The sequence below is a fragment of the Callorhinchus milii genome, unplaced genomic scaffold, assembly GCF_018977255.1.
Source record: "Callorhinchus milii isolate IMCB2004 unplaced genomic scaffold, IMCB_Cmil_1.0 Scaffold3, whole genome shotgun sequence".
NCBI classification, from domain to species: domain Eukaryota; kingdom Metazoa; phylum Chordata; class Chondrichthyes; order Chimaeriformes; family Callorhinchidae; genus Callorhinchus; species Callorhinchus milii.
Genome location: NW_024704744.1, coordinates 64,932,160 through 65,076,338, shown reverse-complemented (window position 1 = coordinate 65,076,338; position 144,179 = coordinate 64,932,160). Strand labels below are relative to the sequence as shown.

General features: G+C 41.3%; 1 protein-coding gene across 4 annotated transcripts; it reads right to left on the bottom strand.

Annotated features, from left to right (window-relative positions):
* Window positions 1-33,563: 33,563 nt before the first annotated feature.
* Window positions 33,564-140,524, bottom strand: myo6a (myosin VIa). Of its 4 annotated transcripts, XM_007887882.2 has the most exons (36): window positions 140,463-140,524; window positions 121,971-122,042; window positions 91,098-91,243; window positions 80,893-80,962; window positions 79,367-79,440; window positions 77,480-77,609; window positions 76,996-77,101; window positions 76,425-76,480; window positions 75,692-75,789; window positions 75,441-75,605; window positions 72,180-72,260; window positions 66,267-66,447; window positions 65,490-65,634; window positions 62,438-62,595; window positions 61,806-61,897; window positions 61,142-61,214; window positions 59,953-60,080; window positions 59,433-59,528; window positions 58,072-58,242; window positions 53,847-53,885; window positions 52,663-52,756; window positions 51,322-51,452; window positions 50,410-50,487; window positions 49,642-49,771; window positions 48,656-48,746; window positions 47,637-47,787; window positions 46,863-47,071; window positions 45,762-45,840; window positions 43,906-44,066; window positions 43,762-43,797; window positions 43,377-43,406; window positions 40,969-41,007; window positions 38,348-38,451; window positions 37,914-38,045; window positions 36,564-36,779; window positions 33,564-35,524 (listed from the first exon to the last, which is right to left on the bottom strand). In XM_007887882.2, the coding sequence occupies exons 3-36, from the start codon at window positions 91,212-91,214 to the stop codon at window positions 35,325-35,327; spliced, it is 3,861 nt and encodes a 1,286-aa protein (XP_007886073.1). In that variant the 5' UTR covers window positions 91,215-91,243; window positions 121,971-122,042; window positions 140,463-140,524; the 3' UTR covers window positions 33,564-35,324. The 4 variants fall into 4 exon arrangements, with proteins under 4 accessions (XP_007886073.1, XP_042188858.1, XP_007886137.1 ...); XM_042332924.1 differs by lacking the exon at window positions 43,377-43,406; XM_007887946.2 differs by lacking the exon at window positions 121,971-122,042 and having other exon boundaries at window positions 140,463-140,514.
* Between the last annotated feature and the right edge of the window lie 3,655 nt (window positions 140,525-144,179).

Sequence of the window (144,179 nt, the reverse complement as noted above, 5' to 3'; positions counted from 1 at the left end):
CATGGTCAAAGAGGAAGGTTTTGAGGCAGGACTTGAAGGAGGCTAAGGAGGGGGTGAGGCGGAGTGATTGGGGGATGGAATTTCAGAGGTTGGGGGCAGAGTGGCTGAAGGCTCTCCCATCAATGGTGAGGCGGGTGGGTCGGGAGACGTGGAGCAGGCCGGAGCCGGCTGAGCGGAGGGAGCGGGCAGGTTGGTAGGGGGTTAGGAGGTCACAGAAGTAGGGTGGGGTGAGGCCATGGAGGGGTTTGTAGGTGAGGACCAGGATCTTGAACTGGATCCTCTGAAGGATAGGGAGCCAAATATCTGGCTACAGGTTAATTAGGCACCTGAACCTTTTTGCGGGCAGGCATCAGGAGCAGCAGAGGTCAGTCTGAATACAAGACTGTGGTTAGTTGGCTATGTTAGAAGATCAGTACAGTGACAACAGAGCAGACAGAACTGGTGGAAAAGGAAAGGGCCAGAGAATATTTGGAAGTTTGTGTCAAGAAGAGGGTAAGCGCTCCTGGACACTACCCTGCTTGAAGGGCATTATATGAATGCACGTTGTTGAAGAGGATGGAGGGCAATGACGGGGAAGGACAGAGTGATTTGCATAGGAAGCGTCTGACGTGATCAGGTAAATAATATAGGAAAGAAAAACAGCATTTAAGGTTTGGACGCATTAAGCAGCTGATCCAAGGAATGGCAAGCAGATAAATGCAGTGATATGTTCATAACTATCATGTATATCAGAAGAAGAAATAATAATTAAAGAGGTATTTGTTAGCAGAGTTGGAGAAGATAAAGGTACGTACATTGATTCACTGAAGGTTGGGTCATCACAAAGTTCCTTACCTTTAAAGCTAACTAAATACTTGGTTTGAATGTCAAGGGTATTTGACTATAGAGTAAAGGAAGTTATTCTAACGTTGAAGAGATAATCAGTAGTTTCACATTTGAAATCTGGTATACAGTTTTGGTTAACGTTCAGTAGAACAGGGAAGATTTGGAGAAGGTTCAGACAATATAAATGGCGTTGGGGCTTAGAGCACTAAAGTATGAGAAGAGGCTCAGAGATTAATTTGTCGCCATTAGAAAAAAAGTTGGGGGACCATGATCCAGATTCATGTGCTCGTAGAGACAGAGGAGTGTTACTTAGTTGGAATTGTATCGGTACTGCATAAGAGAGAATTATTGACTACACAGACCGAATATATATGTTGGGAAGATGACAGTGGAGGAATGATAAACAGTTATCAGCATTAGGTTAAGTAAGGAAAGGCAAGAAGAAAAGCAGCAAGTAACAGAAGGAACAACAGCATTATCTTCAGGCAATGTTTCACTCAGACAGCAATGCTTGAGAAGAAAGTAGAGAAACAGGAGAGGTCAGAGAGACGTTGGGAAGAAGGGAGAAAGCAGTCTTAAGAGCAAGAGAGGTTTTAGCAGTAGGGAATTTTATGTTAAGATTTGTGGATGCAGAGGTTACTTTTGTGGTAAGGATGAAGTTGATAGTATAGTGAGACTTGCAAGAAACAAAAGGTTGGTTGTTTGATACAGAAGAAATAATTGAAATATTTTATATTTAAACTCTATGATGTAGAAGAGGAGGGTGATGAAACTTGAATCTTAGATATTTAGACCTCAGGAAGGAGTCAAGAGGAATGCGAGAATTTAGAGCTGGAAGTAAATCCAACTAAAGTAAATATACGTAGAGAGACTAATCAGGTTAACAAAATCAAATTAAGATTGTAATTAAATGCCTGTTACTTAATGCTAGAAGCATCAGGAATAAGATAAATTACAGCAAGTGTAGAGGAAGATATAGAGATTACAGAAAGATGCACGCACCACTTTGGAAGGATGAGTAAATATGTAGGGATATAGGGAAGGATAAAAATACAGGAGATGTGAAAAAATAGCAATATATGTTTGGGATAATCTGGATATTAATGAAACAGATTTCACATTCCTGGGCAATAAAATAAAACGCCTGGTTAGTGCATATCTATAACAGAAATGTGTTAGCCTGGCTCAATTGGGAGAACTCTCGCCTCTGAGTCAGAAGTAGTGTATTTGACCCCCACCTTGGGACTTGGAACCCATATACTCTTAGCTGACTACTCCAATGTAGTGTTGGGGTTGGTTGCATTGTCAGAGTGGCATCCTTCAGATGAAATGATAAACCAAGATCCCATCTACCTGTTCAGGTGAAAGTTAAAGATCCCATGGTACTATTCAAAAAGAGAAGGAAGTTTATCCCAGTATCCTGACCAACAATCCCCCAAATAGAATTGGTCACTGACTCCATGGCTGTTTGAGGGATATTGCTGTGTTCAAATTGTATGTTTATCCACAAAATATACTTCGCCACATCACTTTACAATATATCCTGTGAAGCCCTTTGAGATGTTTTGGTGATAAGGCGTTATATTAAGAGCAACAATGATTATAATTATTACTAAATACTAATAGACTAAATATTGAACTACACAAGACATCAATGGGAGTGCTAATTGCTGGCAGCAGTGCCTTCAGTTTATGTGGAAAAAATTTAATTCTAATCTTAATTTAAGAAAGCGACATTCAAACTTCAGGCTTTTTTTCTATAGCTCTGTCTCTTTTTCTATTCCCCACCACTCCCCACAAACACACCATTATTCAATTTATGGATATATTCTAGATTTCTATCAATTCAAAACTGTTCATACGTTCTGCTCTAATCTCACGTTTCATGTCTGATGTACTTCAATATTTAGTCTAAACATTTCAGTTAGTTTTGCAGTAACAAATAGAATTTTCGTTACTCCACACGCCTCTGTTTACTTAGTAGGAACCCGGTTGTTAGTCGATTGGCAGAACCTCTTTTCTGGGGGCAATAATCCCTTCAAAAAATAAATAAATAATAATAATTTGGTCACTCAATCCATGACTGTTTATGGGACACTGCTGTGCACAATTGGCTGCCACAATTTGCCCACCAATATATAGTCAATTCACTTTACAATATATTCTGTGAAGCGTATTGAGATTTCTCGAACACGTGATATATACGTGTTCAAATATATCAAATGCAAGGATTATTACTATTATCTGAAATCAACTGATTAGTTAATAGAGCCTAGTATCCTCTTTGTCTTGTTTATTGCTAGCTCACAGAGTTTTGACATGGTGAGCAATGAGTCAACTAATACCCGTAGATCTCTTTCTCAAAGCAAACCAAAGAGAACTGAGGCTATTCCCTTAGTCTTCAGCGTATAGCAGGATCATTGTAAACATTCATTACACCATCACATTTTTTTCTAAGCACAGTAGGAAGCTAGTAAGAAGAATATGTGGCAATGTATGAATATAGTTTGACATGGACGTTAACTGTGAAAAATGAATCGCTCGCCCGGAGATGAGTTGCAGAGTTCGGAGCTCTGTGCAATTAACCCATGAAATAGAATACTAGTGGATGAATAAGAAATCAAAAGAATGATATTAAAAAATTGCCAGCAGCCAAATAAATTGATAAAAGCACAAGCAGACTTGCCAGCAAACAATTTCGGATCAATCACACAATTTGTTAAAATGATTCTCTATTCACATTATAAAGTATTCTTCCAAATATACATTCTCTACACTTGACAGAAATTGCCTTCAAACACTTTGCCCCGGTTAAACATTATAGGTGCTATATCAAATGCAAGTAATAATAATATATTGTCATATTATTATTCTCAAATCCAATCACAAATGAAATTTGGCTTAAGCATACAGCTAAAAACAATCATTCTTCAGGACAAGAGGAGCCTAGTGAACAACATTAAAATCTGAGCTTTTAACTGTAGTTACGCACAGTTCGGCAGGGAGATTACACTGTGCTTAACCGATTTACTATGACATAAAGAACAGCGACAGGTAGAATAGATAATCCACCGAGCATCTAATCTGAACATTGCTCACAGCAATAAATAGGATTGTGTTGGTTCTTGTGATATATGTAACCTCTCCGTAAATACTGTGGCCATATAATGGATGGGGTGGGGAGAAAGAGGGTGGACGACTAGCTGGAAACATCTGACAGCTAAACTATCACAGATGCATACGATTTATAAATTACAGGGAAAGACAGGTAATTGGCGCTGAATGGATTGCTTTTTCAAAGAGTTGTCCAAATGGTCTTCTGTGCTGTTACTTTCCGTAGATCTACAGAAATCCATCAGATCAGACCAGAAACTGTTTTACAGTCAAATTTAAACCCAGTGACAGCAGCTGCTTCACAACAAAAAGCTTTTGATTCATGATCAGAAATAGACAAATGTAAAAAGAAAAAAAATTGTGACTAACTAGGAGAAGTTAAACTAAAAAAATCCATAGGTTTCCATTCCCAGACAAAGCTTCTGATCACATGCAACAAGTACAGTTCTCATTCACATAACTGCTTCTATGCTTGCCCGCTCTTCTCCACGCGCCCCTCTACAGCTATGCTTAAGCAGTCAACTGTAGCTCTGACCTGCTTGTACTGAAGTGACTATTGATTCAACTGGTGAGTTAATGAAGCCCTTCTTTTTCACGTCACCCAATTCCATGAGATAAAAAGAAAAGCAATGTTTTATTTTTAATTGACCCGGCAGTTGAGTCCAATAGATAGCCTGAGGTTTTCAAGGGTGATTGGTTATATAAGAACAAGAATATATCTTGCTCTTTATTGGCTGATGAACAAGAGGCACACTGAGTGTTGTTTGTTCAATCATTGAGTGCATGAGCAGCATGCCAAGTATTTGCTCAACTTCTTCACAATTCAGAGAAAATGTGAATGTTTTCAGATTGACTGGCGGTGAAATAGCTGAGGACACTCTGAAAAGCTATTTATGGAACAAAGGGGAATTACACTTCATTGGAACAGGTTTTGGCTTACATGGACTTTGTGAAGCATTGTGAGATAGTCTCCTGACATGAAAGGTGTTATATAAATGTATAATTGTTGTTGTTTTGCATTTCCAGTCCTTAATGCTTTAATCCCATCTCCCGCACTTTCTCTGTGACCATTGATATTATTTTCCTTAAGTATTTATTGAAATCTCTTTCAAATGCTCTTAAAATTCATAGATTCAACAACCAATTCATATAAATCATTCCATTCGTCCAATAATGCCATCTAATCTTACTTTTTGGGGGCAGGCGGGCCTTCAACCACTTTCCCACCATCCTCTGGAATACTATCCCACAGTCCCTCCGCCTCACCCCCTCCCTTGTCTTCTTCAAGATCTGTCTCAAACCCTCCTCTTCTACCGTGCCTTCGGTCACTCTCCTTCCCCCCCCCGCCCTCCACTCTCCCTAATCCCAACCCCCAGCTCGGGTCCGAAACACTGCTTGGCCAACGCCCTGGAACGTTCTCCCGATGTGAAAAGCGGTATACATATGTAATTTTGTTGTTGTGATAATAATTCTCAATTTATATATTGTGATTGATTCACTGATCAATGAATATAGTCTTTCTCTGATTATCCTATCATGACCTTACACTTGAGATTCTAGTGACTAGTTAATAAATAGTTAATTTCTACTTCAGTGTTGAGTCGCCATGTTATCTTTGCAGCTCTTGGTATCACGGTGCCATCCTGTGTATTCAGAACTTCAAATGTCAAGTGAACCATACCTTGGAATAACCAAAGTTCCTGGAGTGTGCTTTACAGCACTGGAAACTTGGTGATTTGGCTAATAGTTTTGTGGTACATTTGCTCCAAGCCTTTCTATTCCCTCATCCAACACTGTGAAATTTGTGAAATGTTAGTTTTGATTAGCTGTCTTCACTGAACCCTACTGCCATTGCCAAAAGCATTTTTTTTATATAAACACACACTTGTGATCAGGAGGGACAGGAAGCATAACTCTCTAATATTTGATCACCTACAAAATACACAGTCATTACACTTTACAATAAAAACCTGTGAAGCGATTTGAGATGTCCTCTCGACATGAAAGACACTATATCAAATGCAATGCAATGATTATTATTATAGCAGCAGTAGTATTTACTATTCAGTAAATTTAGTAATTACTGTGTATTCAAGCGAGACACCTGGGTTCAATTCCAGGCAGGGCGAAACCTTGGGCAAGTTTCCTTACTCCACACGCCTAATAATAATCCCTCCAAAACAAAACAATAATAAATTGATCATTTTCAATCCATGACTGTTTGTGGGATACTGCTGTGCACAATTTGGCTGCTGCGTTTCGCCCACAAATATACAATCAATTCACTTTACAGTCTATTCTGTGAAGCGCTTTGAGACGTCGAGAAGACGTGAAAAGCGCTATATCAAATGCAAGTATTATTATTATACTATGCAATTTTTAAGGTTCACTGAGGTTTTGATGAAGCTATCTATGCTACTCATGAACAATATGAATAGACTTCAGATAATAACATCTAGATACCTTTCAGTTTACAGTTGAAGTTTTATGACATGTGGTCCATGTTGATTATTTCTGATGGTGGATTGTTCTTGTTCAGTATGTCAGGAAGCGGTCTGGGAAGCTTTTCGGATTTTCCTGAACAGAATTCCAGGGAATGTAGAGTACCAGCAATGGATCAGCAGCTGTCAGCAGGATATCCACTGCCTGTTTGACATTGGCCGGAATTTCAGCAGTTCCCAGGAGCATCTGGACATGGTTCAGAGGGTAAGAAGACTGATTTTGTTCTGAAAACAAAGACTCGGTTGATTTAACCTTGATCAATGCCCAGCTTTCAACAACTACTCCATGCTGAAGTTTAATCAGACAAAATAGATCTTTTCTACATTTACACAAATTCAATAAGAAATGAAAGTACAAGGTATATTGTCATAATTTTATATAACATGGCAAATGAGAAACTAGTAATCTCTTTCCATTCATTTTCAGAGACGAGCTTTACAAGATGGCAGTCTACATGAAAGGTAACCTGGTTCTCAATATTTTGCCACTTTATACGTGAAATTTAATGTGCTTTTTTGGTAACTCTTTTCAATATGGACATCACTGTGTGAAGAGTTCATGAAATTTCTCCTCACTGTATAATTCTAATACTCTGTGTCCTAGTTTAAATCAGCTAGACACCTAGACTATCTGCAGATGTGCCCTCTCCCTGACCCAGTCGCAATGGTTGGTCCACAGCCAACCTGTGACAAACGCTGAACTTGGATTGGAGTGTCAGTTAGCAGAACACTGTCTTATTGCAACCAAAACAGGGTTAAGATGTTAATCCACAATCTGTAGACTCAATTTGCAACGGCTATTACAAACTGACTTCAAATCCAACCACTGTGATGGGGGTTGGCGAGGGAAAAGGGGGAAAGAGGAATGAGGAGATGGTAGAGGAGGGTCCCAGCTGGAGCCAAGTTCTACCAACTAACTATGTTGACCCAATTTATCAATGGAGTGATAATAATAATATTTCATGTCATAATTTTCACCCCAACGAACTAAATAGAGCTGAGTTATTTGTTTTTAACCTGCCCCCATTTTATTTTTTGCTTACAGCAAAGACACAAGCATTGAAAATATTCCTGTGGACAGTCAATCCACTGAAAGCTCCACACCAACCACAGGTGGGTTTCACATGGGTTTTTAATATTTAGCAGCCAGCATGGAGGCAGAACATTGTAAGTGCTTTGGGGCGCTACCCTGAGTAAGCGGCACTATATAAATGCAGGTTGTTGTTGTAAACGGATGGGAAGAAGTGAGAAATGATGATATACCTATCCAGCTTGTCTGTTGCTCATATACATGTAAAGCTCCCACTCTGACCACTATCATCTCTCTTGCTTGCCTTGTTGCTATGCTTGTGTGCCTCCTCTCGGGTGCAGACACTGTTCCTTTTGCAGGAGTCTGCATCTAGTGAAGCAATTCAATTCTTCATTCAAAGTTATCATTCCTTATGTTATGCACTGGCTGTGCTTTCCTTATTTTCTACGTTCTAAGCAATTCTCTGAATATTGTTTATACTATTCAAAATCTATCAGAATCCAATGACTTGAAAAATCTGGGAGTTGTAAGCTAAAGGTACAACACAAACATAAAATGGTTTATTGACAGTTACGATTTCTGTATTACAGGAAAGACATTGTGGATGAGAGAACACAAACATTCTTGAATACATTAACTGATGAAGGCCTGAAAACCTTTTCGTTTTCATTCTTACTTGCTCTTACACAAAACATTGTGGAGTCCTGTAGCTCAGTGGTTAGAGCACTTGCTTTGCAAGCAAGACACCTGGGTTCAATTCCAGGCAGGGCGAAACCTTGGGCAAGTTTCCTTACTCCACACGCCTAATAATAATCCCTCCAAAAACCAAAACAATAATAAATTGGTCATTTTCAATCTACGACTGTTTGTGGGACATTGCTGTGCGCAATTGGCTGCCGCGTTCGCCCACAAATATACAGTCAATTCACTTTACAGTATATTCTGTGAAGCGCTTTGGGACGTCCTCCCGACGTGAAAAGCGCTATATCAAATGCAAGGATTATTATTATTATTATTATTATTCAAAAGCTTCAAAGACAACGCATAATAAAAATCAATTGCAAATAGAAATCCCATGTCCTTGGCTAATATTGTTTAATAATAATAACAATCCTTGCATTTGATATAGCGTATTTCACGTCTTTGAGACGTCTCTGTTTACTTATTGCTTGTGGATCCTATGTCAAAATGTAGCCCTGCCTTGGTGGGACAGTAAGTATAAACTTAAATTATTATTTTATCTAATTTCAAACCATTTGTTATTTTTCCAGATTTGCCCGAATTCTCGCTGCCAACAGTTGCATCAATCCCTAAACTCACCATCTCCAATGAAATTGTTAACGACACTAAAAGTCATATTATGGTGAGATTGATGAAATGCAAACTGATATAACTGGCAACATCTACCAAAACACTTTAGAACTGGTTATTAGAAATAATTGTGCTGTATATAGTAGTAGAAAGTGATTGAACTTGTTCAGTACTCAACCTTCCCCAAACATACACACACACCAAAAATACAACAGACATACTATAATATGCCAAATGGTACCCTCCATGATGGCATATTATAGAGGGATTTACATTCACAAAAAGATAGGCACATAGGAATTGGTTTAAATATATATGCTTATAGTCAAAATTGTCCCATTTGAGTCATTGCAACCTATGGATCTGGTTCACTTGTGTTGAATACTCATCACTATTCACTGCATATTGCCAGGAAGGAGATCATTTTCCTACAGTGCCAGTGTTTTGTTCTCCTTCCTCTCTTTATCCCTGCTTCTGACTGTCACTCTTTGTGTCTCATTTTGACTTTCTCTGTCTGTGTCTGGTGTCTATACGTGTGTATGCATCTTTCTTTCTCATTCTCCATCTCATTTTCTGACTTTCTAATCATACATTCTATCTGTATCACTTTACTAGCTTAAACACAAACTTAGACAAAAACTCCTGCACAACTCTAAACATTCTGGCACCAATTTACTTCTGGGATTTCAGTAGAGAAGTGACCATCCTGTGTGCACTTATCTATTGTAGACCACTCATGAAGTCCCTTGAGGCAAGTTGATGTGATAAGGCAGTAAAGTTCTTTATTGTAGTCACTGTGATGGAACTTTGAATGTAAAACTATCGTAAGCACTTTTGCCTTTGGAATCGCATATTCTGTGTGATAAAGCATAACTATTTTCATTGTTTCAGGATCTGAACGTAACCAACATAATCCCAGAGCAGCCAGCAGAACAGGTTGTCGAGTTCAGCTTGAAACTCATCAACCAGAATTACAGCAGTGAGCTGAGCAATCCTGAGTCGCTGGAGTACAAGGAGGTGACCAGTAGATTTGAGATTCAGGTATACACATGTCTTCAAGACCATAAGAAATTCAGACCTCCAAGCTCACTCCTGACATGGCACAATATAATCATAGAATTATACAAGACGGAAGGAGGCCATTCGGCCCATCGCGTCTGTGCCGGCTCTTTGAAAATAGCTATCCAAATCAATCTCACTCCCCCGCTCTCTCCCCATTACCCTGCAAACTTGACCTCCCCAAATAATTATCTAGTGAATAGTGATGCTTTCCTATCATAAAACCAACCTCAGTCATCCATCACTTCCAAAAATACTCCATGAAGTCCAAAGTCCAAAAATATGAGGCCCCTTTAAAGAATTTTAAGGTGCTGTTGTCTTTATGGCATCTGCCAGTGTTCATATATCAGAAACGGGGCCAATATAGGTTAAACAATACTACTTGGCAGACTTCATCATGTTTCCCCACACTAATTACTCAGTCAAAATGGAACTTTTTATGGTAACTATTTATGATTAATCCCTGTAAGGTTGACTATCGCTTTGTTGCAATTCACATTTGAGCAGTAAAGTATTCCACGTATTTGGGTTGTGAATGTGTCACTGGGTGAAGCATAGCTGTTGTACAGTGTTGTTTTCTGTGAACCCTTTGATTTTATTTTAAAACATTTACGTTTCTCTCCATCATTTTTTTCTTTTCTCTCTTGAGGAACTTGATTTCTTTCTCTTTCTGCTGGGGTAAGGTTCCACAGGCACCAGGTGGCCTCCAGAAACTCGTCCAAGTGGCCATTATTTATCTCTACCTGAGGCTTGTCAATAAATGTCACCAAGCCATTAGGCTGTGGAGGGTATCAATCTGAGCCCAATCCTGTCCTTAGCCACCTATACTCAACTTCCAGCAAGGATCTCTAGATAGAGATCAGGAGTGAAAACCTGGATAGTTAACCCTACCCCACAAGCTAATTGTAACATCTCAACTATCTCGCTGGCTCAAATCAACTAACTCATCACAGAGCAAACTTGCCAAGCTTCCAATGTATTTGAGCTGGTCTAGAATCAGGGAGCCTTGGGACATCCTCCCAACATGAAAGGCGCTATATAAATGCAATTTGTTGTTTGTAGTTTTTGCTGAGTCACATGACCGCTGTAAATATACTTCCTTCACATCTTTCAGAATTTCTGATGTTCAGTGGATTTGTGCAGCACACACTGTGAGCAGCACGCCATCAAGAGGCAAATTCCCTGAAATACCATTCCTCAGAACTCTAGCATTGCGAGACAAGGCTCCCAGGTTCCAAACAGCAGAATACATAAAAATCATTCAATGTAACCATTGTGTTACTTCTCCAATATTAGTTAACTCTGGAAATAGGATTTATTTGCATCACAATTTTTTTATTTTCTTTCCAGATGCAGAAACTTTTTGAAAACCTGCCAGGATTCAAAGCAATTCGGGTCTTAGGGTTTAGGTGGGTAAATAAAACAATGAATTATATTGTGCATTACTTTGACTAACTGACAGATCTTTTCAAGATTCCCCATGTGCAAAATGTTTCTAGATGTAACAGTCTTTGAAAATAAACACAGCTCTATGTATTTAAATAGGTATCCAATACAGCACGTGGCATATCATTGCTCATAAAACACAGATCAAGTAAGCTTCTGACCTCAGCATCTCTGGTGAAGGGTTTCACGTGAAATTAGTTCAGACGGTCTCAGTGAAAATGTCAAATACACAAAGATCTCAGATGTTTGCCCAGATGTAATGCAAACAGGCAGATCTCAATGATTCTAGCTTGATCTTTATAATAATAATAATAATAATAATAATCCTTGCGCATTTGATATAGCGCTTTTCACATCGGGAGGACGTCCCAAAGCAGTTCACAGAACACATTGTAAAGTGAATTGACTGTATATTTGTAGGCGAACGCGGCAGCCAATTGCACACAGCAATGTCCCACAAACAGTCGTGGATTGAAAATGACCAATTTATTATTGTTTTTGGTTTTGGAGGGATTATTATTAGGCGTATGGAGTAAGGAAACTTGCCCAAGGTTTCGCCCTGCCTGGAATTGAACTCAGGTCTCTCGCTTGCAAAGCGAGTGCTCTAACCACTGAGCTACAGGACTCCACTAGAAGTGGATTATAAGAGACAACCACGGATCGCAGGTCTTCAAGAAACCACTTTGCAAGGAGTCTGGGCTTTATATCTGAAACTGGGTTTGCACTGGAATCAGAAGTGCTTGAGCTTCTAAATTATTTTAGGATTACTGATTTGCAAGTTATAGTCATGTAAACTGTAGTGCAACTTTATTCTTTTTCTGAGCTCTGTGTTGCTGAATTTCCTTATAATCTTTAGTCACCTATAATTTTACATGAGGCCTTTACCAAATATAATTAATAAGAGATGAAATCCACATTGCTAAAAGGTCAACACAGCAGCTAATCTGTGCCAAGGATGCACCATAACCAGTAAAGAGTAGCCAAATTAATTTGAATTTAGGGGAATTTTAGGTTGAGTGGAATGTAAACCAGCATAGTTGAGCGATAAATACCACATTTCTTTGAAATAGAAAAGTCAGGTGTCTATAAAGAGATATCTGCACAATTACCAGTGTCAGTCAATGATGTGCTTCTTGCTTCAAAATCACTGATTTGGAGAGCAGCCAGGAAGCAGAAATTTCAGTCTATCATGCGTATTTATAACTTTTTGAGCAATTGGTCCATGATAGCGCCATTAATGGTCAGCACTATTTTGGCAGATAGGACATTTGCAAAGAGTAACAACATTTTCCTGCTTGAAATATTTTGTCGTATGCTGTCTTGAAACTTCACACATTAGAAAAACACGAGGACCTAAGTTGAAGCCCTCCTACTCCAAGGGTTAAAAATTGACGTAACTTTCTTTCTCTCTTCCCTCGGATAATCCTGGCCCTTCCCACGTTTCTCTTTGGTGAAATGAAGGCAGAAGAGGGAAATCGATGGGTAATCAGATCACTGATAACACAACTTGTTATCTGTGTTTTGTTTTAGAAAAGAGGAAACATTCCCCAGATTAGTTGATAGTGTGACATGGTACAAAGGTATTCAAGCCTTTATACCACTGTGAATGTTTCCCATAAAGCTGACCTAAAGAGCTAGAGTGGCACAGAGCAAACACTTCACTTACTCTATATTAGGTCCACTCAAGTAACACCTGGCTTCTCAATCATCCACTTTCATGAGCGGCTTCTTATTAAAGAGTCTCTGTCCTGAAGATGCGTTGCACAAGTGACACATCTTGACGCAATTTATGTATCATGTGATGTGTTCACAAATAAACTCAGAAAGGTTTGCTGCAAGCATTTTTCCCCCGTTATCTCTGACAGTGACGCTTCAGTTGGTGAGGTTAGAGGCGTGCAGCTCACCATTTAATTTGTGGGTTCTGAGTGCTGGGTATGTGCTGTAAACAACTTGCACCGAAATGAGGGGAGGCATGAAGTCAGAGAAAACATGGCTCCATTTATTACTGAATTAAAATGCCACTTTGTAAGCCCTCGGGTTGTCTTCCACACACCTTCCTGGGTGGATGGATGGAATATTGAGCTAAATGTTCAGGCCATTGTTTTTTACAGTCACCCTAGAGAGATAGTGCCCACAAACTGCAAACATAGCAGACCCAAACATGGCATCAGCCTCTTCTTTATGTTTTTTAAGGGCTGGCGGGGATGCTTTGAATCCTGTCTAAATGGTTATCATATAAAGTGACCTTTAACTTAGCTGATATCCTGTAAAGCGACACCTGAAACTCTGCTCTCACTTCAAAACCAGCAGCCTTGCTAAGTGCGTGGTGCCAATATGGCGTCTCGCAACATTTTCACCTCAGTCAGACGGTATTCGAAAGCACAATTTTCACCTTGCTCCTTAATTAAGGAATGGAATGCATTTAAAAATATCATAATCTCTAGTGTATTATTTAACACATCTTCCCAATTATCCTTGCTCCCCCACATCCAGTCCTTCACCAGCACCGCCTTCTTCCACCTCCGACGCATCGCCCGTCTCCGTCAATACCCCTCCCCAAAAGCCGCTGAAACTCTGGTCCATGCCTTTGTCACCTCTCAGCTGGACTATTCAAACGCCCTCCTCGCCATCCATAAAATCCAACTCATTCAGAATTCTGCCGCCCACATTCTCACCCGCACGAAACTCCGCTCCCCAATCACCCCAGTCCTTGCCAGATTGCACTGGCTGCCTATCCCAGAGAGGATCAACTTCAAGATCCTCACTCTTGTATTCAAGTCCCTGCACACTTCTGCACTCCCCTACCTCTCTGACCTCCTCTCTCCTCAGTACAGTATCCATTGCCTTTGTTCCTCCGGGTCTGGCCTCCTCCTTGTCCCCCGAGTCCTCCGCTCCACCCTCGGAGGCCGTGCCTTCAGCCACTATGCCCCGAGGCTCTGGAACTGCCTTCCTCACTCCCTTTGTCTCACTCCCTCCCTTCCCATTTTCAGGTCTCTGCTGAAGACCTTTCTTTTCGACCGCGCCTTTGGTCACCTTCCTACCCCTCCCCCTGGCTTGGTCCCGGGATCCGTTACTGTAAAGCGCTCTGAAACGCCGTCCGGCGTGGATGACACTATATAAATCCAAGTTGTTGTTGTTGACAGGAAGTCATTGGAGGTCAGTGCCACACTTGCATTTACTGTGTACTATCTATCTTGGGCCTCCAGGCTTAGATCCAGTCCTTACCGCCGCCAATAATTCCAGTGCCCACCCTCAATTTCCCCCAAAGCCCTAAATCCCATGTGTAACTGAATTTACTGGACTGTCAGCAAACCAATTGTGCTGTGCTGCTATCGAACAATAATAATTGTTATTCTCTACTAACCTTGTATTGCCCTCAACTGAGCCCAAGATGTAAATCAACGTCCAGAGAGATACGCCTTCTTATTCCTGTACCGAGATACATAATTTACTTACAGAACTCACCACCCTGGAAATGAAACATTGGTGAGATGCTTGCCCTGACCTTTCTATAGATACCAGCCTCATTCACAAATAAGATCCTTTGCTCAATAAAACAGAGGAGGAAGCGAAGAAAAAAATGTCTTACCTTTTATAAAGTAGAGGGTTCTTGCTTGGCAATTCTCCAATATTGAATTGCAACAGAGTCTGGAATTTGATCAGTTTGATAAAATAGACATACAGCATTCAGTGCTAGTAAATAAGCAAATTCCAATCCACATAGGACCATCTGTAAGGGTTTTAAAAGCATAGTTCCAGATTTGATTGCGATGGTTGGTTAAATCTTCAGTCTTTAGGGTTGGGGAACAATACATAAAATAAAAAGCCCTCACTTAAAATCCCCCACATACAAAAAAAGATCTGTTTAGATTCAAGCTCTGTTACTGTTTTAGAAACATTAAAACCATCTCCAGGTGTTACTTGCAGAAGCTGTGTTTGTGTCTGCTAGTTGATTGTGCAGCAACAATCAGTCCCCAGTCTTGTGGATGCTCTCTGCAAACATAAATGTTTTGTGCTTAATGCTGATCTTTATCAAGCTGTCACAAGAACCATTTATTTTTAAGCACAGCTCCAGCTAAGAACTAGTGCTATTTATGTTGGTGGTTATGGTAACGTTAAACATCTGTGAGCCAACCAGATTTCCTCCACTCAAGGAAATGCATCCTTATGCAGGAAAAGTCCATGGATTTTCCAATTTTCTCCACTTCTGAGGATGCTGACATTTGTTTCCACTGGCAATCCAATTCCCTTGTCCAAGTGGCTATTATTCATGCGTGAATCCTGTCAGATTGGTGAGGACATCACAGACCTTCCACATATAATTTCAAACAGGGGTTACTGGGTAGCAGGGAATTCTAGGTGAGTTTTACCCTTGTAAACAGGGCAATCTAACTCTCACTGTGGCATCCCATCTACTGCCCAGCTGGAATCAGCTAGCTCCGCACCACTGCAAACTGAAGCTACAACCAGCTTCTCTGTACAGCTGAGTGGCACTATGTAGCGTCTTTACCTACTGGACCATCAGTAGAGGTTGCAAAAGATTTTGAGTAATGATTAAATTGCTTAAAGTCTTAAATTAGGTTCAGGTCCACTCTTTTTTGCTCAGCCCTGGCTTTCCCATACTCCACCCATAATTGGTTCCACTGGGTGTAGACTTAGATTGCATTTTTTTTCCTCTCTTTCAACGTTGAACAAAATATTTGACACCCCGTTAATCGTTCCTCACTCCCTTAATTATTTTTCTTTCAGTGTGGGAAGTCTTGTGATCCGCTATGCTGTAATCTTTGATAAAGGACACCCAACATTCAATGACGTTAGAAATGATGTTCTAAACATTGGTTCCAATAAAGTTGAGAATGGAGGAATGCTATTTGAACCACAAGACAAAGTCCCAAAGAAACCAATAGTGACCTACACAGTAACCAGGTTTCAGGATATGGTTGCCAGGGCCCTGCGGAATGATACCTCTCTTGCGATGGACCCGAGTTCACTTCAATTTGCTCAAGGTATTTTGATATCTTATCCTTGGGTTTATCGTTCACTGCACCATTCATAACTTGTCTTGATCTCTCGTCAGCCATGGTCATTTATGACAAATGTATGAACAATTTTCTCTAACATTTTGCAATTTTAGCCAATTTATTAGATTTTACTGAAGTACATATGTAAATGGGTATTTTGCCTTAATTTAGCTTTGCTGCTCAACTTTGGGAATAAACCTGTTAAAGTAGCTGAGTTCATCATCAAAATAGAGATGGAAGTTCATGTTGATCTCTGGTCTAAAATCTGCACTACCACATGGGATTCCTAAAGAACCTCACTCCGACTTACAGGAACTTCTTCAAAAGTGGATAGAGTTGGAGGGGGTTTCTATGAGTCAGTGCAGTGTACCTCTGTATTTCTGAATTAAGGAATCCTGGTTGAAATTGCCATCTTTTAGATCTCTATATTTCTTTCCCCCAAGACTATCTGCCAATCCCCTTACAATGCCTTATGTGACTTTGAACCCTATAGCACTAACATGATGGAGCTACAAAAACAAACCACAGTGGTGCTGTTACTCAAAGGCACATTGCTGGAATCCAATAGAGAATGCCCTGTGTCTGGCACTGCTCACTTTTACCTTTTACATTTGTTGCAACAATAGCTGTACTTTTACCTCATCAAATAAATAATTAGCCATTTGATTTAGGTGGGAGGATGGCACTAAATTATGGCTGTGCTGAGTGAACTGGCACAATGATGTGGAAGAGAAATGTAGAAACGTAGAACAAACACAGAAACATAAATCTACAGCGAAGAGGAAGGCCATTCGGCCCATCGATTTCACACAGGCTCACAGAGCTAGGAAATCAATTTAATCCCACTGCCAGCTGTATCCTCAAGCCCCTCTCGATCATATGCCTATCTACTTCCCTCTTGAAAGATACAATGGGCTTTGCAGAGATTAAGGTGTGATCTCATTTCGGACTAGTAGAAGAAAACATTGCAATATATGACTCTTGCTTTATGCTTCCACTCAGCAATACCTGGTCTGCAAAGCCATTTACATTTACATTTCAGAAAGGAATGAATATACTGTATTTTTAAAAAAGACGAATACATAACCTGTGAACTCGATACCGACCGAATTATACCTTGTGTTTTTGTGACAAAATAACATTGTATTTTGCCTAAAACAGGTGTTTCTCCTGCATTTTCTGAGGATCCTGACCAATTGATGGCCAACACAGTCCCAACAATCATTGAACTGGTATGTTAGCTAAGCATCGGTACCTTCAAGCATTATGTACAAACATATTCTTGCTTTATCTGTTGCAAAAATTGTTCCATTGCGAAACACATTAAATATAGACTGACAGGTAGACGTCGAGAATTTTACCTAAAAATATATGGTGTCATTACATTCATGGTCGATCCTGTAAAGGATTATTTATTGTGTCCTATCACATCGAGATAAGGAAAATGCCTAAATTAGAGAAAAAGCAGTTTGCAGATCTTTAAAAAAATCTATTCCAGTCAAGGTAACAATACATTGGATTTATATATTGCCCTTCATGTAGGAAACACCTTGGAGTGCTGTACCATTGACAGGATTGGATGTAGAGCAAGGAAGAAGGGGGAGCAGAGGTGACCATATAGGCATGGACAAAGGTGTAGATATTCAGGTGGGATTTAAAGATAGATAAAAAGGCAGTAAGGAGTAGAACTGAAACAGGGAGTTGAGGCCCCTTTTTCCCTGGATTTTTGTATTGCATTTGTAAGTGGATAAATGAAGTTCTGCATATTAGAGAGTTAATAATGCATATAAGGAGTGAGTTTGCAACATCAAACAGATTCAATGTGATAATTAGACCAAATGTGCTACAGAATGATAGAATTTTAGTCAGCGGTTAGTTCGTGGCACATTGGTTTACTCTGTAGGAGCTTTTATTTGGGGCTGAGCAACAGGAAATGTTATCAGCTCAGAAGCAGCAACTGAATGGCTTGCGAATTACCAGATGACTTAAGCCAGCAAGCACTGGTTAGATGATCAAATCTGGCATTCTCTATGATCTGTGGAGAGGAGATCTTCTGGTCCAGCTGAGGTGCCAAAGCCAGAAGCTGAATATTTCTATTTTCTTGGTCATGAAGAACAACAGATTAGATCACCTAAAAATAGGAGCCTGGTTTAGCTGAGCTGTTATCCTACATAGCAGTGTTCAGATGCTACCTCTGAACTGATAAAATGTAATCGTTTTCTGGCCGTTGGTGATGAACATCCAAACGATTTTCAGAAGCTGTCATAAAATGGCACAGATTTACTCCCATAGTTAGGACTGGCTCCATACATCACAGCCATGTATTAAAAGCGGTACTAGTTTTATGCTGGAACAATTAATACCTAAATATCCTGGATAAAAATCTTCATCACTTTGTAGTTTACCCCTATACAACCAGTTTGTACTGTCTAGGATTCAAGCGCTCTGAGATGCTACCCCACATGAAGAATGCCGTTTAAATCCAATGTTGTTGTTGATTTTACATATGCTCTCTTCAAATTAATGTAATAATAATCCTCGCATTTGATATAGCACCTAATCACATTGTTGAGATGCCTTAAAGCGCTTCACAAACATATATTATGAAGTGGATTGATTGTGTAAATGTACTTTGTACAACTTTACCTCCAAATTAAATACAGCAGAATCTCATTATAAAATCTGCCATAACAAATACTTCATAATTTTTCATGGTCCCAATGAAGTCCCTTTACAGTCAGTTATTCAGCTCATCCCTCAGGAAGGGGATTGCTGTGATCAGCAGAATCCCCTGTGGGTTTCACGATTTTGGCTCCACTATAGAGCAGCAATCATTATAGGTACTGCTAGACTGAGGTTCTCACAGATGAACTACGAGGACCTTAGGGATGCTGGTAGATACCTTGAACTGCTATTCTTTTCAGTCCTAGTACATGAACAGAACGTTGGCTGAATTAGAAAGCTTCCCACTGCACCTTGTTCATTTCAATTGTAGGGACATGGAGTAGGAGGTTTTAAACCATGAATACTTACCCAGGGGAGCCTAGCTGTGGGGGAATTCATTTCATAGAATCATAGAATCCCACAGCACAGAAGGAGGCCATTCAGGCCATCATGCCTTGGCCTGCTCTTTGAAAGAGTTATCCAATTAGTTCCATTCCCCCATTCTTTGCCCATAGCCTTGAAAATTTAAAGCAGCATTCTGCTTATTGAATGTTTCAAGTGTTGAGTTTATTTGGTATGGTGATGATTGGCTGAGGTGCTTTTGGCTGAACACAGTAGGAGAATGGGCTGGAAGTATCAAATACAATGATAAGATGTGAGCACTCCCTTCTAGTTTTTTTAAAACAACATTTGAGAGTGAAGCTTCATTGTTGAGTATTCCTTCTGTGGCAGTCCCTCTAATTATTAAAGCAAAGAACAGTAAAAAACATTCAATATGAATGTCCCAATTATCAACACATCACAGGTCTCAGATCAGAAATTATTTTATTTCACACCGAGAAAACAGTATCTTCCAAACAATTTCTTCTGAAACAGGGTTGAAATCACAGAGCCAGTAAGACTAAAACACCCAAGACCACATTTTCAGGAGCTATTGAAATGCATAAGAAGGTGCATGGAGAATATGACGAAATAAGAGTCATTAGCACAATACTAAGGCATTCAATTTGATCTCTTTCCAACTTGACTTAAATACTTAGCTCATTACAATCTGTATAAATATGTGGTCCTTAACTGCTCTAAAAGCATTTAGGACTGATCAGGTGCTAAGTTGAAGTCTAAAATTTCAATGCTTAGATTTTGATTTTCTTCACACATTAAGGTAAATTACAGTGATATCAATTTATGTTTTAAACATGTTTACCTGAATGATAAAATCCACATTTTAAACCTGTTCATAAAATTATCATTTGCCATTACATTGTAAGAAAAATATTCTTTTTGTATCTCCAAAACAAAATCATGTATTTTCTGAAAATGTGCATATTTTATCTTTTTTTAGGATAATGGTTTAAGTGCTAAATATCCAACTTCTAACACAAGTCCATTCTCCATTGAAGGATTTGTGGAGGACATTCAAGGTGAGAAGACTGTTAGCACTCCACTTGAGGAAAAATTAGAAGCTCCAATTAGTGAAAGTCCAGCTGACATGACAGCGACCCAGATACTCCCAACCTGGTCTATTCCATTTTCAATGGAATCTACTATTGATCCTTTAAGTCACCTCAAAGCAACAGCAGATCTGTCTACTTCCCCAAACATTGAATCAGAGATATTAACAAGCTCAGAGCAAGAGACCTCTACCTCTCTGGTCATGAATCAAGAAGATGGTGTAAGCAGAGAGTCAGTCAGTAGCTTTGTGTCTACTAGTGGTCTCTCAATTACGGAGGAGGACAGCACTGTTGGATACTCAGCTACACTCACCAAACTGCAAACTATTGTCGAAGAGAAGAAAAATGATGCCAATGAAGATATGGGATCTCTTAGGACTTCAGCTTCTGAACCCGGAGAGGACAATGAAGTAATTATTACTGAAGATGAGAGTAGTGTTACTATAACAGCCTTTCCCATTGCACATTTGGAGCTTGAAGAGGAAACTGAAGTAATTAATACTGAAGATGAGAGTCCTGCTATTACCTCAGCCACAGTTTCTGAACAGCCGGAACCTGAAGGGGATAGTGAAGTAGCTATTACTGAAGATGAGGATATTGTTAGTACCTCAGCCACTGTTACTGAACACCCTGAACCTGAAGAGGAAAATGAAGTAATCATTACTGAAGATGAGAGTACTGTTAGTACAACAGCCTCTCCCCCAGCACAGCCCCAACTTGAAGAGGAAACTGAAGTAATTATTACTGAAGATGAGAGTATTATTAGTACCTCAGCTACAGTTACTGAACCGCCAGCACTTGAAGAGGAGGCTGAAGTAGTTATTATTGAAGATGAGAGTACTGTGATTACCTCAGCCACAGTTACTGAACAGCCGGAACCAGTACAGAAAACTGAAGTCATCATTAATCCTCAGGAAGATACAACTAGTACTGTGGCCTCAATTACTGCACATCCCCAACCAGATCAGGAAACTGTAGTAACTATTACTGTGGAAACTGAAATAACTGCTTCTGGAGATAAAGATGCCATCTCTTCTACTATCCAATCTGAACATACACCACAAGTAGAAGTAGATATTACTGAGCAAACAGAAGCTGATGTTAGCAGCACTGCTCCTCTGACTGCAAAGCCAATTACCCGACTGGATGAGTATTATACCAACATCCCTCAAAGTGAAGACCAGACCAGCAGTAGTGTGTCTGCGCACAACTCACAACCAGCCAGTACTGAGCACATAGAGGAATCTGGAATGGACATAATATGGAGTGGTGATGCTGACAGCGGGACCACTCTTTACACTGAACTGTCTATTTCCAGGTTAGAGGAGGCAGAGCCAGCTTTTACTGCAGAAACCTATGATAGCACAACAGGATCTACCTCTCCACCAGCGTCTAACACTGAGTCACAACCTGATGCACTTGAAATTCTGGACATTTTTAGCAGTGACATGTTGCCTTCATCTACAGAACCATTCAGTCATGAGCAGCACTTGGACAGATATTCCCCGGAAATAATAGGAGGGCCACAGGAGGCCAACACATTACCCCTTTACATTCAGCAGATCATTCCACATGTAGATGAGGCAAATATGGAGTCAGATCTTATTCGTAAAGTGGATCAGTCTGGTGGTTCTACACACCCTACTATGCACCCATTCATTGTGGAATATGAGGCTGGAGCTAATACAGTGCCAGGAGCTTCGGTGGAAGAGTTGCAGGGCAGTGGGGCAGTGGCCACACAGTTCGATGAAGGGCCTGGGGAAAACGTAATTGGACCAGTCATTGAGGAAGAAGACGGTGGAACCACCATGGGGACTATTTGGACATCACCACCCACAACTGGTGAAAGTGTGACTGAAGGTAAACAGAGTAAATGATCGCACTTTCGGTCATCTTTCGCCTTCCCATTCCACTCGGCTCCCATCCCCAACTTGGGTGCCCAGCTAGGATTGGGCCATCCTCCTGTCATAAAAGGTGCTGTATGAATGTAAATGTTATTGTATTATACAGTAGTGGCCTGGGAACCTTACAGTGTGACATAGGGTAAGTGCAAAGAGACACGGCCATTAGAGAAATTTCCCCACCTTATCCCATTCTAAACCAGTTATGCCTTTTGTAAGTGTTGAGACATCCTCCCGATGTGAAAAATATAAATGTAAATTGTATCATATTGTATGGAGGAAATGAGGAAAAGCTTCATACAAGCTTCACACCAAACAAACATTTTCAAACTAGTATAACCACAAGGATGTGCAGAGGTGACTGTAAGTCATTTAATTCATTTTTTGCTGCATCTAACACAGAGCACATTACCAGTTCAGGATGCTGTTCACGGCAAAAAAGAAGTTAACGTAAGCCTGTTTTGTATCAATCAATGACAAACCTCTTCCCTAATCCCATGATGAAGAGCATGCTGCTGTCAGGATACATAACAAGTCAAAGTGTCAGTGCAGGTCTATCGGCTCAGGGTGTCCTCTCGATATAAGATGGTCAAAAAATAACAGCTCCTTGATTAAAAGTTCATGCCAATCCCTGACCGGATGACACTTGGCTAAAATTATAAAGCAGGCAAACGCATAGTAAGTTCACTATGAAATTTACTCTGAAAGCCAGCCACAGATTGTTAATACTTATTTTGGGGGCTGCAAAAGACAATGTTCCATTACCTTCTCCCGATGGCTCAGCCAGGAAAAGACATGGCCAGAAGCCACACTGAGCCAGAAGATCATAAGTTCAATCACAGGTTTGTGCTGAGTTAGTGGTGACAGTATTGGCACTACTTCCCTGGGTTAGGGTGGTAAGGGAAGGAAATAGTTAGGGTCATCCTCTGTATTGCTATGCAGTAACCCATGCTGTTAGTGTTGGGGAGCTCACTGCCATGGGCCAAAATATGAATGAACGACACTCACTGTTCTAGATACGAGCAATGACCATGGGTATGCTGTATCAGGGGGTATCCTGTACACTGTCCAAGTATGGTTTGGATACTCTTAAGCATGGTGATGCATTTCCACATGTGTCAGACACTTGACTGACCAATAAAAAGCTCCTGTACACCCCAAAAACTTCCAATTCATCTGCTATCATCAACAATCAAGATGATTTAATGTGGCCATACTCCCAGCTATGATTGGGTTGCCCACTATCACTGGTGTCCTTTAACAATATCTCTGTATTGTAAATAACTGTTTGTTCATTATGCTGCATTTGTTTACAGGAGTCTCTGAATCCGTTGGGAGTGTAGACACCATGCTTTCATCATTGCCATCGGAAGATACCAATATTCCAGATACTTCAGAATTCTACTTTGTACCTTCGGCAGATCCTCTTCCTATCAGCTTAAGAATCCCATCTGACGCCTCTTTGACAACAGACACCTTGCAGCCCCTGGCCTCATCTACATCATCTTCATTAGAAACAGCATCCACTCCATTCATGTCTTCTTCACCATTCACAGAGTCTATTGAGTCTCTAGAGCTATCCACCGATTTTCCAAATAAACTGACTACAGCTGCACTTCCAGCCTTGCTGTCACCCTCTGAACCAATTCATTTGGGTGTTGAGAGTAGCTCAGGTCCTGTTGTTTATTCCACTGCGTCATCTTCTCTGAAGTATTTAACAACCAGTTCCTTGACAACGATTGCCCCAGCCAAAGGCAGAGAACTTGTAGTGTTCTTCAGCTTGCGGTTTACCAACATGATGTTTTCTGATGACCTTTTCAATAAGAGTTCCCCAGAGTACAAAACGCTGGAACAGGAATTCCGTCAGCTGGTGAGTCTTCAGCAATAACATTTTTGTTCCATATTTTGCTCTTCTACAAAACAGTCACTTTACTTTATAGTAAATCCTGTGAAGTAGTTTGAGATACCTTCCCAATGTAAAAGGCCCTATATCAAATGTAAAGATTAATATTATTATACATATTTCCAAGCAGTAGACAGTCAAGTGCAACTGATTAACATTCACCCAAAATCCTTTTCGTGTTCCACCTCTAATGGATAGCACGTCATTCAGTTTTATTAATAATAAAAATTAAATAATCATTGTATTTGATGTGGTATCCTTTACGTCAGGAGAACATCTCAAAGAGCTTCACAGGATTCACTGTGAAGTACAGTGAATGTGCACCTTTGTTGGTGAATGTGACAGCCAATGTGGGCACAGCAATGTCCTACAAACAGCCATGAAGTGAATGACCAGTTTTATCGGGGGGTTTTTGGCCAGGACACCAGGAGAAACTCCCTTCTCTTTTCAAATCTTTAACATTCACCTGAACAAGTAGATGGGATCTTGGGTTAATGTGTCATCCAAAAGACGGCACTTCCAACAAATCAATGCTCCCCAGCATTGCATTGGAGTGTCAGCCTAGACCATGTGAGTTCAAATTCCTGACATGGGCTTCTGTGAAGCCAGATTCAGAGCAAAAGAGGTTCTGGGTGCCCTGTGAATGATTGGCTTCTGAGAGCAGATACAGAAGGTCAGCCTCAAACATATCTAGTTATGTACAGGATGTGTGATTCACAAATTGATTTGCAAATATAACCAATTACCTTCTGCACGACTGAATTTTTTGACAACGAAAAATAAATGTTAATTAGCCATCAGTAATATTATCAGTCTTGATACCTGATAATAGTCTGTGAAATATGATTGAAGTGTTTAATAGTCACCATGTTGCCTCTTTTTCAGTTACTCCCTTATCTCCAAACCAATCTTACTGGGTTCAGACAGCTGGAGGTACTTAACTTTCGAAATGGCAGTGTTGTTGTCAATAGCAAAATGAAGTTTGCCAAGTCTGTGCCATACAATGTCACTCAAGCAGTCTACCATGTTTTGGAGGACTTCTGTAATGCTGTTTCCTGGAAGAATAACCTGGAAATAGACCGATATTCTCTGGATGTGGAACCAGGTAAGTGAATACACAGCTCCTGGCTTTACCACGCTCTCGACTTGCTGTGTGCCAGATCTGTATAAATATTTATGTAATACACTCTAAACCCTATTTAACAATATTTTTTTCAGCTGACCAGGCCAACCCCTGTAAATTCCAGGCATGCAATGAGTTCTCCAAGTGTCTGGTCAACCGATGGACGAGAGAAGCCCAGTGTGTTTGTAATCCTGGGTACATCAGTGTGGATGGGCTGCCCTGCCAGAGCATCTGCAGCCTCAGACCAAACTACTGCTTTAATAATGGCATATGTGAAATCGTTCCCAAGAAGGGAGCTGTCTGCAGGTTTGTAATGAGCATTAAAAGTAAGGCATACAATTCTTAAAGATGCTAAATTTATAGAAATTTTGCATTGTAAGTTCTTGGCCTAACACTGAGCAAATGATTTATCCCTGAGAATAAAACATTGATAACTAACCATTCAATAAAGTCCCTCTTAGTCTCGAATCGGATGCCATTGGGTCAGGTCTCCACTCGCCCATCTCTGAGAACCTAAAATTTAGATTTTCACATGAAACCAACTGAGACCACACTGACCTATCACTTCCTCATCATTCATCACTTTCTGATCATGCTTCTTTCGCTTTAAACTGAACCTTATAAGGGACCAAATCTGTGTTCTTTACATTCATGCTACAATGTAGGCAAAAAGGAACATTGGATAGAAGAACTCGGGGTCAGGAAGAGAAAGCCTGTTATAAAGCACATAAAACCTTTATGGCTGGTTTAAATCTCACTTTCCTGCCTCCTCACCATATCCCTCGATCCTACTCTACCTAGAAAGGCCCTCCTAAATCAGCATATGTTGTTAAGGAAGGTTTTGAAAGGAAAACGCAAGTTACAGATAGAACCTCACTCCACAGTATAGATTTGTACTTAGAGGAACCATTCTCAGATAGCGGAATCCAGGAGGTAACTTCAATTAATGCCTCAGGTTTAAAACATAGAACATGTAGTGATAATAAAAACACTTTAAGATCCATTTTCTCCCCCATTTGGAGCCACAGTTCTCGCTTGATATTTCTTCGCCTTGGGTGGTTAGAGCTAAAATCAGCACGGAGAATGTTAAGGCAATGAGAAACGTGCCTAGTGGAAAATAATTTTGATGCAGTCCTGATAGTTAAAACATATCCATTGGGGTTCATTCACTATGGAGAGAGGTAACATTTTTTTTAATTGAAAGCTTAAGTTCCACATTGTAAAGCTTGTAAATTACAAGTAAAAGTAAACTGTTCAACAGTTTTGAGGAAAGAATGAGTTAAAACAGAGATTGGTTCAGGTGGGTTGATCTGAATGCAATAATTGCAAAAAGGGAATGATTTTCACATGCTGCAAAATGACTTTTATTTAATTGGTTTTATTCTGATTTAGACAGACTGAATTGCTTGTAAATTTAAGAAATCTAATTTGTGCTACTTCTCAAATAAGATTCCTTAATGACGAATACTGCTTGGAATTCTTGTCAGTCTGCAGGAGTTCTGCTTGTGAAGTAGGTCACATTAGAGTGCAGTTCCTGCAGGTTGGCATATAGAAAGAGCAGAAATAGCCCCGATTTGCGTGATTGAGTTTCCGGTGCATTTGCTGAGACAGCACTCCGTTCTCGGAGGTGCTAATCTGATGTCTTGTCTGTCTGTTCAAATAGACTTAAACAAATGCACATTGACTTGCAGTGTGCTGGCTACAAATGGCAGCGTGGAACCTTGACTGTTGCTCAATGTGAGAATGCTGAATGGAACAGTAGTTTTGCCAAAGCTAATTTCTTATCTTCCAAATTTCAGATGCTATGTAGGTTCCAACTGGCTATATCGAGGAGAGCGCTGCACTGCATTTGCGTATGAGCCACTAATCGCTATGGTTACCAGCGTGTCCATTTTTGGTTTTCTGTTCCTTGTTTCCACTGCAATTATCGTCTCAGCAAAGATATTTTACAAATGTAGACTGGAGAAAAACAAGAGGGATCACTCTCTGTAAGCTTTGGGTAATTTTTTTTGTTAAAAAAGAAAACTTTTTCAAACATTCTTTTCAAAGGCTTGTCTTTTGTTTTGTCGCTTGCATTTTTACGTTTTTTTTCCCAGTTTTTTCCCCTCTGACAATGTTTCAGAAGAATTCGCAATCTGTTCTGTAACTTAGACACAGCAAAAGCCTCTGCGGCGTAGAAAATAGGGCAAGCATTAACCTGGTCTTTGAAAACGAGGAGCCAAATGCACATGAGGGGCAGCAACCAACCGAGGTTCCCAGCTTGTCTTGCACCCCACCTACTGCACCTCCATTTTCACAAATCTCTCCCCGAGGGTTAAGGAGAACGTCTGCAAATGTAGACCTCAGCTACGAGGTAACCACTTCATCACGATCTGTGTTTTTTTTCTTCGTGTCATTTTCTTTTTTCCGTCTCCTCTGCTCGTTTTGCCTCTCTTTTTCTCTCAAGCAAAGACTTGCTCAGCTTTCTGTTTTCTAGCAGGAAGAATTTTCTTTTTGCGCCTATTTGTTTTGCAAACTGAGGAGCTAACAGTGGACACAAGAGACGACCTCTGTTTTATGTGTACAGAGAAAACTCCTTTTAGCAAACTTCCTACAATATAAGAAAGTTAGTAATTTATCCAATAGATAGTTTTAGGAGGAACTTATTCACGTGGAGAGAATGTGTACTTGCTGCCACAAGCTGCGGTTGAAGCAAAAGGCAGCAATGTATTTATGAGGAAATATGATGCCTAGATGAAGGAGAAGGGAATAGACGGATAGGCTTGGGTGGAATATGAACATTGGCATGACTAGTTAGGCTAAATGGCCTATTTCTGTGTAGTATTACTGTTTGCAATTCTATATACAATATGTAAAACAATACAAAGTTGCACAGTTAGAATAAGGAACAATTCTAACTGCAGTCAGCAATTAAGATGGGACACAGAATCCTACAAGTCGAGTTGACTGTGGTGTATAGCACAAACCAGAATATTACAGTTTATCAGAGGAAGGCACAGTATCAATTTTCAAATTGAGATGAAGTTCTCATTGAAAGCACAGTTACTTCCCCTCAATACATTGTAATACTCTTCTTTTACCACTTATTTGAACCTTGCATTTGATATGTGGTTTTAGACAAATGATTGATTTGGTTTGAGTTGTACTATGCAAGCCTTCTGACAGCAGAAGACTAAAAACCATATCTTGGTTTTCTAATCAAAGGTGACGCACACTTTGCAGAACAATGGCTCATTACACCTTTTTAAAAAAAGAAAATGCATTACTTTGCTATCTACTTGTTTGCTCTGTTCTGTGTTACTTCTGTGTGACTGAAATCACTCCTGTCTTGATTCCTTGTGACTAAAATCACTCCTGTTTATTCTCTGTGACTGGAATCACTTTGTCTGATTCTCTGTGAACAGTGTAATGTGGAGATCATGACATGTGTGGGATATTTAGAACCTTAAGTCTCCTATGATCTGGTGGAGGAGATGGATTTACAGAGGGGCTGCAGTGAGTTTGCATGACAGGAGCCAAGTGGGTTTGCATAGACGTCTGTATGAAGTCACTTTTACTTCTATTCTTCAAAGTTATGCAAGGGATGTCAAAAGCGGACTGTTTGGTATCAGTCAGGAGGCTTTGTATTGAAGACATCTTAACATACAAATGTAGAGCGAAGAATTCAATAGATAAACCCGTATAGTCAATAAGCAGCTCCCATTCCTGAACCTGTTGAATTCACGCTGATGTTTGTATATGGTTTGGGTAAGTATGACAATTGTCGGACAGTAACGGCAAATACAGCATCAAAAACAAAGTGATAGTGTGCAGGGTTCCTTTACTCTGAAAGCATTTTGTGGAAGTCATAGTTGAGACATCAATGGGGATGTAACATTTCCTCATGTAATTTTTTTTATAAAAAAAACCTGGCTGGCATTGAGTAACTATATCCATAAACTGTTGACTAAATAGTTGCTTATATCTTCTGGAACATTTCTTTCTCGTTCTAACATTACTTTTTCAATTTAAAATCATATCTAATGTTAGCTATTGAACTCTAGTTTGTCCTGCACTGTTAAAAGGGTTGTAATACTGATGAGAAAGTGTCTCATTGTATGTTGTATTTGCACAGGTTACCAGAACTCCTTACAGATCCGGATCTAACAAGCTAGTGTCGAAAACTGTTCGATTCGGACACTGTCCACAGTACAGAGAGGTAAGGTCTAGTAACAGATCTTTACATTAACATTATCTTGCAAAGTTTCTTTGTTTCCATTATTTTCTGTATCTCTTACTGCCAACCAAAAGAATAATTGTTTTGTTTTATTTCCCACATAAAAAATGAGGTCCCGAAAACAGCAGTCGTGCTTTTGTGAAGCTGAGACATAGGGAACAGTAAAGCTTTGTTCGTTAATTCCCCCAAGATTTTGTATTACAAATTAAGACCAGGAAGATGGATTGTACAGTAGTATTCCTTCCCTGACCAGCACATTCCTAACAATAGAAGAGTAAAAACAATTTGGAATCAAAAACAAAAATATTAGAATTTGTCCACCTATCCTTCACTGGTTGACTGTCTCCAACAATACCTCACCCCCAATGTGTCTGAACCCTTCATCCACACCTTTGTCACCTACACACCCGATTGTCCTGCATGCTGGCTTCCCAGCTCCTCTCTCCACAAGCTCCAGATCATCCAGTACTCTTCAACCCACATCCTCTTCTGTACAAGGCTCCCTGACCCCATCACCCCCATCCTTGCCTGGCTTCCAATTCCCCAGTGGATTGCCTTTAAGATCTTTGTCCTTTCCTTAAATGCTTCTATGACTTTGCAACTCACTCTGCTCCATCAGCTCTGGCCTACTGGATCTGTTCATACTCTCCTTCCCACCGATAGGCACTCTTCCGCTACTCTCTGCCTCACCCTTCCTTTTTAACCTTCCAAACTCATCTTAAGGCCCATCACTTTGACCAGCTCCTTCCCCATTTCTGCCACCCCCCAGCTCGAGCTCTCACTGCATCATTGTAAAGCACTCAGATATTTTCCTATGTGTAAAATGCTGTATAATTGCATATCCTTGAAGGTACAATTAGGGATTCGTTGAAATGTTTCTACAGCTTCACTGCAGCAGTGAATGATTGTGACCCACAACTAACAACTAATGGACCCTCTTGGAATCATTTCCATGTGCATGTGCATTACTTTTATTTATCCACATAAACAATTATGTTATTCCTCTGCATCAAATGCTAGTTAGCATCTTTTGCCTACAATTATAGTCACAACACTTTAATATGCTGTAAATGTGTGTTGTGTGTGAGTATATCTGTGTATTTGTATGTGTGCGCGTACACATGTTACCTGCAAATGTGTGTGTATATAACAATAATATTAATAATAATCATAATGTGGTCAGTCAATCCACGACTGTTAGTGGGACACTGATGTGCACAATTGGCTGCTGTGTTTCGCTCACAAAACAGTCACTAGACTTTACAATATATCCTGTGAAATGCTTTGAGATGTCTTGACAATGTGATGATAATAATAATAATAATAATCCTTGCATTTGATATAGCGCTTTTCACGTCGGGAGGACGTCCCAAAGCGCTTCACAGAATATGCTGTAAAGTGAGTTGACTGTATATTTGTGGGCGAACGCGGCAGCCAATTGCGCACAGCAATGTCCCACAAACAGTCATAGATTGAAAATGACCAATTTATTATTGTTTTGTTTTTTGAAGGGATTATTATTAGGCGTGTGGAGTAAGGAAACTTGCCCAAGGTTTCGCCCTGCCTGGAATTGAACTCAGGTCTCTCGCTTGCAAAGCGAGTGCTCTAACCACTGAGCTACAGGACTCCACGGCGCTGCAACAAATGCAAAGACTATTATTATTATTGTTATTATCTGATTCTAAAAAAAGTGCTTACCAGCAGTTTCTCTCTTCCAATTCCGGGAGTCAACTCAAGTGATTAGAGAAATCTAGCAATTATTGTCCACGTGATCAAATGCTACTAATTTGTTCATTCACAGCTTTGGGAATTACCGAAATCACCGGAGTACAGAAAGTCTAATTTGAATCTTCCCCCAAGGTGGCAAAGTGAAGGTTCCGTTGAAATAACCATTTCTGAAGATCAGCTTTAACCCAAGAAGCTATCCAACGCTTTGCTTTAGTCAATTATATACTCCACCTATTCTCTATGTACGTTGCTGTATTTTGGTAATAACTGCACAAGCATGTGCTGCAATGCTATATCTGAGATATAAATATATATACATATGTAGAGGGTGACTAACAAGTTGTGATATCTACCCTAGTATCTAAAAAATCCTAATTTATTTAGGACATATTAGACATTGTAATGGTATCATGACTTTTTGGTCACCCTGTACATGCAATATAAATATATATGGAGAAAGGGCTGAAATACACATTTTTGAAAAAATCCATGATTAGAATTTTCTATTTATGACATTTTAAGAAACAATTTTAGAGCCAAACATGAGATGCTTCAATAACTTTTTATGACATAAGTGTAGATTAATGTTCATTCAACTTTTACCAACAATGTGATTTCTTTGGATTTCTGGAAAAACTAAGGACTTAGTTTTAAGCAAAAGTAAGCTATGCGCCACCAAATAAGCAGACAGAGCTATAGAGTGTTGAATCAGTGGTTTTTTTCATTGTTTAATATTTGATTTTATCTTAGTATCCAATGTTAATGTTTTGTTAAATAGTAGAGAATGATCTTACTTTGAGAATAATACTTGAAAATATATAAAAGACACTAAGTACATACAACAGTATGTGCAAGATGTCTTAATCTAGGCATATTGGTGAGACAACGTAAAAGGTTAGTCTTCCAATGGCTTCTGTGTCCTGTTAAGTTTTCCCTCTTTACAGAGTCGTAGAAAACAAAGGGCGTTTGAACCATGGCCTTTCCCCACAGCTTTGGAGTGGCTGCGTGCCCAGCCCCATTTTATGCATTGCATTGGTTGGTCTGAAGAACAGATTGAGCTTGAACCATAAATTGACTGCCAAGTACACCGAGCCAGTCCTTGATCTCATGCTGTGTCTCTGCGCCTTTCTCTGCTGAAATGTGAATTTTGTATAGTATTCACTGCATTTCTGTTACCTCCTCAATTGGATATTCCATAGATTGTATATGACAAAGACCTCTCCACCCATCCTGCATATGTAAAGGTTTATTCTCTTATCCAGTGTGAATCTACTTTTAACTGAAATTATAAAATAGATGGGAGTGTGCAGAGTGCACATTATGCTGCGATGTCTAAGAGGAAACACATACATTCCAGGTAGGACTTCTGATTAGAGTGTATTTCCAGAAATGCCCTTGGCTGCTCTCTTTTCTAATAGTCTCTATGGCTCTGATAATAAATTGCATACATTATTTAATTTCCAATACCATTCTGAAAAATAGTTATGTTGTAATTTAAAAAACAAATTCATGCTGTTATCTAATCTGTTAAAGCAAGTGAGTTGTCAACTACACTAGCGCATATCAACTCTTTTTGTATTTAAGAGAAAATAAAATACTGTCAAAATACCAATAGATCTGCATTCCTTGCACCATTTCTTTAATGTTATTATTTTTCCTATTCTTAACTTGTATATGGATTATTTTTTGAATATTGAAACCGTTGAAATTGTCAGCACAGAAGGCCATTCAGCCCAACATTCAGCCATCGTGTCTGTGCCGGGAATAATGGCTTTTGTGATTACAACTCAGCCTGTGAACATTATTCAACTGTGATTATTTCTTTAATTAAAAGGTATTATTTTGGAGGGGAGGATTAGCTACTTTAATATTAGTCACTGTTTCCAGTCATGACTTGCTGATGATCCAGACAGAGTCATGGACCAATCTGAATAAGCTGGTTTGAAGGAAACATCTATACCTCTATTCACTTTCAATGGGATACATAGGTGTACATTCTCTTTGAGGTGGGTGGTGGTGGGGAATTGATGCCTTGTATCTCAAGAGCACAATGTACCACTTATCTCTGAGCACATCTGTAACTCAGATCTCACTGGGCTGTGATGTAACATAAATGTTTGAAATGCTATATCTTCAAACCTTGCGACTTAAGAGGTGGATCTGTGGTTCTATGCAGTCGATTGAACAGAGAGAATACAAGGCTTGAAGTGAGTGGGGGGAACCCTTTCCAATGATGCTATCATCAGGATTCTTAAATAAGAGCTGGCAAATGCACGATAAGGTTTGCATTTTATTTTCTGTATAGTATCAGTACATCAGTTGAGAATCAGTGTTTTGGAGACAAATCAAAATCAAAAAAGATACAACTGTGCAGGTCCTGCAAGGGACGTGATCCAACTAGTCCAGGAAATACCAGAAATTATATCAACGGTTGTAAGAAAGGACTTGGGATCAGATTATTAGAGGATTCTGATCACTCGTACAGTTGGAAATCATAAATAAATAACCAGTCTGTGAACAGTTTCCACACCGCAGTCGGTTACTTGTAGGACATCTGTCAAACACAGGCTGGGATAATGTTCTACATAACACATGATGCGTGACAAACAAAACAGAAACTAATCAGATCCGACCACAGTTGGCACACAGTGCAGGGATAGACCATCTCTCCTACTTTGTCCGATACGATCCCTTTCTCTCAACACCTTCTTGTGCTGCACAGATCCTGCCACACTTTTGCTACCGAGAGGTTTTTTTCTTGCAGCCCTATATTGCCCACATTCCTTAAGGGCAATAAGGTACTACCAACAGCAATGGGAAAAACATACAGAACTTGTGCAAGTGTTTCATTGAGTTGCAGGGACAAGAGCATGAAAGAGAGCATAATAGAAAGCTTGAGAGCGAGAGCAGAGGATAAATGAGCGAAAGCATGAGAGAGGAAGAGAGAGAAGCTAAAAGAAAAAGAGACTGCAATAGAGAATGAGCGAGCATGAGCGAGCATGAGATGCTTATACTTGTTGGCAAGTATAAGAAAAAAAATACTAGTATCAGCTGATAAGCAGTGAACATCTACATGTAAAAACATCTTCCTTTTTGCTCTGAAACAATCCCTGAAGATCATTAAAGTTTCTTTTTACCAAGACATCATCTCCTGTATTGTCTAGAGGGAAAGCTAGCAAAGATATTGACTGACAAAATACTTGGCAGCTTTTCTACTACTATTAACGTGTGTTACCAACCGGGACCAGAAACCGCTTGGTCCAATGAGAATACTTGGTGCTAAGGCCTCACAGTTCCAGTTTTAAGACATTAAATTATTTTACTGCAGAGACTGTGCTTGTAATGTGGTCTGCATGTCCAGTTATCACAGAGCGCATTTTAAAAAAGACTTCACTACACAAGTTTAACATCACAAAATTAGAAATTAACAAAACAAATCCCTACAATTAATGAAATCCATACATGTCAAATAGCTCCAACATGATTATGTTTATTTGAATCCCCGGGGCTTGAAATAAAGCTGAATTGTAGTACTTTGCTGTAATACCTTGGATTGGTCCCCAGATGTTTACTGCATTGGAATAGTTATACTTATCAGTTTCTGAAAGGTGTAGTATCACGTATAAAGCTAATATATGTGGTTTATTGCACTGCAATGGAGCTTATACGATGCACATTTGGGTGAACAATAGTGCAATAGGTGTATGTCATTATAACTGTTAATGTGCCTTTTTACGGCAAAATCGTTCAATCCGAGTCAATAGTAGAATCAGCTGAATTTTTAATCTGCCACGGATATTAAAGCTATAAATTATTTATACATTTACCAACCAATCCATTATTTCTGAAAATAAAGTTTTGCTAATCTGGTTTCATTTGTTAGTGATGTGCCAATAGATTCTCAAGCCAATAAACTATTTATCTCAAGCTCCGGGGGGATATTTGATAGGGAATAAAATATTCTTCCCTTTGTTCCATTTACAAGGATTTTCTACACCACCAACTCTAGTTGCTTTGTAAACTATTGGGCTCTACATTGGGAAGGTCTGGAGCATGGCTGTGGCATACGTTGGCCGGGCCTGTTTGCTCTCGATGGCGTTCCGCAGGTACGTCACTCCACCACAACGCTCCCAGATCTCCTCAAACTGCCGGGCCAAAATCTCAGCTCCGCGCTTCCGAGTCAGACCGGTCTCTTCCAGGTTAAGCTCACACATCTCCATGTCATCCTTTCCTAAAATGCACCGTAAAGGATGAATTAGAAACATTCCTTTTGATTGCAGAAAGAGCACATTAGAGCAGAGAATTATACATAAAATTGTGTAATTAGGATCGTAGAGGGAACTGGAACCCAAAATTTCTTCTGGTCTTAAACCCACCGTCTTAAAATTTAAGACTGAGCAGAACTGTGCACATTTCTTCAATTCAGTCTTAATTTAGAAATCACCTTCCATAATTCTTAAAAAGAAAAGTTTTCCAAATAAAGGCAATGACTTCAAGGTTAAAACTTTGAAAAAATAATTCTGGTTCCCAGGTGCCCAAAAGATTCTTTTGTTCTGAAAAATTCAAAGCTGAAAAGTTCTAATCACATTAATGGCCTGGTCAAGGGAAACGTGATATTGTCAATTACATCAACCCCTGCCCGGTCCCATGCAACACCTTCTGCTGTATTTAGCTGACAATATTGCTGTTGATGGCATCTCCAACTCTGGCTGTAGCAGAAACCAGGAGACTCTGCTGTCTCTATACAGCTCATCCTGTCCATAGAGCCAAGCAATGCCATTTCTCCACACTGCCTTCTCCATTCACGGGGGGAAGAGTTTCATAAATGACGACTTCAAGACAACGCAGGCAGATGGTACTCTCTCTGTGCTGTCCTGGTTGCCTTGGAACCCAGCCTCAACATAGTCGGAGCTTCTTCAAGTAATTGTGTAGTAGAACGCAGGATTCAATACCCTTTCTCGCAGAATTGTGTCAATTTTTCCAGTATTTCTTAACTGGATTTCTCAACTAAGAAATGGAAGTGGGTCACGGAAAATACATCATGCACAACGCATGGACTCACGGGAGCCCGGCTGGGAAACAGATGGAGCCGACCTGCCATTTCCACATGTAGTCAATTCTCCATTAAGAAATCATTTAAAAATACTGCAAAATCGGTCCCTTAGTGTTTGACTTGGAACCATCCCCACTTAGTACAGAGCTTGGAACACTGTGCTTTTACAATGCACAAACGTGAACGGACTTGTCCGCTTGCTCCTCAGAACACCTACCAGCTACCAGCAGGATGGGTGGCTTGTCTGGGTGCAGTTCCATCTGCCGCGCGATCCACGACCCGTCAAAGTGGGCGTACCACCAGCCTTTCTTCTTGTTCTGGGGCTCCTTGTACTGGTCGGCAGGGCGGATGAATGGGATCCGGAAGTAGCGCTGAGCACGATTCTGACTGATCTCCTGCTGCCGGGGTTGTAACTGGGTTGGATTCTGCTGAGCTGTTAGTGAAACATGTAGGTCACAGGTGACCATCTGAATAGTGTACATAAAATGTGTGACTGTAATCAAACCGTGACCTGGAGATGGTGCGGCACTCAAATCCCATTAGGCTGATCATCAATATGAAATGTATGTACACAGCAAATAGGATACTGTCACTTTTTTTTGTTATGTACCAATTATGCTTTTCCTCTACTCTAGTAAACATTTCACTCTGTCCTTTCTGCTGTCTACAGAACTGGATTGTACCAATCCTGATCAGACCCCTGGCCATTCCAGAACACGTTCAACCATGTTTTCTTAGCTGCACCTTGATTAATTCCGGCTATCTTCCCTTGTGACTCCTGAAAAATGTGAGCACAGCCCGCAATTTCTCTCCCCATGATCAGCCTCATTCATCACAACAACAACAAAATTACATTTATAGAGCGCCTTTCACGTCAGGAGGACGTCCCAAAGCGCTGAACAGTCAGGTGTCGGGGCCCGAGCATGGGGGAGGGGGGGTGTAGGGGTGAGGGAAGGCAGAGAGGTGGGAGGGCGACCAAAGGCACGATCGACGAGAAGGGTCTTGAGACCGCCCTTGAAGGAGGCAAGGGAGGAAGCGAGGCGGAGGGACCGTGGGATGGAGTTCCAGAGTGTAGGGGCAGTGAGGCTGAAAGCCTGGCCACCGATCACCTCTCTTTCCTTGTGCTAATTCAAAGAAATTCTCATTCTTCATTCTTCCTTCTGACGTTCTTCCTACTAATATAATAATAATCCTTGCATTTGATAAAGGGCCTTATCACGTCTTTGAGATGCCTCAAAGCACTTCACAGAATATACTGTAAAGTGAATTGACTATATTTTGTATATAATTTATCATTGACTGGGTCACACCCAGTCGCACTGCCAATCTTGCTCTGTGGCACAGTAAGAACACAAACCCCAAAACAGAAGTGCTGACAGGGATGGGCAACACAGCGAAGTGGAAGGAATGGCACAGGGAGCAGAGTGTAAGTGGGTCTTATCACTGGAAATTTGCAAACTATTGATCAGAAATTGCTTCAGTTAATAAAGCATCTGATATAAATATAAATGAATACATCGCTTAAAACTCTCTCCATTTTTAATATTTCAGTCAATTGTGTGCTTACCATAATCTGTAACTGACTTGGGAGCCCGCTGATCTGCATCAGCATTGCGTTTTTTGTTCTTAGACTTCCAGGCATGGTAAACCTTCAACCGCCGGTGAAACTCCTCTCTGCAGGCTGCCAACAGTTCAATATCTGCAGTAACACAGCACAAATCAATACAGCCACAATCAATTAGTCCAGTGCTCGATAAAAATCTTGCTCTCGATGGAGTTTTCAATGCAACTTTAATGAAATTTGATCTGTAAGGCGAGTTTGTGCTTTACCCACTTGAGTGATTGTTAAGGAGAAACTTTTTGGCTAAGATATCCTTTATTATGTGGCTTCTTCCCCAGGAAGATTTATATCCAGCATTCTGTAACCCATATTAGAATAACCTGATGCCAGGAGTTAAAGCTTAAAGATATTGAAGTGTGTTACACTGTGTGGCTGCTTACCACAAGAGGTGTTGATGGCATCTCGGAGTTCAGCATATTTCCATTTGCTGAGATCAAACTTCTTAGTACCAGCTGCAGCCTTGGTAGCTTGAACCTGAGGACTCCTGTTGTACAAAGAGAATCAGTCAGGCAGTTTGAACTGTCGCTTTAGTTTATAAACTATCAGATTCCTATCATTTTCTTATTACTATAATGCTCAGAATCTGCCGATGACTCAACAGTTCCTCTCTCGAAGGATAGAGACTTTCAGGACCTGGGATCTTTGTTTCAAAACTAAATTAAATATTAGTGAACCATTTATAATAATAATCCTTGCATTTGGTATAGCGCCTTATCACTTCGGAATGACATTTCAAAACGCTTAACGGGATTTACTGCAAAATTAGTGACCGTATTTGTAGGCAAATGGGGCAGCACAATTGTGCACGGCAATGTCCCACAAACAACCATGAACCAAGTGACCAATTTTATTTAGAGGATTGTTGGCCAGGACATTGGGAGAAACTTCCTTCTCTTTTTGAATAGTGCCATGGGATCTTGCATCTTAGTAGTTAGAGCACTCGCCTCGCAAACACTCGCCTGGGTTCAATTCCCAACAGGGCGAAATGTTGGACAAGTTTCATTACTCCACACGCCTGTTTACCTAGCGTTAAGTAGGAACCCAGTTGTTAATTGATTGGTGGATTGCTTTTCTGGTGGTAATGATTCCTTCAAAAATAAATAAATAAAATAATATAATTTGGTCACTATATTTTTGACTGTTTGTGGGACATTGCTGTGCGTAATTGGCTGCTGCATTTTGCCCACAAAATATACAGTCAATTCACTTTACAGTATATTCTGTAAAATACTTTGAGACGTCGCGAAGACGCGATAAGACACTACATCAAATGCAACGATTATTATTATTAATATTATCCTTAACGTCCAACTGAACAAGCAGATGGGACCTCAGTTTTAATACCTATTCCAAAGGACGGCATGTCCGACAATCCAACCCCACCCCAGGTGCTAGAGTGTCATCTTAGATGATGTGAGTTCAAGTCCCGACGTGAGAGATGAACACATAGATTAAGGCTTTAAAAACGTCACATGGTTTAATTAGTAACACTGACAGTAAAGAGATTCTTTCCAACAAAGGTCATTCAAGGTTAATGCTACTTTAAAACCAAATCCTGGGGATTTACTTCAATTAGCTGCTCTTTCCATGACTGTCACAGATGTAAGACTCAAAGGATCAGACCTGGTCAGGACACTCTGCTTCACTCCAGTCACCTTCACATCCCACAACCTGCTGCTAATGTGGTACATTAGCGCTTGTTTGAACCTTGATTATTAACAATGTGTTTGGGGCCACATCCGCTGTGTGTTCAAATTTGTGGCTGAACCAACAAAAGCAAACTACTGTTGATTTGGAGTTATCCTTGCTGCTAGTTTTCTGACTAGTATTTTTCAACCACAACTCTCAATGAGAGGCACGGCTAATTCTGCCCATTCGCTATTGTGAAAGGCTGACAGCATTTCATACAATGCTTCTACAACAACAAAATTACATTTATAGAGCACCTTTCAAGTCGGGAGGACGTCCCAAAGCGCTGAACGGTCAGGTGTCAGTGCCCGAGCATGGGGGAGGGGTGGTGTAGGGGTGAGGGAAGGCAGAGAGACCAAAGGCACAGTCGAAGATAATAATAATAATCCTTCCATTTGATATAGCGCTTTTCATGTTGGGAGGACGTCCCAAAGGACGTAAAGTGAATTGACTGTATATTTGTGGGCGAACGCGGCAGCCAATTGTGCACAGCAATGTCCCACAAACAGTCGTAGATTGAAAATCACCAATTTGTTATTGTTTTTGGAGGGATTATTATTAGGCGTGTGGAGTAAGGAAACTTGCCCAAGGTTTCACTCTGCCTGGAATTGAACTCGGGTCTCTCGCTTGCAAAGCGAGTGCTCTAACCACTGAGCTACAGGACTCCTAATCCAGACCTATGTGACATTTCTCAGGATTGGTCAGTGCTAGCAACATTCCTGCATTTTTTCAAACATACTATACCATGGTGCTTTGCGATCTCTCACCTAGGGGAGAAATATAAAGCCCTGCCTTATAATGACCTTATATTGCAGCTCAATGCTGTGACACCTCAACACCTAAGGGATTTTAAAGTTAATGTCTCTTTTCATTTATTCTGAATTCTACCAGCACAGGTCCTGACTTCAAACCTTAGGTGTGGAAGATGCCGAGAGTGACTGCCACCCCCGCCCCCCTGCCCCAACAACCACGTCCACCACCGCCATAGCTACTAATGACCGGAGCACAAATCTGAAATTGTTGAGCGTGAAGAAGAAGGTACGGAATTGATTGTCTCATGGAGGCAGACCTCGATTTAGCTTAGTTTTGAACCAAATATCCTGTGTCCTAAAAATATTAGTCCTTCCAGTGGGGGGAACCATCCACAGATCCTGCATTGAGGAAAACCCTTAAATATAAAATCTCTAAACAGCAATACATGGGAATACAAAAGGAATAGTAATAAAGTGAATAGCAATTGGTTGTATTGATGCTTGTTACTGATCAACCCTTGTCTCTCACACACAATTCAAGCAGCCGTAGCATTACCCACCTCGCCAGGTAGTCCGACATTTCTTTGGCCATTTCATCCCTACAAGAGCACAAAGAGAACTGCGTGTTAATGAGGCAATACACAATCCCAATCAATATTATTCATATATTCATGAACACTAGCTGAAAAGTTGCATTAAGATGGATGATCCAAACGATTTGGAGCTCAGAAACCCTGAGCGATACTTTCAGATACAACAAGAGTTATAACCCAACAGAACAAGTTGAAAGCTGTGAAAGGCAGATTCATGACACACCAGAAAGTATTTAGTTACACTGAAGGTAATCATTGGCTAAAAAGGATTACCGAAGTATGGTAGAGGCTAGGACTAATTGAAGAAGCAGTTTGAAAAGTAGGAGAAAGAAGGACAGGATGTAATGAGTTGAAGGACCTGCTTCATCCAAATCCCTCTTGCCACATTTAGTGAATTCACTCACACAGGTTCAGGTCAGACTCCTGCATACATAATGGATGAAGTTGCAAACCTCACATAACAGAAAAGCCAATATTTGAGATCTATAATCTGATGAGCATGAGCTCATCATTCCTTAGGTAAAGGAGTGGTATAATAAATGGTATACATTGTCTCTGCCACATTGGTTTCCTCTGAAAGGTATGTACAATTATTGTCAGTGCTTGGACCATTGAAGGCTTCTAAGCCAGGCACACTGAAGATAACTGATCACACCTGCCTATTTATAAAAGTTTTGAAGATTCTCCTGTCATAGGAAGTTGTTACATTTTAAAAGAACAAAATAAGTGATATAATCACATACTTGATTTTTTAAAATGACAAATACAAACAGGATCATGTTTTGCCCTTTCTATCTCTATCCCAAATCCTTGGTGGCAATGACTTATATGTGTGATATAAAGGAGAATCTCTAACCTTTTTAAAAACATTTTTTGAAAGAAGTAATTAAAAGTAATTAAAAGACTCTTCTATCTCATTTTCATGTCAAGATATTGAAAATATGAAATTTCAATTAAAATGCTTCCTTTGAAGACTGCTCATTGGATTAGAAAAGGAACAAACAACCATATGTGTAGATCTGAAGGTTATCTTGGTTTTGTTCAGATGATGCAATTTCATTATATTTACAGCTTGTCTCCAATGATTTTACAGTATCAAGAATCTTTTTAACACAGGAAGTGGTCCGTGGGCTGCAAGTGACCACACAATAATTCGCACGAGTCCATGTTCAATCAGTAGTGTGTTTTCAGTTTTTTTTTCTTAATTGAATATGGCATAAATCAAGAAATATTCAATCAAGAAAATGTATTTTGTTGGCCAACCATAAAGGACAGGATTGTAATTCAATCTCATCTGCTTGTGATACTATTTGGATATGAACTCTCAATATGGGTTGATATTAAGAGTCCATATTTGATGTAACGTTAACATACATATTGATATTCAATAATCATAAAAAGAAGCAAAACTAGTACTTTAAACACACATATTGATATTCAATAATCATAAAAAGAAGCAAAACTAGTACTTTAAACACACATGTATTGAATGCTCTGGCAGTCAGTAATTCATGATTAATAAAACATTCTGCTACAAAATATAATCTCAATCAGTCTAGATAATAGGAGGTGACAAATTGTGAGCTAAAGAAATTAAACTATTCTATTCTTTGAAAAGAGCCGGCACAGACATGATGGGCCAAATGGCCTCCTTCTGTACTGTATAATTCTTTGACTCGTTCCCTGGTCCTCTCTGGTTTCCCTCAAAGTTTAATTATATTGCTTCTCACTCTCTACCTTCTTCCTATATCAATCAAAACTCAGGTGGTCTGCCTCCTACTCAAACTCCATTCTTTCGCAAGATACATAGCTCACAGTGAAATGCTCTCCTGCATGAAAATGCTATTGTAGCTCCTTACATCCCTCCGTGGTACCTCTCTCTTAAGGTCTAGGCCTCATTTCTTTGCTCCTCTTTTGCACCCTTGTGGCTTCCTGCATTGCAGATATGGGTTGCCCTTCACAAAGTTATTAATTTTTTTTAAACACAATTGATCCAATTAGGCTACAGAGATAGGACAAAGGGAGCCTTCTACATTTGGAGTATCATCTTTAATATAATGATATGAACTGATGTGATCCTAATTGGTCCTTGACCAAGTTTAATAAATATCCCTTTCTAGCTCGCCATTTCAAACCTAATCCCATTTGCACTGGCAGGGAGAGATGGCATAGACATGGAAATTTGTGCAGAACAAATACAATTTGATGAAAGGAAGTGTTGCAAACAGCCACCTCCAGATTGTTACTATCAAAGTGGGAGCTCCCTACGTACCACTTAGTTGATACACACGAGAAAGCCAAATAAATCACCATTATCAATGTGACCATCACCAATATTAGCAGCGTAAATGAAACAAAGAAAACAAAACTCATACATTGTCATTTTGGACTGGGATCCACCAGATCTGGAAACAGAACACACTGGTTAGATTTCGCTAGGTACACTCATTTCAGATACCCCACGAGCCGACAGCTCGCAGGCTAAGTGCACTTTTCTTTTAGGAATTCTTCTGATTTTGATTTCTAAATGATTGCTGCATTCATGCAAAAAATCAAGATGATTGAAAAGATTTGAGTTTTTTTGGGGCTTTACTTTTATCATAAAATCAGCATTGATTCAGAATCGGTTCATCAGATGCTCTGTTCGGTAGCCGGTGTGCAGGAACTCTGTGATTAAGGTCTTTTAGATCATGATATTGTAGCATGCAGCTAGTGTGATTTAATTATGAGGTGTGATGGAGTTGCAGGAAGCATTCTTACTTAGGAGTCACTGGGAGAACGCTTTTAACTTCAACGCTGTGGAAGAGAAGAGATTCATAAATTTTTTCAGTATAAACAGAAAAAATCTGCTGAGAAAGAAATGAATGGTAACTTTTCTCATCTTAAATTCGTTTTGTGCCTTACCTCCGAGTTGCTATTTCCATTGGAAGTTCCTCACTTATGAGTTCGGCCTCACTCTGTGCAATCCTCATGGCAAGCTCCCGATCTCGGCGTTCCTGCTCTAGGACAGTCTGCTTGTGAGCTTCATCCTCACGCTCCGCGATTAACTGAGTCTCCACTTCAGCCTGGAGACAGCAAGGGTGCCCATTGATCAATCAACGTGATTCAAATTGGTTAGTACTTAAAAAGCTCAAACTAAAGTGCAGAACACTATAGGTTTGTGTGCTGTACCAGCAACCCTTCAAATCTGATGAAGTTTCAAAAACTCAAAGTATTGCACACTTGTCTCTTTCACTAGAATGGATTGCCAAGACACAAACAATTAATGAGCAATGGATTTTTTAAATAAACTTATCAAACAGCAAAATGGACATCACATTCAACTACGACACTGCACAACATTTGGACGTCTGCAAAATTAAATGTTTTATATAGTTTTAATTTGCCTGCACCTTTCCTCTGATGCTAGGATATGGTTTCATGAATATATGCAACCCTTCTTCTCCCAATTAATCATTCTTTTCTCATGAGCTTTGGAAGAGTATCCACTGTATACAGAATCAAGAGCTGAACCTAATCAAAATAGCTTCCATTTTTCAAGTTGCAGTAAACACTTAACCAGAAATAATTTAGATGAATATGCTCCAAAACATCTGTCACGTTCAATGTTGAAAGTAAGTAAGTTCCGGTGACTCTGCACACTTCACAGAACAGCACTATGTAAATGAGAAAAGTTATCTGCCAGGGTCATGTGATATTTATCCCAAAAAAAGTTTGCCTATAGAAATGCAGCCACTACACTTTACAATTAATCCTGTGCAGCACTTTGAGATGTCTTCCAAATGTGAAAGGCGCTACCGCAAACCAAGGGATTATTCTTATAAAGTGTTTTATGTAAAAACGTGCCAACAAGTTTAACTGAACTTATGTAGGTTATAATAGTGTGCAATATAATACAGAGGAAGGAATGCTGTCCAAGATGCAATACTATTTGGATTATGAACATTGATTATGCTCAACAACACCAACAAGATTACATTTGTATAGTGCCTTTCATGTCGGGAGGACGTCCCAAGGTGCTGGACAATGTACAGCATTTCAGACCCGAGTCGGGGGGGGGGTGGTGAAGGGGGTTGATCAATAGCATGGTCGAAGAGGAGGGTCTTGAGGTGAGACTTGAAGGAGGCTAAGGAGGGGGTGAGGCGGAGTGATTGGGGGATGGAGTTCCAGAGGTTGGGGCAGAGTGGCTGAAGGCTCTCCCGTCAATGGTGGGGCGGGTGGGTCAGGGGACGTGAAGCAGATCAGAGCCGGCTGAGTGGAGAGAACGGGCGGATTGGTAGGGGGTTAGAAGGTCACAGAGGTAGGGTGGGGCGAGGCCATGGAGCGCTTTGTAGGTGAGGACCAGAATTTTGAACTGGATCTTCTGAAGGATAGGGAGCCAATGGAGTCGGGCGAGAGTGGGGGAGATGGGGTCATGGAATTTGGTGCGGGAGAGGACATGGGCTGCAGAGTGCTGGATTATCTGCAGCCTGTGGAGGGAGGAGTTGGGAAGACCGACAAGCATAGTCGAGCCTGGAGGTGATGAAGGCATGAACCTCAAATCAACTTGGGTCAATAGAGTAAGGTGAGACTGCTTCATAATGTATTGTGCAGTTACAAACCACATGCTGCTAACTTGCTGACGATAAAGAATGGATTGAAAGAATTAACCCAGCACATGAGGAGGTCCAGACCCCTTTAGACTTTCTACTCTGAAACTTGACATTGGAGAATATAAGAAGAGACTTCAAAACCAAAAGAATCTAAATCTCAAGCTCAACCTGGATACGTCGGTCCTCTTCCTCTCGCTTCTTCCTCGCTTCTTCCTCTTGTTTTCTCTTTGCCTCCATCTCAGCTTTCCTGTAAGAGCACAGGATGACTGTAAATGACATTCAGAAATCTCAGCACAGCACATCATGAAGTTACTGATGGGAAGTTACCAAGAGGTTGACACGAACATGCAAATAGGGACAATGTGTATCATTGAACTCAATGCATCGTGCAGTTTGTGATCAACACAACAACTTGCATTTATATAGCATCCTTCACGCAGTGTAGGGTCTCGATCAGCTGCTGTTCTGCCTTGAAAGTGATCAGCAAATTTAAAAAAATGTACCTTTATGGTGAGAAACAGTTTGAAAACTCATAAATAAACCTGGTCACCTAACTAGATTTTGCAGTGGCCCAAATAAAACCAATTTTAAATTGCCTTCCATTTCATGGAGAGTCTTACATCATGGAATGGTTTTATTTCATCTAATTATGGACACTAGCATTTGCCATGGTCTAATGATGTGTATGTAGTGGATTTAACCTGTTATAACAGACTGAGCAGGGCCTTTGAAATTCTACTCCTACTACAAGGGAATGGACACTCCACATGTAGGATCGTCACTATAAGGAACTCACAGTGCAAGCTGATACTCCAGTGCAGTATTGTGGGAGCTCTGTCTATATTTTCAGAGGTGCTTTCCTTTGACTTAGACATTAAGCTTACAATGGTTCTTCGGTAGAGACGTTAAATTGAGTTCCTATCTGCCTGTTTAGTGGCCATTAAAAATCTCATGACACTATTCAAAAAGAGAAGGGAGTTTCTCCCAGGGCCAACAATCCATCCACCAGATAAATAGGTTATTACTTGTCCTGATAAGGGTCCTATGACGATTTCAGGCAGGAGCAGCATCTGAGTCCCCATAATATTCCTGCAATACATCTCTCTCTCAATCAAACACCAGAGATGTACAAATCATGTGACCTCCCCATTACTGGTGGAACATTCAAGTCGTAGTTTAATTGCTCTTTTATAGAACAGTAAATTGCTGAGTCCCGACACGTAATGTAACAACAGAAAGAAAAGGCTGTGATCACTGGTAGACACTTACTGCCGGCGTTCCTCCTCCTCTTGCCTGCGCTTCCGTTCTTCATCCTCACGGTGCTTCTGGTCCCGTTCCATCTCTTCTTGGATGCGTCGCAGCCTCGCACGTTCCTCCTCCTCTTGTTTCTTCTTCTGCAGTGAGCCGAGAAGCTGCTCTGAACGTTTCACCAAAGCAAAATACTCCTTATCAATCTGTTCTCTGGTCATTGTGGTCTTCTGGAGAAAGCAAACAGGAAGAGAAGACACCACAGGTTAATCACTTCCACAACTTGACTCAGTTTTCCTCCAGGTTGTGTCAGATGCGGCAGCCTGTCTCCATTGGTACACTCTCACCTCTAGTTCAGAAAGCTATAGAAACCTCACCTGGGGATTTTGAGGTCACAGCCCAGGGAGATGTTGGGGAGCACTGAATTATTGCGTTGCTGTTCTTCTGCTGAAATGTTAATAGATCCCATCTTCCTGTTCAGAATGTTAAAGAACCCATAAGACTATTCAAAAAAAGAAGGGAGTTTCTCCTGGTGCCTCGTGGTAAATTGCTCATTCACTTCCTGGCTATTTGTTGCACATTGCTGTGCACAAATTGGATGCTGTGTTCAACTACAAATACAATCATTATACTTACCAGTAACTATGGAAAAGCATTCTGTGAGGTTATGAAGTTTATATCAAATGAAGGTTTAATTTCTGATCATTTAGTTATTAATCTTTAGTAGCAGATGTTTTGCATGACACTAATTTTTAATCAAAGAAGAACTTAATACCTATTTATTCTATTACCCACCTTGATTTTGGCCATGAGACCATCAATTGAAGCCTCAAGGTCTTTGACCTGTTTACTCATCTCAGGCTTTCCTTCTTTCAAGGCATTCACTACGTCAACCAATCGATTCACTCGCGTCTTCAGGGTCTTCACCTTCACCAGACCATCAATGCTAGACAAAAATAAACACTTAGTGACCCTCCACTCAGGAACCGACAAAAAAACACTACACCGCTGGAGAAAGTGAGGACAAAAAAGGAAAATTGGTGGAATTAAAGAAGGCATCAGATGAGATGGCATAATACTACACAACTGCACAGAATTTAACACAAGTAAGGGAGTAACCTCAAGTAACCCTTGACAGCTCTCATCAGTTTAGTTTTACCTTTGGTGAACACTCTGTAAGGTACCCAGTGTCATTACACGGAATTACTGAGACTGGAAGTATTCAGCCTAACTTCTCCTATACCCCTCTATTCCCTTCTCCTTCATGTGTGGATGAGCTCATCTCACTCTGACCTCCTATTTGCTACTTTGTTTGAGTTTCCACTATGTCTCTGGAAAGCACTTCAGGATGTGCATTTTTAATGTGTAAGGCACTATATAGAGTGAATCAGAAGTTCTTACTAATAGAGTTTTTTTTATTTCTTAAGGAGTGTGCAGCCAATACAGGAGATGAAAGTTGTCACCGCATTGATATGTGTAAATGTCAACATGGCATACAGTATGAACATCTCATATAGACCTTGTGGAGAGGGAAAACTAAACTACAGAAACACCAGGAATTTCCTGCAAGTTGTATGGTAAAAGCATTAAGGGTATACATCACACCAGTTTTATTTCTGTGGCCGGTTATAATCACATTATCTGATTCACCCTATATAAGTGTAAGTAGTTGTTGGCAAGTGATGGCCTTTAAGACAATCTATCAGTTCAAGAATGTATTCCAAACAATCTATATTACTTAGCTTTTCAGATACTAGTCCAGCTGCACATTACATTACACGCTGAGCCATGAAGGGATTGTTAGCACCACTCACCGTGGCTTATGTTTTTTCTTACACAACCACATGCGGACAGTTTTCTGGATCGCAATACAGGCAGTAGCGCGGTACTTGATCTTGTTTTTCACTGCAGAAAACACATTTTGTTAACAACTTTTAAATTGCTTCTGGATCAAACTTTAATGTTTTTTCCTCTCTTAACAAAGGACCAACGGCTGAAATAAGAGACCAAATATAATCCGCAGAACATTGAATTTCATGCAAATAGAATTGGTCTGCAACTTACAAATTCACATTTCTGTATGATAAATTATTATTATAAAAAGAACAGAAGTTAAAGATAAGCTTATGACCCTGGGGTCTAATTTGCAGTGAGTTATAATTGAATGGGTAACAGCGGCTTAGGGTGGCAAACAGCTAATCCTGTCAGTGTGGGAGTTCATCCCTCTGAACCATGGGATCTGCTCCAGGGCAGCTCAGAGCTGAGCTCTTGTGTGTCAGGGTGACTTGGACACAGTATTGGAGAGTGGCTGGTGCCTCTGGAGCAATAACCTGGCATCAGCCAGCGGAGAGGAATTGGGAAGAGGGAAAACTAAACTACAGAAACACTGAGAATTTCCTGCAGGTTATCTGGTAAAAGCATTAAGGGTGTCCATCACATCTGTTTTAATTTCTGTGACCGGTTATAATTACATTACGTGAGGAATTCCCAAAGTGCTTTAAAGGAATCCTTTAGTATTTTTCCAAATCACAAGTCCCAACAATGGAGTAATACCCATCAAGCGGTATAGGGGATGCTGAATGAGTACAGTTGCCATGACGGAGCATTTAGTAATAGGTATCTTCGACCTTGCATAGATGGACGTGCACGTAAATCCCACATTCACATTGTCATTGGGGCTATTGTACATCACCATAGTATAAAATCAATATAGTTTACTGCAAAGTTACTGGGAACAGTGCAAGAAAATCACCTGTTCCAAAAACACTGGTTACTTGTTCCACTGAAATAAAATACTTACATTTAATAACCGACAAAGCGCACCATTGAACCTTCTTCCATCGGCTGCAAATAAGCCAATGATTGACACGTTTCACCAGCAACGCCAGATGTTCAGGGTCAGACTTCATGATCTGATCAAATTCTGCAAACTGAGCAGGGCCAACATTTAGCAATAGCCATGCTTGCACTTGGAAAAAGTAGATTTTAAAGTGGGATTTAAAGACAGACGTAGAGGGCCTGAGTCGGTGGGGTAGAGGAAGTGAGTTCCAGAGGATAGGGATGTTGTGGCTGCATAGCTATCATTAAATAGATCACTATAATAATAATAATCCTTGCATTTGATATAGCGCTTTTCACGTCGGGAGGACGTCCCTAAGCACTTCACAGAACACACTGTAAAGTGAATTGACTGTATATTTGTGGGCGAACGCGGCAGCCAATTGCGCACAGCAATGTCCCACAAACAGTCGTAGATTGAAAATGACCAATTTATTATTGTTTTTGGTTTCGGAGGGATTATTATTAGGCTCTGTGTGGAGTAAGGAAACTTGCCCAAGGTTTCGCCCTCTGCCTGGAATTGAACTCAGGTCTCTCGCTTGCAAAGCGAGTGCTCTAACCACTGAGCTACAGGACTCCACACTAATAATGAAATGCAAAGAGACTCATTTCAAAACAAATACTGTAAAACAGCACTCAGAAGATTGGAATGTACTCTTCACAAATATTCTTTCCACTCCACACACAAAGGAGAAAATTTAGAAATTTAGAGTTCAGAAATGTTCATTACCTTGCCAGGTCTGAAGAAGACCTTGGTTAGACCAAACTTGTAATCGTTTTCATTGAGACCCAAAGCTTTGAACAGAGCCTGGAAAACAAAAATGAACGTGAATGCTACCAAACAACATTGGTGACTTCAGGGGGTCCACTGCACTCCATTAGGGAACTCCAGGAAAATAAATAATCCCAAACAACACCGTACACCATTGGTGACCTTCATCTTCCAACAAGAAGGCTGAGGGATCAAATGTCCTGCTGCATGGTCAACAGTTGTGATGGTGGACAGAGAAGATGCTTGTGGCTATTGAAAGCAACATGGAGGCTCACCCTGTTCTGAATAAATTCACAAGTATCCCTAAACTAAAATGTGCCTGGTTTTTAAGGTGCTGTTATCTTGCAACCACAACAGTTTACAAGAATACTACAAGCTCCACAGCAAGGCCAATAACTTTTATTTTACTTTCTCTCCCCTGATTTTTTCATCCTGAAGGTTCTCAACTCCTCTTTCCTTTTACTGGGGTAATCTTCCTTGGGTGCCTTCCGTTACCTTGCTTAATGGCCATTATTCATGCGTGAGCTCAGCATTTAGAATTGGCAGTCTGTGGAGGGTTTCCCAACCAAGCCTGATCCAGTCAAACATCCACAATCCTCAGCAAGTACCTTGAGATGGGGAACAAAGTGAATGGAAACCCTGGCTGGTTTTCCCCCTCTCAAGCCTACGATCACTGACATCAGTTGTGTCAACTCTACCAAGTGTGATCAGCTAACTTAGAATAGACCAGAAACTGAACTCACTATCTTGTTCGGCTGGAAAAATTAATGTTGTATCACGGATTTACCCTCATTCATCTGGAGCACTTTGGAATAAACATCTCAACTGAATTATGAAGCTATAAAGCAGCCCATTAGTAGTAATCAGTACCTTGCAGAAGAGCCTGGGGTCCAGTCTGCAGAGCTTTTTAGGCATGTACTGCTTGTACATGTTATAAAGTTCATGGAATGGAGCTCGTGATGGAAACCCTCCTTGCATGAGATCCAGCACAGACACCATACCTGCACAATAACAGGGAGAATACTGAAACCAGCTCACCACAATTATTTCACATCACAAGCTTTCTACATCTATTCAAAAATAAGAATTTCAGGGGAATTTAACAGTGAATAGTTGTTCTGAATTACACATTTTAAATAAAAAACAGGCTTCATTAGAAATAACACTTGCTGTTTTAGAAGAAAGAAAGTCATGCATTTCACCTGAGGCTCTTAACAAATAATAAGGACCTCATGTGGGACAAATTTGGTTATAAAGCATAGTGAATAGGTGCAAGCAATAATGGCCAAATTTACTTTAAATTTAATACATTGGTTTTTTAAAAAGCAAATTTTCCTTACAAAATCAATTTTCATTTTTGAAAATAATCATAATGAGCTGCATGATAGTTGCATCAGTTGCATGTGAGCCTAGAAATCATGAAATAAAACACATGTTCCTAAATCCCTCTGGGACATCATGTCCTTAGTGCCCATTACCCACTGTAGATCAAGTTTAAAAAACATATCTTTTCCCAATCATCTTATGACGAAAAACACTGCCCAGTGCAGCACAAGGCAACACTGATCAGAACATCACAATTTCAAAGCCCAATTTGTGCTGAGTTAGCTGATTTTAATTTCGGCAGTAGCTGGGGGAAGGAGGTAATACAATTGGCATGAGAACCATTGGGAGGGAAAATCAGCAGGTGATCTCTACAGAAAAGTATAAGAATGGAGAAAGGTACAAGCGTGAGGGCAGGAGAAAAGATGAGTGGAGAATTGAAGGAGGAGAAATATTAGCATGATCCAAATGATGATTCCCTATTGGCAGAACCTCTACTCCCCCAGTATACACTGTCACAACACATAATAATAATGATCGTTGAATTTTATATAGTGCCTGATCACGTTTTCGAGACGTCTCAAAGCCCTTCACAGAATATACTGTAAAGTGAATTGACTGTATATTTTGTGGGATAAACGCGGCAGCCAATTGCCAACAGCAGTGTTCCCACAAACAGTCGTGGATTCAAGTGACCAATTTATTATTATTTTTCTGAAGGAGTCTTGAAATACTCTAGATATAGCATTTGTAAAGCATTCAGATGATACCTAAACAATGACTGGAATCAGTGAAGACAAGGACTATCACAGTAAAATAAAGTCAAATAAATTTAAGTGGAGCACCAAGAGGATGTGGAAATTCAAATTAGGAGAGGAGATACTCCACCTGAACATTGAAGCTGCGAGAGGATCTGTGCTCCTTCAAACTGGTGGCTTGTCATTTTTAGATTGGGTTTGATGCAACGAATAAAGCTGGATCCCTGTGGAAACACACATACATTTATATCTATTCATATCTATATACTGCAGAGAAGTAATTATTCATTGACGCTAATATTTCTCTTGTTAACCAATTCAGTGACATATCAATGTGATATGTTACACATATTCCTTTGAGTTTGGAAGGTTGAGGGGTGATCTGATTTGAGGTTTTTAAAATAACAAAAAAATTTGCTAGGGTAGATACAGAGACACTATTTTCTCTGGTAGGGGAATCCAGAACAAGGGGGCATAATCTTAAAATTAGAGCTAGGCCATTTAGGGATGAAATTAGGAGGCAGTTTTTCACCCAAAGAGTAGTGGAAATCTCGAACTCTCTCTCCCCAAAAAGCCTGTGGATGCTGAGCCAGTCACATCTTCAAGACTGAGGTGGATAGATATTTGTTAGATCAGGGTATTAAGGGATACGGGGCAAAGGCGGGCAATTGGACTTGAGGTAGAAATCAGCCATGATCTTATAGAATGGCAGAACAGGCTGGAGGGCCTGAGTAGCCTACTCCTGTTTCTATTTTTCTATTAACATTATCATTTGAGGGCAACGTTGTACACCATTTCTCACTCGGGTGAACAGTTAGCCTTTCTCTGCCTGGCTGATGGCTCAACACACTGAACACACCAACACTGCACCCTCCATTCCCTATATAGTGGGTTTTGAGGTTGTACAAGAGGAATCCAGCAAGAGCCAGACACTTCCCAACATCCAGAGGGGAAGTCAAAGAAGGGGCACTTGAGAACTTCCTAGTAGCCAGTTCCAGAGCAGCAGGAGGCCTGACCATCCTCAGCAGAGGATTGCTGTGCAGGAATAACCAAAACAAAAAGAGAAAATAACACTCTTTCTCTTAAAAATAAAGCACAATGACACATTTTTACTATTACTGATCAATTCCCGAAGATTGTACAAATCTTTAATTGAATACTGTATTTTAATGTGGTGATTTTTAAACAAGTCTCGTTTTCTTACTCTCCAAAATGTACAGTGAAACATTGCTCAAGAAGACAACATGTTGGCCAGATCTCATGGAACGATGATTTATTCATGGAAAAGCCTCTAATAGAACAATGTATACTCACAGTGCTGCGCAGTTTTTCAAGCAACAAATTCAACTGAGTCTGTAAAAAAATATACAAAAAGAATGAGAAATGTAGCCATCTCAAGTCTTTGGCCCAATGCAAATATAGATCAGGAGAATTTAAGTTTCAAATGACTAGTTTGCTTTATAAGTTACAGGCAGGCATGCAAAGCGTTCGTCTATTGCATTCTGTTAACTTTCATTTCCTTATGCAGCTTAGAGGTGTGAGTTGTAATGAAAATGAACACATTTATGATCTCCTAAAGTGCCAGTACATCTTACGAATCAATACATTCAGGTGCACAACTTTCCTAATAGTGTGTACAGCTTAAGTCACAAAAGACCAAAGTGGAGCATATGGCCAACAAACAGCTGGAACTGGGTTACCAGGCAGAGCGGCTGAGACTTGGATACATGTAAGAAACAGCTTGATACTGTAAAGGGAAGATGGTAAGGTGGCTATTCTGTAAGGATGAGATCAAATGGCTGAAGAGCCTTCTTCATCTAAGCTTATTGTTCGATTCCCCTGTATTATTGACTAAAGGACCAACAGTGAGAAATAAAAAGACTAAACACAGTGTAACTGATAACTCGTCCCTGTGATAAGCAGTCAACCCCATATAACTAGTTAGTCACTCAATATCCCAGCTTTCGAGTACTTTGAATAAAAATAAAAATTAAACAATATCAGATTTTTTTTAACAGTGAAACTCTGATAACTTATCACCCCAAGGGAAATAGCTCAAATGACTACTTACCAGAATTAACTAGTTAACCAAAGTATAGCATCTCAAAAGTACAAATATTCAAATAGCCAGGATATTGAGTGAGGGACTAGCTGATGACTTATCTCAGGGGCGAGTTATCAAGAGTTTCACTGTAGAAATCATACATTTCACTATAGAAATCATACATTTCACAGAAAAAGCCTGAACCCTTTCCAACCTCACCCACATTGTTCCAAGTCCAAGGGTTGACGAGGTGTCTTTTTGATATATTGGACAAAAATGTCAGTCTCAAAATTAACTGTGAAGAGAGAGAGAGGAAGAGAGAGAGAGGAAGAAAGAGGAAGAGAGAGAATGGGGGAAGAGAGGGAACTTCTACAATAGCTTTGTAAGTAAATACACTGCATGATGTGGTTACAGAACTGGACAGATCTGGAAAGCTCCAAATTTGATTTTGGTCTGGACTATGGTCTTGTTTTCACACAATGGCCTTTCTCACACACACACTTCACTTGTTAATGCTTTTTTTAAAAAGTATATACTTTGAAGTATGTTGCAATGCTCAAGATGTGAAATAGAATGGAAATAAAGTATTGTATAACAATAAACCTGCATATAACAGGACTGTACCAAGACTAATGACATAAAGAGCAAGCCTTGGGATTGGTGAACAGAACTAACATCTATTAGAACATTGTCAACAGTTCTGCAAGAGATTGAATCTGTCTGTATTTGGCTGGGATTTGATTGCCATGACAGACAATTACCATGTAGAGGGATACTGTAACCAAATGTGGTGTTAGCATGAACACATCAAGCATGCATGGATGGATGTTGGGGCTTGTGTGGCCATGGGTTCTGCTAAAAATTTGTCCTGAAAGAAGCACTGTGCTGGGAAGGGTTAAAGTGCAGTTTAAGTGACCCAGCCAGAGTCATAGAAGTCAATATTCCGACAGCCGCATTACTGGTGTGCAATTGCTCAAATAAGGAGTTACCTGCTGTCCCTGGCTGCGTCTACTTTTCCTTTCCCAACCTCCCTAGAGATTTGTCTACCCATCCTGAACTGGAGTGTTCCAGACCAAGCCAGCTGCCTGAGGAAAAGTAGCAGCAAACAGATGGAGAAGACAAGGCCTAAAGGTCATCTTAACAATAGGTAGAAGAGAGGAGAAATTAGGAGAAAGCATCACAAACTACAGCGGTAAATGAATGGAAGCATTGGAACACTATGCAAGGATTACAAATGTCACTGTTTTTGTGATGCACAAGATGTACATTGCTAGATTATCTCGCCCCCCCTTAGAATCACTGCTCTATCCAATCCCACTCCATCCCCCCACACCCAAAAAAAACTTCTTCCACTGTAGCTTTCCAGTTGCCCTCTAGAAGTTGTCTATTGGCAACCCAGAACAAAATCTCCCTCAGAGGACCGCCTCTCCCTGCCTGCCTTTTCCCCTTGAAGTGACATAATTATTATTAACGTTGTATTTCATATAGCATCTAGCACGTCTGGAGAATGGCTCAGAGACACTTCATAGGATTTTCTGTAAAGTGTAGTGACTGTGTATTTGGTAGGTGACGTACCCAAAATCAGAAACAGGAAGTGAGGGAAATCAAACTTACATTCTGAAGTGCTGCACCAACTCAAGTCATTCCATTGAAATACCCATAATATCCAAAAACGAAATATTTAAGATGCATTTTTTAACTCTACGAACATCCCCAAAACCTAAATAACCAACATAATCTCGCTAATTGTGCCCACTTAGAAATACAGGACAAAAATCAACCTGTAACATTACTTAACATGATTTAGTTAAAAGTTTTAGGAAAACTTAGGGGCCCATATCCATGATCAAGGCTTCTCATCTAGGCATTGTGAAAGTCACCTGTTAAGTTTAGCTACCACACCTTAAGCAGATTTAAGATCGTTTTTTAAACCAAACAGTAAATCATTTAAATGGGAACTCAATTGGAAAAACAGTCAAAAATTGATGAGTATGGACAAGTTTGATATTGAAATTCAGATAACAGGAAACTACATGTTTATTTATTTTTAAGAAGACATTTTATAAAACCTCACTGAAAAATGTAAAACAGACGGAAAGTATAGCAAGAAAGTTTTAAGAATAGTGAGAAGTTACTCAGACTAAGAAGTAGAAATGACAGACAGTTGAGGTGAGGCAAGGCATCAGTCACGACTTTTAAAGCTCAGTTTATACATTTTAGACAACAAATTAGAAGTATACTCTTTAGGTGAAATGTAATAAATGATCCCATAGTAATGTAAACATTATAAAAATCACTGTCTCCTTCCTGGCCCAGATAACAACATGCTTCATGTTAATGAGCACTGGTCTGATCAGACATGATGCATAAGATGCTTCATATTAATGAGCACTGCTGGGATGAGACCCTCAGGTGTACTACGCTTCATATTAATGCGTAAGGCTCTGCTCAGACACCTCACATATTAATGGTACCTCTCATGTTCAAGATGCTTTAACCAGTCTTGATATATACATGAGGGGGAAGGGAATAGGGGGACATAGGAGATGGAACTAGGAGGGTGGAGACTAATACGCAGTAGAAACAACGGCACACACTAGCTGTAATAATGCTTGTTACAGATTACAATTGAACAAAGGTTGAACAAAATTATCTTCCAATCAACTTCTGGAGCTTTGAGAACAGAACTCAATAATTTTGTTATACCTCAGTTCATTGCTCAGAGCTGCAATACTGTAGCAAACAGAACATTTACTATGATGTTACACATTCCTCTGCATTTAAAAAAAATTGCAATTGACTAACTTTTTTCATATAAAATAATGATGCAACATTTTTAACTGGATATTTCAACTTTACAGCGTTGGTTCTTAAACAAGTTCACATAAATGAACCAGAAAATGTGATCACTCATTCTGTGTTTGCAACCTGTGCTTTCAGTTCTAGTTTTATTGCTGAGCTAGAATTGATCTCTCAGTAATATATTCAATGCCTGTTTATGTCTTCATTGCTTTACCAGCTATTCAACATGTAGTTCGATGAAAAAAACAAATTCATTTAAACTCCAAGTAACACAAAGCCTGCAATAACAATGATGATACTTACATTTAATATAATCAGCTAAGAAGAATCAACCAAGACAACTCTTAGCAAAACCAGGAAACATTAACAACCCGTTTCCCTTTATTAATTCTTATATTAAGAGCTACAGGGCAAAAAAATTCTCACATGTATTATTTTCTTAAAAGTGAGATTCATACACAGCACACCATGACTTCATGATTCAACATAGAGATTCTTCACACACAGCACACTTCTTCATTTTACAACGCCAGTCTTTTCCAAACAACTCTTCATAGATAGATCCTTAGGCATTGAAGGTATCAAGAGATAGAGAAGACATCAGATTAAACCTGCTACTATGATCTCATGGAATGGCGTAAGGTTCGTCAGTCTGAATGACCCACTCTTGCTCTTATGTTGATATGTTCCTACCTTGAACTTGTTGCCCACACTGATGAAGCTCAGTTTTCCTGCTTTCTGTTTTGAATCCTTAGTGTTGTTGGTTCCTTCAAAGAGCTGTCGGACGAACTGGTCTTTAGATTCAGAAATCAGAGTCTCCAGCGACATGTGTAAGGCATCATTATTTTTCTCTACAAACTTGGTCTGACAGGGAGAAAGTACAAGTGAACAATGGACACCAGGGAATTAGATTGAATCCCAGAGACGTCAACACAATCACAAGAACATCAAATTCAGACTTCTGTTAAATGAGCTACACCCGTTTTTAAATGAGTTGTTTTTCCTCTATATTTCAAAAATTCAACTAAGCTATTTACAGCCAAAACTACTGACCAATTACTCATTCTATACAAGGCTTCCTCTACCTCGCTCCCTGCAACAACTTGAATGCTACATCCTCTTTGGACTCATTCTGAAGTACTAGTTCCACTGGCGTTGAACACTTTCCAGAACCTCATCCTAATGGTCACTCTCCATGCTGACAATAACATGTTGTCACCAGCATATTCACCCACAGGAAATAACACAACGTACCCTATGCCTATCCGACATCTATAGGTCCAATTTAGCCAGGACCTGGTCAAATTGTTTTCCTCATTAGGTGGTAGAGGGTGCTGCAGTTAATTATAGAGCTCTTATAGCCACTTTTATTGGGATCAAATAATTTGAAAGAGACCATGATCCTAACCTGTTTGGCTCGGTAAGGCACTGAGTAATTGGGACAGCTCATTGAAAACACGTTTCACATTCATTCGGGTAGAAGCATCCCCAATGAACCAATCTTTTTCTAACACACGATATGAAACACATTTAAGTAAGGTGAAAAGTGTGGCTGTGGAATTATTTATCTTGCAGTGGGAGCCAAGAGAGGATTTCCAAATAGATGACATTTGAAGAAATTTGAAGAAAGTAAAAATGAGCAACACCTCCCCCTCATGTACAGATGCTGTTTCTAGAGGTGGTTAGGAAAATCACAAATCAGTTTTTTTTTGTCAGTCGCCCAATTAAAAAGAAAGCTTTTCTTTTTGCCGCTAGCTTTGAAGTGGTAAATGACAACAATCCTATTATATTTGATATAGCGCTTATGACATCATAGATGTGCCTCAAAGTGCTTCACATGATTTATTATGAAGTGTGATGCAAGGATTATTATTACTGTCCATTTGAAGGTTATCATGGCAGCTAACTAGTGCACAGCAATGTCCAGGAGCTGGATTGGCAGACATTTTTGAAGGGAGTCAGTTCTACTGTGGCTTGCAACATTTTGGATCCCAAACTCCACGATACAATCACAATGTATCAAGAGAATGGGAAACTGGCGGGATCGAACTTACCGTCTCGTAGCAGACTGCTCCAGCAAAGTGTCTGATGATGAAGCCTTCGTCGTCACGGACGTTCCTGTGGACAGTCAGTTTGGATTTGCGAGGAATCTGGACGTTAAAGATAAGAGAACTTTGGGTTTAACAGCACAAAGAGAAACAGCCTCACCTGCATTCAAACTACGGCAGAAAAATCAATATATAAAACAGGGTACTGAGCAGAGCAGCGTGAATTAGGCTGGAGCCCTGCTGTCAACAATGAATGAAGGGTGGAGCATCATAACTGAGTATTGTGTTGTCATTCCACACATGTGCACCTTCAAGCAAAGGTCACTCAATAGCTATTGGAACCAGGCACCTGGGTTAGTCAGGCTCCTTCATAAGCTGGGGACATGGAGCCCTAATGCAGTGCTAGGGTAGGCCTAACTCAGCACCACACACACCACCTTGTGAGTGAATTTACCCACTGAGCCATCAAGACAATCCTTCTGCATATCCAGTAGATGGCTCCTTGTGAACAGGCAGTAAAGCTTACCGAGAGACGGAAATGATCCTTGTGTTTCTGGTGTATCATTGTAGTAAAGTGCAGGTCACTGGTTTGAGGTAGACGGTTTTCTTCATCCAGAATGTCCAGGATACCCACTAATTTAGCTTCAATTAAATCTGTTTTTATTAAAAGAGTTTAAAAGAAAACAAGATTGTTTTACTGCATTGATATGTGCACCCAGTTCGATGTTCATCTTACACATTTACAGCAGTTCACAGGCTTCATCTCTCTAGTATCAGATGCCTCAGTCGTCCCCCTCATCCACCCCCTCATTTGCCTGTCTGTGATAGTTAATCTCTCTCTCTCCTGTGGATAAACCTGTCATTTATGATTTCCTCACTCCACTTCTCTCCTTGATTTTTTACACTGGGAGCTCCACAAAAAGAAGAGTGGGATCTATGAATGCGGATGGGGCTCACAGCACTGTTTACACAGATGCTATCAAAATCAATGAAAATCTCATTATGGGCTTCAAAGCACAGCTCTTATCTGTCCACAAGTTCACAGTTAAAGTCAGAAGTATCTTAACTATATAATAATAATAATCCTTGCATATATAAATTACTGCACTGAAATAGGCAATTTTAGATGGTGCCAGCTCCACTGGGGCTATACAGTTTCAATTCCCTATACTTTCCTTATTTGCTTCCAAACTATTTTTCTTTAAACATTTATCCAAAATGGCTCTCCTTCCCTTTTAAGTGTGATGGTCCTAGCCTCAAAAGCTATTTGTAGCAGACCACAAAACTTCTAAGAATCCTTTGTATGAAAAAAAACCTGGTTATCAATTCACCAATCCATAGGAATAATTTTTCACTATTTATCCTCCCAAAATGTTTCAGACGTTTGAAGACCTCCTGTACATCTTCATCTTAACTCTGAACTTTCTCTGTTCAAGATCTCCCTTAGATCCTGTCTGTCCATGAAAACAGACCCAGTGGTTTGGAGCCAATCATAACTATACTGTCATCAATAGCTTCTCAAACCTAATTACAAACTTATGATTCTTTCCAGACTCGATCACACATTTTCCACTCACATTTATTCTTGTTCTTTTTTGTATTTCGAAAACTTTTCACCAATATCATTGTCAAGGTTAAATAAACACAAGTGCATAGACCTAAAAGGCATCTGCCGTATGCAATGTTATTTTCAGGCAAACTGATGTGGCACCTACCTATACAGTCTTGATTGTCAACATAGTGCACTTCATTAACACCGAGCCCTTCTCTTTGATATAGTTCTTGTTCCTGTAGTTTGGAAGAATGGACAGGTCAGTCCTGTGGTACACGGTAAAATGGAATAACTGTACTATCTGGGCAAACACGGCAGCCAATTCAACACAACAGTAAATTAATTATTTTATTTTATTATTGGCTTGGACTCTGAGAGAAACTCTGTTCTCTTTTCAAATCGTCCCAAGGGATCTTTAACTTCCAGCAGAACAGGCAGACAGGGCCTCAGTAATATTGGCTTGTCTGAAAAGCGTCACTTTCAACAAATCAGCACATCTCTGATACTGCTCTGTCAGCCAAGACTATTACCATGGCAGGAAAACAGAATGTTGTGGATAGATCATTTATCTTCCTATCATCGTATCCCGGGGGTTGTTTTGCAAGTAGGATTAAGACTGCCTTTGGAAATAGTGGTAATTGATGAAATGGAAACATGGCAATAAGATTTGCAGAGCTTGGTCAAGAAGGTGCATTCTGAGGAGGGAAATAGCTCAAAGTGCTGAAGGAAAGTACAAAACAAATCCAGTGTTTGAAGTGAATATTCTTGCCTACACTGGTTTCCACGACAAGACAGGTTTGAGCAGTGTTCAACAGCACAGGTCTTACCTCCTTGAGGATCCTTTCATTGAAAAATTGTTGTAGCTTTTCATTGCAGTAGTTAATGCAGAACTGCTCAAAGCTGTTGTGCTCAAAATATTCTGTAAAGTATAAAATGGAAATGGTCAGCCACACTGCAAAAGCTTTTCTGATTGAACTTCTCTGATCTCAACAAAAAGTTTGCCAACATGTCAGAAACAGTAGTAACCAACTGCTTGAGCAGATTAAATCCAGCAGTTCCTTTGAATAACCAGCAATCTCCATTGTATCACCACTCATACTCACTTACCAAATCACATGCATGTGCTGCACAAAGCATCTAATTCATTTCATCCTAGTATCTTGTCATAGAAAATTGCCCTTAATATACAAGCCATCCTCTAATAAGATGCCTAATACTCCAAGTCCCTCTGCTGACCCAGGGAGGATAGTCAATCATCAACACTGCCTTCCCTGGATCACAGCTTTGTACTTCATAACTCCATTCTGATTTTGCTTTTTGGATAAATTCCTGCAGAAATCTCAATTTGTAGCTTTCATCTTCTCAGCCAGATTATTGTGAGAGGTACATCTAATCAGTGGCAATATTTAACAAGAATAATTCAGGAAAGCCAACTGTTAACTTGCAAATGAAAACTCACCAAATCCAGCAATATCCAGAACTCCAATAAAGAAGCAGGAGCTTTGAAAGGGGAAGCAATGGTTGACTCGCTTCACCACGTGGTCAAAAAGACGGCTATAAACGGCCTTGGCCAAAGCTTCCCGGGCATTATTTGCTTGCTCGACCTTTAAGGGTACCCTGAAAAACAATAGAGCCAACTTCGTGTGAGAGCAATAAAAAGAGTTACATTTCTATTAAGGAAAGTGCTAAAGAAGGCAAAGTTGTAATAGGGTAAAAAGACGTTAAGTGTCTTGTATTATATTATATTGGGATACAGTTGCTGATTTGTTAATAAACCTATGATAATAATATTAATAATACTTGCATTTGATATAGCACCTTATCACATTGTTGAGACATCTCAAAGTGCTTCACAAGATATATTGTAAAGTGCATTGACTGTGTATTTTGTGGGCAAAAAGTGGTACGACTGGATTATTAGTGCTAATTTGCAGTAATGTCTCTGCCTGCTGCAACCTTGCAAAAGTAGCCCATTTTTATGTGTAAGCCTAGCAGTGAGTGTTGGTAGGCCATTCAACTGCAAGGAGGCATTACAGCTAAGACAGTTTTTTTGAAAAAGTATCTTTCACCAACAAATATCCGGGTTTATTTGGTGAAAGTCAATTGGTATAACACAAGAAAGAAGAGCTTTCAAAGGTCCAATTTTTGCAAGTGTCTGAGCTGACACAGTCTACATTTTTGATTTATAAATGAAGACAAGCGGATAGGATTTTATGCTCTCTGGGGGCAAATGTTAATCATGGGGTCCTTGTAATTTACAACACTGGTGTTCTCTATTCAATCAATCTCTAGTAAGAAATCACATATGCAGTGCAGTTGTAGGTATAATAATAATCCTTGCATTTGGTATAGACCTTTCACTTTAGGAGGATGTGTCAAAACACTTCACAGGATAGACTGTAAAGTGTAGTGACTGTATATTTTGTGGGTGAATACAGCAGCCAAACTGCCTACTGTAATGTCCAATAAACAGCCATGAAGTCAATGATCAATTTTATTCAGAGAATTGTTGGTCAGGGCACTGGGTTAACCTCCCTTCTCTTTTGAAATAGTACCATGGGATCTTTAACATCCACCTGAGCAGACAGATGGGACCTTGGTTTAATGTCTCATCAGAAAGACAACACCTCGTGATAAGGCACTATATCAAATGCAAGGATTATTATTGAACCCACAATCTTCTGACTCAGAAGTAAGAGTGCTACTGACTGAGCCAGACTGAAAAGATTATTTGTTTGCTCGACAGACTGAACAGATGAGTAAAAGTAATCCTCAAGAGTCCGCCAATAGAGAGAATTAGGATACAGGGGCTGTGGAGATTAATTGCTCTATGAAAGAAAGAAAACAGTGATGGACTTTCCTGCTTTTCTGATTCAGTGTAACATTGTCAAACATAACGAAGTGTAACAAGATCCTATTCACATAAAATAAAGTACTGGTTATAGGGAAGCAAAGTTTATAGTGCTTTTACATTAGTTTATCTCAAGCCTATCTCAGGGAACAGCTAGTAACTAGACAACGGCCTGTTTTCCAACTCTAGATCTGGCAAGGCCTGACTCAGGCTCTGTACATTCTTGATTGACACCAGTAACCCCTGCTACAAAGTGAGGGCATCTATGAGTAGATGAGACTCGCTTGTGATTTTGCCTAAGTGGCAGCCTAGGCTGCTGACATTCACTTCTCAGGCACACACATGAACATCGCTCATTTTGATGAAAAAACGCATGGGTGGAGGGGTCACTGGTAGAATTGAAACTACACCCTGCCATAAGTCATCAGGGGAGGAAAACAGGGGCAGAGAGAAAAATTACAAAAACAACTTATGCAAAGTTGCATAATTACACATCTTTCATGTTGACACTGTTGGTTATAAACATTTTCATGATCGGTATTTGACTGCTATTTAGTGAACTGAAAGCTTTAACCTAATGGGGAATGTAATATTTGACCAGTATGTAGCATTATAATTAATGCTGTTGGTGATAATTATACAGAACCAGATGTAATTACTGAACAACAAAGCCATAATGTGAATTTTGATTATTTCTAATTTTAACTTCTTCTACAACGCCTACTGTGTGGGTACTGCACTAATGTGGACTTGGAAAGAACAACAATGATACCAGAAAGCTTGAGACCTGCCACGCTTAGGATAATGCAACACTGAAAATGTGTGCATCTGTTCGCTACAATTTCAGGGTTAACAACTTAATACACTCGAAACCACTTTGCAAAAAACTAAAAATACAAAAACCTCTAGTTAAAGGTTTTGTTTTACTCTCTTGTTAATTTTTTTTTGGTCAGCCGTGTGTTTGATGCACATGGAAACCATCACAATGCTTAACAGTATCCAAACCAGATAGAGTTTCACATATGTCACCTGCATGTCGAGATTCCCATATGTGGAATTGAATCTGCACTCTCTCCCCAAGGCATGCAGCCTGCTTATCTAATTCCAGAGAGTATTAGGCGCAAGTGAGCAGGACCCAAGATGCGTATGTTGAGGTACTGCTGGAGTTTAATCTTTTCCCCTCCAGTGTAATAGGAACAGAAAAAGAGTCTACAGGAGATAATGGGCAGAGAGAAAATAAGAAAAATGAACAGAAAATAAAACAAAGATCGGGGATGCTAAATATTCAAAATAATTGATTATGATAAGAAGTGGTTATTAATAGCAGAAATAATAAAGAACATGTAAGCTACATAATTATGAGTGATAAAAAGACAGAAAGTTTGGTTCATGGCGTGAGAAGTTCACATCAGGGTTAGGTTCCTTAAACTCAGGGGGAAGCAATTTCCACAATGGCTTTTTTGAAACAAAGGTAAAATATTTCTCTATATCAGATTTTGTTTGTGGGGGGAGGAGGGTCTGGAGGAATACTTACAATTCGAGTTATTAATCACAGATATGCAAAACATCATTGTTAATAGAATAATCCCACAGGATAATAAATATTTGCCAGATCACTTAACATGACTTTGGATCCTTTGGTACAAAGGTGTGGACTTACTTGATAACTGTTCCTTTGGCTCCTCCAGCAGTTGTCAGCATTACTCTTGTAGTTAGACTAACGCACAGGTCATCCCCGTCCAGCCCAAGCAGTTCAGCACAATGGTCCAAAGATTTACTAGATTTTCTCTTCAGAACGCATCCACCTGAATAATTTATCATTATTAAAACAAAGTAATACTGACACTAACTTGGTACTGCATTAATGTAATGTTCATTAGGAAAATACCCCAAATGAGTTGTTCTAAACAAACAATCATTTGATATTAAAAGTATTTTTTTAAATTTAGCTTCACAGGATTTTTCCTGTAGGTGCAGTGCAGCGACTCTGTATTTGGCAGGGTATATTTATATGGAGTAAAGTTGGTGAGCTAGAGGCTCAAAGTGCTACAGAGTGACCATAACTTTGTTATATTTGATGTAAAAAGTGAAAAGGAGAGGAACAGTCAAAGCAATGGTGCCCAACTAGGAAAAGGTAATTTCAAGAAGTGGAGCTGTCCAGGAGCTGAACAGTTAATTGGGTAAAAAGATTGGCAGGTAAGTTAGTAGATGAGCAGTGGGAAACTTTCAAATATGAGATGAATAGGGTACAAATTACACAGGATTACATAGAAAGTTACAGCACTGAAACAGGCCATTTGATCCAACTAGTCTGTGCCAGATTTGTACTCCACAAGACCCTCCATCTCTCCTGCTTCCCCCTCCCATACCTCTTGATTCCCTTCTCCCCCATGAATGTATTGAGTTTCCTGTTCAGCGAGAACTGGAGTTTCTGTACCTGAAGTGCTTCCACCTTCTTCAAAGTCAATATTTCCCAGATGTAGAACTCCAGCCACCACTCGGAAGAGGTCAAACTTCTCAGCGTCTCCCAGGCCAATTTTCTTCATGGCGACACACATGCGGTTGAAGTCCCCATGGTCGTCCAAGAGTGGGTCCTTCAAAGAACCTTCCTTAAGGCACTGGAAGGAGATGGTGAAAAGAGACCGACACATCAGCTGATACCAAGCTACGCTATGGTCTCACGAGACAAACAAGAGGCATGCAAGCCCAGGAGATGCCAAAAACAAAATATATGTGCACCCAAAACAAAATAAAACCAACCTCTCATGCATACACCATGAACTAAAACAAGTAAGTACCAACTGAGAGTGATTTACTCACTATTAGGTGCAGTATTTCCCATCCTTCAAACAGTATTTTCCATGTACCATGGGCAGGGTCTTCAATGTATATCTGTCATATATTGTGGCATTTCTCTTTCCTGTGCTGGAGATGATAGATCCCCAGGGTGGTCTAGCTTCTGATCACGTTCAGCAGGAAGGTTTGATAACATCTAATAATGCAAAGTGATCTTGGAAAGGTTTTCACCTTTCTTGTTTGCTGTTTTTAGTAAGAATTCCCTAAGGTGCTCTTGTCCATGTGTCAGTGTAATGTAATGTGATGGATTTAAGTAACTTGGGCATTGAATGCTGAATTGGTTATAAAGCACATCTCAATGTCAATCTAGAACATTGAAACACTGGTATTGCACCCATTTCTGTTGGACGTTAGAAAATAAGTTACCTGCCAAGGCTCTACCAATGCCAAGGTAGGGTTCAATTATTTGATCCCCAAAACTCCTTTCTTACCACCATTCCACCTGGCCAGTCTATAATAATAAATAAGATATAGCATCTTTCATGTCAGGAGAATAACTCAAAATGCTTCAGAGGAATTATGAGGGGAATTACTTTGAAATATAGTGACTTTTTTGTAGGCAGCCAATTTCTACACTGCAAAGTCCCATAAATAGCCATGAAGTGAATGACCAATTTTATTTGGGGCATTATTGACCAGAAACTCCTTTCACCTTTGAATCATACCATTGGATCTTAACATCCACCAGAATAGGCAGGTGGGACCTCAGTTTATCCTCTCATCTGAAGGACAGCATCTCTTGACATGCAACACAGCAGCATTGTATTAGAGTGACAAGAAGATTATATGAGTTCACTTTGGGGGCTTGAACCCACAACCTTCTGACTGAAAGGCGTCAATCTTGATTGAAGTAATTGACCCTTAATCCTTCTATCATTTGGATTTCTATATGTGTTCGTTCAGGGTGACCTTCAATTCTGCACATCAACTGCAGTGCAGACCTCAGCTCAAGGGAAGTAAGATTTGATTTATGTAACAAACCTATTTTTTTTTCTTTCACGCTGTTCCTCTACCAGCGTGGGGTATGAAGGGAAAGACGTAGGAAGCAACTCAGCCTCCCTTAGCACTGACAACCAGGACCTTGCCTTCCCTCTCAGTTCTATCAGCTGGAGCCTCTTTCTCTTACATCAACTTGGTCAGAAGTTGCATACCTACAAGACCTACCAGGAAATACTAACTAGGAGTTCACGGAAAGACATCCTTCCAGTCAAGGAAAACAGCTAAATGTAACAAGAATTTCCAGAAACTTTTCAAGCATGAGCGTGCTTTGAGACATCCTCCCAACATGAAAGGCATTATATGAACGTAAATTGTATTTTAAATGCAGACACAGCTTTTAGACAGATTGTACATCATGGAAGTAGGGTAACTACTAAAATGAGGAAAAGAAGCAAAAATAGATGGCATAAATGGCATAAAAAATAATAATTTGGTCACTCACTCCACGACTGTTTGTGGGGCACCGCCATGTGCAATTGGCTGCCACATTTCATCCACAAAATACACACATATTACACTTTGCAGTATATTCTGTGAAGCACTTTAAGACGTCTCAAAACGTGATAAAGCGCTATATCAAATGCAAGGATTATTATAAGATGGTGGAGGGAGAATATAGGAATAAAAATCTTATGGAAGAGAGAGACACAAACACGAGAGAGAAAGGAGTGGAGACCTTAATGATTTCCCTCATGGGATTCCCAGTCTACCCATGGTTCATGGAGGAAAATGAATGAAGATAGTCATCTATTCATGCAAACATTTTACCAAAAAACATGTTCTGTATTTTGTAGCTAGGCTTTCTGAAACACAGGAATCAATTCTTCATTTAGCAACTGTCCAATATGAAGAACTGTTTCCCTTTCCAAGACAAAGTAATACAGGTTTCAGCAAGAACATTTGAATGCAGGAATGCACAAGAACAGGTTAGACCGAAGCACTAGTTATTCCCTCTCTTTCTCTCTCGCTCTGTCTTCCCATTTGTTGTAAAAGTATCCAGAACTTCTCATTGAACATCAGAAAGGAGAGAGATAAATTTGATCAGACGTTAACTCATTATATGAGCCATAACCTCTAAGGCAACAGTTACAAGCATGTTCAGACATTCTAATTGGTTGCATTAAAGTGCGGGATACAGCCCGCTGTTTAACATGTCTAGAATCTTCATTAAGCAAATGTAAAACTGCTGATCGGACGAGGAATCCCTAATATTAATAGCAGAAAAATAAATTGAGGTCACAGCAATTTTGAATGATTAAGGACAAGGGGCAGTTATGTTTTTATATCTGATTAGTTTTTTTTAAGGAATTTTATAATGAGATTTGGTCTATTCCACTTAGCTGATGAGATACAAAATCTATTCATTGCTGAATGAAATCCAGCTGATGGGGAAATTTCTGCAGAAAACTGCTCCAGATGTGATGTTATTAAACTGGAAACTATTGATCATTTCACAACAGAGAAGCAAGACAAATCCCCTAACATGTGTTTTCACACATACAGTATAAACTCCCAATCTTCTATACCAGGCTCCAGATTTTAAATTACACGAGCGCAAAAGAGGTGGTAAGGTTCAAGGACTAATCTCATCAGATACGAGATGGCACTCAAGACCTTTGGGGGATTTTGTACTTAAAGCAAATGAAAACACATTACAGTTATATGGGGGCCTAATTTCATAAGAGTTCTCAGCAAGAAATATATAATTACCGAATTTCTAAAGCATCAAGTGTGCTGAAGAATGCATTCTTAATCACATCTGATTAAATTCTTTGGAAATTCAAAACATTCTCTAGCTCATTCATTGTTTTAGAAATCCATTACATTACCCATTAATTATTGAGAATCTGTCAAGAAGTACTGCAAACGAGACTCCAAGGTCAAAAAACAACGGCTCTCAGCAACTAGAGCTGAAAGAAGGCTGTTTCAGGACTGAAGTAGTACTGCTGCTGGTGGAAGCATCTCTGATGCTCACATTATTTTGTTCCTGTCTCATTCCTGATGGTATGATGCTAAAACAGAATATTCTTTTCATAAGACAAGAAATGAATATATAGGTTCAATTAAACAGAACTAAAGCTAATTTCTTCCATTGCAAGTATAGAATTCTGTCCGGAATCATTGGTATAAAACGTATACATACAAGTAAAAACTCTGGTGCAAATACTAGTGCATGCAACTACAACTGCTCACACCACACATGACTGATGTAAATGTCTGAGAATAGAATTACCAACAGACATTTACATCATACAGACTACAAATACATTGGGAAAAACTGATCACCTTTTCCTCCTGATATTAAATGAAGGATGGGGGGTGCGGAAGAAGGAAAACAAATCAGATATTTTAATAAAATTGGTCTGTTTGAAGTCAATGCTGTCTGCATATAAATAACTAATACTATACCTTTTTAACATGAGTGACGTGGTGAAGTCCACAAAATGGTTTTGTATTTGATGGGGAGGACATCACAAATGGTGGTACATACTGGGATCAAAATTGTAAGACTCTCAAAGGATTTGTAAATGATGAAACCCAATCCTACCCGGATGTTTCTCTCGGACACCAATCTCAAGTTTCCACTCCCAGGTGGTCGCTTCTGTGTCCAGGCATTTTTGCTGTTTGCAAATCCTTGTGCAAACTACACAATTTACTTAATTGTGTGAGAAACAGCTCACACTGACCCTAACTAAATCCCACTGCAAATCCACCCAATCAATACAGTTTCCATTTAAAATTAAAACATCTTGCATTATTTTAAATGCACTTGCCTTGCATGTGATAAACAGTATGCTACCTTGGAGTACAGTTACACCATGTAACTCACTCCCATTAGTTTGCTGACCCTAACAGGGAACTGTTAGGGTCAGCAAACTAATGGGATCTATTGATATATGTGTGTACAATACATTCTCAATATAGTGTGGATGTTCTTTATTTTATTCAATATTAGTAATAAGCACCATATATATATTGATATTAATAGTGAGCACTTCAATATATATCAACTGTGTGTATTGCCCTGGCTCCATTAGTGGTACATTCGTCTCTGAGTCAGAGGTTGTAGGTTCAAGCCACAAGTCAGGACCTTGAACTCACACAGTCTAGGCTGATACTACAATGCAGTGCTGGAGGTGTGCTATATTGTTTGAGGTGCCGTCCTTTGGATAAGTTGTTAAACTGAGGTCTCATTAGTCTGTTCAGGTGGGTATTAAATATCCCATGGCACTATTCGAAAAGAAAAGGTTGTTTCTCCCTGTATCCTGGCCAACAATTACCAAAATAAAATTGATCATTCTCTCCATGGTTTGTTGAGGGACATTGCTGTACTTAAATTGACTGTTGCATCCGCCTCCCAATACATAGTCACTACACATTACAGAATATTCTGTGAAGTGCTTTGAGACATCCTCCTGACGTGAAAGGCACTATGTCAAATGTAAGAATTATTGTTATATTATTATAACTTATCTGGAGGATTGTTGACCAGGGACACTAGAGAATACTCTCTTTCTACAAATAGTCTCAAGGAGTCTTTATCAACCTGAACAAGCAGATTGGTTTAATGTCTCATCCTAAAGATGGTTCCCCCAGTATGGCAGCACAGTGTCAGACTATACTTTGAGCTACAATCTCAATGCAGTTCTTAAACCGACCATCTCTGACTCAGACCTGAAAGTGCTACCAGCTGATTCGAGCTCAGAGCAAAGCCGAGGTACAAGTCAGCATGTATACTGGGTAACAAAATATAACACAGGCAATTTTCTTGTGGTTAAGGAGTTTAAGCAATTTTTCATTCCCAATTTCAGAGTCAAAATGTTATGCTCATTCTTGCATTGCAAGTCCACTGCATTTGATAAACCTAATCCTTGATAACCTCTACCATCCTTCGTGAGTTGAATTCCTAGGCCAAGACTAGCCTAATGAACACTAATGTACACTAGTCTGCATGGTTATTCTCTCTGGGTTTCCCCAAAATAATGATTATTATTATGTGCAGATTATGAATTAACATCCTGACCCTTAAATGGGAGTCAGACAATCTTGACCATCCTGACCCTATATTACAGCCCTTTTCCTCCAAATGTAAGCCCATCTTCCATTACTTTTTCCATACAATTCAAAAGACAAATTGGAGAAAGGGGGTCAACAATTCATCTAAACACACGTACTTGGCAATAACATCTAGATATTATTTATTCATACACTTTTAAGCAAATGAAGAAAAATAAGCAGTCAGTAATGGGTTTAGTTATTCCAAGATTCCCCCAAAATGAACAGCCATAAATAATTTTCCTGACTGGGCATTTCATGCTCTATTAATTCTTTTAAACCACTTTTTCACGGTACTGAATTATTCACATTTAAAAATCACACTAAATTTGTCTCATCTTTAACAGGGAGCTTTTAGTTAATCCACCATGACTGATCAACATGATGCTCATGATATGGAGCACTCAAGTGTAGACGGGGATGTGTGTAGATACTGTACCTCAGGGCTCTTGCGATTCTGTAGAATCCGTTTGTCCGACTCCTTGTTGGCAAAGTATCTGGTACATCCTCGATTCAGATACTACAGCATGGATTTAGCACAAGAAAGATGAGTTTAATGGTAAGAAAAAAACAACAGGTAAGGAGAAAAGAAAACACATTTACCTATCGTAAGATGTACAAGACAGCATCCGAGCATTAAAACCAAACAGAATATAATAAAACACATAACATTTCAGCAGTTAAAGAACTTGGATGAATTTTATAATCCATGAGTTCACCTTGAATAACTATTGTCTTTATAGCAGCTTGACTTACATGAGGAAGGGCTGAGCAGGGAGAATTCAAGGATGTTGACTAAAACTCTAGTCAAAGAGAAATGTGCTCAGAAAGGTTTCAAAGGCAGACAGTGAGAAAACAAGACGTGGGTTTTGGAAGAGAGATTTTAACAAAAATACAAAGTATAGTAACTTGAGCAAAATTTAAGCTGGACCATTACAAAACCTTATTTTTCAACGATATTTGGTTATTTGAGATATTTGACACCAGGGTCGGGGGGTGGAGAAAGTAATTGATCAGAGTATTGGGCTGGGGGGGGATTGAGGTTGAATTGGCACCAGCCAGTTAATACAACCATTAACTTGGTTACTTTAGCGAATATTTCAGCTGTGAATTTGTTAAATTCAGTTGCTCATGTTGTCCAACATCTTTTATTGCTAGATTTGGTAAATAAAGTGAAACTTGTCCCAATTATTCACGATAATTTGATTTTGCAACATGTCCCTTAGCGCACTGTGTAGCGCACTAAGGGACAATGTCATGTTTTCGAGGAGTTTGGGTTTGGGCCTTTTTCCCCAATCTCAGATACACTGAGTGAGTGTGTCTGCGTGTGTGTATTGAAGTCAGTGTATGTATATCTGTGTATGTGTGTGTGTATGTGTGTATACATTGAATTTAGGGTACTACATACCACTATACACCATTCTGCAACCTCCCATACAAAAATTATTTGATGGGGGGAATAGAAACTGACATGTAATCAAAGTATTGACACTATAGGCAGCAGGATAGACCTTGTGAACCCAAGATCAGCACACACTTACAACTTTATTATTCATGGGTTATGTAACCTCACTGTATAAGTGTATCAAACTATCCTCATTTTATAAACTATTCTTTACTTTTCTATCTTCAATCTTATTGTAAAATATTCCTTGCTATGATATGGAAGATCATTTCTGTAGAAAGTGAATGATACAATTTTGAAAATACTATGAATGATTCTCAAACTAGTAAAACATTCATAGCATGCTCAAAGTGAACGACCAAATGCTACCTGCCATGTTGAGCACAGTACTTTACTCAGTTCCTGCTTCAAAGACCAGGCATTAAAGGCCCGGCCTAGCCTCACTTGATGCATCCAATCAGTCAAAAAGCAACAAGGGAGGCTAGGCCTCAGAGGCAATGCTACAACACCAACTTTCACTGGCTCTGTAAGAATTAGGCAAATAGAATTCACGTTGATCTCAGCAGCCCACGTGGTGAGTGATTGCCACAGTATTCTGAAGAGGCACCAATGAAGGTAAGTCATGGTAAAAGAAATGCCACAGATCACCACGAAGAAATACATAATCATGACCAAGAAACAGCACGACAGGTGCTCTGATTAAGAAACTGTTGTGACTCTGAACCGAAGTGCTTCCTTTGAGAGCTGCGGCATTTGTTATCAACAGTTTGGACCAAATGCATTAAAAGCATTTGTCTGATAACCCGTTTAAGCCTGATAATACTACAAATTTCTGAAAGCTTCAGATGAACTCTCTGCCCAAAATCAATCGGGTCTGGAGCAAACCCAAAGTGTGTACCAGCCAAGTGATCCGCAAACGGGAATGAAAAGCAATACAAAAACAAGTTACCATACCAACGTTACTGACTCTTTAGGAGTTCGGAATAACCTCTGTGTAGATTATTCACACAAATAAAGAGAGGTGTTGGGAATTGCACAATAAAAAATTCATTATGGAATGTGTGCAAAAAGCTGATCAGTAGATCAGCCTTTGACTGGACTATAGCTCTGTGTCCACTGAAAATCGCTGACCACAGTACAACACTGCCCTCTAGTGTTAGCATTACTAGTCACAACTTTTCTCGGAAAGCACTTTGGTTCACAGTATCATAGTTCAACCACCACCCTAAGTATTATTTTGGAAAGGAAGAACAAAAGGGGAGTAGTAAAGTGGGGAGAAGATGCGAGAGGGGGCACAGGAAATGGGGGAAAATTAGCATTCATTTTATTATTCCATTCATAAACACCGACAACAATTTAGGATGATGTAAGTGTGGGAAGCCAAGACGAGTTATTACAATTACACAAAGATTATTACAGAAAAATATCAATAAACAGGCTGAATGTATCATTTCCTTTTACAATTTATATTATGGAAGTGGAACACTTGAAATGCTCTGCGGTTCTTTGTCTCATATATTGCAGGACGACACATTTTGGTGTGGCAATGATTAATCCTATCCAAAATTTTCCAAATCGTCAAGGTTGCTTTTAAGTCAATCAAATGGGTCTTGAAACAGCTTCCAAATTGTAACGAGGAAAAGTTAAATCACTGGGGCAGGAGATTCTAACCCATTTTTCTAAAAAAAAGCGCAAACAGTATTCGTATGTTCTGGGTAGTCCCTGTATTTAGCTGCAGCACTTCCACGCAAGCATTCCATCTTCCATAAGTTGCAATGTAAAATTCAGTGATATATAAAGGTGACAACTTGGATTTAGTTCAGGTTAAAAGAAAATGTGCTAATAGGATAACGTCAGACCTGAACTACCAAGGAATTTAAAACTAGTGGTGTCTATCTGGATATCTTGTAGGATAGTTCTTCGTTTATCATTTATTTGTGGAATAATCTTCCATCCCACCCCTGAATATTTTATTGCATGGATAATAGGAAGAGTAATAAACCAAGTTGCCACCTTTCATTCCCCCTTATTTATGTTCACATTTGCCAGCAGCTTTTGAAAAACCGCTTTCACACACAGAGCGATTGCAAGTGAACATTATGAAGGCAGACGCTGATAGCAGTGACCTAGGGCCAATAATACTCCAGCACCAAGAAACTGAGGGGAAATGTCAACACAGAGTAGTGGTGAAGAGATAAACTCACCTCAGCAAGTTTAAGAAGTGAAACCACTTGAAAGGGTTAAAAAAAATAGAGCACAGAATTGGACCCCTAGGCCCTATGGCACCAAACTCACCCGGAAGTGATCGGGGGAGGTCAAGTGAAACTTTTGCCTAATGTCTTCAGGAGCACCTGCACACAGCCTATAAAAGATATGGTAATTTCTTTCTTCTTTGCCCTGCATACAAATTCGGGATTTCTCCAGCAGGTAATGAGATACAAATCCTCCGACGACAGCATTCTGCAAGGAAAAGAGGGGAACAAAAAGTAAGGGAAATCTGTGACAAATGGAAACATTGCATTGAAAAGTCACGTTCAAAAAGTTACCTTCTCGTTGAAATGGATCTCTACAAACTTTCCAAAACGACTACTGTTGTTATTTCGCACGGTTTTGGCGTTTCCAAAGGCTTCAAGTAATGGATTTGCTGTTTACAAATAAAAGAGAGTAAATAATCTGCAATATCTCAAGCACATCCTTTTCCAATATCAATTCTGATTTACTGACTAAAGGGTGATCAGGAACAGGATACTACACCCCATTATATATTATATTTGATATATAATATGGGGAGGTAGTGTATATATTTGTTCTTTCTGTATGGATCCATATATTGTAAATATATACAATAATCGTAGGATTTGATGATAATTATAATTCCTGTATTGAACTATATTCTGACACAAAGAATTATTTTTTGGTAAAAGCTTCACTCAAACTATAGTGTGACACGAACAGAGCTTCTAGAATTTAACAATAGGTTTTCTGGGAAGAAAACAATGTATACAACTTTATTTTCCTTTCCAGAGAATTCAATAACTGTTTTTAAAATGGTTATTGCTCAGGCTGCCTAGCTAACAAACTTGATTTGTTCTACACAGCATGTCACTTGAACACAAATTGCCCATTTTCAACATTGCTGTCTATTCAAGGCCACAGACATGGCCCAGTGTCCCCAAAGGATGAATCTAGCTCAATACGATGCTCAATTTGTATCGAATTCCAGATAGAAATAGAGAGAATGTTTTGCCAGAAGTAGCATGTGTACTTGAACTTGCATACCCTCCACAATCCTTTCGTCAATGTCTTGTCCAGTTCCGTATGATTCAGTTAAGTACCTGTCAAAATGAGAAAAATAAAGTGAATCTCTGCTTCTCTGGAACCTGTAGAGAATTTGACAGGTGGAAAAAAGGAAATAAACAGCCACTGAAGTTGCCAACAAGACTGTAGTTGCAACACACTGAAAATCAGCCTGCAATGACCTACCATGAGAAAGCACAAAATAAAGAGAGAGGTCTGGTCATGTCTGGCAATTAAAATAGTGGACTGAGTACTGACAAGTTAGTTGTAGGCTTCAATGCTTATCGGTCATCTTTAGCCCTTCAACCTTCCAAGATTTATTAAATGAACATCATCTCTTGAAATGTGGATACTCACCAAGGGAAAGGCAAAGTAAGCAGATTTCCTGGGTCTGAACTGAACACGTCTGTCAAAGACAGGCAGTAACCGAAAGCAAATGTTGAGATGTAGAAATGTTCTGAAAGTCAACGCTCCAATAGGAAGAGCGATCCTAGCTGGGCAGACAGCTTACTCCAGAACTTATATTTTTAATCAAATAAAAAAGCACACATACCGAAGGACAAACTTGGTATTCTCGGTTTTCCCTGCACCAGATTCTCCTGACACAATGATGGACTGACTCATTTTATGCACCTTCATGTCACGATATGCCTTATCGGCTGGAATTAGAATAGCAAGGAAAGCAATCTTTAAACAGATCAGGTACCACACTATACACTAAAGTGTAATTTTCAATAGAAGATAATTCTTGCTTTTTTTATTAGAAAGAACAAAACTATAATCTTATTTTCGGATTTTTTTTATTACTTAAGAGTAGGAACCGATAAAAAAAAGTAAAAATCAATATTCGTCAGTTTTTGTGCTGTTTCAATCTGCCAATAATATATTTTTAAACCAAATTAACCAGTAAAACATTGTCCTTTTCAAAACTCTTTGACCACGCGAAAGAAAGGTAAAATGTCAACTAGCTCAATGAGCAGTAGAAACCAGTGGGTTTTAATGAAACATGTATCACAGCAAAGGACAAAGCCACTCACCGATAGCGTAGACATGTGGTGGCAATGTACCCAGGGATTTCCCCCGGTATTTTTTAATGGTCTCTGAGTTGTACAGTTTTGGAATGTCAAAGTAAGGGTTCACTGCAATCAGGATATTGGCTACACAAGTCTGCAAAGGAAAGGCAAACATGGCAAGTAAAACAAGCTGATTCATTTCCTTAACTCAAGCACGGACTTCCAGTTTAGAAACCTCCACAGATTCATTAGTCATAACAACCAATATTTACAAGGCTTTAAAATTTCTAAAGAGCATAATTTTCTAAATTAGGAAACAGTTTAACACAGCAAAAGCTATGTTGTAGTATGGCAACTTGACGTGAACGATTTCACAGTGAAAACTTCTTTGTGTGGCAACATCAAGGGTGGCGTGTCATCACAGCACAGGCCAATGTGATAACTATACCTGAAATTTGGATTGCTCCTCATGTAACCTAATTACAATTACTTCAACCCCCATGCTGTAATCTGAGTGACACTCGGTGATAGCTGGAGACTGGCTTGGACCAAGCAATGCATTACAAAGGTAATAACAACAACAAAATTACATATCTACAGAAGAGAAACAAATACTACAAATTTAGTTCTGGCCTGAAATGTTAACTAATTATCCTCTCTCCGTAGATGCTGCCTGACCTGCTGCGTGTTCCCAGCAACTTCTGTTTTTATTACATATTAATTGGTGTTCCCAACTCTTAGCAGCAGTGCCTCTGAATACCTCCAGAAGATGGTCTCTGTTCCCCAGCTGCCATCCCCTGGTACAGATGGCAAGGGGAGCCCTGTAATTCCAAGCAGCCTAATTAACCACAATTGGGCAACATGATAGCAGGAGGACAAGATGTTCGGTAAAGTTATCCGAGCAACAAGCTCATTAAAGGGAGGAAGCCAGTCGGGTTTCAAAACAAAGGAGGAAAATGAAGTCTGGAGAGACAGCAGGTCTGTTGGTGATTACTGTAAAACCCTGTGGCTATTCAATCAAGTATCACACAAATTCTTTTCAGAATGCAGAAATCCAAAAATTAGTCACCTCGTGGGGAGGGGGGGGGGGAATCCTATCTTTTCACTTTTAGAATTTTTCAATATTCACATTTCATAAATTAAATAGCAGCCTTTGTAAAATGATTTAATGTAGATAAAATTGACAGTCATGGATGTTTGTGACAACACCATGTATAAAATCCTAAGATTTCAAAATGTATTACAACAACTTGCATTAAATATAGCTCGCTTCACACAGGATAACTTGTTGGGGTGCTTCACAACACTACCCCAGAACGCCATAGATCAGCTACGTATTGAGCAATTACAGAGAGAGAGATGGATAGATCTGCCAAGTGAGGCAACAGAGGAAGAAATATTGAAGAAACTGGATACCGTACGACTTTTAAATAGAACACGAAAACAGATGAGTTTCAGTGTGACAAATGGCCTTTCGTCATGCTTGACTTTTCTTTCTCATTATATCTTATAAGCACCTGGCTCCCCAAAGAACTACAGAACTAGCGGATTAACGCATTACCTCAATAAACATAGAAAAGGCTGGAGGTTTGTGGGAAGAGTACCTCCTGGGGGCATTTAGAAGCACTGTTAGGAAAACCACTTAATGTACTGTTCAGGTCTCTTCTGTAGAGTATACCTATGCAATGCATTGCTCAAGTGAATGTCATGTAATGCTCTAGTGAATGTCATGCACCACAGCAATGCCTGAAGAAGCCAACAAACCTTGTAGACACAAATCTTAGTTGAGCAGGTAATAAATCTCCGAAATCATACGATTTTAATTGCACTGTAAAATTTTTATTCTTATTTATAAATAAGCTTTGTGTATTATACTGGCTGAGACCCTTGTACAATTTCAAAAAAGCTTACGTAGATTTTGTCTTTGTTGTAGCGTACTCGCACATTGTTCAGCAGAGTAGCTTCATTTAAATACATAAGAGAACCTGAAAGAAGATGCAGAAAGAGCAGACAGCGTTAGTTCCACGTTTAGCAGATGTTCACTGGACAACATGAATAAATAGTCAATGCTTCAGCAGTTCCCTGAATGGAGCCAATGTCTGGATACAACAGATTATTATACGCAGACAAAGGAGGCCATCCAAGGCTGAGCACCAGCATCACACCTGACCAAATGTATTCTGTCAGGAAACAAAGACAACTGCATGCAGCTTGGAATATCAATTCTCATCAGCCGTGTTGCAGGAATAACACATTGTGGATTGCTGGCAATAAAAGCAAAGCTGTTATCATCTGGAGAGAATACTTGTGTCTTTGTGTCAGTTATTATCTCCGTTAGGATCTTAGCAGGTTCAACACAGATCATTTTTTTCTGGTGGCTGTGGGCCCTTACTGATAAATGGCATAAGTCACTGCTGTACAACTACAGAACTCAAACATCTGAGGATTTATGCATCTACATTGAGCAGCACTGTTTTCTTTCCTCCCCATCATCCCCACCCTCTTGACCCAGTCAATAAAGCCATTGGTCAGTGTCAAAAGAAGCCTTTTGAATTTAGCAAGTGCTAAGTCTGTTTATAGTTCATGTGGAACTAATTTATTTCACTCATTGGTTTGGAACATGTATTGTTATTGCCCAGGATTCACCTTCTGATCAAGGAAAAAGTTAAACAGAAAGGAGTGCTGATAACTAATAATGGTCAGAAATATCATCTTAGTCATTCCTGTTACAGGGGAGCCCCTTTATAGTGCTCCTCATTATTACACTACCTCGCTTATAGTGGGTTTACTAAGTGGCTTCTGGTACTGACTAGCCAGTTTCCTAAAATGTCTGACCTCTGAGTTATCAGGTCGCTGTTGACGCTATTTCCTGTTTATTGTGCGAACACACAGAAAAGCACCTGCATCACTTCCTGTGTACTGCATAAGTGTGCTATGCGCAGGAAGTGTCATTGATGTCACTTCACAAAGGAAGTGCTTCAAAGAACAAATCAAATTACTGAAAGCCCAGCCGTAACAAACAAACATCCAAAATATGCTCGCTGAAGGTAAACACAATGAGGCTGCCATTGCTTAATACAGTATATCATAAAATCTAATTACAGAACAACCTCAGACATGAACTACAAAGTGAAAAACCTACAGCAATGTTGTGACCATCGATCTCTCAGTACGTCTGTCAAGAAATGTTTTGCACAGTTATGTGAATACGTATAATATATTGCGACCGAGTAGCCATTGAAGCTGAGTGAATTATTTCAACAACAACAACTTTACATTTTATAGAGCAACTTTTACGTTGAGAGGACATCGCAAAGCGATCGAATTAGACATAAAGGGAATTCAACAAATAGGTGAAGGTTAACGATATTAATGGGAGACAGGATTAGAGTAGATAGCTGTTCTACTAATTCACAGGGTTCATGAGTTCTACTTACAGTTATCTTCCACATCCTTCTTATTGTCTTCTTCCGCTGGGAAAACTTGATTGATAGGTGCTAAAAAAGTCTATAAAAGAATCTAATATTAATCAAATGCTGACAAATATCTTAAAAATGAACTCACAGTTATTTTTTATATAAAAAACAAAATGACTGAATATGGGTTCATTTGGGGGTGGAATTGAAAATAAGTAGAATGAACAATAGAGTGAATTGTAACTTTTCACTATGATAAGAGAATTTTAAAAAAGATGCAACTCATTGAAGGAATTAGGATACACTTCATCACTGTTGCATTGTTCAGTATTGTATGTTGCTCTTGCCTATACCTCAAACTTGCTCCATGTTAACGTGCATGGGTTAGCATGTCAACATAATACTGTCATGTCAACATACAATACTACTTCTGCCTTACAAGGAACTTCAGACATATGACATATTAGATCCAGTCCAGCATACGTAATGGCTCCTGCAGTAAATGTGTTCAATAATAGGTTAGAGTATTTTCATATAATCTACAGCATAGCAACAAAGTGAAGTTATTTAAACATTTACATCAATAAATGTCTTGCCAATTGCAGCTTTTACTTTCTATACATATTAACCGTTGTTTTAGAAGGAAACCAAATATAACTTATGTGATAATACTTTTAAGCTGTGCACAAAATTCATCTGAATTTCATTATACAAACTGACAATCAGATCAATTAGAAAGCCTGAAATTCTACCTAGAAATAAACAACACAAGCCTATTTTGTCTTAAAATTTCAAGGATACACAAAATTGTGGAAGATGCTTAAATTCAGACCTAATTTAAGAAGAGCCAAAAATTCGGCATCCAAATTAAGACAGAATTTAAGAGTTTCCCACAACTCTATACAATTTTAAATGTTAAGACAAAGGTTCTGAGAGCTATCCTGAGTGAAGGACTCTGCATAAATGCAAGTTGTTGTCTTACAAGCTAAGACAAAGTGGAATCCTATTTAAGATTGGTCTGAAGTTCCACTTAGTCTTCGTCTTTCAATAAACCAATGAGAGCCATGATGTGAAATTTAAAAGTACATAATAATAATAATAATCCTTGCATTTGATATAGCGCTTTTCACGTCGGGAGGACGTCCCAAAGCGCTTCACAGAAAACACTGTAAAGTGAATTGACTGTATATTTGTGGGCGAACGCGGCAGCCAATTGCGCACACAATGTCCCACAAACAGTCGTAGATTGAAAATGACCAATTTATTATTGTTTTTGGTTTTTGGAGGGAATATTATTAGGTGTGTGGAGTAAGGAAACTTGCCCAAGGTTTCGCCCTCTGCCTGGAATTGAACTCAGGTCTCTCGCTTGCAAAGCAAGTGCTCTAACCACTGAGCTACAGGACTCCATGTTTATTACGTGCGTCAGCCTGGCTCAGTTCGTGGTACTCTTGTGTATGAGTAATAAGGTGATGGGTTCAAGTGCCGGGTCTCTACTTGAGCTCATAGTCGAGGCTGACACTCAAGTGCAGTAGCAGATATCCGTGAAGGCCAAGGTGATGTCTTTCTGATGAGATAGTAAAACCATTGTCTTAATTGCCTGTTCAGGTGGATATCAAAGATCGTGTGACACTATTTAAAAAGAAGAGGTTCTGTTGGTGTCCTGCCAACAATCAACAACTACAATCCTCAGGTGATTCAGTCATTCACCCACCCTTAATAATAATAATCATCCTTGCATTTGATATAGCGCCTTATCACGTCTTTGAGACGTCTCAAAGCGCTTCACAGAATATACTGTAAAGTGAATTGACTGTATATTTTGTGGGCGAAACATGGCAGCCAATTGCGCACAGCAGTGTCCCACAAAAAGTCGTAGATAGCCTTGTGGATTTGTGGAACTTTGCTGGCACAAATAGCTGGCATGTTGGTCTGTATAAACAGTCACTACAAGTGACAGTAATTACTATAAAGTGCTTTGAGAAGTTTTGACATAATAATGAATTATAAATAAGTAAAGTTTTAATATCATTATGTAGATGATAGCTCAAAGGCCCCAGACCAGATTGCACTTGTGGCTTTATGTTTCTGGTACAGTCTCTGTCTTTCTCTCTCTCTACACTGCCAGTTTAAAGAATCAAAGTTCCCATTGAAAGTTTGTCTAATAGTTTCTGCAAATGAATGCAACGCCAGCATGCCAATATAAGGGATAAAGTGCTTGGCTGTTCTTTCTAAATCACAGCTTCCTGTATTTTGTTCACTTTTATAAAATTACATTCACAAATAGTTCCAGATTTCGAGACCTGCTCCAGTTTTATAACTGACTCTTTCCAATATCTGTACACAGGAATGGTATTTGGCATCAAGAACTTTGCCAAATACAGCAGCTTCTTTCCAGAATGTATTATGCATTACAAGTAAGGATAACCTTGCCTGTCACTTTATTAGAAACGGCAGAAGAAATTCACTAAAACAGTTTCGATGATGAAGGCCCTTCAGGTCATTTGATCTCATTCTTCCAGAGTATGAACCCCATTATCTTTTTCTGACTATCCAGCGCCTTGGGACGTCCTCCCGACATGAAAGTGCTACACAAAGAACATTTGTTGTTTGTTTTTATTGTAGATTATTATAACCTGTCCAGCCTCCTGGCCTCCACTACCCTTCCCGGGAACCCATTCTGACTAGTGACTACCCTCTGTGTGAAGAAATAAATCCACAGAACTTTAAGCACAAAATAGATATAAATGAAGACACAAATCTGCAGACAACTGGGAATAGGAAAAGAGTATATGAAAAATTGCCAAAAAGGAGAATATCCTGCAAAACATTTGAGATCCTCAGATTCATGTGAAGTTCTTTATTTCTTTTTTCTTTTTACAGTATATTCTGTGAAACGCTTTGAGACTCCTCAAAGATGTGATAAGACCCTATATCAAATGTAAGGATTATTATTATTATGATTATGGAAAATCTAATTATTCTGTAGCCTTGCTCTCCTTGGATTAGCTGGGGAGAGTTTGACGTTTCATGAAAAACAGCCCCCGGTGTGACATTTTCACTTCCTACACCAAGGATTCTTCTAGCTTCTGAGTGAGAAAAACTTTTTGTAGCAGATATAGTGGACTTTGGGCTGAGGACACTGAGTTGAGACTCAACTACCTGCTCATTCATACCCCACTCAAAATCAGTCCCTGTAGAAACTTACAATCAATAGATATTCATGCCATTTCTTTGGATTTGATTCAAACCAAAGGTTCCACAAGTGAAAGAACAGCCAAAAGAACAACATATTACACTCTGACCCACATTGGTTTCAATTCTAAAATTAAAAATACTCTTGTGTTGATAAAGAAAGAAAACGTATGTGATTTTTGATTAATGCCCCCAAATGTTTCCTGCACACAATTAATTCCTACTATAGGAATGGAATGGAGCTTCCAAGAAGACAGAAGTTTGTGGAGTCCTGTAGCTCAGTGGTTAGAGCACTCGCCTTGCAAGCGAGACACCTGGGTTCAATTCCAGGCAGGGAGAAACCTTGGGCAAGTTTCCTTATTCCACACGCCTAATAATAATCCCTCCAAAACAAACCAATAATAAATTGATCATTTTCAATCCACGACTGTTTGTGGGACACTGCTGTGCGCAATTGGTTGCCACATTTCGCCCACAAATATACGGTCAATTCACTTTACAGTATATTCTGTGAAGCGCTATGAGACGTCTAGAAGATGTGAAAAGCGCTATATCAAATGCAAGGATTATTATTATTATTTATTATTATAGAAGTACAACAACAACTTGCATTTACATAGCATCCTTCACCCAGCATAGCATCTTGGAGCACTGAACCATGGTGCAGTTTGATGCCGAGCAGAGAGGTCGGGAGAGGAAGATCTTCAGGCGCAATCATCATCAGGGCAAAGAGGCGGCAAAGTGGTGGGATTGACACAGAGAAAGCACGGCCACCGGTGGACTGGAAGGGCAATCAACGTGCACAAGGCCAAAGTCAGCTGAGCAAAGTGGTGATAGAGAAGTGCAGTGTGAGCAGATAGCAGTTGGTGTCCAGTATTTGCCCCAAGTATTGTGTCTGTGAAAAAGTTAGAGCACTACAGTGTTCTTCCAAGTAAGGTTAAGATCTTCCATGTAAGTGAATGGTTTGAATTCTGAGAACTTTATGGAACTCTATTCTGATCAGAGCTAATCCAAGGGGAGCAAAGCTGCAGAATACTTAGATTTTCCATAATCATAATAATAATCCTTGCATTTGATATAGTGTCTTATCACGTCTTTGAGACGTCTCAAAGCGCTTCACAGAATATACTGTAAAGTGAATTGACTGTGTATTTTGTGGGTGAAACGCGGTAGCAAATTGCGCACAGCAGTGTCTTATAAATTTTTTCTAAAATTCCATAGAATACATAAAATTCCATAACGTTATAATGTGCACACAGTGGAGGGATTACTTAAAAATGCAGGTTTTCGGACAGCAGTTGGCATTATACACAGTATTACTACCGTTAGGCTCAAAAACAGTAGCATCTATGGTGCTTTGTTCAAATATTTATCCGAGTGAACTTTACATTCCTATGTGGGTAATTACTACTGTTTCTTGGCATTGGCAGTTTATAAAGGAACAAAACTTTGATTGTAACCCTTTAATAACACAACTGATGGATTCACAAGAGAACAAAGTTCATTCAGTTTTACTGAGGCACAAAATTGCAGTGTGAATATACAAAAGAGCATAAGGAATTTGTTTTAAGAAAACTAAATGTACTGTCAATAGCACAAACAATCAAGATTAATTGTGTAACAATCCAGAGAACCACTCTATGAGTAATACACAGAAGAGGTGATGAGTGCCTTTGTGATAGGAATATTCCCATGAGTAAACAGAACATTGAACTCATCTGATCAATGAAGAAACAAAGTAGTCTTATCGTAATAATTCTTGCATTTAATAATACCCTACAATGTAGAAGCATCACAAATCACTTTAGAATTTTCTCTTTAACAACAACAACATACACTTATATAGGGCCCTCCATGCAGGGTAGCGTCTTAGAGCATTTAACATTGGCGGAGCCTGACTCCGAGCCTGGGGTGGGGAGGTGACCATAAGCACGGTCGAAAAGGAAGATTTTCAGGCGGGACTTGAAAAAGGGGAGAGAGGGGCAAGGTGAAGGGATTGAGGGAGAGGGTTCCAGGGTTTTGGGGTGTAGTGGCTGAAAGCGCGACCTCCATTGGTGGAGCGGAGGGTGCGAGGGACGAGCAGGAGGCCGGTGCCAGTCAAGCGGAGGAACCGGGTGGTGGATTGGGGAGTGAGGAGGTTGGAGAGGTAGGGAGGTGCCAGGGAGTGAACAGATTTGAGCACGACTGTGAAGTCGATCCGTTCGGTGATAGGGAGCCGGTGGCCTGGCCAGAACTGGTGAGATGGGGTACCGAGTTTGGTCCGGGTCAGTATGCGGGCAGCAGAGTTCTGAATGAGCTGGATCTTGTGAATGAGCTGGGGAGACCGGCGAGGAGTGCGTTGGAGTAATCCAGGTGGGAGGTGACAAACGCATGCACGAGGGTTTCGGCTGCATTTGGAGTAAGGTACGGTCAGAAGCAGGCAATGTGGCAGAGGAGTAGGATGACAGTGTTGGTGAGGACCGGATGTGGGGAGGAAGGACAGCTGGGGGGCGAACCGGATGCCTTGATTGTGCACTGGTTTGGTGAGTCTGAGGGAGAGCCCAGGGAGGTTGAGAAGTTCAGATCTGCAGGAGTAAAGATATTGACGGGAGCCAACGAGTATGGTTTCCGTCTTGTCCACATTCAGCTGCAGGAAGTTTGCACTCATGCAGGCCCTGATGTCTGTCAGACAAATTAATAAAACATCGGCGAAGCTGGAGTCGGTGCTGGAGGAGGCAAAGTAGTATGTAAATATTGACCTTCTAGTGCAGCCTCTGCAGTGGGTAAGGTTCAGATCAGGGTGTGTGTACGATGTGGCCACAAGGTAGTTTGTGCTTTTTGCAGATTTGATCTTCAATGAGGTTTCAAGAATTTCACAGACTACCTCTACAATATTAAACTGTATTAAAAATAGGCATTGGATTCGATATTAACATTCATGATCTGCGCTGATTACAGAGGTGGGTTTGAGTTGAGAGGGGAGAATTCCAGCCTTCCTTGGAATACACAGATCATTTTTCTTTACAGTTAACATTGCACAAGTCAATCTGACTGCTTATAAATTTCACGAGTCACACTCATAAGCAGAAATATTTTCTTAATTTATTAATTAATCCCATTGTGGAGTCCTCACACGCTTGATAATAATCCCTCAAGAAAAAAATAACTTGGTCACTCAATCCACGACTGTTTGTGCGACACTGCTGTGCGCGATTGGCTGCCGCGTTTCGCCCACAAATATACAGTCAATTCACTTTACAGTATATTCTGTGAAGCGCTTTGAGACGTCTAGAAGACGGGAAAAGCACCATATCAAATGCAAGGATTATTATTATTATTATTATTATTGTCATCCCCATACTTGTGGAAGTTTATCCCATGTCTGCGGATGACATTGCCAAGATGTAGCATATAGATAAGGAAAAGAAGTGGGCCAAGAATGGAGCCCTGGGGTACCCTGCACTGGGTGGGAGCGGGAGGAAAAACCAATTGCCGAGATGAAATGGAGGTGGTTGGTTAAGTAGGACTCGAAACAAGGAGAGCCGATGGAGGAGGTTGGTGTGGTCGACTATGTCAAACACGGCAGAGAGATCCAGGAGGACGAGGAGGCAGAGGGAGCCTTGGTCACAGATAGAGAGGACCTGCGACAATGCATTCGAGGACTTGAGCAAGGAAGGAAAGGTTGGAAATGGGCGGTAGTATGAGAACTTCAGTGTAGTTACTGTACATGTCTAGGCAAAAACAGTAGCCAACTTGCTTCCACAAACAGCCACAATCTGAAGTGAATGCCCAATTTTTACTCTCTCTCTAGGGACCGTTGGCCAGGAATACTCTGCCAGAAAGCTACAGAGACAGAATCAATACAGAGATTTAAAAGTGGATGGACAGATAACTGTTGTGGAGCTACTAAGGAGTATGGTGAAAGGGTGGGGCAGTGAGATTAAAAGATCTGCCAAAAGCTAACAACTGTGGAACAGACTCAATGGGCTGAATGGCTCCTGATTTCCTATGTGACTCAGATATGAGAGAACTGCCAAGTGAGACAGTCTGATATCTTGTCTCTTCTTGGGAATTCAAACATAACATTGCTGCTTCCATGTTCCTTACTGCAAATTTCCCAAAACGTTGGAACACCACCATCAACATCCAATAATGATACCCAAATCTCACTCATCTGAAAAGACCTCCAGGGCCAAAGACAATGTTCGCACTGCACAGACAATGTGTGGAAGCGAGGGATCAGACACAATGCTATTGCCCCACTCTGTGAGGGGCCATGGTGTAGATCTGGGGAGGTTGAAAGACAACTCTGTGGAAGTACTAAACCATGAGCGACACACTCAAAGCAATCTCTCTTCACACTCAACCAAGAATGGCTGAGCTCTTGATTTTTACACTGCACATTGTGTTCTTCACATCTGATAGAGATGCCGTGACATGGTGACTAATAGAGATGAATTTCTCAGTGAAATCATTTGAATAGGATGTTCAGTGTAAATGCTCAAACAATACACCAATTAGAACTTAATGCAACAAGTTGCCTTGAAGGGAAACTGTAAAGCAAAGTAGTATAGTAATCCTTGTTGATACTCCTGTCAGGACTCAGGGAGTGCTCCACTACTCGAGGTGCTGTTCTTAGAGTGAAATACTAAACCCAAGGTCTTATCTGCCTGTTTTAGTGGATGTGAAAGATGCCACAGCCCAACTTTTGAACAAGAACAATGAGCTCTGTTGTTATTCTGGCCAATAGCCTCTCATCTCAAAACTCACCAAAAATATAAGATAAAACAATCATTCACTTAATTCCTGTTTGTGGGGCATTACAAGGTAGACTAGGAAATTCAGGTGTATCATTTGAATGGGAGAAAGAGAAAATAGAGAGGGAGAAAGCTTTACATTCACTTGTACTGAAAATACAGTGTTGGAATGCTTTTCCTCATGCATTCAGCCTCCACATAGAACCAAATTCTAATAGTAGTAAAAATCTTTGCATTTGGTATAGTTCCTTTCACATCAGGAGGCCCTCACAAAGCAAAGTGACTGTGTATTTATGGATGATACTCAGATACAAAAACGTGGTCAGAAGCTCAACTGTGTGACCATGGAACCTGGTGATGGAGAAGGTTATGCAAATCCTGGCTAACTCCTCCCTGGGCTCCTGACTTAATAACAAACCTGAATGAACAACAGTTTGTTGGAACCTGTCCTGCTAACTAGTTCAGGCAATTCTCTGTCCAACCTGAAGTTCTACTTTTTTTTAATGTATCTAATCTGGAAGGTATCTTAGTGCAAATATCAAGCGAAACTAATCACCTGACCTGAAAGTCACTATATAAAAGGCAAGGATTTTTACGATTATTTTACATTCATGACAAAACCTGCCACTTCCACTGTGACAACCTATACACGACCACAAATTGATACAATTGATTTGGTTCTTTTGTAAAATGTCTTTACTTTTGAATCTTATTTCTCAGTGCTAAGCTTTTCATTTTTATTATTTGTTTCCTTTTCAGCTCCTTCATTACTAGTGTTTTTGTGTCTAACCCGCCATTCAAAGGGTGCATCTTTGCATAGCAAACACTAGAAAATTAGCTGTAATATGTTTGTGCAAGTATATAGTGAGCACAAAACTCAACTAACAGCTTCCAACAGATCAGCTGCCACACCTCAGGCGCTGACAGCTTCACCATCCAAGAATGCACATTCCACCTTGCTAAGCCAGTCCTGAACCTTGGCGTCTTGTTTGACCCTCAACTATCCTTTCTACCCCACATCCTTGCCATGACCCGCTCTGCCTTCCCCCACCTCCACAACATTGCCCGGCTCCGTCACTATCTTACACTACAGGCCGCCAAAACCCTCATACATGCTTTCATAACATCCAGGCTTAACTATGCAAATTCCCTGCTTGTCGATCTCCCCAACAACTCCCTCCATAGGCTGTAGAACTCTGCAGCCCATATCCTCTCCCGCATCAGGCTCCGTGACTCTTATCAACCCCCATCCTCGCCCGACTCCACTGGCTTCCCATCACACAGAGGATACAGTTCAAGGTCCTGGTCCTCAGGTTGGAGAGGTAGGGAGGTGCCAGAGAGTGAAGGGATTTGAACATGAATGTGAGGATCTTGATGTCAACTCCATTATAATACGCCTTGTTTTACCGTGGGTCTGCTTAGAGTATGGGTGAACCTTGGACCTGTGATTACTGGAAGCACACTACACTTTCTGCTCCTTGGTGCTGATAGCCCTGATTATGGGTCCTGTTCCATCTCACTTCCTGCATGCTGCGTCTGCATGTCATAATAAGGAAGTGCCACTCGCGACACTTCCTGTACGTTCTATGTGTAGTTGGCAGGAAGTGAAGATAGTTGTGACCTAGTGATCTTTGAAGTGCTGACCACATGTAAGCGTGGACACTGAGCTCAATCAGGGTCAGGCTTGATAGTGATACTCACCCCCTCTTCCCCCCATGCCAAGGTCAAACACCCTGATTGCACTCAAACCTCACATGAAAAATGGTTGCATTTTATACCTATCCCCTCATTCTCTCATGTTGGTGTCTTGTTGGGGTATGATCCCAGGATTGCTACCAATCCTGCCAGCAAGACACCAACGCAAGAGAATGAGGGGATAACATTGGCCAAATAAAAATGCCTTGATGTGTTTTGAGTTAAGCCAATTCTCTCTTCCCAAAGAACAATGCATATTTTTCAAATATAATGAACATTTTCGTATTAAATTCGATGCATAATACTTTCATCTGCTTCAAGTACAACAATCTATTGTTGAAAATGTCAACCACTTCTCGCCGACTTCAATTCATTGATCAACCGATATAAACTGAGAGTGGGATTGAACCCACATCTCACAAGTCGGGGACACTCACTGCACCCTTGAGCCAGATTTTCTAAGTTTGTTCAGTTAACATTCACACAACAAACATGCATTATAATCATTGTGAAAATTCAGATCAAGCACGCCAATTTCTCAAACTACGGATGACAATTTATTCACCCTTCTTACTTAAACACACAAAGAGTTCAAGTACTCACCTTTCCCTTTTGATTCAAAGGCTCAATAGTTAATGTGTCAGCACCAATGTCAATGATCGTACCCAACTGGAACCCATCTGCTGGGTGCGGAGCCCACACCGATTTCCCATCATTCATGGCTGCTTTCAGAAATTAGCCACAATTCCCTGGTTTCAAAAGAAAAAAGAAAAGTGAAACTGAGTTCAAAACCAATCATTTTAAACAGGATGAACTATACACCTTTCAGATTCACATAGCTTAGAAATACGACTGCTGAAAATAACAGTTGTGAAGGTGAGTGAAAACTCAATTATATTTTACAGTAACAATTCCAAACTACAGCCAGTGATGTGCTACAGACCTGTACCCAGAGAGTATCTACTAACTGGAGTGAATGTTATAACGACAATGCAATGTGTGCAAAATCGTTTTGGTTGACTATGCTTTTGAAATCCATTCTGGACAATCTATCAAAGAGGCATAAGTGGCTGCAAAATAACACACTGAATTTCGGGGAAATCACTTGAAAAGGCAAGCACTAGTATGAAGTGTTCCACAGGAACTGTCACTGTGCAACATTACTAAAGTGTCCAACACAAGGACACTTGTGGACAAGGGCAAGGACAAGGCAGTAGAGTTGAAAAGTACACTGATCAAATATCAAGCTTTTGCCAACATTTTGCATTACTTTTTTAGTAGAATATTTTGATTCCTGTAGAATATTCATCTAAAAATCTACAAGAATTATGAGAGCCTTACAAGAAGAAATGCATTTTTATTTTATCTGATCGCATCAAAATGTCTCAAAGTGCTTCAGAAGTAATTCCTGCCAAGTGTAGCAGTGCTTTGTATAGCTCCTTTCATGTTGGGAGGCCTGGCAGCCATTTATACCAGCCACATCCCAAAAAGCCATGAGATAAATGACCAGTTCATGGGGAGGATACCCCTAAGTTGCAAAAGTATGTGAAAGAGGAGAATAAAACAACACAACATAAAATCTGATGTTGCACCACAAAAAGTCAGATGGGCACATGATTTGGAATTGAATAATGCTGGTATGTTAGCGATGGATTTGGCCCAAATATTCCACAAACATAACCTCTGCATGTCAACCACGAAGACTACAAGTTCACATAATACCACGCTTCATTCATCGAAGTTCAAAAGAAAAGCAGGACTGAACTGCCAGTGGCATCAGTGCCTGTACCTCACTTTGTCCAGTACCAATGCTCAGACTTTTCAATTCATTTGTTTGTTCTGCTATATGTCGTATTCCACTAGTTAGTTTTACTGGCTGTATGTGAAGATTTCTCAATGAGTTACTTTGAAGTTTAGGAACTATTTAGACAAATTCAGCAGCTAACGTTAACTCACTTTCCTTTCTCCGTAGATGTTGCTGACCTGCTGAGTATTCCCAGCGACTTCTGTTGTTATTTCAGATTTCCAGCATCTGTAGTATTTTACATTTAATATAATAGATGATTATTATCAAGTGTAGTGGTTGTGCATTTGTAGGCAAACCTGGCAGACATTTTGCCCACAGCAAAATTCACAAATAGCCAGAAAGTGAGTGGCAAATTTACCTATAGGATTGCAGACATGGGGTTAATTTCCACATGTATGCAGATGACACCCAACTCTACCTTTCCTCTTCTACCCTCAACTCCACGACCACCGATGTCCTGACAGCTGCCTGTCTGACATCGAGTCCTGGACGAGAGACAACTTTCTTCAGCTCAACGTGCGCAAAACTGAGGCCCTCCTGATTGGCTCCTCAGGTGCTGACAGCATCAGCATCCAAGGCTGCACTCTCCACCTCTCAAAGCCATTCAGGAACCTCGGGGTTCTGTTCGACCCTGAGCTGTCCTTTCTTCCTCATATCCGCGCCACAACTGGCACCGCCTTCCATCACCTCCGGAACATCGCCAGACTACGGCACTACCTCACCCCTCACGCTGCTGAAACTCTGGTCCACACCTTTATCACCTCAAGGCTGGACTATGGGAACTCTCTCCTCGCCGGCCTTCCCGGCACCTCCCTCCACACTGCAGGTCATTCAGAACTCTGCAGCTCGTGTACTGTCCCGCACCAGGCTTCGGGACCACATCACTCCCACCCTCGCTCGCCTCCACTGGCTCCCCATCCCCCAGAGGATCAAATTCAAGATCCTCATCCTCACCTACAAGGCCATTCACGGCCTTGCTCCCTCCTACCTCTCCGACCTACTATCCCCCCACTTACCTGCCCGTACCCTCCGTTCCTCTGGTTCCGGTCTGCTTCACATCACCCGCCCCAACCGCCCTACCATCGGTGGCCGGGCCTTCAGGCTCTCAGCCCCGAGGCTCTGGAACTCCATCCCCCAGTGCCTTCGCCGCCTCCTCCCTTTCCTCCTTCAAGGCCGGTCTCAAGACCTTTCTCTTTGACCGTGCCTTCAGCTCCCCTCTCGACTCTCTTCCCCCTCCTCGCTCCCTCCCTTCCCTCCCCTCACCCTGACCATTTCCCCCCTGCTCGGGTCCTGACCCAACTGTCCAGCGCCTTGGGACGTCCTCCCGACGTGAAAGGCGCTCTATAAATGGAATCTTGTTGTTGTTGTTGCTAACAGATTCATGTAACAAATTCTTGTAGATGTGCAGCATCCACCTGGGCAGGCAGACATGATCCTGTTCAAAGTCTCATTCAAAGGCCAGCCCCTGGCAGACTGTATACTCCCCCAACACTGCCCTGGAGTGTCAGTCCCGACACCAAGCTCAAATTGCACACAGAGCTTCACAACCTTCTGATTCAGAGGTGAGAGTGCCAAACTGGCACATTTCCACCACGCAGTACATTACACACTGTTGTACTTTACATACCCTTTCACTGCTTTATGGGATGAATTCAAAAGTTCATTTGAGAGCAGCACTGTGGAAACGGTTTTGAGGTCTCTTCCCATTTGGCATGACTGTTTATTGAAAAATCTAAAACTTAATTAAGTCAGTTGTTTACTTGCCAAGAACTAGTACTCAGGACAAATGGCCCCTTATAAAAATACAATGGTTATGAAACAAGACAGTTCATGCCTCATACCAGTGATATGTTTGAATTCCCGTTTGCCAGTGCAGCCGATACAAATCCTGAGGAGCTGATGAAAAACGTCCTTCTCACACCTTTTTATCGCTGTTTCCAATCGCTGTTCACATAAGGAATGACCTAGCTTCACTTTCCTAAACCACAGTGGCCCAAAAGCAATGACTACCATCCTTTCACCTGCCCCTCCCCCACCTGAAGTATTTTGCCCTTTTCTGTCTCATAGTTTACCTCTCCAACAGCTTAAAACTGCCGGGATTTACAGGGTTTTTTTGTTTAGAAATGTATTGTTCGAATTTTTATCTGCCTCTAATAATAACAATCCTTGCATTTGATTTAGCACTTTATCATGTCGTCGAGATGTCTCAAAGCGCTTCGCAGAATACACTGTAAAGTGTATTGACTGTATATTTTGTGGCAAAAACGCGGCAGCCAATTGCACACAGCAATGTCCCACAGTCGTTATTTGAGTGACCAAATAATTAAATTTATTTTGAAGGAATTATTACCCCCAGAAAACCAATCCACCAATCGGCTAACAACCGGGTTCCTACTTACTGCTGGGTAAACAGAGGCGTGTGGAGTAAGGAAACATTTCGCCCTGTCGGGAATCGAACCCAGGTCCCCTCGCTTGCAAGGCCAGTGCTCTAACCTCTTAGCTGCAGGAATCCTCTCTTCATCTGACCTCCTCTTGCTGGAATGCGATTCCACAGGCACTGATCACTCTTCAGTATCGCCACCCCCCCGCCATTATTCATGTCTAAGTGTCGGCATGCAACTGGACTGTGGAAGGCATCACAGATGAGCCTGACCTTTCTCCAACTGGCTGCCACACATGCGCACTTACAGTAATAAAAGGTGGTGTAGAGTCGAGGAGCAAGGTTCCTGGCTGGCTTTCCCCTCTCTATCCCTGGGAAGGTGGTGGCTAATTAAACCTCTCCATGCAACCCAAGCTGAGATCAGTAAACTCAGCAGACAGATTCAGACCAGTGAACATACTGTAAGCTGCAGTTCTATCCCTTACTACAAAAGGGTTTCCCTGAGATTCGTCTTTCGACAAAAGCATCAAAGTTAAAATAAATTAAACTCTTAAAAACAGGTCAGTTTGGAATAGTAAGGACTAAATTAAACATGCTTCTCACAGCCACATAAAATACCTTAGGTACAGTGCAAAATAGAAAGGGACTGAAGCCTTATTCTTCCCAAAAATCCATTGGGCCAACAGCAGGATTTACATCAGCTTGTTTCAAGAAACAGGGAACCATGTTCACAGAAAAACAACTTGCACAATACAGATTGTTTGAATATAGATTATTAAGCACTCATTTAATTTTGAAATCAATAAGTGTTGTCAAATCTCCATAGTCAAATTTCATGAGAGATAGATAGTCCGAAATGTAAACCTATGTACATTCAAAAGATGAGATCAAATGGACCTTGTCATCCAATAAATCTGGGATCAAGGCATATAGGCATTATATGAAATGTGACCATATTAATATCCATTAGAAAAAAGGATAGAAAAAATGGCTTCATTTTCAATTCATAACTGAACAAACCTCTGTGAGAATTCGGAAAGAATATTTGTAGTGAAGCTGCTAAATTGGTCAAAGTGAAGAGAACGTATTCTAAGGCTTGAAACATTTAATTAATATCCTGGTTCAAATTCAAGATCCTCATCCTCACCTACAAGGCCATTCACGGCCTTGCTCCCTCCTACCTCTCTGACCTACTATCCCCCTACTTACCTGCCCGTACCCTCCGTTCCTCTGGCTCCGGTCTGCTCCACATCCCCCGCCCCAACCGCCCTACCATCGGTGGTCGGGCCTTCAGCCTCTCAGCCCCGAGGCTCTGGAACTCTATCCTCCAGTGCCTTCGCCGCCTCCTCCCTTTTCTCCTTCAAGGCCGGTCTCAAGACCTTTCTCTTTGACCGTGCCTTCAGCTCCCCTCTCGACTCTCTACTCCCTCTTCGCTCCCTCCCTTCCCTCCACTCACCCTGACCATTTCCCTCTGCTCGGGTCCTGACCCAACTGTCCAGCGCCTTGGGACGTCCTCCCGACGTGAAAGGCGCTCTATAAATGGAATCTTGTTGTTGTTGTTGGTTTGAAAGATAAACCTAACTACACCTTTTGACTATAAATCTCTCTGCTACATTTCTGTGCTGCTGACAGCTCTGTTGAATGTCTAAGTTTCGGCAGAAACTACACGTTGAAACTTGATCAGTAAAATTCTGTTTTACTTTTATTCAAATTCCTTATGGCATTCAGAGTCCAACCCCGCTGGAGAGCACAATAGTGCAGTGGCCCAGAGTCGAGAGTGGCCCAATTTCCACTCTCGACTCTCGTGTTTCCTCGTGTTTGTGTGTGTACCACATCTTTGCAGAGTCACCCGGGACAGGGAGAAGACAAACAGTTGTCAGGCTAAAGGGGAAGATCAGGGGGAGATGCACGCAAGCGCCTCTGACAATGCAACACATGCCCAACATGGAAGTGAAGTGTCTATACCACATTATAACAACAACAACAACAACAAGATTCCATTTATTGAGCGCCTTTCACGTCGGGAGGACGTCCCAAGGCGCTGTACAGTTGGGTCAGGACCCGAGCAGGGGGGAAATGGTCAGGGTGAGGGGAGGGAAGGGAGGGAGCGAGGAGGGGGTAGAGAGTCGAGAGGGGAGCTGAAGGCACGATCAAAGAGAAAGGTCTTGAGACCGGCCTTGAAGGAGGAAAGGGAGGAGGCGGCGAAGGCACTGGGGGATAGCGTTCCAGAGCCTAGGGGCTGAAGGCCCGGCCACCGATAGTAGGGCGGTTGAGGCGGGGGATGTGGAGCAGACCAGAGCCAGAGGAACGGAGGGTACGGGCGGGTAGGTAGGGGGATAGTAGGTCGGAGAGGTAGGAGGGAGCAAGGCCGTGAATGGCCTTGTAGGTGAGGGTGAGGATCTTGAATTCGAATAAACACAATACCACTCAAACTGTAATGAGTACTGGCTCCACTGTAAATAGAATATGACCACTTGTAATGAGTACTGGCCTGCAGTACAAAAACAGTACACCTCTGCCTGACTATTTTTAACTTTATAGTGTGTAGTTTTACTGAGTTTATTTACTGAAATAAAGCGTTTCAGTCAATCTTTACCTACCACGAATGGTATAAAGAACATTGTTTGCATGTCTATACAAGTGAGCTGCTGCAAGTACTGGCTTACATTGTGCACTGGAAGACAAAGCTATTATTCCCTGCCCAAAGTATGTCTGGATTGTACAAGGCAACGTGTGGTAGAATTAATGTCTAAACACACATTCAAATATTTAATAGGAAATACAGTACTATAGAACCAGGAAGAAAATACAATATTGATATACAGGAAGGCCTTGTTAGAATACAACCTAGTTGAACGTGGTTTCTTTGAGATCTATGTTGGATCTGTTAATTGGATGTATGACTGCTGGGAGCCAGACCTACCAAGTCCTGCCGATGAGCCAGGCTGGCCTTGCTGTCATCAGCAGTGTCCTGTAATACTGTGGACCCGCCAGCCTCAGGAACAGGACTACCAAGACTATCACAGAGGGTTGCCTTGATTCTGACATTCCATTGCCAAACATATCACCTTGGAGCCAGTTTAGCTTCAAGGTATCGCTGCCTATCTCGTCCCACCCCCCACCCCCATCCACCCCGCAGTTGTAAAGATACTCAAATGTAAAAATGAGACGAAATTCCTTCATGTATCAAATTGTGGCACAACATTGAGGGGTGTCTTAAGTAATTTATATAATGATAAATTATAGCACTGCCCTGTTGTTGTGGCCTGATTCCTGCTTGATTACTAGGAGCTGTAGTTGAATAAAACCCGAGCTCTATGAGGTTACAACAGTGTAATTTTGTCTCATTTCGGGCTATAAACATGATGAATTAAAATATTTGTCCTGAGCAAAGCATTGATGGTGAGATGTTTGGCCTATGTTTATAGAAACCCACACTCAAGACTTATAAAAGAATGTACAGCATGGAAACAAGCCACTTGGTCCACGCCAGTGTTTATACTGTAGACGAGTCTCCACCCATTCCTTTACTCCCTCTCATACTTTTCTATTACTTCACCCTCTCCCTCATGTGAAGGTCTAGCTTCCTCTTGAATGCTACACTATAAGATTCAACCACGCTTCAGGCAACGAGTTCCACAATCACTCCTGTTTCATCTAACCAAATAACCTGGGGTATGGGTCCTGATTCAAACCCTCTGCAAACAGTGTGTTGACCCTTGGGTCTTGCCAATTTCGGTGAGATCAGATGAAGAATATTACTGGTCCTTTAGGGAGCTTAATAATCCATATGGTGCTGACATTTGCAAGCGATGTCTACTGTAATACCAACACAGGAAGAGCTGTTAGGAAGTGGCGAAAGAAAGACAGTAATCTAAGACTTAAGAAAACAGCTTCCATCTGTTGTCGGTCAGGAGAAATATTTGAAATCCGAGCAGTCTGCAATTGCTGGTTGCTGTGTGTGTGATTACAAGCGAGCATAGTGCTGGGTGTGGATGATCTTTCCCCTCTTGCCCCCACTAAGTACTGAAGCTGACAAACTCATACACTCTACATTGAAATCCATATATCATGTGTGCTCCATGTCAAAGACTGTCAGAGCAACCATGACAAATTTTGTGGCAGTTTTGTGCTGTTGACTTACAGTATCTGGGCACTGGATCAATGACAGATCTGTACAGTGCAAGATGTTTGACAGTCTCTCCAAAGAAAGTGAGGACTTTATTCCCACTTATCTCAGCTGCATGTAAGGTCACCAAACCTAAGTGAACAGGCGATGTTCTAACACACTGCCTCGCCCAGTTTTATACGTGAATGGTTGATTTCTTTCTTGATTTTTATATTGATAAAAACAGGGCAAAGTGCATGTGTTGCTGTGTGTTTTGGTGGCATGTGAAACATGCAGACTCCTAAACTGTTCATGCGGTGTGTCTGTACATATAGGTTTTCAGGTACTTGCTTGTTCAGAATTATCCTTGAGGTTGTTCGGAGCCTTGGGTGTTCATGCCATTGGTTACTAGTAATGCTAGAACAACATACTGGAGAAGAGAAGAACTCTGATCCCATCACCTCCCAGTTCTGGATATTTAAACATTTAAGCACAAATTTCATTACAGTATTTTAAATGCAAATGTTTTCTAATCATTAAAAGCATTGAGAATTTGAATTTTAGAATTATACAACTGAATTCAGAGAATATGCCTGGTAATAATAGTGTTATTAATAAAGTAAATAAACTAAAACATTCTGAATAAAGTGCATGCACTTAGGTTAGTTTCTAATCCTACTGAATCCCTCGTTAATATTAATAATAATAATAATCCTTGCATTTGATGTAGCGTCTTATCACGTCTTTGAGATTTCTCAAAGTGCTTCACAGAATATACTGTTAATAATAATAATAATCCTTGCATTTGATATAGCTCTTTTCACATCGGGAGGACATCCCAAAGCACTTCACAGAACACACTGTAAAGTGAATTGACTGTATATTTTGTGGGCGAAACACGGCAGCCAATTGCGCAAGTCAGTATCCCACAAACAGTTGTGGATTGAGTGACCAATTTAATATTTTTCTTAAGGAATTATTACTCCCAGAAAAGCGATCCGCCAATTGACTCTGCTAGGTAAACAGAGACATATGGAGTAAGGAAACTTGTCCAACGTTTTGCTGTGCCGGGAATCGAATCCAGGTCCCTCACTTGCGAGGCGAGTGCTCTAACCACTGAGCTACAGGGCTCCACTATGAATTGCATTTGATGTAGCGTCTTATCACGTAATTTCCATCAGCTTTTGAATATTAATTTGTTTGAAAAACAATAACTATTTAGCAGATTTTAATTAAACTTTTAGTTAGCTCAGATGAGATACCCAGATGCCTTTGAAAATGAACACTGTGAGGTCTTATCTATTCTTTATTGAGCATAATGCCTGTAGAGACATTTAAAAAAAAATTAGGGTCCAATTGTTTTCTAAATTTCTCCCTATTAACATATGGCTCCCAGTCCTGTCCTCAGCCTCCTCTTGCAGTTCCATGGGCACTGGTTGTTCCAGATGGCCATCGTTCATGTGCATGTCTTGGCAGAGAATGTTGTCAGGTCACTGACTGTAGAAGGTGTTGCCACCGAGCCTGATCTCTCCCCACCCGGCTGCCGCACACAAGTATGACCAGTAGAAGGAGGAGGAACTCTGACTAGTTTTCCCCTCCCTAGTTTTCCCCTTCGTATTCCTGGAAAGGCTGAGGCCAATTTAACCTTACATACAACCACAGTGGAGACCAGCAAACTTAGCACAGACCAGGATTCGAACCAGTGAACTCTTGGTCCGTAACCTCAGCTCTATTCATTACACCAGCAGGGCTGCCCAAGACATTTAAAGTTTAAGAAAAAAGTTAAAATTCAGCTAGATTATGTCCTCCAGTTGAATGAAGAAAAACTCTTGCCTCTGAGTCAGAAGGTTGTGGGTTCAAGCCCCACATTGGGAATTTAGTATAGGCTGTTCATAATGCAGCCCAGTACTAATTACAGACCGTGTTATATTGTACAGTATTTATAATGCAGCCAATACTCATCTCTTTATAAATTAAACAAAAGCAAACAGCTGGGTTTTCACACAATCACTGATTTTTTAAAATGTTAATTCTGCTAAAATGCTAACATTCATCCGAGAGAAAAAAAATCTAACATTATTCTCATTTGGTTTGGTAACCATCTTATGTCAACGTCTTCGGATTGTGTGCTGTGGGATAACATACTGACCATTAAACAACAGACAATTACAGCGCAAGTTTAGGTTACAGTTTTAAAAAATGTTCAGTGGAATCCTGATATGATGGTGATGATAACTCATATGTGTGTGGAAGAAGCTCATCAATAAGAGCATTGTTTAACTCAGGAAGAAGCTAATGTTTTCCATAGAAAATATTGGTATTATTTGTTGTTCTTTGTCATTCTCAATTACAGAACTCATTTTACTATTCAGTACTTAGGTACTCTGAAACTGAATTGCACTTGTCAAGAATGCAAGCTGTTCCATTAACCACATATTCAACAACAACGTGCATTTGCCTTTAATTCAGAATAGCATCTAAATCCTGTGAAGCGTTTGAGACGTTTCGATGACTTGTTAATACTGTGCAGCCTCCAAATCTTCCTACTAGTACTTGCCTTTCCGGATTGTGGACATGTCTATGTCAACAGAGGCAGCTGGAGTTCTTGGGAGTCTGCCAGTTTGCCCAAATTATACAGCAAGAGGGCAGGAAGTTTGGAAGACCTTTCCCTCCACCCACAACACATGCAAATTAATCAGGGGAAGCTCATTGGATTACAAATCATATAGAGATTAAGGTCACCAAGCAAACCAAGCACAGGCCCAGTTAATACTGCTGACGGAGCACAAGTGCCCAAACTAACAAGACACTGCATTGCTTGAACATGACTTTGCTTCTTAAGTTAAAACAGAGCGCGTAAACATCCTTTTTGTTGTTTGAACTGTAACAGATGTTTCAATCGTCAGTCCCTGAATATTGTAACATGTATAGTGTATTAGAGTATTGCTTTATTCATCCCTCCTTCCCCACTGTTAAAGCCTGCCTGAAGACCATACTTTTTGACCACATATTTGGTGACTTTACCTACCCCTCCCCACCACCTTCCTCAGCTCCACCCAAGTGCAGCTGAAGCTCCCAGTCAACTCTCCAAAGCTCTTTGAGGCGTTTTACTAACATGAAAGCAGCTGTGTATCATAGAATCATACAGCACACAAGGAGGTTGTTGTTGTTAAATCGCTGTCCTCGGGTTACTGACCCACCCGCCACTGGAAATAGTTTCTCCTTGTTCCCTTCATAATTTTGAAAACTTCTATGAAGTCTCCTCTTAACCTTCTCTGCTCCAAGGAGAATAATCCGAGCTTCTCCAGCCTCTCCTGATAACTGAAGTCCCTCATTCCTGGTACCATCCTGGTAAATCTCCTTCGCACCCTCTCCAATGCCTTGACATACTTCCTAAAGTGTGGGGCCCAGAACTGAACACAGTAACATATGTATTGTAACAGCTGAGACTTAGCCAGTGTGTTATAAAGGTTTATCATAACTTCCTGACGTTTGTATTCTATGCCCCTATTTATAAAGCCTAGTATCCTGTATGCTTTTTTAACAGCTTCACCTGTCCTGTCACCTTCAAGGATTTACTTATATGAACCCCCCCCACCAGGTCTCTGCTCCTTCACCCCCTTTAGGATTGTACCATCAGCTTACAGTGCCTCTCCTCATTCTTCCTCCCAAAATGTATCACTTCACATTTCTCTACATTAAACTTCATCTGCCACGTGTCTACCCACTTTACCAGTCTGTCTATGTCCATTTGTAGTCTGTTGCTATCCTCCTCACTGTTTACTACTTTTCCTAGCTTAGTATAATTTGCAAACTTGATATTGTACTCCCTATACCCAAGTCCAGGTCATTTATATAGATCAAAAACAGCAGTGGTCCCAATACTGACTCCTGGGGGACACCACTTCTCTCCAGTCAGAAAAACAAGTTCACCACCACTCTCTTCTCTCTGTCTCTCAGCCAGTTCTGTATCCATGCTGCCACTTTCCCTTTAATACCGTCAACGTGTAAGTGTAAAATTGTTGGTCTCATTATTGTGTTGCAATTTCTATATTGGAAACTCTGAATGCTCACATTATGAACCCTGTTGTAACTGAATTGACTTTAGATTGCAGAGAAAGTGGAGAATTTGTGCTCATCTAAGTGTGATGCTAGCTTAAATGAATGGAACACTTCTGGGCATCCAAATAACAGCATTAGGCAATCTCACATCAGGTATAGCATGATCAGATGCAGAGGGAAGCTGCCTTTATTCTCTCTACACTCGTAACCCCGCCAAACTGAACAGGAACATCCTGCAACACTTGCCTTTCCAGCTATCCTAGTAGCAAGATATCCAAGATATCCAACAGTGAGACATTACGTCAAATGTTGGAGAGTAAAGGTAGTGAAAGAAGAAAGTGTAGAGTCTGGAAATAGACAGAGATGCAGCGCAGCAAGCGGTTATAAGGTACAAAGAAAAAGTCCATTTAATAAATAAATAAGAAGGAAGAAAGCTGGGCATGCGCTCCTGGCTTATCTCTAGGTCAGCTCTTTCAAGTTGACAATATAATTGAGTCCATCTCAGTACCTGGGAAACTAGGAGAAAGAATACACACAACTGCCGTGCCCACTGATGCTGAGCAGAACAATGGCCCAGCACACAACCACTGGTCTGCTTTTTGCGTATTTTATTTTCTAAAATCACGCATTTCAAAACAAACCTAAATGAATTTGGAGATAATTCTGCTCAAAATATCAGCGCACTTACCCGGACTAATGCGGGGAGGTGGAGAGGTGGTAGAATGTCCGGTCTGGCGAGCTGGAATTTAACAATAATAATCCTTGCATTTGATATGTCGCCTTACCACGCCATTGAGACATCTCAAAGAGGCTTCACAGAATACTTTGTAAAGTGGATTGACTGTGTATTTTGTGGGCAAAATGAGGTAGCTAATTGACATAGCAGGGTCTCACAAGGAGTAGTGAATTGAGTGATCATTTTTTTTTGCAAGGATTATTACCCCCGGAAAGCAATCACCAATTGACTAACAACCGGTTCCTACTTAATGCTAGGTAAACAGAGCCATGAGGAGTAAGGAAACTTGGCTAAGGTTTTGCCCCTCTCAGGAATCGTACCCGGGTCCTCTCACTTGCGAGGCGAGCACTCTAACCACTGTACCTCGTGACTCCAAATTATGGCTAAGTACAATGCCAGTACTGATATTGTAATTGTTTGAATTCCACGAGCAGCAGATAGCGAATAAACTATCTTCTACTCACAGGACTGAGTCAAAGTCAATATTCCTGACCACTGTAAAGGGCAGCAAGGAATGTGTTGGCAAGCACTAGGAGAGTGAGCCAGCGGGAGTCTGTACATGGCAGGCCACCTGAATTTTTTTTTTGATTTTCGGTTTCGGGCCCAGTCCAGTCAGGTAAAAATTCTGGATAATCAGAGTACAGTATGACAGGGGTTACTATATAGGCCAATAGTCTCTTGGTTTACAGTACATATTAGTCTTCTCTAAGAAAAATCTCCAGCGTAGACATGTCTCTCTGATCCACATTATACTCAAATTGGTCAGAAAAAACGAAGAATACATTTGAACCAAAAGAAAAGGTACATTTATAATTTTTTTTAATAATCCTTGGATTTGATATGGCATCTAATTGTGTTGTTGAAACATCTCAAAATACTTCACAGGATTTTGAATAAAGTGTAGTGACTCCATTTGTAGGCGAACTCAGCAGCCAATTTGCACACAGAAATCTCCCACAAGCAACCATGCAGTGAATGACCAGTTTTATTTTATTGCACCAAGTGAAAAGTGACTAGAGGTAGAATCACTTGATTACTATGAAGAGTATTGAAGGCTTCTGTGAAGAGCAGTAAGTTATAGGAATTAATAGAACACTGTATAACAACACAACAGCTGGTTTCAAAGTGTTAAAAGAATACCTACTGTTCTGCTGTATGGTTAGAAAAACAGCTGATACTATAAAGCAACATCCATCAAAGGATCGCTGGGAGAACATCACTATTTAGTTTACAGATGTTCACTCTCTTCATGGCTGTTTGCGGAGATGCTTCTGTGTGCAAATTGGCTACTGCGTTTAATTACAAAACACAGTCACTGCACCTTTCAGTGAATCGGGTGAAGCCCTTTTGAGATGTCCTCCCAATGTGAATGATGCGAAAATGAAAGAATTAATATTATTTTTTCAGAAATAACAAGCTTGATTTTTATGAAGGCAATCTCAAAATTGAACAACTAGGAAGACATCTGCATGGTGCTGTACCTTAATCCTTGTGGAATTATATTAGGATGTTTATTTTTGATGTAAGAGATACCAGGGTAAGCCTCAAACATTAGATTTAGCTTGATCCTCTAATGGGAAATGAGACACAAACATGGGCCTTCTTTATTCAAACCTCTCCTGAGATCTAGTAATGTTATGTTTATGAGAGTATGTTATCTCCTTTGAACACACACACACACAGCACATTCTGTACAAATGGCTTCATTTCAACAACAGGAAAATGTGACTCTGGTTCAGTTTTTAATCATTGTGGATAAATAGCACCATCTTATTTGAAGACATGATTTTTCGTAGGCACAAGGATTAAGAAATCAATATGCTTCTTAGCACATTAACAAATAAGAGGCATTCCGCATTCACGTGCTATGGAAATGGGATCAGGTTGTGCGGTGGATATATCCACTGAAAACAATGACTAAAGAAAGATAGAATAATACCAATAATCCTTGCATTTGTCATAGTGCATTTCATGTCAGGAGAACAGTGAGAACGGCTCAAGGAAGGACGATATCAACTTGAACAGGGAAACCACAAGGCAACCACAAAACCTTAATAACTTCCTCAAGGGCTCCAAAACGAACTGGTACCTGAGTGCTACTGAGCACCTGCTCCAACAGACCATTTACAGGAAGTAGCAACACAGATCATCCTCTGCGATAAAGATCGAGCATATCACAGACACCACCAGCTATTTCTCTAAGGCAATACGTTCACCAAAACTTCTACTAGCAAACAAAGCAACAAATACAAGTACATCACTATGAATAGCTGTTGTTAATTGACGTTTAATAATTGAATGCTTTAAAGGAAGTGCAATTAATTCCCATTACCATTTGCTGTGCACCCAATTCTCAGTGTTCCCTCAAGGCAAATTCAACTGGAAAGAGCAGCTGATGGAACGAATCCTCACTGGGGATGCAATCTACTTGTAACACGTGCTATGGAAATGGGATCAGGTTGTGCGGTGGTTATGTCCATTGAAAACAGGTAAGAAAGATTAGAATTACACAAATGGAAACAAGCAACAAAAATACAAATGGATTTGACTCAGCTGTGGTCAGTAATGTAGCCTCAGGAGAAAGCATCAGAATCAAGCCTTAAATGTAGACACAATTTCTAGTTCAGGATCTTATGTAAGCAGAAGGTGCTCCAGGTGAATGGCTGTGTCTAAAGATCTTCCAGTTCCTTATCATTTTGAAACATTTCAAAGCACTTTACAAGGAATTACTGTGAAGTGTATTTATAGGTAAAAGGCACAGCTTTTTGCACTAGTAAGGTCCCACAAACAGCCATTTAGTGAATGTCCAATTAATCGGGAGGTTAATTGTTGGCCAGAACACGGCAAGAAACTCTTGCATCGTGTCAAATAATATCATAGTGTCATGTGGTCTTAGTCCCACCTCAACAAGCAAATGGGGCAATGGTTTAAGGTTAAATAATAATAGTACTAATAATCCTTGCATTTGTCATAGTGCATTTCATGTCAGGAGATCAGCTCAAATGGAATAACCTGGAGTACCTGTGTATTTGTAGGGGAACTGGGTAGCCAACTTGTGCATAGAAATGTCCCGCAAACAGCCATGAAGTGAATGACCAATTTTATCTGAGAGATTGTCCGTCAGATTGTGGGGCATTGCTGTCCTCAAATCGTCTGACACTTTCACTTTCAGTGTACACAGTCCCTACAGTTTACAGTAAATTCTGCTTTGAAACAATATGAAAGCTGCTATGTCAAATGCAAGTATTATTATTAACATTTCAAATAGATCATAGCATCTGTATTTTCTACAGGTATCATTGGAATTTGTCAGTCTCGGATCTATTTTGTCCATCACTTGTTCTGGCACACTGAAGAATCTTGGTGCATGCACAAGTTATATTAGTTACAAAAAAGATTCCAATCCTGCCAATTAAATTTTAAAAAAACAAAGGAGATTTGATCTTTTGTGATAGGCAAGATACTAGTCAGTGTCCAGCATGTTCAAAATCTACGAGATTCAGAAACTCTGTTCAGTCTGTGTATGTTGAATTTGAGACACTTCATGTTAGTGAATCAAAATTGTAGTTGTTATTTTTCCAGTGAGAGGCACAGGGTGCAACATAAGCTGGTAAACAAGAACAGAGTACACCATCACCATCGTGACCAAACTACGAATCCTTCAATGCTTCACAACACAATCCTCTCAAAGGGTTTCAGGTGCACCTCTAAGGAACAAAAATATAGCACTTAACTACTAGCGAAGTCTTCAGCACATTACATCAGCTTGTTAGTAGTCATTTCCAGCTCTATATTTTTCAACCAAAGGACTCTACAATTCTATTATAATTTGTTATTATAAGGTGGACAATGTTAAATTAAGCTACCACAGCGTCGATCTGGATATTTTGAGAGAATGCTGACTTAAATCACGTCTAACCTAACTCCTGACATTGACCAAAGCGGTACCATAGCTGAGGTAGAACAGGCATTAACCCAAACTCTTAACCCACCAACAGAGCAGCGGAGCAAATTTGGTAAAGTTTAGAGGTAAATTTACATGAGATTTTACCATCACAAAATAGTTGAGTAGAGCTACAGAGATGATCCTTTGAGTGCAGCATACGACAACAAGTTGCATTTATATAACACCTTCAACACGAGGTAGTGTCTCAGAGCACTCAGAGGGATAAAAAAATTCCTTTTGATAACTGTCGTGACATCTAACCTGTGTTTGACTAATAATCCTGTCTGATAGTTCATTCTTCCCTCTAATGCAATGAAAGTGAGAATGTTCGGATTACAAGGCAAACACATCCAATAGAGCTTTATGGCACTCATCATGTTGAGGGCTGTCCACAGTAGAAGATGAAACATATTTTACATGTTGGAATCCTCGTATCTATAGCAAGCAATCCTTGCAATGTACAGCATATATATATATATATAGAGTAATTCACCCTTTACTTTGCTGCAATAAAGTGACTTGACTAACAACTACAATAAATGAGGAAAAAATTCTCTATCACTCTATTTATATAGCATTTTAGACTAAATTCAATATTCAATCCTAACTTCTGAATCAGCTTCAAAATTAAGGCTTTGAATTTGTCAAATTCTGGATGCTCTAAAATGCTATATAGATAGAGTAAATTTATCGAGAACATCAAAGTGGCTGGCACATCATCATAAGCTGTCCTGTAAAGATCTCCTACCACCATCACACTGAAGACAGATCTCTCTCTGTCAGATAGCTGATGAGGAAACTGAGGCTTGGACCAACGTAACTCAAGAGTCTGAGTTTGTGAACACAGATTTGTACATCCAGGGTTTGGAATCCACCTAGATTGGATTGCCTAGAGGTAAGCAGCTGCTGCTCAAGCTACTCTCCTCCAACTTGTGGAACCATCGCTCAATAAGGAATATGTGTCCAAGTTGTGGGCAGGAAGATGATGGCAATGCTCTCACGCATTTCATACTGAGCTGTGTCACCCACCAAGAAGCTTGCAGGGTGTTCCTAGTACTTGCCATCCACCCAATAAGGGCTCAAAACCCACGCTGGTTGGATGTCAAATGACCAACTAACTTGCAACTATCCTCCTTCGGAAGGAGCTGAGCGGGATCTCCTCGGTTCTGAACTGGCTCAAACATGATGTGTTTGGCAAGGGAATGTCAGAATCGGGGCCACTCTCTGTGGAGATCTTGGTAATCCAGGACCTCAGCCAAGCAGCACTGCTGATAACAGCACAGGCTGTCCTATCAACAGTACTTGGAGGGGCAAATCAGCCATTGGAGGTGGGGATTCTTCCCACTCAACTCCCATTAACCATGCCAAAGCCCAAGTGGATAGGGTGGTCATAGCTGGAGAGGCAGTGGGAAAGCTTGCCAGACAGTGATATCAATGGGCCCCTAAGCTTTAGCTCTTGCCTACCTGAGCCTAATACTTTCCAGAATTATGCAAACAGGATGCTTCCCTCCAAGAAGAGATTACGAATTCCATTCAATAAACATTTCAAAATTTCCATGTAGAGGTCCAATGCTCTGCTTGGTTTGGACTCGCAAGGAATTTCCCTCCAAAGTGTCTTAACTAACAATTTCAAGAGGACCCTTCCTGCGCCAGTGTTTTTTTTTCCGTTCCCATGACAATCATAATTCCCTGTTCTGATTTAAGACAGATTGTGGCCAGTTTTGTATTGTGCTTGTAATGTGTACTTGCTCCCTCCCACCCCTCTTTCAAGACATGTCTGTGGCTGTGCTTTTGGTCATCTTTCCGTTCCTGCCAACCTGCCTCACATCAGCTCCCACTGTCAGCTCCGGTGCCAGAACTATCAAGTGCTTTGGGATGTCCTCTTGATGTGAAAGGTGCTGTATAAGCGTAAATTGTATTGTACTGTGCCTACACCCACTAGCAGATGGGTTAAAATAGCTTGAACTCACTTTACTGGTGGAGAGGAGAAAGTGTGATATCTCTGGTCTGTGCCTTGGAAGCTCAGGCTCCAGAGGTGAAAAATCAGCTTCCAGACTCTCTGCATTATTCATTCCACCAGAATGTAGCTCATGTAACTTTGTGAAGAGCCAGTGTTTAGACCCAAATGGAGTTTGATCTTCCTCGAAACCTTTGTGGACCACATATCAGTTTGAGGCAGCTTCACATTAAGAAATTCGTAGGAGCTCAGTTGCCTTGATACTTTGAGCTGTTATTTGAGCCCTGAACTCATCAAATGAGACCTGACCAGGAGGATGAGGAATTGAATAATGTTGGGCTCACCTGCCTCATCTTCCCCCAATTCCCAAGAGTGATGACAAACAACGTACATCAAAACCCATGACAATATCAGCTGTTGTTTACAGTAACAAAGGTTCTGTTATGAGAGTTGAATCCAGCGTCATGGTCAGACAAGCATCACTATATGAAAAGTGTAGACATTAAGACCCATCCTACTCTGGAGGGTATTTTCTTTGGAGGGATCGCTCTGTAGACTTTGCACTGCATTTAATCCAACCTTGATCTGGACAGTAATGATGAGATTACAAATTGATGGGTACAAACAGAAACTGGCTTTATGTTCCAGGCTGTGTCTTTTTATCTTACACACACACTTACTATTTGAAGAAAATGTCAAAAATAAGGCAAGACTGTGAAAGCTATTCATGCTCCAGTTTGAACGGTAGTTTTAACATATATGTTGGGAATACAATATACTGACTTTAGTACACATTTGTAAATATTCCTCACTATTTATTGAAGACCTCAACTATCAAGGAAAAATATAGCTCTCACGACAACTGCTTGAAGACTCATGCAAACAAGAACACAGCAAGTCCAAACAGACGGACCTGAATTTATAGGGAAACACTATGTACAATAGCATCGTTTTGGCTTTGATTTCATACTCGGTTCTGTGAAAGCATTTGAATCAGAAGAGCCCACTAGGAACAAGGCATTTATCCAACATCCACAGATAAATGCTCATTAACTCAATAACTGCCTCTAACGTTAAGTCATGCAAATGGCTCGGGCTGCTCCTACACAGTTCCTGCAGCACCACTTTGTACTGTAACATGTAATTCAAAATGGAAAATTACAGGAACAAAATAATAGGTTATTCTGCATTGCCTCCACCACAATACGTTTCCAAGCCAATTATTTATAGATACGGCAATATAGCAGCTTAGCTATCTCTTTTCAACACTGAACATAATANTTTTTACTTAACCTTTATCTTCCCTTTCACCCTGCCTCTTTCCGGCATTTCTGTGACAAGCACTATTCCCTCATTAAAGGGGCCAGCATGAGGTAATAAGGGTTATGTGAAAGAGCGGGACACTGGGCTAGAAAATATGCCAAGTTCTAATAATAATAATCCGTACATTTGATATAGTGCTTTTCACGTCTTCTAGATGTCTCAAAGCACGTCACAGAATATAATGTAAAGTAAATTGACTGCATATTTGTGGGCGAAACGTGGCAGCCAATTGGTCACAGCAGTGTCCCACAAACAGTCGTGGATTGAAGTGACCAATTTTATCTTTTTTTTCTTGAGGGATTATTATCAGGCGTGTGGAGTAAGGAAACTTACCCAAGGTTTTGCGCTGCCGGGAATCAAACCTAGGTCTATCGCTTGTGAGGCAAGTGCTCTAACCACTGAGCTACAGACTCCTAATAAACTGATGGTACAGCCTCGAATGGCTTCCACCCATTCCTGATTTCCTGTGTTCCTATCGAACCATCTCTTCCTGTCATGGCTATGTTGTCTGTGTATGTTGGGAAGTAAGTGACAGCTTGCCTGGGAGTCCCCAGCTCTACAGTTTGCAGCTTTTTTTGAGCACTCTTAGCCTCCATAATAGCAAATAGATATCAGAAACTGAACACTGTTCCACTGCTGTCTGGTGCAGGCTCTGAAAGACCAATCCACTGCACTGCTATGCAACCCTGATGCTAGATAATTCACATGACTAATTTCTTAGGATAAGTACACTGTTATTTTGCTTTCAATCTTAATGGATCCCAAGGTGTGGAGTTTGCATTCGGACAGCAGCTTTCATGTAAAGGAAACATCTCAAAGCTTTTTACTTTTATTAAGAAGTGAATTTGGCTCAAATGTTGGGAGCATTTTTGCTTCAGGGTCACAAGGTGGATTGAAGTCCCACATCAGGACTTTGAACTCGTATTGTGGGATATCGCTGCAAATTAGTGATGGGGGACCTCTGCATTGATGAAGGTGACATCCTTCAATTGAAATATTCAACCAAGGTCCTGTTTACCTGTTTAGGTGGACATTAAAGATCCCATGGCAATATTTGAAAAAAGAAGAGTTTCTCACAGTGTCCTGGCCAACAATCTCCCAGATAAGTTGGTCATTCACTTCATGCTGTTAATGGTATGTACTGTGTGAACATTGTCCTTGTGCTTTTAAAACACCAACATGCTGCAAAATGTGACAACAATGTCAATTGGTAGTATATATATATATTGTAATATATCTTTTGGTCATTTTTCCCCTCCCACCACCTCCCACCCCCCAGCTTGGGCGCTCATCCAGCAGTGCTTTGGGATGTCCTCTCGACATGAAAGGTGCTATATAATGTAAATTGCATTGTACTGTATTTATGTTGCTTGTCTATAAGTACACAGTCACTACAATTTGCAGTAAAGCCTGTGAAACACTTGGAGATGCTTTTGACAATGTTGTCAGGGTCTAGAATTCTAACAGCAATGATAATTATTTTACTATTACAGCAAAGCCAACCAGCAGGGTTGCAGTTGTCTGCACGATAATAGGCTAACCCCCGTGCAAGATTCCAAGGTGAAATGAATTTGGTCAGACTCAATATCTGCTCTCCAATAAGCACAGTAATAGAAGCGAGCACATGCCCTCCTCCCTTACCTACAACTTATGACTAATTGAACATGCTGCAGCACAGCCTTGCAGTAGATACCCATTCGTTTTTATACCACTTCAAATTGATCCATCCTTTAATGTGAGTGGTGACAGTTCCGAGGTGTACAAAATGGCAAGACATGGGAACGAACCTTGGAGAATGATGGCTTGATCCAGTCAGTGTCTTTTCCTTTCCTGTTGAAGAGAATGCCCTACAGTATGTCTCGCCAGCAGCATTCAATTCTAGCAAATTGTAAAACTCCTACAAGTAATTGTTTTTGGTCATCTGGGTGTCTTGACACAATGGTATCATCTCCATGCTTAAGAATATCCAAACCCATCTGAGACTGCCACATACGGATGCCACCTACACATAAAATATCCCTTTGTCTGGAATGCCTATTCAGATGGAAGTTAAAGATCCCACGGCACTGTTTGAAAAAAGAAGGGAGTTTCTCTCAGTGTTCTGACCAACAATCCTCTTACCTAATTCCGGAGTCTATTAAAGGAAGAGCCAAGGTTTGGGGACCCCAGAGTATGAGGTGGGGTCCTGCTGGAATTTCACCACCTAAAACTGCTAGCTTTCCATTGAGAGCACTATCTGGCAAACTTCCCACTACTTGTCAAGCTAGGACAACCCTGCCCATTAGGGCTTTAGCTTGCAGAGTTAATAGGAGTTGAGTGGGATGAAGTGCCCCAGTCTATAACAGGTAATAAATATCATTGATTTCTATAAAACATACCAAACATACTATAAAAATGACATTAAAACATAGATGTCAAAGGTGTTGAATTTACTGCTGTACACAAGTACACGCACATTTGGGTCAGCCAGAACCTCAGCATTTACTCCATCCACAGGAGCGATATCCCTGTAAATTTAGTGCCATTAATTGGCAATAATACACAACACAAGTGTAAAGCTGGTAGGTGTCTGTGTGTGTATGGGAGGTGAAGGTTCATGAAAAACTAATGGAGACACAACAATAACCATTATCTTTTACAGATGAAGTTTTCCAGGAATACTGATCAACATCCTGAGTCTCAGGGATTGAAAAGATCTTTAAATTATGCCCAGAGAGCAGAAAGAATGGTCACTAACTGAGTATAAAAATCACACGTGAAAGAGAGTCTCTAAACTGCCAGTTGGAATGCTTTGATCCAACAAAAAGCAACGTTTCGGTAAGCTTTAACCTCCGAGCCCTACCATGCCCAGTAAATTAACTCATGCACTATCAGTTTGCTGAAGGCCTATTTGGGAACACAGTAAGCAGCAACTATCACTGGTGCTTCCACTGTAACAAACAATTGGATCGGCTTCAAGGGAAACTCTGCTGAATGTCCAGTCCAACAAGCGGCCTCAACTCAGTACATTCAATACCACGTCCGGCAAAGTGGCCTTAACCCAGCACTTTAATCTTTTATTAATAAACAGATTTAAATATTAATTACAAGCTACAAGATCTAACCAGTAATGTATTCGAGGCTGTGCAACCATATGCGATTCGCACCGATCAGGTTACCAATCAGCAGATAAAAAGAACAATTCGTTTTTCTTTTAATAAGCGAGAGTTGAGCTTTATTATTGAGTACAATTCCCACAGTCCACTATTCTACAGGAGCACTGGAGCTCTCAGTCACTGCTGTTTGGAATTATTTTCAGCTATGGGAGGAGAAAGGTCAGTGGGTTCTAACATGTACTTTTAATTCAGAAATTTCCAGGAATTACAGTAGAATCTGATTGTAACGTGCTGTTGGGGGTGTGGACACTGACATTTATTCACAGCAAAATCTAGAAACGTGGCTGTCTTACTTCCCAAGTGCCAACAAAATCTTGCGCTAAAATAAGGCTAACTTCCAGGACATCAGGTAGGGGGAATGTCAATCCCTGTTCACCATGTTTGTCATTTCTAGTTAAAGTACGAGCCCTTTACTCTCCAGCTTTTGAGTTAGTCAAAAGTCACGATTACATGAACTGAATGCCACAACCGTTAGTTAAATCCATACTTCAGCTTCACTTATGTCAGCCAATTGGTCACAGCAATGTCCCACAAACAGTCACGGATTGAGTGACCAATTTATTATTATTATTTTTTGAAGGAATTATTATCCCCGGAAAAGCAATCCGCCAATCGACTAACAACCGGGTTCCTACTTACTGCTAGGTAAACAGAGGTGTGTGGAGTAAGGAAATTTGCCCAACATTTTGCCCTGCCGAGAATCGAATCCAGGTCTCTCGCTTGCGAGGCGAGTGCTCTAACCACTGAGCTACAGGACTCCACATGGTCTTGAGGCTAAGACCATGAGAACTTACAAAGACCAGGACCTGATGGAATACACCCGAGGCCCCTCAATACATAAGAGGAATTTGTTGAAGCCTAGAGATTATATTTCATAGGTTAATGGAGGGAAATTATACAGTAGAAAATTGGATAGTAGATAATGTCAAAGCCATCTTTAAGGAAGAGGATAAGGCTAATTATAGGCCATTAGTTGACATATGTGATGCAAAAAGTAATGGAATCCATAATCAAAGACTCCATTACCAATTTATTTGAGAGGAAAATATAATTAGAGCAATTGAACACGGGTTTCAGAAGGGAAGATCCTGTTTGACAATCCTAATAGCAATATTTGAGGAGATAACAAAAAAGGTTGATGAGGCACATGCAATAGATGTGGTGTACATGGATTTTGAAACGACTTTTGACAAGGCACCACACCAATGCCTTGTGGCTAAGATCAGGCCATATGGGAGCAAGGAGAAAATAACCAAATGGATAGAGAAGTGTCTATAGGGAAGAAAACAAAGAGTGGAAGTTAAGTACAATTGCTCAAATTGGATAGATGTGGCGAGTGGCGTTCCTCGGGCTTCTCTTCTAGGACCACAGTTTTTCACCCTTCATACAAATGAGTTAGAGTTAGACCAAGGAATAGCTGGTAAAAATTCAAAATCTTGCACATGATACAAAGGCAGGGGGAATAGTGAACACAAAGGAGGACCACAATACAATACAGGTAGGTATTGATAAGATAGCTGAATGGGTAAACAAGTGGCAAATGAAGCTCAATGAAAAAAAGTTCATTTCAGAAGGGAAAACACAGGAAGAACCCATAACTTAAAGTGGGGAAATCTTAAAGGGGCAGAAGAACAGAGGATTAGGAGCACAAACTCCCAGGTCACTAAAAGCAGTGACTTATGTGGATAAGGCCATTAAAATCAGCCAATGGGGATTTGTGGTTTGTAGCTAGGGGATTAGAGTATAAGGATAAGGATGTAATTTGGAATCGGAACAAATCGATGGTCAGGCCACAGTTGGAATACTGTGTGCAGTTTTGGGCTCTTTGTTATAGGAAAGATGTAAAAGCACGAGAGGAGGTGCAGTGATTCACCAGGATGTTGCCTGGAATGACAAAAGAAAAGGCTTGATAAAGGGTGGCTTTTTTTTGGAGCTCAGAGACTGAGAGGGAATATGATAAAGGCGTATAAGATGATGGGGTGGATGGGGCAAGATTATTTCTGGTGGTCAGTGATCTAGATCTAGATGGCATAGTTTTAGAATCAGAATTACGAGGTCCAGAACAGAGATTAGGAAAAATGTCTTCACACAGAGAGTGACAGAAGGGTGGAATTCTCTGCCACAATCAGTTGTTGGAGTGGCAACCATGTATTCATAAAAAGGCTACAACAACAAAACAACAAAATTTCATTTATAGAGCGCCTTTCACGTCAGGAGAACGTCCCAAAGCGCTGAACAGTCAGGTGTCGGGGCCCGAGCATGGGGGAGGGGTGGTGTAGGGGTGAGGGAAGACAGAGAGGTGGGAGGGAGACCAAAGGCACGGTCGAAGAGAAGGGTCTTGAGACCAGCCTTGAAGGATGCAAGGGAGGAAGCGAGGTGAAGGGACCGTGAGATGGAGTTCCAGAGTGTGGGGGCAGAGAGGCTGAAAGCCCGGCCACCAATGGTAGGACTGGTCGGGAGGGAGACATGGAGCAGGCCGGAGCCTAATGAACCTACGGAGCGGGCAGGTTGGTAGGGAGTCAGCAGGTCAGAGAGGTAGGAGGGGGCAAGGCCATGGATGGCCTTAAAGGTGAGGACAAGGATCTTGAATTCGATCCTCTGGGGAATGGGGAGCCAGTGGAGTCGGGCGAGAGTGGGAGTGATGGGGTCACGGAGCCTGGTGCGTGAGAGTACATGAGCTGCAGAGTTTTGGATGATCTGCAGTTTGTGAAGGAAGAGTTGGGAAGGCCGATGAGGAGGGAGTTCCCGTAATCAAGCCTTGATGTGATGAATGCGTGGGTGAGGGTTTCGGCAGCCTGAGGGGTGAGGCAGTGGCGGAGTCTGGCAATGTTGCGGAGGTGGTGGTAGGCAGTGCCGGTCATGGCGCGGATGTGGGGGAGAAAGGACAGTTCAGGGTCAAACAAGACACCCAGGTTCCTGACTGGCTTCGTGAGGTTGAGTGTGCAGCCGTGGAGGCTGATGCTGCCAGCGCCTGACTAGACACATGACAAAGAGAGAATAAGCTTGAGGGTTAAGGTATCTAGGATTTGAGATGGGATCTATGGTGGGCACTTGTATGGAGTACAAACAACTGGACTGGAAGGACAAAATGGCCTGCTTCTCAGCTGTATCTTCTACCAATTAATGAGAGGTTTCAGACCCCTAGTATTTTACGCCACAGACCAAAATGCAGTATGAATTCAAAGATTCTCCTCAAATCATAACTTTCAAATATATTTTTTAATCATTTAATGAGTTTTATATGAATCCTGTAGTATAGCGGTAGAGCACACGCCTCGCAAGCTGGGTTCACTTCCCAGGCAGGGCAAAATCTTCGGTAAGTTTTCTTACTCCACACCCCTATATTACCTATTATTAGTAAGTAAGAACCCTGTTGTTAGTCGATTGGCGGATCACTTTCCAGGGGCTATAATCCCTCCCAAACAATTATTTAAAAAATAATAATAATTTGGTCATTTAATTTACAACTGTGGGACACTGCTGTGCACAGTTGGCTGCCACGTTTCTCCCACAAAATATAGTCAATTCACTTTACAGTATATTCTATGAAGCGCTTTGAGAAGTCTTGAAGACTTGATAAGGCGTTATATCAAATGCAAGTATTATTATTATTGTGACAGACCACAAGCATCTGAATGAAAACTATGGCAGGAGACTTTGCAACTACTGCAGTTGAATCCAGGTGTAAGTGGAGTCCTGTAGCTCAGTGGTTAGAGCACTCGCCTTGCAAGCGAGACACCTGGGTTCAATTCCAGGCAGGGTGAAACCTTGGGCAAGTTTCCTTACTCCACACGCCTAATAATAATCCCTCCAAAACAAAACAATAATAAATTGATCGTTTTCAATCCACGACTGTTTGTGGGACACTGCTGTGCGCAATTGGCTGCCGCGTTTCGCCCACAAATATATAGTCAATTCACTTTACAGCGTATTCTGTGAAGCGCTTTGAGACGTCTAGAAGACGTGAAAAGCGCTATATCAAATGCAAGGATTATTATTATTATAAGTGATATGCAAAGAGCTTTAATTGATATAAACACTATATAAGTTGTCCTACATCACCTCTCAAACATTTCATATGAATGACAGAGGATATTACATCACTGATAATTTCCTAGCCCATTTCGATCTCCCTTCCCCATCATACCATAGAGTAAAACACTGGCTTAACTGGCAGGGTTAATTTAACCCTGAACTAAAATGTCATGCTCTTGTCCATATGAAAGATTTACTTCGGTGCTTTGGCATGTGCTGCAGTTCAATGGGAGCTGCAATGGAGAAGAAATGCTCTGCTGTGAAAACAATGCAACAACCTAACAACCATCACCTCAGCTTTTACTTGAACACAGCAATGTGAGGACTCCCAACTCTGTGGACAGCTACACTGAAGTGAATCAACTGTCCACTGCCCTTCTTAGAAGCATTCAATTCCTTTGCCAGACTGACTGCATGTGGTTTCCATGGATTCCAGAATGCGCATAAATAATAAAGGGCGTATAAAGTGAATTATGGAGGCCAGCAGGTCACAGACTATGCAAATCCTGTTCAAATGTCTAAACAGAACCGAAAAACATGTCACTCTTGCACATTGTGATTTAAAGCATTTAACTTGTTTGTATTTCCTAAGCCGTGCCTCCTGAGACGTGGCGAGCAAGGGCATCTCTCAGTGAATGAGGCTCAGTACAGCTTGCTATCAAAGGAACAAAGACAGGAGCACGAGTGTTACGTTGCAAAGATGCAGTTGGCTATATGTCAACAGATTCATATATAGAATGGAAAAACAGGAAAACTGTACAAGGCACTCCAACAGTTGGAAGTTCCCTTCCCTTATCACACTAAGAGCAGTCAGTACATCATACACCCAGACACCGTGTCCAAGTCAGAATATAGCGCAATAACTACAGTGCTTTGATCTAACACAGCCAGGGCAACCATCCATTGGGTTAGCGACTATGTAAAGGCTACTTCCCAAAACCCTAAAAAGAATTTAACTTAAAAAATACTTGCTTCAAATGAAAGGGTGCTCTGTAGCTAGCTTTTCTGACTTTATTGAATAGTAAGTTCAAATCCATACTTAATTTCCCCACTGAGATCTAATTAGAGATAATTGCAAACGAAGGAAACCATAATTTCTAGAAAAAACACCAAAATGCAAGAGGACATAATTGAAGACTAAAATGCCAATTTGCCATGTCACCAAGATAAATGGTTTCCTACAAACAATACATTGCAAAGACAGAAACAAGGTAAGTTCTCTCATGAATTAAAGCCCAATATAATAAAATAACTAAGATCACTAAAACCACCAAATCTAACAGGTCCTGGCTTCATGTCAAAAAGGGGTTGTTCTTAAAATGTAGCAGGATCCCTTTATTGTCCACCCTGCACAATGACTCAGAACGATCATTCCTCACCCAAACTATGCCTACACCTCTCCCAAGATCAGAAAACTAAGGAAAACGTTATCTCCCCTGATCTACCCTGTCTTTGACAATCGGGCTTAAAATTGCAGCTACAGCATTTGTATACAATCCACACTTCAAGAGAGGGGTGGGGAGAAAGCTTCAGATGGATATTATCTGAAATTATGGAGGGCACTTGTGACACACTGAAGATGGCTTAATGGCAGAGATAAAAAGAGATCACAACACTGGAGCAGAAGGTCAGATGTTATTGGAAATACAGTACATATTTCACAAACATGTTTAGAAAGACAGAATTTCCTAATGGAGTGCAATTTGACATGTGGAGTCCTGTAGCTCAGTGGCTAGAGCACTCGCTTTGCAAGTGAGAGACCTGAGTTCAATTCCAGGCAGAGGGCGAAACCTTGGGCAAGTTTCCTTACTCCACACGCCTAATAATAATCCCTCCAAAAAACCAAAAACAATAATTAAATTGGTCATTTTCAATCTACGACTGTTTGTGGGACATTGCTGTGCGCAATTGGCTGCCGCGTTCGCCCACAAATATACAGTCAATTCACTTTACAGTGTGTTCTGTGAAGCGCTTTGGGACGTCCTCCTGACGTGAAAAGCGCTATATCAAATGCAAGGATTATTATTATTATTATTATTATTGTGGGTCAGAAGACAAAATAGGTATCCGCACTTCCCCTCCGAAACACACACACAAGCACGCACATCCACAATACACCCCCACCCCCCACAAATGGAAAGATTTATTAATTAAGCCGTGGTGTGGGGGGTGGGGAGAGAGAGAGAGTGTTGGCAGAGGTATAAAAGAATAAGTAATTTGTTCTAGCATTAAAGGAAGCGAAGTGCACACACTGCAAATGTGAAGTACTTCCTCCAAACTTTCAAAACAATTTGGGTTTTAAGATCCTAATTTGAGGCCAGCGCTGTGATGCCATGGAGACCAATCATCTCAGCTTCTGCAGACTTCAGGCCTCATATTCCCCGGCCAACAAGCACTGCTCCACACGCACCATCTCGATTTTCCATGATACAAGCTTACAATCGGTGAGGAGCAGCAACTGAGTAATTAATAATACTCAAGCTCTCTAATTCTTAGGATTTCCTCACCTTCCTCACCTCACCTCTGTTCCTCTGACAATCTTCAGGCTTATAAGAACCTAAGCTTGGCATCACCTAACAACAACTCTCTCTCTTTTCAAACGTGATGGTGTCCTGCACTACAGGCTTTGGCTCTTCACCAACATTTCTCAATTCAACTAAACAGCACCATCAGCATTCAGGACTGCCAGTACTGGGGTAGCATCAACAGAATAATTACCATCGCCCACAAAATATACAGTCAATTCACTTTACAGTATACTCTGTGAAGCGCTTTGAGACACCTCAAAGGTATAATAAGGCGCTATAGCAAATGCAAGGTTCATTATTATTATTATTATCTCTCTCAGAACCTGCTTGCGACTAACAGCAGGCAAAATCGAGGAGGTTTGCTCCAGCAGCAAGTTTTCCCACCAGCCCTCAAATACTTAATCTCCATCAAAACAGGGAGATGGGGAGTCAGACTGTGGCCTTTTGAACAGTTTAATATACCATATGGACCACTGTAAGCTAGCCCTTGGATTGTGTAACCAAATGTTTGCACCACTGCCATTCTCCTCTCAAAAGATGAACTTTTAAAACCAAAGATAATTGAACAAGGTGGAGAGTTTCATTGGCAATCATTCCATGGAAAGAATAGACCCAACAAATGTTACTTAATGGATTGAGAGGTCATAACATACTGGATACTGGATAATAGATGGCGGGTAGGGAGTTACAAGATAGTAATTCAACCCAGGTGAGATCATAAAACATCACAGCAAATCCAAAAGCACCTGCCTTAAGAACTCGATGCTGGGCACTCTTTATTCTCAGTATTATACATTACAGCTACTTCCAGCAGATAACACAATTATTTAGCGCCCTTCACACTGATAGAGTCTCGGAGTATTTGACTGAGTCAGATTGAGTGTGGCAGAGAGAGATGGAAGGGGTGGAGGTGAAAGGGTAACAAAGCCAGTGGGCGCGACCATGGGGTTGAATTTACACCGATTCCAAAGCCACCAGGTTCCAGCAGATCATTGCACCACACAATAATAATCATCCTTGCATTTGATGTAGTGCCTTATCAAGTTTTTGTGACGTCTTTGGACGACAGCATGTACTATAACATGAAACACAATGCACTGTTGCAGAGATGTCTGAACCATTCTCACTCCTATTACGGCTTTCTACAATAGAATTAGAGCAAACTCCACCCAAAAAAATTCTTTTCTGAACAGGCAAGGAACCTCTTTATCACCTCAACACGCCCTCTCTCAGCTGCAACTGAAAATGGTACAGGGAGTGGTCTGGGTAAAAGGTACAAATGAGCCTCACCCAGCTGAGAGAAAACACCGTGAAGATTAGAAAAAGGAAGACATAAGAAAAGAACTACAATTTTTCAAGGCATTAAAATAAAATTACATAAAACAAAGTTACTAAAGATCAAACACATTTTGCAATGTTGTGCATATTTTTCTACGTACAGATATCTGGTCAGCACCGTCCAGTGGAGGGTTCACTTCCTTATAGACAAGTCCTCGCAATCAGCAAGAAACCTACAGAGAAAGCAGAAAACAGCCCTGCTTACTAACACCACAGAGGAATTTAAAGTCTGTATAAAGTGAGCTGTTTGCACAGTAATTGCCACTGTAGGAGAGGTCAGCTGATATAGTACAAAGCAAAACTACATCATCTTTAAAGTTTAATAAGCACTGAAACAAAAAATGTTCCTGAACATTGTTAATGAAGCACTCACTTCCTTGAGCAAAGGTTAATAATGTCCCACGGGTGGGGTGAAGAGTATGTTTTACATTAAATCTTTCATGCACACCAACTCGGTCTATCTGAAAACCCTGCTGAATCCTTCACAAAGTACCTGTAGGTATTCCCCTTCCACTATGGATTTGAGGTGATCAGTTTTATGCTCTGGTTCTAATAAACTACATTTACACATCAGTAGCTGCCTTTGCACCCTGAGGTTAAACTCCCTGAAGTAAATGCCTCATCATGGCCTATAATTCTGAAACTAGCTCATGCCACAGTCACACAGGATTCGGAAGAACTTCACTGTACCCTCAGCACTGTATGAAGTGTGGAAACAAAACCAAACAAATTGCACGACTTTTCATGTGCGGCATCTTCAGGCTCACCTAAGCAACTTTACAATTAAAACTCAAAATCTATCAACAATCATCGGAGAGGGCATTAACACATTCCCATTAAACCTCAGAAAGTTAAACATTAAACCCTCACAAGCTGTTAACTGCTGAGTTCCACATTGAGAGACCTGATCATTAACCAGTTCGCAATAAAAATAGCAACGTAGCCCAATATATGTCCAATCACCAAGCTATAAACAGCAGGGTCAGCAGCTACCAAACACAGCAGAAGGCTTCATGTATTAGAGCTGTGCTGGACTTGTTCCTCAGCAATCCTCTGCCTCCATGCACTTGTCGTCACAGCTGTTGATCTTTCCAACTTTCACAAAACAACTACCTCATGTTCCCACAAAGAGATTAAAATGAAGATCTGAAAACAAAAACAGCAGCAGCACCTTCATAGATTAACATAGATTCATCCTCCAAAACACTTCATTAAGGCTGAAAAAGATTCAGCTGCTCCACTGCACACCGGCTCACTGTCCCTTCTTTTTAATAAGCAACCTGACACACTTGTGGATGTGTGTGGGTAATTTTATGAACACACCCCCAAGCAAGTTTCCTGGAAAATGCTTCAGCTTTTATTTTCATCAAAAATAGAGAGGAAAATGGGGAGAGAATGAGTGTTGTATTTTCCCAGGAGAGGGAAGAGGGAGTGGTTCAAATATCAAGGCAAGTAATGTGGAATTCCATTCAGAACCAGGGCTGATTTCCAGCTCTGCATGACGGTCTAATCCACCTAACTAATAGGAAGCCAATTCTCAGTATGCCTACAAATACACAGTCACTACACTAGTAAAAACCTAGGAATGTGATGTTTTAACAAAGTGATAAGGTGCTATATCAAATGTAATAATAATTATTATTATTATGTTGCTGGTGCACACATTTTACCACCCTTATGTCCACCGTTCTCTCACCTATCTCTATGTAGGATCTTCTTGACGAGAGATGACATAGAACTGTACAAGATTTTCAAATATTTTAATTTCAGTAAAACTTAATAAATGTGACCGAAACACTGAAAAGTTTAACGTGTCTCTATATTCTGAGCTGCGAGTGCCCTGGAAGCATTTATCTGTGCTGAGATCGGGTTCCAGGCTGCGTAAAATATGGGAAATGTCTTCACTGGAAGAGCTGCATTTCGCCCACAAAATATACAGTCAATTCACTTTATAGTATGTGAAGCACTTTGAGACGTCTCAACAAGCACTATATCAAATGCAAGGGTTATTATTAATGAATAATAATGACCAGTGAATTGGTCAAATGAATAATAATTATATTACAAATAATATGAATCGGAATTGAAGTCAACCTTACAACAACTTGCATTGGTATGGCGCCCCTCATGCAGGGTAGCTTCCCAGAGTGCTTGACAGTGGCAGAGCACGACACTAAGTCGAGGAGAGGTGGGAGGTCACTGTAAGCATGGTCGAAGAGGAAGGTTTTCAGGCACAACCTGAAGATGGCGAAGGAAGGGTAAGGCGGAAGGATAGAGGAAGAGTGTACCAGAGTTTGGGGGCGTAGTGGCTGAAAGTGCAGCCTCCGATGGAGGAAAGGAGGCCACGAGGGACATGCAGGAGGCTGGAGACAGTCGAGCGGAGGCAGCAAGTAATGGATTAGGGAGTAAGCAGGTCGGAGAGGTAGGGAGGTGCCAGGGCATGAAAGGACAGCTGTGGGTCGAACCTGGTGCCTAGATGAATATGAACGATAGACCGGGGAGGTTCAGGAGGTCAAAGACACAGGACAAAAGATGTTAATGGGAGCCAATGAGTGTGGCTTCTGCTTGTCAACGTTTATTTGCAAGTTTGCGCTCATCCAGAACCTGATGTGTGCCAGAGAAGCTGAAAGAACATTGGCGGACCTGGAGTCACAGCTGGAGGAGAAGTAGATTTGTGTGTCATCTGCAAATATGTGGAACCTTAGAAGAAATTAAGTAGGCTCTGAGCTAATAGTAATAAAAATAATAAATAAAACAGCACTGGCTCTTTACCAACTCACAAAGTTGCCTATTTGCATCCTGACAATCCAGTATTTCATTCATTCTACGTGGTACCTGATGGCTTCAATTGTAAATGCCCTCTGGTGACTCAAGCCTGGACCAGTCATCACTGCCCATACTGATAACAATTACAATAAAACATGTTGGGCCTAAAACCAACACTTTCATGGCATCTTAAAAATAGAGAAAATGTGAACCCCCTCCTCAACCATAGTTCCTGTCTACATATTTCAGTTAATAATACTAATTTGATGCAGCACTTTTCATACTGGAAGGATGTCTCAAAGTGCTTCACAGGATTTAAGCATAATGTAAAGCATAGTGACTGTGTTTTTGGAGGCAAATGCAATTTGACTTAAACACACTGCTAGCTGAAGCTAAGTGAAATGAGCTTGGTTGACCATGTGTTCTTTTTACTTTACACATCTCTTAAATATGTCAAGTTCCAGGTAGTAGCATCAAGCAAAAAAAATCAGATTGAGGCAAACCAACACTGAAAAGCGCTCGCTGAACACCCATATCCTATCCCGTTAAAAATACAAACCACACGTAAACATCAGCCTAAGGATTAATTCGACCCCAGGGACATTCAGATCAGCTTGTTATGCATCAGGAGATATTTCATTGACACCAATGGCATCTTCAGTGATATAGATGGAAGAACCAATCTCTCATGTCAACTATAATGACTGATACCTTGAACCATTTGGTAGTAAATGTTTAAGAATTTTTGAAATTATGTAAATGAGTTACTTACTGTATGTATATCATTGTATTAGAAGTTCCTTCTAACTTGATGCCACATGGTAAACAGAAATGTTAACTTGATAGAGAGGAGGACTGAATGAAGAGCAGAATCCAAAGGGAGCCAGAGTAGATAATTGAAGGGAACATTTAGTATCTGAACTGACTGGATCAGATTGATTTGAATGAAGCGAACGTTTAAAAAAGTAAAAATAAAGTGCCCACAGAGTGAGCTGTTTGTAAGACTATCCTAATGGGGGAGGGAGATTAATACCCAGTGAGGTGAGAGAGAGTAATGAGTCAATACTGTGTGGTGGATTTGGTGATCATTCATTGAGTTCTGCAGCATTCCAGGATCTAGTTAATGATTGAATACCCTCCCTAGCTTATCAATGGGGTTTTCAAGGCCCAGACTGCAGTATGGGATCCCTCCCACTTGCCAAATCCTGATAGGATGATTCCAGCTGCACAACAGTAGGAAGCCAACAGCCTACCGTAATGGTAAAAGTCACACTTTTAGGTGGTTCAATACCAGTAGTATCCCCTGCCTCCCTCCTCCCATCCCCCATGTACACTTTGGTGTTTGACAAAGTCCGACGAGTAGGGGGGTTTGCTAACTCACCTCTCACCAGACTTCCCAACTCTTCCCTCCACAAGCTTCAGATTTTTCAGAACTCTGCAGCTTGTGTCCTCTCCCGCACCAGGCTCCGTAACCCCATGACCCCGTAGGGTCTTGGGATGTTCTTACAAAAAGCTCATGTAAATGAGTTATATAAATGCAATTTGTTGTTACTGTTTCTAATGCTTTGGCTTCTGCCAACCAGCACCTGTATTCTCTGGCCCTAGGCAGGTGGGGTGTTTTTTTCCCTTCAGGAGAGATCTAGAAACAGAAACTACGCTTTGGTGAGTCCTCAGCAAGTGGAATTGAAAACTTTTAATCGTAGTGAGAGGTTTCTGGGTGTGTCAGAGTCATAGTTTTGTGCTCTTTATAATTCCAATGCTCTAATTGTCATTTTTCACACAATAATTTCATAAATTCATATAGCTCTTCAGGCAATGCTGTATTTAATTATTCCAGTGGTGTTTCGGTCAATCTTTTTGTGAGTAACATTGATCCTTTTTTGGTTAGCAAACGACAACCCATCACCATGCTTCAGAGATCGAAACCAAACTGAAACTTCCTATATAACCTATTAACATCAAACTGAAAGTTCGGTATGTGTGTGTCACCCATACATGTAAATGTGCACACCTTTGCTAACTTAATTCCTGAGGGATTAAGCACAGTTTGGCTTCAGCTAAGGTTTGGGGGACCCCAGAGTGTACATAGTTGGGAGTTTCATTGTGAGGACTATCTGGAAAGCACTGTTGCAAGCTTCCCAGTGCTGGTCCCTCTAGGATAACCCTAAATGTAGGGCTTTGGTTTGCTGGGTTAACAATAGCCTAGTAGAAAAATTCTGCCCCTCAAATCCCGCCATTGAGTCCGTCTGTCTGGTCTATCATTGGAGTACTGATATTGAGTCAGAAAAATTCAGTCGTGTTTTGGAAGCTGGGCTTGTTTTACAATCTGCCAAGCATGGATCCAGCTCAGCCCCAAAGAGACCTGTTACCTCTTCTCGCACCGCCCCAGAAGGATTGGCAATCCTGAAGGTGGGAAGGGAAGAGTAGATAAACATTTCCTGTTGAGCAATGGGTTACATTTAATCCTGGCTGCTTGATTGAGAGGATTGAATACACTACTCCCGTTCCTGACATATCAGTGTTTGGTTTTCAGTGTCTGAATTCTTATCCTTTGTATTAATGTAGTCTCAACAAGGATGCTAACAGACACCACAGCACTACACATAAGGCGATACTTCAATGTTCACTGTCAGTGCTACGTCATAGACCAAAAGGTGGCATGAAAATACTTTCCAATATTTTTATTTATTGAAGTTAGTTGTGATAATGTAACATTATGTTTCATAGTTGCTGAAAAATTTAAAGTCCAACTAAGCTATGACTAACGGTCAATCACACTCATGAAAAATCAGACTTTAAATGGGGCTGACTTGTAATACAAATTAATGTCCTTTGGCATTATAGTGGGGATGCCATGTATTGCAAATTAAGCAGCTTCGCTTGTAGCACTGGTGTGGAACTATGCTGACCAGAAGTAAAGCATACCTGCTTTCCGTCACTGACTATCCAGCTTCCTGTGCTAAAAATGGCTGCCATCTGGGATCTGGGTCATCATATTACTGCTGATATCACTTCCTGCGCATTGAAGCATCGCAAATGTCACTCCCTTCAGCAGCAACCTGACAACCTGGATTGTCGGTCGTTTTCTCGCGTTTACTTAACATCGCCACTGAGATATTGGACCCAGACCACCATGTTATAATGCGGTTGCACTGTATTTCCTAATGGGATTCCTTAATAAGAAATCTATGTTGCACAGACAAAATCTGCATCTGGAGCAGAGTTCCCCAGGTTGACGGGATGTCAAATCAAACAGAATTCTAAGCAATCTTGTTAAAAAGCACTGAAATTAGGCCTCAACCAAGAAGAGCAGTCACAGTCTTTTAGGGAATCGAATTATGACCTGCAGTTTGAATTCTCATCTCGTGACACTTGCTTCCCTACAGGGAACCTTAACAGGCCCTATTTTATTTGATCTCAACCAAAACACCAGTGGTAGGTATCTACCAGAGAACAGATACAATAGAAAATTACATTTATATAGCGCCTTTCATGTCGAGAGGACACCCCAAGGCGCTGGACAGTCAGGGATTTGGACCCGAGCTGGGGGTCGGGATTGGGGAGGGTGGAGGGCAGTGGGGGTAGGAGGATGGCCAAAGGCGCGGTTGAAGAGGAGGGTTTTGAGACGTGCCTTGAAGGAGGCAAGAGAGGGAGGGAGGCGAAGGGAATGTAGGATGATGTTCCAAAGGGTGGGGGCAGAAAAGCTGAAGCCTTGCTCCCTTTACATACCATTCAAACATGCCGCTGGGTGTCTGACACACACAAAACCCCATCTCTATGGTACATAAATAGTTAATTTCCAGGACGGCACTAAAGCCATAAAGAAAGAACCCATAAAGGATGAAATTCATAGGATTAGTAAACCTTACTAGTACTGCAACTTCAAATACACATTGGTTCCAACAAAGCTAATAATAGCAATTGATCAGGGTCAGTCAGTTCAGTTATGTTTCATAGGAGAAAATCTTACATTTTTCCTTCATTGTGTCAGCAACAAAGGCAATACTGGTGCAGAAATATGTCAGGTAAGGTAAAGTTTCCTGACCCATGAACTCTGCAGAAACCCTCAAAATCAACCCTCAGGGAAAAACTCCATTCAACAAATGTCATCCCAGCTCAAGTCAAATATTATTATAATAACCATTAATATAAGTCATGGCAACCATATTTCATGTTGGAAACAAAATATCAGAAGATGAGATTTTACAGAAGAACGTTCACTCAATGAATTAACCACATTAGTCAAATGAAAGAATCACATGAATTTAGTATATTTTACAATCACTTCACCATGCTCACATATGGTTTTGTTTTTTCTCCCAAATGCACTCAAGGAGTTAATTTCCATAATATTTTCTTTAGTGGATAAGTCACATGTCTGAGCTAAAAATAGGTTGCTCACGATTGCAACAAAATATGTAGTCAAACCCTGCCTTTCAGCAACTGAGTCATATTTCCATTTCAGACATTCAGTACAGGGCTGTATATGCTCTACTACTGCCCTGGTCACCTCTATTGTCTTAAAAAATTGAATATTTTCCAATTGTAGTTTTCTACAAAATCACCACACCTTCCTTAATACACATTCCTTCTTCATCATCAAGCCACACTGTCACAAGATATAATTACAAAAAAATCCTGTAATACTACATCTCAGCAAATGTTGCTGTCAATGTTGACAGCCAAATCCAAATGTTAATTCATGTAGAGACCATCTACCATTAGAATTGGGTATGTCAGCTACACCTTTCAAAAGAATCTCAGAACTGAAGCGGCAGGTACCAACCTAGTGAATGAGGAAATATTTTATATAACCTAAAAGCACTGCATTAAAAGCATTGCAATGATCCTTGCATTTGATATATCACATCGTCGAGACATCTCAAAGTGCTTCACAAGTTATACTCTAAAGTGGTGTGACTGTGTGTATTTTGTGGGAGAATTGTGGAAAGTTAAAAATTAAATGCACTTAAGGATGTCATGCAATTCATAATTAGGAGACGCTGAATTTATTTGAACACGTAATCTTCTCTAACTATCCCTCTTGCTCCCAGATTATTTGCTCCAAAAGAAAACATCCTGGGAACGAGCAGGGAACTGAGATCAGAGTAGACTCTTCCTGTAGAGGAATTGACAGGAGCACAAGCCTGGATAGCAGCAGGACCTTCTCTGTACTGTTTCACTCCTGGTGAAAAGGAAGCAGCCATGACCATCATTTCTACGACGATACAAATAACTCTTATGATATGGTAAAGCAGAAATGTCTTACTGTTAAAAGCCACCACTTGCTGGGCAGCTGCTTATCCTCATCTAGTGAGAGAATCTTATTTTTTATAGTAGTCCTTTGATTTGATATAGTGTCTTTCTCAAAATAATTCCCAGGATTTATATTTACAAATTGGCTGCCGCATTTGCCTGCAGATACACGTTAAAGAATATCTTGTGAAGTTCTTTAAGACATTTCAGTAATGTGATAAGGCTCTTTGATAAATTCAAGAGTTACCATTGCCATTCTCTATGAAGGTGGGGTGCAACCTGTTCCCAAAGCTCGTCACCCGAGGTGACCTGAAAGCTTATAGATTGAACCCATCTAACATGTTCCTTACCTTCTCAAATAACATGCCCTGGGGATCTGGATCTCATTGAACAGGGAACTCTATGGCTAATTCCCCTTCCTTCTACTCAAGTGGCTTAGCACACCAGCAAATGCCTTGTATATTTTAGAAAGAACTATTAAAGCCCCTCTCCCACCCCATCCTAAGAATTAATACCATCTAATATTCAGAATGATTAGTATAGTATAGTATAGTATTCCCTTGTAACAATAAGAAAACTCACTATTTATTCATTTCTAAGCCAAACTGGGAAGCAATTATTTGAGCCATTTGTTACAAAGCCGGGAAAGTAAAGAGAAGGCCAATAGTACAACAAAATAACACTGCTGAAAGACTTAAAGGAAATGAGAGTTGGATCAGACAAGGAGACATCAATTCATATCACCAGCTATCACAACACTGATGTTACATTCACAATGAAATAGTTACTTTAGTAACTATTAGTTACTTTAGTGTTTATCTATCTCACACTCAATGCCAATAAACACTTATCCACGCTTTTGTTACCTTTGCTTAGACTTTTCTGGTGCACTCTTTGCTGGTCTCCCTAGCTCAATCATTCTTAACTCCACCATCCATATCCTCACCCACACCAACATTCAAATGCCTGTCACCCTAGTCCTTGCCAGGCTTCACTGTCTTCCAGCAGATAGATTTCAAGATTCTCACCCTCACCCCCCTAAGCTCCAGATCTCCCTTTCTCTCTGATCTTCTCCTACCCCACTCCACTGCTCACCACCTCTACTCAGCTAACTCAAGCCTGTTGTGCATTCTCCGCACCTCTAATCTTGGGAACTCCATCCCTCTATCCCCTATCTGTCTTTAGGTCCCAGCTCAAAATTTAGTGCTTCAGATACCCCTACTGCAACCTTTACTGGCCCTCTCCCATTTGTTTAGAATCCAACCCCATCCTTGTAACCACTCTAGACATTACCCTATGTTAAACTGTTGTGGTTTTCTATATGAAACCTTTTTGTACTTAGCATTTTGTTTAAACGGCTAAAAAAAGGATTAGGGTGAGTTATGAGCAAAGAAACCACTGTCGGGCGATCCCAAAGTACTAATCCTGCACAGTTCTCTCTTCAATCCCTCAAATAAAATCTAGTTACTTCTTGAATTAGCTCCACCATCTCCCTGGGTATAATGTTATAGCTTATGCCATAATGATTATCTTCTACATATGTGTTTAACCGTCACAAATTAAACCAGAGATTGCCAATGGCAGATCACTTTGTCAAGGATGGAGGATGATAAGCATTTCACAAGAACAGGAAAAAGACTAGTCCAACTCCACACTCAAATTGAAATCGCATCATTGGAATTGTCTTTAAGGTTTAAGAGACAATGCTATGTTTTTGGACAAGAACAACTAGAGTTTTTTTAAATAAACTAACCAAAAAGGAATGAATTATAGATCAAACAACCTCCCTCCACAACCACAAAATTCACTTTTGAACAAAATCATAATTTTAATATCCCTACTACCCCAATTATTCAAATCAAAACATTTCCAAATATCTCGGGCAGATGCAAATACAACGTGACTTTATGTGAACAGTGATTTGCATGCCTGACTTGACTTGGCTGCTGCGTTGTTCACCGCACCAAAACTCCCTTCATTATATAGCTTTCCCTTGGGTATGAAAGCTCTCAATAAATGTAACTGAGGATTGAGGTAACCTTGTCCATCTCCTGCTGCTGACCCAGAGACCAATCACGTTCTGGCTTGGTGTCACACACAGACTTTTATCAAACATTGTAAATCATGCCACAGTTGTAGTTTCTGTAGTCAGGGCAAAAACCTGACTTCCTGAACTCATATTCATGAGTCCTGTAGCTCAGTGGTTAGAGCACACGCCTCACAAGCGAGAAACCCCACAGGGAGGAACATTGGGCAAGTTTCCTTACTCCACACGCCTCTGTTTACCAAGCAGTAAATAGGAACCTGGTTGTTATTCGATTGTTGGATTGCTTGTCCAGGGGTAAATAATTCCTTCAAAAAAATAATAATAAATTGGTCAATCAATCTACGATTGCTTGTGGGACACTGCTGCGCGCAATTGGATGTCATTTGTGACTTTCACAAGCGCAGTCTCTGTACTGTGAGCGGTAACCGGACTGGAGGGGTTCGAAGAGGGAGTGGGAGGAGAGGTGTGTGAGGAGTTGATTGGCAACAACGCATTCTAGGACTTTTGCGAGGAAGGACAGGTTAGAAATAGGGCGGTAGTGGTTGGGGTTTGAGGGATCCAGGCAAGGTTTCTTGAGGAGTGGGGTGATGACAGCAGTTTTGAGGGGGGCAGGAACTGATCTGGAGGAGAGGGACTGGTTGATGATGTCAGCCAGTAGTGGGCAGAGGAGGGGGAGCTGGGTGACCATCAAGTTGGTGAGGAGGCGGTCGAGGCAGCAGGTGGTGGGTTTCATGGAGATGATGGTGGGTGAGAGGGAGGAGGGAGAGATGGGGAGGAAGGAATGTAGGATGGGGGTGGTGGTAGGAGCAGATGATGGGGAGGATGAGGGGGACAGAGAGGGCATGGTGGTGGTTGACAAGAGGCAGGTGGATGAGGCTGCCTGGCGGATGTTGTGTATTTTAGATGAAAAGAAGTCCATGACCTCCTCGCACTTGGCATTGGATGCGAAGTTTGAGGAGGCCTGAGGGGGGGCACGGAGGAGACAGTGGGTTGTGGAAAAAAAGATTTTTGGGCTGTGTTTAGCCTCCAAGATGATGTTGGAATAGAAGGCCATTTTTGCCCGTGTCAAAGAACAGCGGTAGCTGTGGAGATGCTCGAGCCACAGTTGGCAGTGAACTGTCAGGCCAGTTTTCTGCCGTCTGTGCTCGAGCAGCCGGGTTTGGGTTTTTTGGCGGCGGAGATGGTTGTTGTACCAGGGGATCGGGTGGGTTTGGAGATGGTCCTGGATTTCAGGTGGACGAGGGAGTTGAAGGTGGAGGAGAGGCGATCATGGAGCAGCTGGACGGCTGCTTCAGGTTCTCCACGGGTGGAAGGCCAGACGGATAGGATATTTGAAGATGAGAGGGCCTTTGTGAGGGTCTCAGGCGATAGCCTTTTCCAAGGACGGTAGAGGATGGTTGAGAGCTTGGTGGAGGAGAGAGGGATGTGAGAGGAGAAGCAGATGAGGAAGTGGTCCGAGATGGCCTTGTCCACTGTGCTAAGATGGGAAATGTCAAGGCCGTGGGTGATGACGAGGTCAAGGGCATGACCACGGTTGTGGGTTGGTGAATTTATGTGGAGGGTGAGGTTTAGGGAGGAGAAAAGAGCAGTGAAGTCGGCAGATGTGGTGCAAGGGGAGTTTAGGTGAAGGTTGAAACCGCCGATTATGAGCAGGCGCTCGGAGCAGAGGGACAGTGAAGAGAGGAGAGTAGAGATGTCTGTGCAGAAGGAATCTGGGGGCATAGGGGGGCGGTAGGCAAGGAGGAACACACACACACACACAGGGGAGATAATAAACAGATTTATGATTTGAAGCCTTTCGCACACTGGGAATTTGTAATCGTTCATTCTTATCTTTTTTGTGTGTTACACCATCATTCAAAATTAGAAGTATCACAGGAGGAGCAAAGGTGAATAAATGTTACCAGGGTAAACAAACTAAAAGCTGGAGGATCTAATCTACTCATGACAGCCTTCACTTTTCTATACGTTTGATCCCCGGAGGCCAGATTTCCTGCCACAGAAAAGCAGCAAACATCCCACTTGTGTGATACTTCTCACATAATACACGGCATAATATGGCTAAGCAATGTACGGTTACCATCATATTGGAGTAAACGAGGAAACACCTCACCGAATAGAAAGTAGAAAAGTACATAGTAATAATAACAATAATAATCTGGGACTCACAAGCACATATAGATAAGGACAATCAGTTTAACAGACTAGATATTAACCATAAAAACAAAATACATTCTACATGCAGTATTATTGATGTGGCTCTCCCAAGTGATTGCAATGTAAGAAATAAGGAACTGGAGATGATCAGGAAATATATTGATCGACAAATTGATTGCAGACCTATGTGGCAGTAGAAAACATAGGTTCTATAACCATCAGTGCAACTGGGACTGTTGATAAGACTGTTCAGAAATAACTTGACAAAATACCTGCTGAACCAAATATCAACCTTCTGCAAAAAGTAGCTATTTTAGGAAGAGATCTCAAAGTGCTTCAAAGAATTCACTGTCAAGTGTAGTGACTGGGTATTTTGCAGGCAAACAATGGAAAAGTGGAAATGGATGGATGCTTTTAACTGTATGAAAATAGTGCTGCACTTTGCACTCTTTCTTTTTATTAATCCATTTCACCTCAAGGGCTAGCACGAACACTGTGGCATACACTTCATCTGTTCCTCTCTGTTTGTAATCAGTGACAATAGCCATATGTGCCACCAGAAAAGAGTACAAAACAATCACAATAAATCCAGATCTACCATAATGCAAAGAATTGTTGATGTTCTGGGTGAATGGCTATTTTTGTTACAATTCTTTGGTTAGACCGTTTAAATAAAAAGTTTTAACATTACGACAATTACTATAGCTGCGGTCTTGGGGATGGCACATTCTACACAAAACAGATTGACAACTGACAAATGTTAAGAGTTCTGATAGTGGGGGCGCATTTTCAGATGGAAAACATTTTCCTAGGAAAACCAAACAATATCACTCACGATATCCGCTGTGTAAAGAAAGATCTCTAAAATCAATTGCTTTGTTGAGAGTCAGTTTGAGTAATGACCTCATTTGGGGACATGCAGCAGTAGCCTCAGGAAGGATAACAACAGGGACAAAGAGGAAAACGGCAGGGAGGGAAGCAGTATCCTAAGGACAGGATGTGACCCAGCATAACTCTTTAACACACAGCATTTTCCCCTTTTACAAAACAGGTAATGTTAATGCCAGTCAGGAGACGGTATCCTCGGCTAAAAAAATCCTGACACGCCATTTTTGCCCATAACCCTAGTATTCATTTAAGGAGATATGACTTTAACGTCTGGTAAAATACGTCCAGAATAACAGAATGCATACCTTCTAATTCATTTATTTCAAACAATGTCCATTCATAGATGCGGACTATGGGAAATTACTGCATTTGCGAAATTTGCTGATTTACAGATTGACAATAATATTAGGAAAATTAACCCTGCCCCAAAAACTTTTGACACTTTCTTCCCTGAAAGAGAACTTAAAAGATGCTTCAAGTTCACATTTCAGTAAGCGAGCAATTCAAAGGTTGAGGGGCTGCATTGGTAGCTCAGTTGGTACACGCACCACTTAGCATGACAAAGAGATATGCAGTCCAGGAAGACTCTAGGTTTCATCCAGTGTCTGTTCTGCGTTAGCTGATAATAATATAATAATAATAATCCTTGCATTTGATATAGCGCTTTTCACGTCGGGAGGACGTCCCAAAGCGCTTCACAGAACACACACTGTAAAGTGAATTGACTGTATATTTGTGGGCGAACGCGGCAGCCAATTGCACACAGCAATGTCCCACAAACAGTTGTAGATTGAAAATGACCAATTTATTATTGTTTTGGGTTTTGGAGGGATTATTATTAGGCTCTGTGTGGAGTAAGGAAACTTGCCCAAGGTTTCGCCCTGACCGGCCTGGAATTGAACTAATGAGTTAGTCTGTCAGCTTGGCTCAGAGATAGCACTCTGACCTCTGGGTCAGAAGGTTGTAGATTAAAGTCTCATGTCAGGATATATATATATATATATATATAAAAATTTACCTTGACACTCCAATGCTGTGCTGGGGGTGTGCTGCATTGTCAGAGGTGCTGCCCTTCAGATGAGATGTTAAATCAAAGCACCGTCTGCCTATTCAAAATTCTCATGGAAAGAGAGTTTCTCCCCGTGTCCTGACCAACAATCCCCTGAATAAAATTGGTCATTGACTTCATGGCTGTTTGTTGGACATTGCAGTGCACATTTTGGCTGCTGCTCGCCCACAAAACACACAGACACACCACTATTCAGTATATCCAGTGAAGTGCTTTGGGATATCCTTCTGACCTGAAAGGTGCTACACCAAATGTAAGGATTATTATTGTTATTATATTACTATTATTATGATCATCCTAATAACCATGGCATTAGTCACAGCTCTGAAAAATGTATATGTACTAATGTTAGGTGAGGATGAGATCACACAGGGCTGTGGTACCAACCTTTGTAATCTTGTATCTGATTGATGTTAAAGTACTCATTCAGCAGCATAAAGGTGAAGAAATAAAAGAAAAAGAAAAAACTGCCACTGCCTCTCCCCTCAGGCCGCCAAGACCCTCATTCATACATTCATCACATCCAGGCTTGACTACGCCAGCACCCTGCTCACCAGACTTCCTAACTCTTCCCTCCACAGGCTACAGATTATTCAGAACTCTGCAGCTCACGTCCTATCCTCTGGCTTGCTCCACGTCCCTGCCCTGCCTGCCCCACTATTGGTGGTCAGGCCTTCAGCTTTTCTGCCACCACCCTCTGGGAACTTCATCTCACAATTCCTTCGCCTCGCCCCCCCCCCCCCCCTTGCCTCCTTCAAGGCTCGTTGCAAGAATTTGCTCTTTAACCATGCCACCTTCCCATCCTCCACCCCTCTTGATTCTACCCCCAGCTCGGGTGTAAACCCTTGACAGTCCAGCGTCTTGGGACATCCTTCCAACATGAAAGGCGCTATATAAATTTGTTGTTGTTGGTTCCATTCTATGTTTGGAAGCAGGTTGGACGACATTTGTGATCTGATCACTGGGATCAGGTAAGCATGATTACAAGAAGCTCTACATACAAGTGCATGTGCTGAGCCCCATTCCAGAACCAAATCTGGAAAAATGCCTCACTAGAAAGTGTTCCAAACTTCATTTCAACAGGTTTTAAGTTTGAATCAAGAACAATACTTGGATTGCAACACCCGATACAACCAGATTGCGAAACACAACAAATACCATTCCTATCATTTCCATTAAATTACACACAGGATTTACAAGAATTGAAAATGCATTAAAAACACACTTTTTTTTAAGAAAAGGATTTACAGCTTGCATCTCACAGATGAAAAAAAAACTCATATTATTTAAGTCAATCACTCCAAATAATAGTTGCCATATACATCCTTTAAAAAGGCATTTATTTATTAAGATTTTTATTTTGTTCCCCTCGCTCGTTCCATTCAACCCTGCTTTAGATATTAATAAATCATCTCCTCTTTTAGGCTCCTGGTGCATGGCTGAGCAGAACTGTGAAAGGTTTGTAAAATAACCCTTGTGCAAGTTTTCCAGTTTTGACAAGTGTGCATACCTGAATAGGAGTGATACTATCTTCTTTCAGTGCTGTTAATCTCTTTAGAACTGAAACTCTAATTTGCATTGCCTCATACAGATTCTATCCCCACCTTGAATTTGGTCAAAGTACACGTCACACCTGTTTGGAGGCAACCTTACCAAATTGAGAACTAAGAATTATGCAGCTATGAAACAATAAAGAAATTGTTCTCTATACAGTAAATTGCACACCAATTTCAACTGTGCTCCACCAAGCAATAAACAATACCTCAAAACGCAGATAGGAGCAAAATGTATCGACACTTTACATTTAGTTTGATACAAAGCGTAAGTAAGTAACGCTTCTTAGGATAGTACTGATCATCTACTACTAGATGCGAGTTGAGTATATACTGTATAATCTCAAGAGATGAAAAAGTACTTTAGCACTCTTAAATGAAGTCAAATAAATCTGTTGCTTCAATCAAAATGTTAAATAGATAATCTGAATGTTCTGCCTCATTTCAAAGCTTGAACCTCCCCTCTTTTTGAAGAATGGCGCAAAATTGTAATAAAATGGTTACAATTGGATTTACTCAAGTTCAGCTGTTCAATGCTAATTCAAAGTTTACAGATTTGCAGCTCTTCACAACTGTACATTGATGCCTGCTTCCAGTTAGAATTATTTACATGCATTTTGAAATATTAAACCGAGGTCCCGTCTGCCTGTTTAAGTGGACGTTAAAGATCCTGCCACACTATTCAAAAAGAGAAAGGGAACGTCTCCAGTGACCTTGCCAATAAATAAATAAATTAAATAAAAGTGGTCATTCATTTCATGGCTGTTTGTGGGATATTGCTGTGTGCAAATTTGCTGTTGCATTTGCCCAGAAATACACAATTATTTCACTTCGCAAGAAAATCCTGTGAAGGGCTTTGTGTTGTCCTCCCGACGTGAACAAAATGTAAGGATTCTTATGAATCTAAGGTGCCTCAGGTAATAAAAATGAAGTTAATCAGTACAGAAAATTATGATAGACGGTAAATCATACCGAATTCCCAGTACTTTGCAGCTATTGTTGATATACAATCGTAAGGTTATGAATCATCTATGCCCACTTTGCATATCATTCTAAAGATTTAAAACCAATCCAGTTTTGTGTTGCAACCATTGCGTCAAATCCATTTGGTTTCTCCTGACACAGATGCTTCAATGAAGTGAAAATATTTATTTTTCAAAATAGTCGCAACGCTCTGCTTTTTAAAACAATTCTTGATATTTGAAACAAGCATAACAAATGTATCCTTTTTCGAGCAGTGAATTAATCCACCCCAACTGAACAACTGCAACTTGCATTGATAGAGCTCTACACTTGGGTGTGAAGGTACCAGAGAGATTGTTATCCACATTCCAAAACTGGTTTTGGAGGATGGATAAATATTACCTTGAACCTTTTCTGAAAAACGCCAATTTCAACAAGCAAACTTCAATAGCTTTCATTGTGGAGTCCTGTAGCTCAGTGGTTAGAGCACTCGCTTTGCAAGTGAGAGACCTGAGTTCAATTCCAGGCAGAGGGCGAAACCTTGGGCAAGTTTCCTTACTCCACACAGAGCCTAATAATAATCCCTCCAAAACCAAAAACAATAATAAATTGGTCATTTTCAATCTACGACTGTTTGTGGGACATTGCTGTGCGCAATTGGCTGCCGCGTTCGCCCACAAATATACAGTCAATTCACTTTACAGTGTGTTCTGTGAAGCTCTTTGGGACGTCCTCCCGACGTGAAAAGCGCTATATCAAATGCAAGGATTATTATTATTATTATCTCGTCTTAGCAAAACCAACGAAAGCAAAATAGGAGGCAATTTGAAACACAGCATTCACCCAAAGAGAAGCCCAGACAAGCTGCTCAAATTTGGACAATTTATATGCAGCCATTTCAAGGTATTTTTTAATGAATTACAAAAATAAAAATCTTTTAACTCTATGCGGTCCTTCAAGCAAAGGTACACTTGCAATCGACCCAATTCTTGATCATGTGAATTGACACAGGCCCACGAGGACATTTTGGCTGTTGCAAAAGCTCCTTGTGTCAAGACTTGTACTGAACAAACCCAATACAGTGTTTCAATCAGACTCCAGAGGCAATAAATACTCTGTTAAGAGGGGTTCATGATCACCCTCAGTGGTTAACAGGGTACTGTATATACACAATAAGTACAAACAGACTCAAAGTCCTCCGATTCTCGCAGACAGTTTCAAAGTTATATGTCAGACTGATTAGGAAGGAACACTCCTGCAGTGTGAGCAGCACAGCTCTCTCCCTCTGTCTGTCTGTGTCAGGGCGAGGAGTAGCAGCCGAGCCTGTCCCGGCTGTCGCTCTGCCTCCAACCAGCCCCGGGCCAGGAGACTCTGCCTGGGGCTGCACTGACTCCAGGGCTGACTCTGGCTCTGTCTCTGTCTGTGGCTCTGTCTCTGGCTCTGTCTCTGGCTGAGGCTGTGTCTGTGTCTCTGTCTGTGTCTCTGTGTCTGTCGGTGTCTCAGGCTGTGTCTCAGGCTGTGTCTGTGTCTCAGGCTGTGTCTCAGGCTGTGTCTGTGTCTCAGGCTGTGTCTCAGGCTGTGTCTGTGTGTGTCTGTCCGTGTCTCTGTCTGTGTCTCTGTGTATGTCTGTCTGTGTGTCTGTGTGTCTGTCCGTGTCTCTGTCCGTGTGTCTGTGTGTCTGTCCGTGTCTCTGTCTGTCTGTCTGTCTGTCTGTGTGTCTGTCTCTGTCTGTCTGTGTCTGTGTCCGTGTCTGTGTCTGTGTGTCTGTGCCCCCCCCCCCCGCCCCCGGGACTGACTGCAGTGCCGGTGTTGGTGTTGGTGTTGGAGCCGCTCAGAGGTCTCGGGACAAATCCCCAAAGTTTACAGCAGCGGCGGCGCAAACCCCGACTCTTACCGTATAACCGCAGCTGCCGGTCCCGCCCGGTGCCGCCCGGTCCCTGCGCCCCGCCCGGTGCCCGGTGCCCGGTGCCCGCCGTGTGAGTGTGTGTGAGTGTGTGCGAGGCAGTGTTTGCCGGATAGAGGCAGTGAGTGGCTCCGCCGCCGCCCCCCAGTGCCGCTCCTCCTCGGCCGCTCCCGCACTGCCAACCGCCTGACGTCAGCAACACCGAGACCCGAGCAGCCAAACCTGCAGCTGCTACTGCCGGGCACTGGGGGCAATACACAGCCACTGCCCCACACCGGGCACTGGGGGCAATACACAGCCACTGCCCCACACCGGGCACTGGGGGCAATACACAGCCACTGCCCCACACCGGGCACTGGGGGCAATACACAGCCACTGCCCCACACCGGGCACTGGGGGCAATACACAGCCACTGCCCCACACCGGGCACTGGGGGCAATACACAGCCACTGCCCCACACCGGGCACCGGGGGCAATACACAGCCACTGCCCCACACCGGGCACCGGGGGCAATACACAGCCACTGCCCCACACCGGGCACTGGGGGCAATACACAGCCACTGCCCCACACCGGGCACTGGGGGCAATACACAGCCACTGCCCCACACCGGGCACTGGGGGCAATACACAGCCACTGCCCCACACCGGGCACTGGGGGCAATACACAGCCACTGCCCCACACCGGGCACTGGGGGCAATACACAGCCACTGCCCCACACCGGGCACTGGGGGCAATACACAGCCACTGCCCCACACCGGGCACCGGGGGCAATACACAGCCACTGCCCGGGGCAATACACAGCCACTGCCCCACACCGGGCACTGGGGGCAATACACAGCCACTGCCCCACACCGGGCACTGGGGGCAATACACAGCCACTGCCCCACACCGGGCACCGGGCCCCCCCCCCCCCCCGCAATACACAGCCACTGCCCCACACCGGGCACCGGGGGCAATACACAGCCACTGCCCCACACCGGGCACTGGGGGCAATACACAGCCACTGCCCCACACCGGGCACGGGGGCAATACACAGCCACTGCCCCACACCGGGCACCGGGGGCAATACACAGCCACTGCCCCACACCGGGCACTGGGGGCAATACACAGCCACTGCCCCACACCGGGCACTGGGGGCAATACACAGCCACTGCCCCACACCGGGCACTGGGGGCAATACACAGCCACTGCCCCACACCGGGCACGGGGCAATACACAGCCACTGCCCCACACCGGGCACTGGGGGCAATACACAGCCACTGCCCCACACCGGGCACTGGGGGCAATACACAGCCACTGCCCCACACCGGGCACTAATACACAGCCACTGCCCCACACCGGGCACTGGGGGCAATACACAGCCACTGCCCCACACCGGGCACTGGGGGCAATACACAGCCACTGCCCCACACCGGGCACTGGGGGCAATACACAGCCACTGCCCCACACCGGGCACTGGGGGCAATACACAGCCACTGCCCCACACCGGGCACTGGGGGCAATACACAGCCACTGCCCCACACCGGGCACTGGGGGCAATACACAGCCACTGCCCCACACCGGGCACTGGGGGCAATACACAGCCACTGCCCCACACCGGGCACTGGGGGCAATACACAGCCACTGCCCCACACCGGGCACTGGGGGCAATACACAGCCACTGCCCCACACCGGGCACTGGGGGCAATACACAGCCACTGCCCCACACCGGGCACTGGGGGCAATACACAGCCACTGCCCCACACCGGGCACTGGGGGCAATACACAGCCACTGCCCCACACCGGGCACTGGGGGCAATACACAGCCACTGCCCCACACCGGGCACTGGGGGCAATACACAGCCACTGCCCCACACCGGGCACTGGGGGCAATACACAGCCACTGCCCCACACCGGGCACTGGGGGCAATACACAGCCACTGCCCCACACCGGGCACTGGGGGCAATACACAGCCACTGCCCCACACCGGGCACTGGGGGCAATACACAGCCACTGCCCCACACCGGGCACTGGGGGCAATACACAGCCACTGCCCCACACCGGGCACTGGGGGCAATACACAGCCACTGCCCCACACCGTGCAATACACAGCCACTGCCCCACACCGGGCACTGGGGGCAATACACAGCCACTGCCCCACACCGGGCACTGGGGGCAATACACAGCCACTGCCCCACACCGGGCACTGGGGGCAATACACAGCCACTGCCCCACACCGGGCACTGGGGCAATACACAGCCACTGCCCCACACCGGGCCACTGCCCCACTGGGGCAATACACAGCCACTGCCCTACACCGGGCACTGGGGGCAATACACAGCCACTGCCCTACACCGGCACTGGGGGCAATACACAGCCACTGCCCCACACCGGGCACTGGGGGCAATACACAGCCACTGCCCCACACCGGGCACTGGGGGCAATACACAGCCACTGCCCCACACCGGGCACTAATACACAGCCACTGCCCCACACCGGGCAATACACAGCCACTGCCCCACACCGGGCAATACACAGCCACTGCCCCACACCAGGCACTAACACACAGCCACTGCCGCACACCGGGCAATACGCAGCCACTGTCCTACACCGGGCAATACGCAGCCACTGCCCTACACCGGGGCAATATGCAGCCACTGCCCTACACCTGGCAATAATACACAGCTACTGCCCTACACCAGGCAATGGGGGCAATACACAGCCACTGCCCACACCGTGCAATACACAGCCACTGCCCCACACCAGGCACTAATACACAGCCACTGCCCTACACCGGGCACTAATACACAGCCACTGCCCTACACCGGGCACTAATACACAGCCACTGCCCCACACCGGGCACTAATACACAGCCACTGTCCCCACACCGGGCACTAATACACAGCCACTGCCCCACACCGGGCAATACACAGCCACTGCCCCACACCGGGCAATACACAGCCACTGCCCCACACCAGGCACCAATACACAGCCACTGCCGCACACTGGGCAATACGCAGCCACTGCCCCACACCGGGCAATACACAGCCACTGCCCCACACCAGGCACTAACACACAGCCACTGCCGCACACCGGGCAATACGCAGCCACTGTCCTACACCGGGCAATACGCAGCCACTGCCCTACACCGGGCAATATGCAGCCACTGCCCTACACCTGGCAATAATACACAGCTACTGCCCTACACCAGGCAATAATACACAGCCACTGCCCCACACCAGGCACTAATACACAGCCACTGCCCTACACCGGGCACTAATACACAGCCACTGCCCTACACCGGGCACTAATACACAGCCACTGCCCCACACCGGGCACTAATACACAGCCACTGTCCCACACCGGGCACTAATACACAGCCACTGCCCCACACCGGGCAATACACAGCCACTGCCCCACACCAGGCACTAATACACAGCCACTGCCGCACACCGGGCACCAATACACAGCCACTGCCGCACACTGGGCAATACGCAGCCACTGCCCCACACCGGGCAATACACAGCCACTGCCCCACACCAGGCACTAACACACAGCCACTGCCGCACACCGGGCAATACGCAGCCACTGTCCTACACCGGGCAATACGCAGCCACTGCCCTACACCGGGCAATATGCAGCCACTGCTCTAACTGGGCAATAATACACAGCCACTGCCCTACACCAGGCAATACACAGCCACTGCCCCACACCAGGCACTAATACA

Bases quoted from the DNA above. Each gene is read 5' to 3' on its own strand.
- myo6a (XM_007887882.2), bottom strand. From the start codon at position 91,214: ATGAATGATGGGAAATCGGTGTGGGCTCCGCACCCAGCAGATGGGTTC. The intron at 61,898-62,437 runs GTGAGTTTTCAT...TATACTTTACAG, and splicing joins TCTGGATATTGCTGGATTTG to AATATTTTGAGCACAACAGC. The intron at 51,453-52,662 runs GTGGAGTATCTC...GTTATTGTGCAG, and splicing joins CTCGCAGCTTCAATGTTCAG to GTATGGTGTCTGTGCTGGAT.